At 32.0% G+C, this 106,976-nt stretch overlaps 16 protein-coding genes, 1 long non-coding RNA gene, 1 other non-coding gene and 1 pseudogene across 22 annotated transcripts; 6 read left to right on the forward strand and 13 right to left on the reverse strand.

Annotated features, from left to right (window-relative positions):
• Positions 1 to 2,983: 2,983 nt before the first annotated feature.
• Positions 2,984 to 6,467, reverse strand: LOC100808981 (pentatricopeptide repeat-containing protein At4g39620, chloroplastic). 2 transcript variants are annotated; one of them, XM_003524232.5, is made up of 3 exons: positions 6,066 to 6,465; positions 4,271 to 5,533; positions 2,984 to 3,682 (listed from the first exon to the last, which is right to left on the reverse strand). In XM_003524232.5, the coding sequence occupies exons 1-2, from the start codon at positions 6,345 to 6,347 to the stop codon at positions 4,304 to 4,306; spliced, it is 1,512 nt and encodes a 503-aa protein (XP_003524280.1). In that variant the 5' UTR covers positions 6,348 to 6,465; the 3' UTR covers positions 2,984 to 3,682; positions 4,271 to 4,303. The 2 variants fall into 2 exon arrangements, with proteins under 2 accessions (XP_003524280.1, XP_040871529.1); XM_041015595.1 differs by lacking the exon at positions 2,984 to 3,682 and adding an exon at positions 3,697 to 4,098 and having other exon boundaries at positions 6,066 to 6,467.
• Positions 6,468 to 7,308: 841 nt separating this feature from the next.
• LOC100809526 (cytochrome P450 71AU50) lies at positions 7,309 to 9,630 on the reverse strand. 3 transcript variants are annotated; one of them, XM_041015597.1, is made up of 3 exons: positions 8,668 to 9,630; positions 7,817 to 8,456; positions 7,309 to 7,489 (listed from the first exon to the last, which is right to left on the reverse strand). In XM_041015597.1, the coding sequence occupies exons 1-2, from the start codon at positions 9,535 to 9,537 to the stop codon at positions 7,833 to 7,835; spliced, it is 1,494 nt and encodes a 497-aa protein (XP_040871531.1). In that variant the 5' UTR covers positions 9,538 to 9,630; the 3' UTR covers positions 7,309 to 7,489; positions 7,817 to 7,832. The 3 variants fall into 3 exon arrangements, with proteins under 3 accessions (XP_040871531.1, XP_040871530.1, XP_003524281.4); XM_041015596.1 differs by having other exon boundaries at positions 7,803 to 8,456; XM_003524233.5 differs by lacking the exon at positions 7,309 to 7,489 and having other exon boundaries at positions 7,703 to 8,456.
• A 4,107-nt stretch (positions 9,631 to 13,737) lies between these two features.
• Positions 13,738 to 15,874, forward strand: LOC102662716 (uncharacterized). The gene is made up of 2 exons (XR_414462.4): positions 13,738 to 14,696; positions 14,891 to 15,874. It is a non-coding gene; the product is annotated as an uncharacterized lncRNA (long non-coding RNA).
• Positions 15,693 to 26,315, reverse strand: LOC100804542 (protein ACTIVITY OF BC1 COMPLEX KINASE 8, chloroplastic). Its single transcript, XM_003525024.4, has 21 exons — positions 25,779 to 26,315; positions 25,395 to 25,530; positions 24,326 to 24,492; positions 23,953 to 24,073; positions 23,712 to 23,812; positions 23,347 to 23,445; positions 22,584 to 22,694; positions 22,395 to 22,474; positions 22,196 to 22,265; positions 21,587 to 21,660; positions 21,400 to 21,469; positions 21,197 to 21,285; positions 20,532 to 20,656; positions 19,602 to 19,682; positions 19,458 to 19,518; positions 19,295 to 19,349; positions 19,112 to 19,210; positions 18,911 to 19,000; positions 18,224 to 18,283; positions 17,983 to 18,110; positions 15,693 to 16,164 (listed from the first exon to the last, which is right to left on the reverse strand). Exons 1-20 carry the CDS (start codon positions 26,241 to 26,243, stop codon positions 17,994 to 17,996), a joined length of 2,271 nt encoding a protein of 756 aa, XP_003525072.1. The 5' UTR covers positions 26,244 to 26,315; the 3' UTR covers positions 15,693 to 16,164; positions 17,983 to 17,993.
• Positions 26,316 to 31,415: 5,100 nt separating this feature from the next.
• On the forward strand, positions 31,416 to 32,461 carry LOC100810059 (nuclear transcription factor Y subunit B-2). The gene has a single exon (XM_003524234.5). It carries the CDS (start codon positions 31,688 to 31,690, stop codon positions 32,363 to 32,365), a length of 678 nt encoding a protein of 225 aa, XP_003524282.1. The 5' UTR covers positions 31,416 to 31,687; the 3' UTR covers positions 32,366 to 32,461.
• Positions 32,462 to 35,456: 2,995 nt separating this feature from the next.
• LOC100805080 (protein HEAT INTOLERANT 4) lies at positions 35,457 to 41,341 on the reverse strand. Its single transcript, XM_003525025.5, has 14 exons — positions 40,900 to 41,341; positions 40,585 to 40,623; positions 40,450 to 40,503; positions 40,268 to 40,331; positions 40,092 to 40,150; positions 39,603 to 39,727; positions 39,434 to 39,493; positions 38,702 to 38,760; positions 38,377 to 38,456; positions 38,148 to 38,186; positions 37,215 to 37,277; positions 37,080 to 37,127; positions 36,872 to 37,000; positions 35,457 to 35,899 (listed from the first exon to the last, which is right to left on the reverse strand). The coding sequence occupies exons 1-14, from the start codon at positions 41,053 to 41,055 to the stop codon at positions 35,852 to 35,854; spliced, it is 1,023 nt and encodes a 340-aa protein (XP_003525073.1). The 5' UTR covers positions 41,056 to 41,341; the 3' UTR covers positions 35,457 to 35,851.
• Positions 41,342 to 42,734: 1,393 nt separating this feature from the next.
• On the reverse strand, positions 42,735 to 45,945 carry LOC100805616 (uncharacterized). Its single transcript, XM_003525026.5, has 2 exons — positions 45,592 to 45,945; positions 42,735 to 43,009 (listed from the first exon to the last, which is right to left on the reverse strand). Exons 1-2 carry the CDS (start codon positions 45,832 to 45,834, stop codon positions 42,791 to 42,793), a joined length of 462 nt encoding a protein of 153 aa, XP_003525074.1. The 5' UTR covers positions 45,835 to 45,945; the 3' UTR covers positions 42,735 to 42,790.
• A 5,342-nt stretch (positions 45,946 to 51,287) lies between these two features.
• Positions 51,288 to 52,915, forward strand: LOC100806676 (stress enhanced protein 2, chloroplastic). The gene is made up of 2 exons (XM_003525028.5): positions 51,288 to 51,706; positions 52,436 to 52,915. The coding sequence occupies exons 1-2, from the start codon at positions 51,359 to 51,361 to the stop codon at positions 52,706 to 52,708; spliced, it is 621 nt and encodes a 206-aa protein (XP_003525076.1). The 5' UTR covers positions 51,288 to 51,358; the 3' UTR covers positions 52,709 to 52,915.
• A 167-nt stretch (positions 52,916 to 53,082) lies between these two features.
• Positions 53,083 to 56,449, reverse strand: LOC100807209 (uncharacterized). Its single transcript, XM_003525029.5, has 10 exons — positions 56,226 to 56,449; positions 55,334 to 55,429; positions 55,086 to 55,160; positions 54,833 to 54,901; positions 54,282 to 54,358; positions 54,097 to 54,185; positions 53,867 to 53,996; positions 53,605 to 53,695; positions 53,447 to 53,512; positions 53,083 to 53,347 (listed from the first exon to the last, which is right to left on the reverse strand). Exons 1-10 carry the CDS (start codon positions 56,403 to 56,405, stop codon positions 53,228 to 53,230), a joined length of 993 nt encoding a protein of 330 aa, XP_003525077.1. The 5' UTR covers positions 56,406 to 56,449; the 3' UTR covers positions 53,083 to 53,227.
• A 61-nt stretch (positions 56,450 to 56,510) lies between these two features.
• On the reverse strand, positions 56,511 to 56,591 carry TRNAL-AAG (transfer RNA leucine (anticodon AAG)). The gene has a single exon. It is a non-coding gene; the product is annotated as a tRNA-Leu (tRNA).
• Positions 56,592 to 57,874: 1,283 nt separating this feature from the next.
• LOC100807736 (shikimate kinase-like protein) lies at positions 57,875 to 62,764 on the reverse strand. 2 transcript variants are annotated; one of them, NM_001255164.2, is made up of 10 exons: positions 62,267 to 62,717; positions 61,136 to 61,194; positions 60,952 to 61,006; positions 60,792 to 60,864; positions 60,245 to 60,332; positions 59,083 to 59,165; positions 58,854 to 58,983; positions 58,615 to 58,693; positions 58,391 to 58,455; positions 57,875 to 58,249 (listed from the first exon to the last, which is right to left on the reverse strand). In NM_001255164.2, exons 1-10 carry the CDS (start codon positions 62,463 to 62,465, stop codon positions 58,190 to 58,192), a joined length of 891 nt encoding a protein of 296 aa, NP_001242093.2. In that variant the 5' UTR covers positions 62,466 to 62,717; the 3' UTR covers positions 57,875 to 58,189. The 2 variants fall into 2 exon arrangements, with proteins under 2 accessions (NP_001242093.2, XP_014630836.1); XM_014775350.3 differs by lacking the exons at positions 60,952 to 61,006; positions 61,136 to 61,194 and having other exon boundaries at positions 62,267 to 62,764.
• Positions 62,765 to 65,650: 2,886 nt separating this feature from the next.
• On the reverse strand, positions 65,651 to 70,181 carry LOC100808796 (D-aminoacyl-tRNA deacylase-like). Its single transcript, NM_001253198.2, is given in 8 exon segments — positions 65,651 to 65,965; positions 66,996 to 67,181; positions 67,934 to 68,008; positions 68,335 to 68,390; positions 68,607 to 68,659; positions 69,304 to 69,367; positions 69,514 to 69,840; positions 69,920 to 70,181. Coding segments are annotated over 8 exon segments (951 nt in total). The 5' UTR covers positions 70,022 to 70,181; the 3' UTR covers positions 65,651 to 65,877.
• Positions 70,182 to 71,111: 930 nt separating this feature from the next.
• On the forward strand, positions 71,112 to 73,761 carry LOC100810589 (pentatricopeptide repeat-containing protein At4g39530-like; annotated as a pseudogene).
• Positions 73,762 to 74,718: 957 nt separating this feature from the next.
• Positions 74,719 to 76,462, forward strand: LOC100809343 (ribosomal protein L6 family protein). Its single transcript, NM_001255451.2, has 4 exons — positions 74,719 to 75,009; positions 75,289 to 75,395; positions 75,779 to 75,960; positions 76,058 to 76,462. The coding sequence occupies exons 1-4, from the start codon at positions 74,756 to 74,758 to the stop codon at positions 76,211 to 76,213; spliced, it is 699 nt and encodes a 232-aa protein (NP_001242380.2). The 5' UTR covers positions 74,719 to 74,755; the 3' UTR covers positions 76,214 to 76,462.
• A 1,159-nt stretch (positions 76,463 to 77,621) lies between these two features.
• LOC100499766 (uncharacterized) lies at positions 77,622 to 78,954 on the forward strand. Its single transcript, NM_001248794.2, is given in 4 exon segments — positions 77,622 to 77,924; positions 78,173 to 78,279; positions 78,514 to 78,695; positions 78,791 to 78,954. Coding segments are annotated over 4 exon segments (699 nt in total). The 5' UTR covers positions 77,622 to 77,670; the 3' UTR covers positions 78,947 to 78,954.
• A 2,256-nt stretch (positions 78,955 to 81,210) lies between these two features.
• Positions 81,211 to 85,535, reverse strand: LOC100306075 (uncharacterized). Its single transcript, NM_001250216.2, has 3 exons — positions 85,388 to 85,535; positions 83,738 to 83,980; positions 81,211 to 81,564 (listed from the first exon to the last, which is right to left on the reverse strand). Exons 1-3 carry the CDS (start codon positions 85,403 to 85,405, stop codon positions 81,517 to 81,519), a joined length of 309 nt encoding a protein of 102 aa, NP_001237145.1. The 5' UTR covers positions 85,406 to 85,535; the 3' UTR covers positions 81,211 to 81,516.
• Positions 85,536 to 87,570: 2,035 nt separating this feature from the next.
• Positions 87,571 to 89,906, reverse strand: LOC102663813 (uncharacterized). The gene is made up of 2 exons (XM_006580243.4): positions 89,625 to 89,906; positions 87,571 to 87,868 (listed from the first exon to the last, which is right to left on the reverse strand). The coding sequence occupies exons 1-2, from the start codon at positions 89,876 to 89,878 to the stop codon at positions 87,664 to 87,666; spliced, it is 459 nt and encodes a 152-aa protein (XP_006580306.1). The 5' UTR covers positions 89,879 to 89,906; the 3' UTR covers positions 87,571 to 87,663.
• A 1,631-nt stretch (positions 89,907 to 91,537) lies between these two features.
• LOC100808270 (small GTPase LIP1) lies at positions 91,538 to 96,689 on the reverse strand. Its single transcript, XM_003525031.4, has 7 exons — positions 96,272 to 96,689; positions 94,466 to 94,557; positions 94,227 to 94,368; positions 93,428 to 93,732; positions 92,511 to 92,564; positions 92,297 to 92,427; positions 91,538 to 91,937 (listed from the first exon to the last, which is right to left on the reverse strand). Exons 1-7 carry the CDS (start codon positions 96,360 to 96,362, stop codon positions 91,742 to 91,744), a joined length of 1,011 nt encoding a protein of 336 aa, XP_003525079.1. The 5' UTR covers positions 96,363 to 96,689; the 3' UTR covers positions 91,538 to 91,741.
• A 2,378-nt stretch (positions 96,690 to 99,067) lies between these two features.
• Positions 99,068 to 102,182, reverse strand: LOC100500248 (WRKY DNA -binding domain-containing protein). The gene is made up of 3 exons (NM_001248384.2): positions 101,865 to 102,182; positions 101,437 to 101,583; positions 99,068 to 99,562 (listed from the first exon to the last, which is right to left on the reverse strand). Exons 1-3 carry the CDS (start codon positions 102,107 to 102,109, stop codon positions 99,388 to 99,390), a joined length of 567 nt encoding a protein of 188 aa, NP_001235313.2. The 5' UTR covers positions 102,110 to 102,182; the 3' UTR covers positions 99,068 to 99,387.
• Between the last annotated feature and the right edge of the window lie 4,794 nt (positions 102,183 to 106,976).

Genomic DNA, 106,976 nt, shown 5'->3' on the forward strand with positions numbered 1-106,976 from the left:
GAAGGGAAAGTACATGAACAGTTTCAGAAAAGATAGAAGAGAAGTTAAATTGGTGTTAAATAATGGTTAAGTAAATTGAAAGCTAATAAATGGTTAAAGTTTGATATTAAAATAATAATAGATTATTTAATTAGATAACAAATAAAAAAGTTAATTTTTGATGCATGAGACTCATAGATGACATGTGATAAATGATAATGTCACATTATTATTGAAAATTATTAAGTAAGTATAGTCATTTAAATTTAAAAAATTATAAATAAAATTAATTTGTTATATTTTAATAAATTTAAAGTTAAAATATAAATTTTTTTATCTTTCACAGACTTATGTCTAATAATTTTAAGTACGAAAATAAATATTTTTTTATAATATAAAAAAGCGTCAGAGTTAAGATTCATTATGGGAATTATCTCGTATCATAAAAACACTTTCAGTTTATAGAAAAGATGATTCTCACAGCACTATATAGAATTGACAAGCAAACGATTATGTCCGTTCAGCTTAAAGTCATAGTCACAATCTTGGTTTAAATATTGAAAAATGATAGTAACACATTTTTTTTCATATTTTTAAAATATTTTTTTATCAACTAAAATTTATTAAAAATTTCAATTTTTTTATTTCATTTATCATTTAATATTGTCTCTTTTAAATTTGTAATTTCTAGAGAAATTCAACTAATAACAGAATAAGTATTAAAAATAGTGCATCAGAAGTACTACCTTATTAGCACTCTTCTTAAACATTTTGTCAACCTAAGAAAATGTTTAGTAAAAAATAAGTTTTTTTCATGTAAAAAATCATGACTCACAATCATGAATATTGAACATTGTATTTCCTTGTTAAACTAATTATTTGTTAATTCAACTCAGTTTTTAAGGAGGTTATTAAATGATACAATAATTATTTAAATTATATGAATATAATTTAATTTTTTGTCATAAATAATTTATATTTTATATAATTAAAAATAGATAATATGTATGCATATAAAACGATAATGAAATATTTAGTTTACAAATAATTTATCATATAAAGACGTAAAGTCCTCAAATATTTCTTCATTATAAAAAAAGAATACATGCAATCCAAACAAAAGTACGTGTGGGTGTGTTTTTCAGAACACAGACGTGTCTGTTTAGAACTTAAGATTAAGACGATGATTATGATCTGAATAATGAGATCATGTTTGATGGGAATCTAGCTGTCTTACATACAAATGGGGCTATGCTCTGCTGGCAGGATCAGTGCATAGCCATTGCACGATAAACAATCCAAGATTCAGAATCTGTGGGTCTTATCCGCGACGCACAAAACAAGGAAACACCGGATTATTTATAGTATCAACTTGTCATAATCCCAGCCTTCTCCATGTTCGGTGCTACACTGGTCGCATTCTATCACCCTTCACCAATCACTTTCATTTTACATACATACGGAAACAAGAATGCTATTTGAATCATTTTTCAGTTTTTTTTTTATATCTTAATTGTTTATTAAGACTGTTTCAAACGGATTTGTTAGTAATCTTCTCACTAAATATATAATACTAGCATTCTGCACCTTTTTAATCGAAAAAAAAACTATTTTATTTATTTGAATTCATGGTATTCAAGTATTTTCTCCTCACTTACTTTCCTCTTGGCATTTGTACCTTTTTCCCTCCCTAGTTTGTTAACTGAGTAATTCTTATAAGGTTGAATGAAAATAAAATTCCTAGCAACCCATTCAAGCTGAAAAAAGTAGTAATATTAAAATTTAACAATGCGGAGCGGAGGGACCACCACAACTCATAGTGTGGGATAGTCCAAAAATAGATTTTCTTCACTCTACTATCTTTGCAGTTTTGCTAAGATTTTAATTTGTGGACCCATGGTCATCACCAGTTATTTTATTTTTGTAGTATTTTTTTTTCCCTTAAGACATGTTTCTTCGGAGATAATTAGGCATCAAACGTAAATACCTCTTATAGCATAGATTCAGACCTTTTTTGTCGCCTTGTGAGAGATAAACCCCATTAGATCTAATTCTTCTTGATTTTTTTTTTAACTTTGTAATAAAAGGTAGGTATTCTTCTATTATAAACACTTTGACTATATTTTGTTTCTTCTTCCATCACATCATATAATTTATTATATTTATATTTTTTAATCATGTATCTCAATATTTAATTAGATGTTAGGTGTTAAATAGGTGGTATGATGTCCACAAATTAATTATAATGCATAGTTGGTAATTTGTGATAACAACATCAGCGTAAAGGTAATTTGTGATTGAACCATGAAATTCTAGCACCCAAATTTTGAAAAACAGCAAATAGTATCTGCATAGTTGGAAGATGAATTCACTAATCACCTGCACCGACTTTTCTTTTCTTTTCTTTTACTAGTGAATAATCTGCCTATGCCATAACTTTTTATTATTACTCTGTTGTTTTCAGTACTGTGCAGAAAACATGACAAATCAATCTTTTAGTAATGATTTCAAATTACTTAAGAATTATCAATGTACATGGATTATCAATAACATCATTGCTAAAAACTCAACTTGTTAGTTACAGATTTACTCATTGCTCTTTTAGGATTGGTTGTCACCAACTTATTAGCTTTGGCAGCTGTCAGTCTGATGCATTCTTCATAGGCCACAATACCACGAAGACAAAGGGCAATATGCTGGAAATAAATTCATATCTGTGAACTAAAATGAACCCAGTCGTGAAAGACGAAGCCAGACAAATTTTATTCATGAGGCAAACGGAAAAATATGCTAAAGTAATATTCAACTTGACTTCAATCAAAGGGAAAATCGTCAATAGTTATAAATAAAGAAGAGACATCAATTGCTTTTCAATTAGTTATATTATTCAATGGATATGCGGTGGTGTGGTGTTTTAAACTAATCACCACCACCACGATCATCAAAAGTTTTATTATATTAGACGAGATTGGTTACACAAATCATATAACATCATTCGGATCGGTCAGAGACCAAATATTCAGATATATTTACTATGAAATCTTTCTCAACAATTTTCCTTCAATGATCTTTTTGGTCTCCCACTTTTCCTTTACAAAAAACTCAAAACCATGCAATTTCCTTTCTTTACTAGTGCTTCTACCTTATTGGTCGTGGTCAACCGTTTAAATAAAAAATATATATAGTCTAAAATCCTTTTGCAAACGGTTTGGGAGGCTATGGTTACTATGTAAGCTTAAAAAGCTCCGCTCCAGCAAGTCACACAATCAATTGAGAATTCCTTCTGGTACTTTCAGTAACATGACAGCTCAAGCTTTTAATCTTGATTTAAAATTACATCAGAATGATAATTGTACATGAATTATCAATAAGACCATTGTTAATAACTCAATTTTGTTAGTTATAGATTTACACATTGCTTTTCAGCAGCAAGTCTGCTCTTTTTGGATTGGTTGTCATCAACTAATTAGCTTTGGTAGCGGTCAGATCTGATGCATTCTTCATTTGATAGATCATAGTGCCAAGACAAGGGGCAATGAGCTGGAAATACATCTATACCTATGAACAAAAATGAACCCGGACATGAAAGGCAAAGCCAGACAACATGTGAAGCCCAGGCAATAGGATCTTGATCTTCTATGCCTATCTCTTTGTTGGTTAAACTTCATTAAAAGGGTTTAGTGCTTCATTTGAAACTGGCAAACTTGCAACAAGCAGCAAGAAAAAAAACATGTTTAAGTGAACAGATACAACTTAAAAGTGAACAGACGCAACTTAAGGAAACCAAAAACAAATACAGTGAAGAATAAAATTGCATTCTGTTGTTCTCATAAATTTCTTTACAAGATAACAAATCAAGCAAATCATACGAAATCAATTTTATACACAGACCAGTAATGAAACATTATACTCAGACCAGTAAGGAAAATAAGCAAACATCATCTCTTGTATTCTTGTTTCTTTTGTCCTAAGAATATTAATTTTCAGCATCAGATGTCAATTTAACCAAGTATTTTAAAATGCCTAAAGTTGCCCCAGGTTTCGTAGTTGTGAATTCCTAATTTGAAGGTACTTGCATAAATTATTAATAATAAAGGATAATTCTTCAAAGCTTATCATCTGAAAACCAAAAACAAGCCTGAGTTTGAAATTTGAAGGTGAGTACAGGAACAGAGAAGTAGCATCTCATAAAATGAATTATATAATTTCAAGTAAATAGCATCATTATGAAAAGTAAAAAAAGGAAAGTGATGTCATGTGATAGAGAAGTGATGGCAAAGGATAAGTATACCATCTCACAAAAACTGAGCTGTTTGTACACAAGTCATTGATGAGCCAAAATATTCTTCACATGAGTAGCCAACTTTGAAAACTCTTGGGGGTTGTTTGAGTCAGTAGCTGCATTAGCAGATTTTGAATTTGATGTGTTTGAATCAGTTGCAGCATTAGCAGATTCTGAATTTGCTGTTTTTGAATCAGTTGCAGCATTAGCAGATTCTGAATTTGCTGGTAAAGACGCAACAGCACCCAAAGCATCCAAGAAGAACCTCTTATTAGGGACAATACCATCTTTATCCATATGCTTCAGCAATTTATCAAGAAGCTCCTTCTGGTTGGCTTTAGTGTAAGCCTTATAAAGAAGTTTAAATGTTGATGAATCTGGATATATTTTTATACTATTTGCTCTTTCAAACAGTGAATCTGCTTCCTGTGGTAAACCATTTATGCAGTAAACATCAAGCATAGCATTTAGGGTTGAAACTTTTATGTGAGCTTTTGACTCAACCAGCTCATCAAACAATTGTGCAGCCCTGGAGACACAATCACAGAAGCCATACATATAGATCAGACTCTCATGCGTAACAAAGCTTGGTGTGTAACCCATGTCAGTCATCCTCTTGAAAACATCTTCTGCTTTATCCTTAAGCCTTGCCTTCCCATAGTTCAAAATCATTGAATTAAACGTGGGCAGTGATGCTCTCTCCTTTGAGCGCAACAAACTTTTAAATACCTGCTCCATCTTACCAAACTCCTGCTTCTTCCCATAGGAATCAATCAGCAAGTTAAAGGTAATCAAGTCAGGTTTACACTGGTTGCTTTTCATTCGAGCAAGCACTGCTTCCATTTCGCGGATCATCCCATTTTTACCATAAGCATCCATCACACCATTAAAAGTGTAAATATCGGGCGAAACAATGCTCTCATCAAGATCCTTAAACAAAGAATTGACCTGCTCCACGTTCCGAGCTTGAGCAAAAGCTCTCAAAAGAATGTTGTATGTAACAATGTTGGGCTTACACCGCTCCATTCCTTTCATCTTCTGAAAGTAGCCAATGGCTTTAGCCAAAGCCTTTGTTTTGTCCCGCGAATGAAGGTGAGCTGTAATTAGCGCATTGTAGACAGAAGTATCAGGACGACAACCAGTATTACGCATCTCTGAGAAAAGCCACATAGCCATTCTGGTTTGCCCTTTTTTCCCCATAACTGATATGAGTTTTGAGTAAATCCCATTATCAGCAATATACCATCGTTGTTTTTGCATCCATCTAAAAACCTGAATGCCAAACAAAATTCACAACTACAATGAGACAGAGATAACCATTGACATCATCATTCATGCTCCCCTATTTTAACTAATGCATATTACTATGTTCTTGCACTGTATATACTATATATTAAAACAATGAGAAGTATCCATTTCGATTTGCTCATTGCCGTTAATTTTCCCACACTTTATTTGTTTATTTTTCTCACATTCTAGGTCATATCACAGTTATCATCACAATATTTTTTGATATTACCATTGTTATATGCATAAAAGGCCAATCTTAATGAACGAGAGAATGTACTAATTTTATTTAAAAAGGGATAATAATAATAAATCTTTCAGCACCGGACAACAATTTTACAAATGATAAAAGAAAGGTTTTAAAAAACGAAGGCAAACGTGATTTGGGGCCGAAACATCAAGGTTTATTAATTGTCCGCGAATGCAATTAGGAACACATGAGGCGCATTTGTTCACCAAAAGCGATGAAAGATTAAAAAGCTTAAAAGATATTGCTAAGAAGGGGGAAGTGAGCGACCTCAAGGCATTGGAGCCAGTTGTCGTGCTTGGCGAGTTCTTCGAAGAGCAAAAAGCAATGTTGGGTTCGGACCTGCTTGACATACTTGTTCAGCGTCTTCAGCAGAGGCTCTTTGTCGTTGCTTATCTTGCTCGTGAGCAAACGAACCAGCTCTTGCGCTTCCGAATTGTGGTTGCTTTTCTTCCTCTTGGGTCTGGCACCGCATGAAATTCGGCTAAGTGGGGCCGCGCCAGGATGGGTACCGTAGCTTGCAAATGAAGGAGAAGAAGATAGACTAGACATGGGAACTCAAACTCAAACACAGAGATTGATTCAATTTACGCACTCCCACATTGGGCTTAATAAAAAGCCCAAATAGATGAGTAGAAAGGCCTGAGCCTGGCCTCTTACAATAAACATGCAAATTGGAAAAGATAAATCTTATTACATATAAGTGAAACTGCTTTCAAAAAATATGACATTCCTTAAATGCAACCTATGTTATGTTTGAAAAGTTATTTCAATTATTTTCCATTTTTTTATTAATTAATATTTTACTGTTTATTAAATAAGTTTATTTTTTAAGTAGTTTTTAATATTTTTTTAAATATTTATTTTTAGTTTTTAATCTTTTATATTTTCTTTTATTTTTATTCTCAATACATTTATTTAGTTTTTTTATTATGTTTTTTAAAATAAATCATAATTTTATTATTTTTCTATCGTGTTATATTTTTTATTTATTTCAACAGTTTTTTTTATTGAACATTTATACTTTAATAAATTAATTTTTCAAAACTAATTTTGTGAAAGATAACTTTAGTTTTCATTATATGTTGTAGGATTTAAGATATTTTTTTCAGTTGTGAATCTCTTTATACAACAAAAGAACTAATAGCTAGTCTTAGTAATTTTCTAAATTTTAGATTGCTCTCACTTATTCTAAACAACTGAAAAATAAAATTTAAAAACTAAAAAACAAACACATTCGATCTAAATAATTACTTGGGGGTGAATGGCTTCTTCAATGACTCCTTTTTTCATTTACTTAGATTTATCATAGTTGCTAGTCTCTTTTTCAGACGGTCTTGATGTTTTAACCTAAAAAAAAATGCTGTATTGATACTTATGCTACTACACACCAAAAAAGACATTGAGAAAATAAATAGTAGTAATAGTGTTATATATAGTCAGTCATATATATAACACTATTGTACCGATATTGTTACATGCAGTATTATATGGTTGATAGAACACTTTCAAGTATTGACGAAACATTTTTGACCAACTTTTAGTTCACAATTTGTCACATATATCATCAATCTACTTTCAGCTGCCACATATCGTGGTCAACTTCTTGTGCCTACTCCCATAGCCATATCTTCGTTTTTATGCATACCCAGCTCATTTGATCTTAACAACATCCGTGCATAGTCATAAGTCGCCTGTAGGGAAAGTTAAAAAGCAACAGATTAGAAACCAAGAACTGCTTTGTTTGCTAAGGCGTATGGTGAAAGATCGAGCATTGCCTTTTGCACTTTGAAAAACTTGACAAGGATCATACAAGTCACTATAATCGCTTGAGTTATGTTCCCATCTATACTCTAAAACAAGAGAGTCTTGAGACACATAACTATTATTTCTTGAAGGTAAGGAAGGGAAAGGGTCAATATTAATGCATTTTATTCACTTTTACTGATAAAAAAAAAGGAAGAGAAAGGGTAACTTATTTTTTCCATAAATATTATTGAAATCTACCTAATTAAACATACTATGAAATTGTTTTTCCTAATCCCTTTCATTGGAAAGCCGATAAGTGGGAATGGCATGTAGATGATTGGCCCTAGGCATTGTGAGTCCGAACTCCTCTTTCATGTCCAAGTCATCTGGCAAAATGTCTTTTGGTAGTTTCCAATCAAAACAATGCACAATCTGTGCCACTGTTAGACGAACCACAGTTAGACCCAATTGCAATCCTGGACAACCCCTTCTGCCAGACCCAAATGGTATCAGCTCGAAGTCACGCCCTCTCACATCTATGCTGCTTCCTTCAAATCTCTCTGGCCAGAACTTCTCTGCCTCATCCCAAGCACTTGGGTCTCTCATAATTGCCCATGCATTCACTATCACCCTTGACTTTTTAGGTATGAACAAATCTCCAACCATGCAATCTTCCGTGGACTGGTGTGGTATGAGCAACGGTGCCACCGGATGGAGCCTCATGCTTTCCTTTACAACCATGTCCAAATACACCAACTTGTCCAAGTCCGATTCCTCCACCTTCCTCTTCATACCCACCACAGTTTCTAATTCCATTTGGACTTTCTTCATCACCCTTGGATTCTTTAGGAGCTCTGAAAGCGTCCACTCAATTGCTGTAGCAGAAGTATCCATTGAACCAGCCAACATATCCTTTGCCAAAAAAACAAAACGTGTCAAAGAGAGTGAGAATTTGACAGCCAGTTCTAAAAGTCGCCAACTTAATGTAAAACATTTGATACTTCATATGTTCGTCATGGCACCTTTTCTCGTATATATATAGTCATATACTAGCAGCTAATATATATAGATAGATAGTTATATAGACAGTGGAAAAAAGGCTTAACGATGTTATTCATTTTACCAGCAATATGGCTTTGATATTGGGGCGTTCAATGCGGTATTCAGATTCTTCAGTACCGACAAAGTCCAACATGACATCCACAAAATCCTTTGTCCTGTCTTCACCCTTCTCTGATTGCAAGTGTTCATCAATAATTTTCTCGAAGAAGTCATCGAAGATTTTGCCAACTACTTTCATGCGCTTGGTTAGGCCTTGAAGGTCAAGTGCAGCAATGTAAGGAATGTAATCTCCCATGTTAGGAGTTGCTGCTAAGTGCATTCCCTCTTGCATCACAGCCTTGAACCCCTTCTCATCCAAGTCGCGGTCCATGTACTTCTTCCCCAAAACCATTCTGCAAGACATGTCTGCACTGAGTGTTGAAACTTTGGCACTGAGATCAACAACAGCTCCATCTTTGGCTGCCTCTCGCAGAAGCTTGACCATCAGGTCAAGCTCCTCTTCCCTCATGCTTCTGAAGGAGTTAATTTTGGTGTGGCTTAGCAATTCCAACGTGCACATCTTGCGCACGTTGCGCCAGTAAGAGCCATATTCAGCAAAGCTTAAGTTTCTCTGCTCCCAAGAGATGTATTTTGCAGCTTCAAGAGGTGGTCTACTAGCAAAGACAAGGTCATGGGTCTTGAGGAACAGTTCAGCAGCTTGTGGAGAAGAAACAACAATGGTGGGCACAAAACCTAAGCGCAAGTGCATGACAGGTCCATATTTTTGGGCTAGTTGGTGCAGGTCACGATGAGGATTTGGTCCCAACTTGTGAAGGCTTCCCAAAATTGGCAACCCTCTGGGACCAGGTGGCAATTTCTTTGCCTTGTTCTTGCTAATTCTCCGTAGCCACATATAAGCAAGAGAAACCAAAAAAATGGCTATCCAAATCATCGTTGCTATTGCCAAGTGTGTATATATTTTTGCTGCCAAAATGAAGCAATTGTGGAGTGATGTTTGTGTCTTTGTGATACAGGGTTTATATAATGTATTTTGTGTCCATTGTGACATGATTCATGACGAGTGATGAGTATCATAATTGGTATTTACGGGTCAGAGCAAGACATGCACCTCGATGTTTCCGTGGCCATCGCCTTAGTTGAACGACTCGGCGCCTGCACAAGATATATATATACTTTGGTATTTCCGCGTGTTTAGATTTTAAAGTGCAGCTGCTGCAAACTTATCTTTTTTATTGCATGCTGCAATATCCAAATTGGATTATTTCAAGCCATTCTCACACTTATATGTGCACTAAAAACAAAAGAACTAAAGTTAAAAAAAGTATGAATAAATAATAGAATGAGAAGAAGAATTGGAGAGAAATTAAAAATTTAAAGGAGGCTGAAGTGGGAACACGTACGTACGTCTGTCTCGTTGATTTAGTAGAGTTGAGAGCAACTGGGGAAGAAAATAGAGAGACGAGAGATGAAATAAATATAGATGATAAAAAGTGTTATTGCATTAGATTAATTAGATTTTATCCAATATTTAATGGTAAATATTTTTCTCTTTTCATCTATTTAATTATTGGTGATGTTTAAAATTTTGTATAGTTAAAATTAATTTTTCAAAAACTTTCACTTGATTAACTTTTAGTATTTTATATAGAGTAATATCAAAAAATGGGAGAAAAAAACATAAACAATAGAACGAAAAAGAACAAAAGGATAGATAAGGTACACATTTATGTTTCTATCTTCTTTTTGCCCATATAAACTGATACATGTGATTCATATAAAAAATAATATTTTAAAAGACTTTTTGTCCAATTAGTTTTGTAAACATATAAAATTAACATCAAACTTATATATATAATGAAAATAAAATTATTAATATTTTATATGACCAATATTTTTCTTAATGTAAGATGAATATTTCATTAATTAAGTTCTTTAATTATCTATCGATAATTTTTTATTATTTTTTATAAGAGATGATCTAAGTTAAATTAAATAAGATTATGATGGATGATAAAATTTCCTCTTAAATACATAATGACATATGTTCATTCAAAACTAAAACTCAAGAACACCAGTTAACCTAGAACAATCCACATACTTAATGTTATAGATCTTTTAATAATTTAAATATAAACTTACTATTGTTAAACAAATAATAATAATAATTATTATTATTATTAATAATAAATGGTTTTAAAGAAAAAATGTAATCCCAAATAAATTTTAGAAAAATAAGTTTCACATCTTTTGAAGCATATAATAATAATAATAATAATAATAATAATAATAATAATAATAATAATAATAATAATAATAATAATAATAATAATAATAATAATAATAATAATAATATAATAATAATAATAATAATAATAATAATAATAATAATAATAATAATAATAATAATAATAATAATAATAATAATAATAATAATAATAATAATAATAATAATAATAATAATAATAATAATAATAATAATAATAATAATAATAATAATAATAATAATATAATAATAATAATAATAATAATAATAATAATAATAATAATAATAATAATAATAATAATAATAATAATAATAATAATAATAATAATAATAATAATAATAATAATAATAATAATATAATAATAATAATAATAATAATAATAATAATAATAATAATAATAATAATAATAATAATAATAATACGATGATGATGATGAAAAGAAACATAAACTTTAAGAAAGGGACAAAAAATTTAGTCTTAAGAATGGGATGAATTGATACAAACCCATGATCACTGCTAAAAGAGAAAATTCGTGGACAAGATCTAAATAAAACTTATGTGACACATTTTATCTCTTTATCTCTCTTTATTCCATCATATCTCTCTTTTTACAATATACAACCTTATTTATATAACTTATTTTCATAAATATAACTTATAAGTGACTAAATTTTTTTCTCTTTTCCATTTTATATTTGAGAGAGATGATGATGTGCATGCAATTGGATATGAAGATTGCTAGAAGAAAGGTGTTTTACGAAGAAACTTCACACTTGAAGTGAAACTTTGTAGTTGAGTTATTTGTTTATTGTTCAATGTGCTTGTGCTTGATTGGCTTTCCTTGAATAATGACATTTTAGATCATGAGCCTAATTAAAATTATTCAATCTAATAGATCGAATCTCAAGATTGTTTTGAAATTAAAATAAATCAAGTGTGTAATGTTTCATATAAGTGTTAATTGATATTATTTGATTAGTTGAAGGGTTGAATAAAGTTTTGAAGATGTTTGGGATGAAAGAAATTAAATTGTTATTAAAAAAAAGATTGTTCTGTACAATTTAAAAAAAAAATAGAACAATGTAACCGATTATGTGAATGTTTAAAAATTATTATTTTTATCTATAAAAATAAAAAACAAATATTTACAATAATTCATATATTTTATTTAATCAATTATAATAGAATCCCTTAATTTTAAAATTTATTGATTAACATGAACCAACTACCTTTCATCGCATTAAGGCAAAAGCCACTTTTAATGACTTCTGTCTCTTCTCAATCTGACAGGAAAAAGTAACATAGATGTGAATAAAAAATGTGTCTAAACACATTGTATATAAAACTCATAATAAATTAGGAAACCAAGAAAAATTATGAGAAAATGGATTGATTTGTTTTAATCTATTAGCATAGGGTTGTAATTAAATACAATAATCTTAAAAAAGAAATACCCAATGTGGGACTCACTCGTTTTTTATTTCTCTCCACACAATTTCATCTTTTAACCAAATAATACGTCATGTTTTCCTCCACTGTGATAGCGGATTAAGTCTCTCACGGTGGAAAAAAAATATTTTAGCGCTGGAATGTATTTTTTTCTTGAGATAAGTGTGGGAATACTATAAGAATGATTACATTGAATTATTTTTTAAAAACAAAAAAAAAATTATCTCTTCTTTTTCAACCTATGAAACCATGTCATACAAATTCATTGATATATTCCTTTTATAAAACAAATCAACTTCAATTTTTGAATAATTAATATTACTTTTATTTCTATTATAACAAAAAATTTCCTTTTTACATGAAAAAGATCAATATTAATAATTATGATTTTAGATATGAATAATTATTCAATATCTTATTCATTCACAATAAAATCTTTTCTTTTGACGATGATAAAAAAACATACTTTTTTAAAAAAAGATATCATTTCACCATAATCACAAGTATCTATACATAACTATTTTCCACAAATCAACCACAAAGGATATAACTTGTACTTGCTTATGGATTCTATCCCGGCCCATTTCTCCATTATTGTATTCATTTCATCAGCTTTGAATAAGCCACAGAAACATCCATATGCACACCAATCCGAATCCCAAAGGAATGAACCGCACCCAAAAATGTCAGACTTTTCACGCACAAAACCGCATCAATGAGTAGCAAGACAGTGACTGTATCCGGACGAATTCCAGAAAGCCTCATGTGACGTAGAAGACAGGACAGCCTATCAAGGAAGCCAGACTGAGCGAATCCCAACAGCATTGCATTCCAAGAAGCAATGTCCCTCACGGGCATTTCCACAAACACGTTGTGTGCATCGTCCAAGTGACCACATTTGGCATACATGTCAACCATGGCGGTTTGCACGAAAATGTTGGACTGAAAGCAGGATTTGAGGACGCGGGCATAGATGATTTGGGAGTTCCTGCGATGGGAATGTTTGGCACATGCTTTTAAGACGAAGGGAAAGGTTGAGTTGTTGGGCGTGACGCCACTTTGCTTCATCTGGCGGAAGAGAACAAGTGCGTTTTGGGCATGGCCCTGATTGACAAGGTGTCTGATGTTGGAGTTCCACGTCCATAAATTTGAGAAACGGTTGATGCACAGAGTCACACCAGAATAATGGATTACCATTTCTCATTGCTGTTGCAATGTGTGCTGAATGCTTGTTTCCCCGAACAATGGCATGTATCGCCACCCTTGTTTGTTAACTCTCACCTTCTTTTTAATTTTTTTTTTCAAAAAATAATATATATATATATATATATATATATATATATATATATATATATATATATATATATATATATATATATATACAGTGAAATATCATTAAATAATAATTTTTAATTAAAATTGTGATGTTTTTCTTTATTTTAACTTTATCCACAAGTTTGAGTCTAACGTAACTTTTAAACACTTTTGGTTGAAGACATACACAAAAGTTTAGACTACAAGCAGAAATCTGACATGAGCATTATCAGCTATTTAAATCCTTAAGATTGTTGTTGTATCACGGCCAACAACAACAAAAGCCATATACCAATTGCAATAACATTAAGGATTAAACTCGCATATCTTCCAAGTTACAAGGGGAGCAATAATGGATTTCCATGACCCAATCTCATGTATATGAGATCAATCTTCCCACAAACTCCAAAATCCAAACACAAGACAACTTATAAAGATTTTAAAAAATTTAATTTCAAGTGAGACTTGTACTTTTGAAATAGGTCAAGTTTTACTGTAGCCTTTGGAAACGGAAGAGGGTAGGTAGGTGGTGTCAGGGTGAGTTTGGGTTCAAGAACGTGGCAAATCTTTACTTTTACATGGGATCTCTGTTGGTTTGCTTTATATATATATATATATATATATATATATATATATATATATATATATAATTTTCATGTGAGAAAACATCAAGATGATCCAGCCTAGTTCTTGAGGATCGAGCTTTCTTGCCGAGGAATCCGGGACAGGTTAAAAGGATAATGCTGAAACCCCCTTGATTGAATATACATAGATATCAATAAATATTATCAACTACCAATATCGTGTCAATGTTGCGTGAATTTTCGAAACCTCAATTCTTTGTTATATAAAAGACAATAGGCTATAGCTAGTCCTTTCAACTTTGCCATATCACACATATATTATATAGTCTATACAGCTTTCTGATAGGCTAGATAGGTCCAATAATATATTGATGCCTGCTTTGTTTCTATTTCTGATGTTTAGCTTCAATGTGATATGTGTTTTTCAAGGGGAAGCAATCAGTGAAGGAGTTGTGGCTTCTGGGACTTCTGCTACTATTGTGAGTTTGAATCTCTCATCTACATCTACCTCTTGATAGTTTTGTTATTGGTTGATTTAATCTAATTATGGGAGTAAAATAAATACAATTGTAATGAAATTGTCTAACAAATAATGGTGAAATAGAGATGTAAATAGGGTTAACGATCAAAGTTTTTATTTTTTGGAGTAACTAGATTAATTTTAATCGTGCAGACAGGTGGCTGTGAAAAGCAGGGTAAAGCAGGGTCAGTGAATGCAAGGAAGAAAGTGGTGAGTCACAAGAAAGTGTTTTTGAGAATGAAGACTACGTCTATACCAACTCCTTGCCTCAGATGATGTTGTAGTTTTGCTTCGTAGCTTGTCATGTGTTAACGTTGTTGAATTCATTACAGCTTGTCTAAATCTAAAGGTAGCCACATTGGCGAATGGCGACTGTAAAAGATCTATAACTTTTATTTATTGTTTATAGTAACTATTTAAAAACAAAGACCATAATGCAAATTTCAGTCTATTGTTATGAAGCTACCCGGAAGATGCCCATATGGATGTCATAAAAAAGATGTCCAGTAAGCTACGATCTACTACCATATGGAACTCTATATCCTTTCCATGAAAAATCTCTTCAATGATTATTATTCTTGGTGCATCATACTATAAAAGGGTGAGAATACATTTAACAAATTGGGGAATGGGGAAATGTATATACCAAAGGTAAGGCCCAAACCAGGAAACCAATATTAATAAAACAATAACAAAATCTTATCCTACTAAGTGAGATTAGTTACATGGATCACACTCATCATTTGGTTTCGTTAGGAAACCAGTACTAGATAACAGTAAAAATTTGGTGGCTGGAGAGATAATTTTGAATCTTGAAGCCATTAAACTGGCAACTTGAAGTCAAAATAAGGCCCATCATGCTCGTGCACAACATCGAACCTAAAGATAGATGCTCAGGACAAGAAACAATAACCACGAAAAACTGTATTTTCATGGGCAATTGACATCCAACATATTTATAGAAAATACTTATATTTGCATTTTCATTGGATAAATTTATGTACGTCAGTTACAAGCAAAGCTTCCCGCTGTCAAACTATATTGGAAGCTGCACCATACCATATGGTGATTACAACAATAAACGCTACAATCTACACCAATGCCTATTAAATTTACAATATGGATGAGGTAAAAAAATAAAATAAAACACTAATACATGTTATTTGATAATAAAATTTAGCAATGAAAACGCATGGGGGATCGTGTTAATGACAAAAATGTGGCTCGCCAATTGGCTACCTCAGCTCAATCATTTTAGGGAAGTAAATGAGAACAGAAGCCTCCAGCATGCCTGCCAGTATAAAGATTTAGCACATGCTGATATATTCCAAGATGTTAGCTCTTACTCTGAGCTCCTAGTCATTTTGATGCCCCGAAGGTTGACTTGTAACCATGACATTAACATGAGCAGCATGTCCATCCTAAATCTGCAATGGCCAACATCAAACGAAAGATTTAAGTACATGGAGCAAGGACCCAAAACAGTGTTTCAATAAGAACTACAAAACATATCGACCCATTTACAGCTAAGCAGAATTGTATCTCAATTTAGCACATGCTCAGATTTCTGAGTAACCCCAGATGCTCAGATTTGGTACGCAAACACCATATTGCATAAGAACATATGATGTAAAGAAATCTAAGTTTTCAGACAATTATTTTTAATTTATCATACCATGAAGTAAGATTTATGAAAATTGAATTTCCCTACATTTGAGATACCTGGGTGTATCTTACATATTAAGGTGAAGAGAACCAACCAATCAAAATCCCTACTAATAACGAGACAGACACTAGAATGCATAGACCCCCATTAATATACTTTGACTAGAAATTAAGAGTTAAGAGGTAACCATCAGAATTTGCATTTGTCAGTTACTCACTAAAATCCTGCAACCACTTAAATAACATCTTGCTGAGCCAAAAGGCAGGTAGATCTCCATTAAGGGATGAAGCAAAAGGTTGCAATAGTGGGACACTACATCTTTAACCCAAAACCTTAAGATAATGAGTACATGAATCTTTTCACTTGGAATTTGTCTTCGTCAGCCTAACCCATTCTTAACCAATATAGGGTTTCATCACTCACTTGAATTTCCAACATTCTTCCCCTCAAAGTGTAAATCCAAATATTAGTATGCTCCCCCTCAAGAGGGGGGATACCAACCATGAGTTCAGTCTTCTTAAATGCTCCATCTACAACTGGGTTGAGACTGAAGACTGAAATCATTGCAAATCCTCTGCCAAACAAAATCAACTCTAATACTACTTGTTGAGCAGCTAGGATGAGCCCCAAAGGAGAGAGATCTGAATTAATGGGGTTAAGTGAAAGAGCACAATAGCAGGCTAGACACCACATCTTGACCTAAAACCTTAAAACAAAGAGCATATGGGTCATTCCACCTATAGTGTCCTCACTTAAACCATGCTTACCCAATGTGGGATTTCATACTCACTTGAATTCTGACACATATTTCATGTCTCTCCAAAGTGGAAAACAAAGAGAATTTGTCTTCAGTTAGAAGGATTATGTCTCAAGGTTATCATGAGTCATGACACTAAAATCTCAGAAAGAAATCAAAGAATAAGAACAGTTAAAAGCACGTTACTAGTTAATTCTTTTTCATTGTTCAAAGACCAATGAATGGCCATGGTCATATGTACTAAAAAAAAACTATTAACCACATGAATAGTTAACTCTGTTTACAAAAGGTGACACGGACAAGTTGATTAGCCACTGTCATAATGCAGTATGCTTATTACCAGGGTGATGTCATCAAGTAACATTTTCTCACATCTAAAATTTCAAGTTGCATGTTTAAACTCACCATAAATCAAATTCCAAGTTAAGACCAAATTATATATAAGCATCCAATTCAAGGTTCCCAACCATTATGGGGTTTGATCTGAGGAGGCTCAAATGTATACAGCCTTAACCACTGTGAGCAGGGAAGAAGAAACAAAGACCAGAAAAAGGACAGCTCATTACATCAGCCTCTTCCATCTTTGTCTTTGGGATGAGCAAGATGTACACAACCTTACCCATAAGAATGAGAGGATATTTGCAAAACTAGAACCCATAGCCACCAGGTCACAATGCAAAAACAAAAATACCATAATGCGGAAAAATGCAATGTCAAAAACTTGCAAAGTAATCTTTTTGATTACCTAATTCACATTTTGCATATTATAACATGAACATGTCACATCCAATTCCAAAATTTAAAAAAAAAAAAGAAAATTACCAAGTAGTTGCTTATGCAGTCCCTGTAATCAACCTTTCCCGTTCATCTAGCTTTTTGATCTTCACAATGCCAAAGAGCACTTGAAAACCAAATATTGCACAGAAAACATATGCTATAGTGGCAGGCACCTGAAAAAGGTCGCATGAAACTTGGGAATGAAAAAGTACCACTACAACCAGACCATCAATTAATTGAATTGAAAATCAACACAAGAAAAATAAGTGAGATCGGAACAGCTTACCCTAATTGAGTTAAGATACAGAATTGTTGCAAGATTTATTAGGCTCCCAGAAGCTATTGCCTATTAAAAAAGCAACATAAATATGCATCATCCTACCAACTTTTTTCATCTTTGGTCATATACACACATCCTACATATATCCGAAGTATTGATTCTAAAAAATCAAGCATGTGGTTTATAATAAGTATGTGAATGAAATATACTTCTGTCAACTGTCCAGAGCCAATTTACTATGTACATCCATTATTCACTTGAAAATCTCTTGGAAAAAAATTAAGAACATTAGGTTTTTCTATGTAATTTGAAAAATGATGATTCATGCCTTCACAACACATGAAAATACTCCTGCATGCAAGGCACTCACAAATATCCCAATTTTTTTAAACTGATTAAAAGAGAACTACAAATATTTGAAGGCAGGTAAGCTTATTCAATGTAGTTTTATATTGTCCGAACAGGAAGTGGGTATCCATTTTCATTTCCATATTTAATGAGTTGATGCTAATGCAAGTGTGTTCACACAATAGCCAACAGTTACTTACAATAGATGCTAGATAATAAATAAGAAGGGCAAGCATGGCTACTAAAAATGACAACAGGCTATTAAATGGACTCAATCTCTCAAACCAAATACCAAGAAACAACTAAACTTATAATTTCACTAAGTCAGATGCCAGATTCACTCACATTTCCTATTGTCTTCTGGACAGTGGCAATACGCTGGAATGCCCTCTCAGATTCCAGAGTTCGGACTCGGAGCTTTAGATCGCCTTGCTCCTGTGCAAGAATAAGGGCGGGAAGATGTCATCTAGAATAACAGAAATGCAGAACAAAAAATACAAATCAAACAAACAACTAAAATTGTATCAGCAAAAATCTAATACATACCAATCTTTGGATGATTTCAGCAAGCTTTTCAACCCTATCAGCCTGTCTAAATAAATTGTAAAATGCTTGAGATTGTCTGTCCCATCTCTTTCTGAAGTCCTGTACATTTAGAAGAAAGATATAAGAAAGGAAATCATAGTACTTAGACTGAATTCAAACATGGAGGAACAAGTTCGTGACTGCCTTTAGGATAACTTCAACTCCTGCCTCACGGAATCTTAGCAACTCCAGAGCATAACTACAGGACCAGGAAAACTAGTCATATTAGATATGCAAAGCATATAATTTAAAACTTTTAATATCTAAAAGGTATAAAAAAATTATAAAGTATGAATACGATACTAACGGTTTGGCAATCTCAGTAATATCAAAACGAGGATCAAGGCCCTTTCCAATGCCATCCAACACTGCAAAAACAATGTTGACTTGTTACCTTGCAGTCACAAGCATAGAATGTGCAAGAGTAACGCATTAAACTCTTAATAATCACCTGAGAAGGCCCTCACAACAAATGTGAATGTAGCAGGAAACCGAAAGGGCTGGTCTGCTGCAATGGCTAATAAATCCTCACCTGTTTAAAGTATGAGAGCTATGAATAAGTGATAAGCCTATGGATTGCAAAATGTTATTTAACTAAATCATGTTTGGTTTGATGGAATGATGAAATGGGTATGGTAATGGAATGCTTATTCCTATGTGTTTCATTTTGCTATGAAAATAAATAAAATGATGACTTCATTCCCTTTTTTGTTTCATATGTCATGAATGATTTAAGTAAATACAAGAAAAGTAGAGGCAGGCCCAATGTGAGCCAACCAAATTATCGGGATGAGAAGGGCCCATGTCAGCTCAAGCTATTTCTTTTCTTTTTTTTTTTGTCTAAAACAAACATATTGGCCCAAAAGGATTTTGTACTTCAATGGGTAAGCCAGGCGAGATGGGCCAATTTTAAAACATGTTGGAAAATGGAAATGGATTCCATCACTTCTGTAATGGAATACATATTCCCATAATTGTACACAAATGTCCATTCCCATTCCAATGACTTAACCAAGCATGGGAATAGGAATGATCCATTCCATCCAACCAAACTTGCACTGCACTAATACAACACACACAAAAAATTCTTATAGTTGACCCAGGTCATGTCAAACTTCACAGATGAAAAAATCTCTTTAACCAATCAGGAAATCCAAGTTCAAAACGTAAGTATATAGAACTGTGTATTGCTTTTCACCTGACCTACTTGAGTGCTACTGGATAAAATAATAAGTTAACAACCCATAGCCAATAGCCCAAACAATATATCCTTCCTTATAGCTTGTCTAATTTTATCTTCACTAATTTCATGAACAATAATCCTTGTATGCATACATCCAAATAATCTAAACTTAAAGACACACTAGACCAGGTGCATTACCAATAGCAGCCAGACGTTCTTTCTTCTTCATTACTTTTTCCTCTTTGCTTAATGGTTGTTTGAATCCAAGTTCAGCTGTTGCCATCTCTCTCTCTCTCCTTTGTGCAGCCAAACGCTCTTCAAAACTATAAAAAATTAAAGTTGAAGAGCTCAAGGTCAGAGTTTGCAGTAGGTTGCTAACACAACTAATCAGTACAGATATGTATCTCTAAACCATAAAATAGAGGGAAGAAAATATAAACGTAAAATATCAACAATTACTCAAAAATTTTCAGTAACAATTTTCAAATAAATATCATTATTCCTTTTTCTTTTGGTAGGAAAAAAAGTTGAGACCTTTTACTCTTTGAGTTGATGCAGTTTGATCCTTACTACTTGAGATAACCCTAAGATCACTATATTCTTGACATAACTAATCAGGACAGCCATGTACTCAAAAGCACAAATCCCAGTCAATCAACAAAATTTTCCTTTTCCAAGATAAAAGGCTTAGAATTTCCTATTCACAACACTTCTTTAAATAGTTTTAAGCAGCCTCTGCAGGTATTGCAATCAATAATTAACAAGCTACTGCTAATGATATTGATTTATAGAAATACTACTGCTAAATCTATGTAGGTGTTTTGATTTATATGCATTCCCACTAAATGGATTTAATAAACTACCTGTTGAGGAAGAACTGTGCTGTTCGTTTAACAGCAGTCATATCTCCAGTTGGGACAAGAACACCCATTTGAATCATTGATTGAAGGACCTACATCAGTACACGAGCTTCATTTGGTAAGTAATTTAAAATCAAGAACGGAATATCATGCTAGATTTTCCATGGCCTAATGGAAAACCATCCATAAAAAAAGTTACACTTTACCTTATCTGGATTCTTCTCATAAATTCCATAAAAAGCTTCAAGTAAACCTTCTCGGATATTTTGACTGATACTGTAAGGTGCAACACCAATCATAACAACAATTAGCAAATGTATTAATCACACCAAGAGTAAAATGTTTGACTTGTAAATTCATATTCTAAATATACAGAAAAGATAAAGAACATACCTTCCCATCATTCCAAAATCATAAAAGATCAATCTTCCACCATTGACATCATCAACTGCAATATTTCCAGGATGCTGCACGAACAGTGTAAATATTAGTTACAAGAAGTATCAAATCAAACCTCTTGAGGGATAATCATAAAATATGAAAAATTGAAAATTCATTATTCCTCACTTAACACTGTTTCTTCCCCAGAGAAAGGAAAAAAGACATGCCATGGCAATATTTTAATGAGTTCCTAAAATAGTGTTTTGGATGCTTGGCAATCACTATTCCTTATCATGGTAAGGAAGTTACTTCTAATCTAATGCCCTTGTGAATAAGCCCTAGGGAAGCTTCCCAAGACAACAGATGATAATCTATGTGGCACAAGCAGCATTGTTTCTTGTACCTCGGGTAACAGATGCTTGAATGTTAGTATAAGAGCAAATTCAAAGATAGTGAACATAACAGGTTGGCTACACCATACGATTTACCAGTTACTAGACAATCCAAAAGAATCACTAATGCTCTGTTTGGATTAGAAGTGAAATACAGAGAAAACTCAAACAAACATAAGATGAGAGACAACTCAAAAACCACTCAGCAATTCAAAGAACAAGAACGCACAGGGTCAGCATGGAAGAATCCATGTGATAAAATCTGCTCCAAGTAAGACTCAACTGCATATCGCCCTAACCTGTAGAAGATCAAGCAGACATTATATTAATTTGAATTTTAGATGCCATAATCAGTTGTTGATATGCACATAAGTATGATGTAAAATGCCAATAGTAACTTTGCTTGAAGAAATTCAGATGACACTAACCTTTTGCGGTCAAGACCCAGTTGATCTAAAGCTTGTATTTTATTTATTTTAATCCCAGGAACATACTCCATTGTCAGAATCTGCATTGGAAAAATATTTAAATTGTAGATAAATACAAAAGATATCAGAAGTAAAAATGGGAAAGATGTATAATTTCTATATATTATCTATGATAACTGAAGGCTAAACCTGTGGCGTGGTATAATCCCAGATGATTGTAGGGACTTTCACATAATCCAAGTTTTTAAAGTTACTTGCAAATAGTTCTGCATTAGCAGCTTCCTTGGTGTAATCAATCTCCTGAAAATTGTTAATTCATGTTACATCAACAGGATTAGATAAAGCTGAGGATGTGCAGAAAACACATGAAAACATCATACTGAAACAAGAACAAGATCTACAAATCAACCCCTCCAAACCTGCAAATTAGCTGAAGACTCCCTTTATACATTGGCTAAGCTCTAATACTTGAAAAGCAATAATGTTGTTCAAGGTTTTAGAAAACAACTTATGACATGAAATTCTCAACAAACACGACTCTTGCTGTTACTGAAGCATTATTATTACACCTATAAACCAAAAATCCCTATTTGCCATTTTACTCCATCACCTAGCCAGGTAAAATTGTCTGCCACCTTATTCCTTCTGTCAAAACTAACAACTTTCTGTTTAAAATAAGAGCCTCGTAATCAACCTTAAGAAATCTTAACTAAAATGTTGTTATGAAATCTTCCATGACCAAATGGAACTTCATTGGTTTCCCCATATGGAATTTCAAAGAGCAACGCCAGCTTCTTGACAAACTCAATATGAATTGTGATCACCCTATGCAATCTTTATATTTGAATTCACTACAGCAGAATGACATCTTTATGATGGAGAAACATATATAATTTTCTTCTGTTGATCTCATCTAACCTAAGAGTGCAACATGATTCCAGAAAATCATCACCTGATATAAAACAGAGGCACACTCATCATAAATAGCAACCCAGTCCCTCTTTGCACCATCTGATTTGGGATCAATTTTTTGAAGATATTCAGCAATAATCTGGAGGGGGAAAAAAGGCCCAAGTATCAGTGTTTTATCAATTCTGCAAGTCTTCACAGGCAGGAAGTCCTATTATTAAAATCCTTCATACAAGGAAAAAAAAATTTAAACAGATCAATTTTTGAAAATGACTTGTCAATCCTGCAAGGTTACTAAAAATAAGAGTGCAAGTTAAGGAGCAAGTGATAGAATTATCAAAGAGTTATATCACATTTGCACACCACACTAGAAGGGCAAGCATTATATGAAATGCTTATAACACTGACCCTCAGGTTTTTAAGATCGATGTCAAAAAGAGCTTTGAGACCAGGCCTTTGCACTTTAACAACAACCTCCTGTCCCCTTAATCTTGCACGATGAACCTGACCTGCATTGGGGAAAAAGATGTTCGCCGTTCCTTTCTTCTAATCAAATATTAAACCTAAAGCCAAAGTACATTTAATTGGGTTCCCTTCTCTGATTGAACATTTACTGTTACAGATATGCATACAGTAAAACATTAATTACCAAGACTTGCAGCAGCTATTGGTTCATACTCAAAATGATCGAAGACACCTGCTAAAGGACTTCCAAGTTCTTCTTCGACAATAGCTATAGCAGTCTCTGAGGGAAATGGAGGAACTTGATCCTGAACCCAAAAAATAAGGTAACTTAGGCTTTGAAGAAATGAAACCTTAATATGTTTTAAACTTCTCAATTTAACCTCTTTCTTTTGTGAATGTGTGTATGTTTGTGTCTCAAAATTATTATCATCAGCTTTCTAAACTCCAAGTGAAATTATAAATACCAAAAACAAAAAAGTAGATAAAAAAAGGAAATATAACATAAGCACAACACAAGGAAATAATCTTATAAGTTCAACCCAAAACTCCAATTCAACCTGAAGTTCAGACAACTGGTCAACATATTCTTGTGGAAGAATGTCCACTCTTGTGGAGAATTGCTGACCAACTTTGATAAATGTAGGACCTAATCTCAGAATGCTCTCCTTCAGCCACTTGGCAAGGGCCTTTCGCCTTGAGGTTTTCTTTTCCTCTGTCATTCCTCCTGTAAATAATATCTTTGGGTCAATAAAAAACAAATGGTCACATTGTTGAAATTCCTAAAAATTCAATAAAAATTAAAAAGCACTTCACAATTTTTGTGTTAACAGGTTTATTTGTTGTTGTCAGGAAATGATTTCCAAACAGGCAAACTTGATAAATATGATAAATTCATAACAATGAGATTAACTCTTGAGGTCAAGCATGCACTTGAGCATAGATAGCATAGCAAGAATCAACTCTGGCTAGCATAACCAACCTGCCATACTTTATAAACTTTTATACTTCAAGTTCATATGCATGATAAGCAACAAATTAGATCCAAACTCTAAAGGCATATAGTGACCCAGCAGGATTCTAAAGCTAAAGAAAAACAACTAAATTATTAAATTGTGACTATAACATATAAGTAACAAGTGGCAAACAGGAAGAATAAATACACAAAAATACCAAAAAAAGCTAGTCTTCCATGATTGCAGAACCAAATGGTGAATAAGAAAATAGTAAAGTATACAGGGCTGAGATACTCCCTATTTAAATGATTGCTCTTAGTTTCCATTTCCCACACAGCTTACAGCTAAAAGTAAACTTCTCTACCATATGTTAAAATTACTTGTTGATGCTATATGATTGCAATTACTCAAATGCTCGCCCATTAAAATATAATATTAGAATTTTAACATGCAGGGAAAAATGCTTAATTGTGTGAGTATTAGCATTACTGATTCCAGCATTCACTACTGATAGAAAACACATTGAATACATTCTGCATTTGTTTATCAAATCCATAAAATAAACATATAATGGAGCCCAAGTGCCTCCCAAGTCCCATAATAAGTATTCTAAGGGTCACTTCAGCAGATTCATGAACACCTCATTTGCACCATGCCAAGCAAAACAACAAACCTTTATATGAGAACTTGCGATTATTCAGCCAAGACTTGAAGATAAACGTTATAACGAATCCCCAAATCTCCAACGTCCTCTGGATCATCGAGTAAGTCTTGAACCTGCTCCAGCGACCTCCAGGTGCAACTGCCACCTGAAAAAAAGAAAATCACAAGTTATTCTCACTCATTCATCTAACAACACAGTCACACTAATCAACATTTTATGTGAACCCAGAGTATCCTCAAATTGAGAGCCAAAGACTAATCCCTTTGGAGTACGTACTAAGATTCATTTAAGGAATTAACCTCTCTTAACAGATGTTATTCTATATACACACTGACCTGAAGATCTCCTCACTCCTAATTAACATTGTACAAACAAATACACTCGTATTCATACCTCAATTGGTGCTTCCCCAGTTTGCTTTTTGAACCAGGCCTCCTCTTTACCAATCTCCTCCAACCTCTTCTTTCTTCCATCTTCCATCCGCTTTGACGCTTCTGCAGAATCTTCAACCACTTCCGCCGCTACACCATTGCCATTGCCATTGTCGTTCACGTACTTCACCAAGCTTCCATTCGCATTCTCACTCTCCCTAACGCCCGAGACGCCGTTCGCGTAACCGTTAACGGAGCCGTTAGCACCGTATTCGCTCGCGGCAACTCCGTTTCCGCTCCATTTCACGTCGTTCACTCTGTCAATGACGGCACCTTCTTCCTTGAAGGCGCGGATTCGCGTACGGAGAGCAACATTGTACCTGGAGTTCTGAGAGCAAAATCTAGAGAGAGAACGGCGTCGTTTGGGGGTAATTTGCGGCGCAAGAAATTTGAGCTCAAGTAAGAGTAGAGAAGAAGAGGAAGCCATTGACAGGATCAAACTCAAAACCTAGATTTCATTGCTCGTGAGAAGAGGAAGAGCAAGAGTTGAAGTGAAGTTGAAAAAGAAAAAGGAGTGGGAAGGGGGTGGTGATAAGGAGGACACGTGGCAAGAAAAAGATGAGGCCATGAAGGTTATTGGTGGCCACAAAGGACTTCTTTGGACGCTTTATGCTTACGTGTTCTAATGAATGTGGATTCTCTTATCAAATCAAACCAATCATATTTTAAGTTAAATTTACTAATATAATTTATCAACATTGAATCCTTATTCAACTGTTCTAATTATCTAATTGTGTGAATGTGTGTTTTCTTCAATTTCAAAATCATGAATTCAAAAATAAAATTACATTGAGTTAAAAAATAAATTATTAATTCATTTATACTTATTAAAAAGTATAAATTATTTATAATGCATTTAATAAAAAAAATATTTAATTCGTTTGTTAATATTTTTATGAAGAGATATTCATTTTATTTATAATTTTGTTTAAAAAATTAAATCATTATATAATTTTGTAAAATATTCTCTGCTCCTTCCTTTCTTCTCTTTTCTCTCTTCTATAGCAGCACCTATTGGCTATTGAGTGCTTAAATTTAAAATTTCATTCTTATATGATTGAAATAATTAACGTGAGACTCCTTAATTATATAAAACTTGTTTATATAAATAATATAAGCCATTGTTTTTTACAACACAATAAAAACAATTACTTTTGAATTGCCAAATATATTCGTAAATAAAGGCAATTAAATAAATATTATTATGAAAATAAAATACACAGGACCACAATTTCAACTGTCGTCAATGATCACTAATTTATCTATTGTAAATATTTTATATAGAATTTGCATTTAAAGACGACAGAGTTGTAAAAGTACTAGTAACATGATTCATGAACTATTAATTAGACAGTTTATTAAATTTGAAAATAAGAGAGAATATCCATTTATTAATTTGATTATATCAACCATTCAATTGGATTCAAATTGTTTTTCAATAATGATCCATTCCATCAGGTTCATTTATTTTAACTGGAATTTGATTTTGTCAAAATTAAATAATATAGAATTAACCTAGTTTATTGTCATACTATTTGAGTTTTAATACCATATAATATATACATATATATATCTAAATTATAAAATTAAATCGATCTATGATTAAAATATATTTTATAATATATATTATAAAATAAATAATATAAATATTATATTATATTTTGAAAAATACCATTCATTAGAAAAATAAGCTTTATTATTAATATATAATTATTTTAAAAGGTTATATTTTTTTAAAAGAATATAAAACACTGGATTGAATTGAGATAATTTACAGCGTGTTTGGATATGTGTTGGATATGTATTTTTGACATGAATTTTCATATTTCCTGCGAAGTTATTCACTGTCGCTTTTATGTTTTAAACCATTCAGATATTTTTCTTTTATGGGTTAGTGATGTATTTTTTTTTTTTTTGTTCGAGTTATATCGCGTGAATTGACCCCATTGGAGTGATAATGATAAATTTTCAGATACGGCTACCAGTATTTGTGAAAATGGCTGAGTGAGTTGTGACTTGTGTTACTAATTTGTATCTATCCAATAACTTTTATTCTGCTTGGTGCTTGAAAATGGGATGTTTTTTATAAGTATTCATTATTCCTTGGGTTTGAAGGCTTGTTTTTAAGTGGTTTTAGACAATCCTAATGCATTACTTATGATATTGTAGGTTGATTGGCTAGGTCATGATATTTACAATACATCATATATACAGTTTTTTATTTTGCAAAATTTGCACAAAATTGAGTTACAGACATCCATATAAAAGTTATATCTGATTGATCACAAAATTGAATTTTTTCTTGAGAGAGAGAGAGAGGTGACAAAATTGATTTAATGACAATATTCCAATAATTGGTCCCTTTCTAACAAATTGATTGATGTATTTTATAATTCCAATAATTGGTCCCGTTCTAACAAATTGATCTCACGTCACAGCTCAAATATATGCTGAGTATTGACCTAAATTACAACTGATCGTTTTCATTTAAAAATCCTTCAATTCATTTCTAATAACACGATGAAATATTGGGTTCAAAATCCTATTTAAATCTTCTCAAACTGCAACGATTTGTTCATGTTAACATCTGGATGGCATTATCCACCATGCGTTTGTACAAACAGTGACTACATTAGGACCAAAGCAAGATAATTAATTTCCTTGTTGAGAGTTGAGACCCGTGTAGAAAGGCTCGTGCTACCTATACTACCAAATATAATTTAGGTCTAACGTTCACTGTGAAAATAAAAGAAACAAAAGCAAGGAGTAGTTTGATCTCATAACAGTATAATATTATCTTATATATGTGTGCCTATATAACTTATTCATATCATAATAAATAATGGAGTTATTATCTTAATTTGAATATAATATTGCTTATTTAAATTTGATTATGGTTTTTCATAAATTTATGAAGAAGTTAAAAACCAACAATAATACCATGACGATGGAAATGGTAAACCAATATATATATCAGCTACATTAAAAAAATAAGAAAAATAAAACAATAAAATAAAAGAAATTTTAAACAAAAAATAATTATATTTTTCGTAATATATTCTACCATATTGGAATCTTTTAATTTTTAAATAAAAACTATTGCATCACAGTGTGTGTATATAGATGAAGAGAATCTTATCACTATTATGAATGGCCTGCTGCAATTGTACTAGCTCTCTCACAAATAAATATTACGTTTAGAATCATCCTCCCCTAATTCTCCCTTCAACATATTTCTGAGTTCTGATTGTGATGTTATCTGACTTTCTAGCATTCTCTGAAAGCCGGCAAGTTGACAAACAGATTTGCAAATGGTATATTATAATTTATATATTATAACTAAAATATACCCATTGTGGTAATATCTTCAAATTGTTTTATTCAGTTGTCAATAATCCTCAGGCTACCAGCATAAGCACAAGCAAAGACTATTCACACACATAATATGAATATTTAATCAATCATGATGTAATCTCACTTCACGTATTTAGCTATCAACAAATGCAAACAATTATTTTCAAACTTTACAGAACAGAATAAAACTAAGCTTATAATGCATGTACACAATTGACCACTACTTGTACTACATATTAGGTTCTCAACAAGAATGCCATAAACATCTCAATCTTGTATCTAAAATTAGGCAAAGATTTTGGAATTATCATTTTAACTTACCTACATGCATGAGTATTTTCCAATTAAAATAAGTGCCTATTGGCTGGATGATGCAGAGCAATATATAGACAACTTTACTTGTTCTTAGTGGAAGAAAAGGATCGAAACAGAAGTACAGCTAGCATACAAGTTTAGCAAAAGAAAAACGAACAGCAGATATTTGAAGCCAAAGAATAAGAAACCAGAAATCGATGATTGGTGAACAGCTAGAATAGAATCTAAAAATGAAATATTGCCCCTAGCTTTAAAACACTAGCATGCAATTGTAACTATAAACAGGAACAAAAGGGTTGCATGAAACGTTTTTTGTTCATCAACTTTAATTGGACACAGACCCCAATTAGCATGGGTTCATTAGAGACCGTAATTGTTACTTTGATGTCATTTTTAAATTGTATTTGCGCATTTAATAGTTCAGATCCTGACAAATTTGCTCTTTTTATGTGTGTATTATATTTTATGCGTTAGATCACGTATCATCGTACGTTGTTAATATAATTCTAAGTTTGACTTATTAATTTCCAACTCTGTCAAACTAAAATAGACATTATTGTGACAGTATAATTCACATAATAATCATTTTTCATGTCCCATCCATCCAATAATTGATTTAATTGATAAGAATACAACTCATAACTTATAAAGACTGTAAGTTTGAATTTCCTTGTTAAAGTAAAGAATTTGCTTGTAATTAATATATAATTACTTCTATATAAACGTACACTCTTAGGTCTTGAAGCCTATCTTAAATGTCCCAGTGACCCTAAAAAATTCAATTAACCTAAACTTTTATTTAACAAAAACAAACCCATCCAATAATTGAATTTTGTATGTGCAGCTTGTAGCTACCTCTCTTAACAACAAATTAATATCCAAGACAATACGTAAGAGCCGGTCCAATATATATATATTTAGTACATGCTTGGTGGATTTAGCTTCCATGTGTCAGAAGCCTGTTTGATAGCTTTAATCTGTGAGGTTCTGATATTTTTTTTCTCAGAATCATGCAGGTGAGACTTGACAGGTTGGAACTGATCAAAGAACCAAGCCAGTTTAAGACATATTCGTTAAGGGGAAATACAAAAGCTAAAGGGTCTTTTTTTGGTCTATGCAATTTTTTTTTTCTCTTTTATTTCCACATTAATTGCATTGTTTCAAGAAATAGTCAGGTGGAAAATAAGAAAATTGGGGACTGAGGACTGAGATGCCTTGAGATGATACTGTCCTGCAATATGTATGTGATGGAAGAATCTCAGTGAGACAAAGCAACACAAAAGCGTGGCAAAGTGAAAGCATATATCCCATTGCTTCATCTTTTCGAGCCCCTTTTTTAAAAAGCCGTACAAAAATAACATATGCACTAGTACGAATAATTCACGTTATGGGGTCTGATTAAGAATTCCAAACTAATTAAAAGCCAACACCATTTTACCTTGTAATTTTCAAACAATGACAGGCTTTGATATTTAGTTAATTAGTTCTTGATCTATCTGGAAAGCATTTTCTCTTTTTCCCAAGTACCTAAATAAAGATGGGATATATACGAAATATTTTGCCAAACACCAATGCCACAACTTTCAACTTAATCCACTGCATTATACTCATGAATAAGTTCCATATTAAACTTTGAACCTTCCTGTCTCTTCTCTTCTGGCCCTCAAAAATTTTCTTTAATCTATATAATAATCTCTCACATGACCAATTAGACACAAGATTCAAGAATGATATTTCTTTAATCAGCATTGCCGACCCTATCTATTTGTTCATTTTTTTCAATACATAAAAAAAAAACTGGTCCAATTCACTTCTGACAAGGTGTTACGTTAGTATTTGATTTAAATTTGAAAGTTATTCATGGTCATTGAATAAAACTATAAAAGTACTATTTGTTTACTTTCTTGTTTTCATTTTTTTTATATGACCAAGGGGGTCCTCCTAGTCGATATAAAAACCACCCTTTGTGATCTTCTTCATCAATCACCCTTTGCTTTCTTCCAATATTCCACATCAAAGCACCTTTCCACTTTTCCATTCTATATCCCCCATCTTTTCCTCCCTTATTAAAAGCCGCATGCAGCACCTAAGCTAAGCATAACTTGTACACACTTACACTTGCACACATAGGGAGAGAGGGTGAAGGTGAGAATCTCAATTGTTTAGCTTATTCCGTGAGTGACTCTATTCTATTCCATTAACATGACAGGGAAGAGAAACCAAATTACAACAAGTCCTGTGGGAAGTCCAACATCTGGTAACATCTCAGACAGCTCCTCCTCAAAAGAACAAGACAGGTTCCTCCCTATAGCCAATGTTAGCCGAATCATGAAAAGGGCACTCCCAGCCAATGCCAAAATCTCAAAGGAAGCCAAGGAAACAGTTCAAGAGTGTGTGTCTGAGTTCATAAGCTTCATCACTGGTGAGGCCTCAGACAAGTGCCAGAGGGAAAAGAGGAAGACAATCAATGGTGATGATCTTCTTTGGGCCATGACAACACTAGGATTTGAGAACTATGTTGGACCCTTGAAGTTCTACCTGAACAACTACAGGGAAACTGAGGGAGAAAAGAGTTCTATGGCAAAACAAGAAGAACACTCTCCAACTCATCAAACCAATATTGATGGGGTGGTGGTTGAAATCAACAAGTTGCATCATTCTGTGGCAGCAACCAACAAAGCTGCAGACTTCAACACTTTCAGTGGTGGTGGCTTCTATTCTGTGGGGCCTCAAGTGGCTGCTCCAAAGAGCTTCACTGAGATTGGAGGGATCAATGGCTATAGAGAAAGTTCCATTGCTCAAAGTGCGGTCAGTGGTGATCATGATGCAAGTGGCAATAGAATGATGCCACCCAACCTACGTTATAGGGTTGAATGGTAGATGTGATATGCATACCAACAAGTTCATGTCCCTTCCCCATTATATATTATATCATATCATATAGTATAATATATATAAATAATATTTTTATTATGATATAACTTTCGTTGCTGATTAGCTAGACCAGGGAACGGATCAGTTTAATTTCTTGATATCTAATGGTACAATATTTATTTCACACACTTGGAGAGGATATATTAAATTAGTATTATTTAGTTACTCAATATATATATATATATATATATATATATATATATATATATATATATATATATATATATATAACACAGTTTATTGGAGTTTGGAGTGTTTAGTAGTATTTATCTTGTGACATGAGTCTTCCTTAGTGTTCAAGTCAAAATGTTCACGAGAATATCTCTCTAAGATCGTATCGTACGGTACGAGATTGTGATGCAAAAAAGATAATCCATGAGTTCATCTTCTTCATGTTGTTTGGGCGCTGCCAATTTTTATTGTAGAAGAGGTGAAAACTGAAAACTTGTCTACATTTCAGCTTTTAATTGTCTTGGATTTACTCTTTTACTTGGACCCTTTTCATCAATTCAGAATTAATGCAACTTTATAAAGTGCTGATGAACAAAGAGTCACATTTCTATCAACGAATCTCAAATTAATTCAAGCCTTTCACCATTGTATCACCCTATTTAACTCACATTGTGAACATGGCCATTGCATACAATTTTTGAGAACAAACTAATGGAAAAAATTAACAGGCAACTCAGGAAGGTGAAGAATTACAATCAAAATAAGACTTGTTGATTATTGATTAGTGTCCATTGTTCAAGCATCAATCCTCTATAGACTATATGGATAATACAATATAATTTCGAAGATTAGCTCTCTAATTGAAAGGAAAGAATCGAAATATTTTCATTCTCCCGGGTGATTCTTTCTGACCAACTACATCTGGCAGTAGTTAGTAGAAAATGGTATATCATCAGCGGATCAAATCTTTCTTTAGAGAACTATTGTTTGAAAAGAAAGGGTTTATATGATTTGTATTATGAAGCTATTAAAGAACAATTACTCTTTTAATAAGCAAATGAGTGTAGAAAATTAGTTAAAAAATTTATTTGGTGCATTTTATCTATCGATGATGTTTGGTACAGTAACAAGACAAAGCAAGTTAATCCATTTTTAAAAAAATAGGTTAATTAAAATGCTTAGTCTGACGTATTTAAGGAAAATCAGTAGGACAAGTGGAAAACCCACTTAATAATTGTTTTAAAAGATGAATAATAGGTTTGCAAGTTAACTCAATGATTGTTTTGAAAGATAAACTAAAAGGTTTACTTGTCCAAAAAATTTGGTAGAAATTTATTTCACTTTTTGTAGAGTTGTCCAAAACTTGACAAAACATGATTAAAAAATGTTAATCTACATAACCTTTCATTTTACATAACTTACATGTGATTTATATGCCTAACTCTGCCTGAAAATGAATAAAAGGGTAAGATAACTTTAATAAATAAATAAAAAGAAATTTAACAAAATCTACTTCAGCTTCAACATGACTCCTAGGTTGCATATAAAAGTCAGCTCAAATAATGTACCTTATTTTAGTTAGTTAAATTAGTTGAGATTTAACTTATTTTGTCTCTTTAATATATAGATATTCTTTATTGAAAGTAATTATGTTCAAGGATAAAATTATTATGAATAACAAAATTTTCTGACTAATAAAATTAAACAAATGTCAATTGATATGTGTTCGATAATAATCACGGTAGTTTTAGTTACAAATTTTAAAATTAAAAAACTTATTAATATCATAATAGTTTTATAATGATGTGCTTCTTTAAAATATTATTTGGCAAAAGAATAAATTTGTAAAAAAAACAAGTTTTAGACTAAAATAATATAGATATTTACAATACTATCCAAAAAAGTTTTTCCAAAGTCAAACTTTCAGACACTTTTATTAAAACTAATCGTTTTATGTTTTGCACAAAAGACATTGTATTAGAAAAGCTTTAACAATCTAGACTTCTCAATTGCCATTCTTATTTAGAGGAAATTCAAAAATAATTTCACTAGCATGATTTCATTTTTTATATATAATGTATTCTCTCCTCAAATTCTTCAATAGTCATTAAAGTGTTATGATTAGTGTTATGATTGTAAGAAACATTATTATCTTAAGATGGTGTTGGTCTAGATAATTGAAATCATCTCTATATTTTATTAAAAATCAAGAAAGTATGACTCAATCGATTGTAAAGTGTATGTGATTTATTATAAATATCCTGGTACCTAAGCTTGATTCTTTTAAATAAACAAACAATTTTTGTGTATACTATGAGGTAAGTTAACACAATCTAATAATGAACAGTAAGGTGTATTATTAAAACTTTTTACCTTTGATTTGTTAACTAATGTACTAAGAATACTCATTAATATTCTTAAGCAATTGTTTTTTTTTTAATTCTGATAGCTGTTTTTTTAACTCTGTTCTTAAGTAATTGTTTATTTTAAATACTCATTACCAAAGGAATTTAGTAAGAGTAAAAAATATCTCATTAGATCAAACACCCTTGGAATATTTAGAAAGACATAACTAGCCCACATTTGGAAAACGAGCATTGATTTCTGTCCCATCTCTAAGCCGAGACAGTAATTCAAAATGCATGGCTTTGTGAATTCTATTTTGAAACAGATGTATTCCTATGGTATATCATCTACAACAGAAATTCCTCAAGACTTGCTTTTCAAATTGAGCTTCGGGAGAACATGATCGTAAAAATTAACAATTAACCAATTTAAGCTATGTTTGCTTTTCCATTGAAAATTTGATAGCACAAATTACAACATACTTCAACTTAGTAAGAAAGGAAAAAGCACATTGAAATTACATCTAACAGCAACCTAAACAAGCACTTGATTTAAATGGCAAACAGGAACAAAACGCCCAAATATCGAGATAGATGTATTGAAATTCTACCCTTAAAAGTAAGAGCAACTTCATTAGCATCATAGAACTATTAACTAACCTATTTCAAGTCACATTGTACTAAGAAAATTTTCATAGCAGCTACGATATTATAAACAGCATTTTCACAACTGAGCCACATTAAACGAAACAATAATGAATTGATTTCTTCATTTAGCTATTAGTCAAAACTGTCGTACATCTAATTTTGAAGGGAAAAAGAATAATCTAAGAGAAAACCAAGACATGCAAGAGCCACCCAAATTGCAGCTCCAGAACCTCAGAAATTCTCTTCACCATGGAAGCCAGAAACATCTCTTAAATTCCTCCCAACACCTAGTTCACTTCTCTAGGATCTCTGACCTACATACAGTTTTACATGGTATATGTCACTTTAGACAACTACACTGTCAAAGACAATTTGATGGGGCACCAGGGGGTTGCCTCCTGAACTACATAGTTCATAATAAACAAAACATCTCTTGTGTTAGGCAAAACAAGCCACAGAAAAATTGTCATTATTGTCTTGGAGCCAATCACAGAACCTCGTGAGCTTTTCCATAATACCTGTTAATGAATGGAGACTGCAAACACAGATAATGATACTCTGTAAATTATAGGTACAAGGAAAATGCATCTAATCAAAACCAGAAATTCAACAAATTGTGATATATTCTATATCAAGCTGCTATCCTACCCTGAATTGTCTTCCTTTTATTAACTCATTGAATATATGCTCACAAAGGTTATGTTCTTTTACACAACATGCCAAGAAATAGACAGATTTTGTGGTAAAGCAGATTAGTAGGGATATTTATTCTGGGAAGAAAATAGTTACAACCATAAAGATGTTGTCATTTCCATTTCTTTACCTTGTAAGCAGTACCAAATTAAATGTGAACCGGATTGATGAGAAGAGGGATAAAAAAAAGCAAAAGGAACTAATAATTCCACAGAAGTATAGCAGCTAATAGTTCAATGATTTCATTCCTCTAATTTGGAATAGCTAGTTGATTTTTTTAACAAAGTACGGGCTCTTCTCTCATCAACTCCTTCACTATAACAATCCAAAGTTGCAAAGGAGAATTTGAATATCTATTCCCATCAGTGCTTTCCAGACACACATATGTATGTAGGCACACCTAAGAAGCCCGCCATTCTCCCTCAATGTATTACAAGTTTTAAATAAGGAATTACCAATTTTCAGAGAATAAGCTAATGTAATAACATCAAATAAGACATGTGCAGCATAAATAAAAAAGAATAATAATAGAGTGGCTACTTTGAAATAAGATTGGCTATTGGGCAATTGGCTTCTACTTTAGTGTAAAGCACATGATCTTTTTAAAGGGCTTTCCCTTGTAAGTTGAGGGATTGGGTACCCTTAATTCATCAATGATTTTTTAATATTCTCCATAGTTTGTATCTTCTTTTTATTAAAATAAAAGGAGGACATTCTATGCTCCTAACTATCTGAAATCATCTTAGTCCTAATGAATTCATCCTTTGATCAAAAAGAAGAAAACAAAGTAATAATAGAATTCCTAAACACCTACCTTAACATTCGATACATCAGGTGCCTCTGGAGATTGAACAGGGTAGAACTTATAAAATCTCATACTCTCAAACGCAGCTTTAGTTTCCTCACTCATTTCTTCAATGGCTTTTTTTCGAGCTTCCCTTGCCTACAAGAGGTAAAAAAGGTATTTAAAAAACAAGCAGAAAGCAAAGCATAATGTGCAGAACCAACAGCACCAAAAGTACCTCTCTATTAGCTTTCTTTGCTTCACGAACCTTTTCCTTGACAAATTCCTAAAAAAAACAATACTATCAGCCTAACTTATTACTTAAAAAATACAGAAATTATGGAATAACTAGATGCCTTCTATTATTTGGTACCTTAAATGCATCCTTTTGATCTTCTGATAACTCCTCCTCCTCTATGAGCTTATCAGTAAACTCCTGCAAAATATAGAACAAAGCAGTCTCAGAGGCCTCTGCCCATTGTCATTTGATTTTCCAATTGCCCGTTACTATTACCCTCTCTCTATTAGGAGTTATTTGGTTTTGGAAAGAAAGAAATGTTTTCTATTTTCATATTTTAATTTGACTTTTAAAGTTTTAATTACAAAAGTGTCACCTTACTTTCACATTATTTTCTGTTTTCAAAGATTAGTATAGCAAACGGTGACTATTACCTATTTTCAAAGATTTGTATAGGAAACAATGATTTGTATACAGATATTTGAAAACAAGAAAACGAAAACAAGATAGCATTTTGTAATTAAAAGGCTAAAACATGTTCATGATCCCTAATAAATACTAGAATTTTGTGTTTGTTTCCTAATAAATTTTTTCTTTGTTTTTGCTTCCTAATAAAACCAAAATTTTTATTTTTATTCCTTGATAATTTAGCAAATTTTGTGTTTGCTACTTGATAAAAAAAATCAGTTGTTATTAGTCTTTTTGAAAGGGACTAATAACAAATGAAAAAAAAAATTAATAGGAAGCAAACACAAAATTCGCTAATTTATCAACAAAAAAAAAGAGTCATGAAACAAAAACAAAATTATTGTTTTATTAGGGACTCAATGCAAAGAAAAAATTTATTAGGGAACAAACACAAAATTTGGGTATTTATTAGGGATCAAAAACATATTTTATTCTAAAAGAAAAAACAAAATATCTTCTCACACCAATTGGTCCCTTAAATTTCCAGCATAATAACATCAAGCTTTATCAAAGATTTCAAAAGCATGACAATGATTTTAAAGTTGCAACTGCTAGCTGACTTAATCTGAAACTACAATCACCACAAAGTAAATTCATTACCTCAAGTTCATCTAATTCCCAATCAAATTCACAGAAGACCTGCAAACAAGATACATAAGTAATATGTAAACACTTACAAATTAGAAAATCAAACAGGGCACTAACCTGCCCATCTTGTTAAGAAAAATTTATTCAGAAAGGTCATTACATAACCATATTATACACAAAAGGATCCCAAAAATCCAAACACCGTCAATTCACTAGGAAAAAGCTTCATTAATGTAATTACCGGCTTTGGCTCAGCTGGATATATTATTTGAACTTCAGTACTCTGTTCAAGTTCATCTTCCTTAAATGGCTGATAGAAATCTGCAGAAAGAATAGCAGTCAATAAAAAACTCTCATATTAGGAACATTAATACTAACTGATGAAGAATCAGTATGCCTTGAACAAAATGAAGCATCAATAATTGATAAAAAAAAATTGCTTTGGCCAGAATCCACAATTCTCACTTTTTTATTTAATAAAATGTCGTTATCTTCTTCCTTGTATTAGATAGAACTGATATACACGTATGAGAACAATTGTAATATTCTAAAGCCAGTAGACTTACAAGGCAAGCAGTACTCATATTTCTTTAATCTATCCAACTTCAGATGTTTTAAAGCAGACCTGTACCGCAGGTTATAACATAGGTAAGATGAGTCAGTCATATTCATAAATAAGGTACATAGGGGTCAAACTGTAAAATTGTGCATGAGTAAAAAGCTTTACGTTAAAATGTCAACAACTACAGTAAAAGGTCAATTCATCAAGTTGCATATAGGAAATAAACTGTGAAATAAATACTCAGTTTTTCCCAAACATCCATTTTAAGATTTTATGGATCCACAAACTCATTTATTTTATAAGGCTTAGACTCCTGACGTTACTCACTTATTTCTGCATTTCGGGTTAAAAACCAACACGAATAGAACATGCCAAGGATAAATACTTAAGCAAGTAATCTATTGGAGAATGGAAACAGAAAAGCACACAGAAAGTTGAAGATTCTTCACACTACTTGAAAAACTACAGTTTTTTTGCTACATGCAGGAGAAGAATATGATGCAATCACCAAACAAAATTTAACGATAGACTTGTAGCTTACAAATTTTGCCTTGAGAAGTGAAAATGGAGACTAAAAATAACCAGAGAACAGCCAAAAGCACAATGAAAAGATTATTTAAGCTAGATAACCAATAACATAAAGGTATGTATATTTCTCCAAGAACAATCCATTCAGAAGATCTGAAACAAACTGTAGAATACAAAATTGCAAAGGGGAGAAAATAAAAGGTTATACCTTCTTTGGGTACAACTCAAGATAAATATCTGGGATTTCAGTCTATCAACTTGGCTATCTCTGTTGAAGACATAAAACCATAATGAAGAAGTTTAGAGATGATCAAGAAGCAATGATTCATAAACATACTTAAAAGAAACCACCAAAACAAACAAATTGAGATGAATACCTGTCCTCCAAGGGAATGTATGGAACCCAGTCCATTTTCATTTGCTTCATCGGAATTATCTCTTCAGCCTCTCTTTGAACTGAGTTTATCCCAATTTTATCAGATGGTGGGAAAGGTGATACAACCTGCAGAAGGATGTTGGAATATTTTCAAAATTAAAATCAAAATACAAATATCCAAATCATCTAAAGTGATACAAGGTTGCTCCATCATGTAAAACTTGCAACAAAACACATTCAATGAACTGGCATTTCCAAATTACACCTTGGCATTAAGGATATGATTTTAAATATCTAATCTAAGTCTATATACCATAGAACCATGCCCCAGAAGGAGAGACACAAATCACAGCAAGAGGAAACATATTATCGCATACTTGCAAAAATCAAACAGTATATTTTTCCTGAAAAAACTCAAAAGCAAGAATCAATTTGGTCATCAAGTGTTCAGGTCACTGACTTATGTAGACAGCCCAGTTTGACAACTTACAGCTACTACAACAGGTATGCAGACAACTTTGCTTTCCCCTTTAAACATGACTAATTGAGCTGCAGTCAGAAAGATCAACATAAGATAATGAAAGGCCAAATAATAAAGGGAAAACGGCTACCAAGCAAATCAGCCGCCTTCAAAATGACAAGAAACAAAGTCTGCAAGCCACTTACGCTCAGTGCAACCAAAGAGGTAAACCTTTTTCCCATACAACACGCCATTCTCTTCAAACGCATTCTGAAAAAACACACCCCCAAATCGCAACATCATCAGCAATTAGTCAAAATAAAGCATTTTATCTCCACTCAAAAACAGAACACCAACCAAAACCTAAGCAGTCTAATCCAATACTCACTTCTAGATTTGAGAAATCCCACTTGTATTGATAGACAGAATCCAATTGATCCCACTGCCATTACAACACGAAACAGTTAAAAAAAACACGGCACAGTCATAAACGAAGAAAAATCTACAAATTAATTGAACAAACCTCAGTTCCAACGGGGAATGTTTCCTTCCACAAATCTTCCTACACAATCCAAATTGACAAATACCATCTTCCATTAGTAAAACACAATGCAGATACGAATAAGAAGAAAAAACCTAAACACATATAATACAACCACTTCGAAGTATAGCTAACTAAAGCTAGACACGAAAAAAAAGGGAAAATGAAGCGCCGAATCAATATTTTCTTCTTAATAAACAAAACGGCTGCGTTCCATTCCGTTCTTCACAGCGTTTCTTGTTCGGCGCATATAGTTAAAGAAAACGGTTCGAATTGAAATCAAAAAACTAAACTAACCAAGTTGCGCTTGTCTTCGAAGTACTCAGGTTCGGATTGAGGCTTGGAGGTCTTGGCTCGTTTAGCTCGAGGCTGAGCTTTGGGCATGTTATCTTCGGGTGCGTGGTGTTTGGCTTCTTGGTCCTGCTTGGTCTTTCTCTTAGCTCCTCTCCTCATTGTGCTGGCTATAACCAAACAGGGAAGAAAGAGAAATAGGGTTTGGCTTTGGGTGGTGAATGCTGAATAGAAGGCGCTGGATCCAGATTCAAAATGGAGAGACAAGTTTTTTTTTTGAAACGCAACTACACAGACAAATAAATAAATGAATGAAAAAATAAAAGAGGTTTTATAGGGAGGGTGGGGGGCGTGAAAATAACGCACGCGGCTATAGTCAAATCTTCAAATAGTGGATTTTAATTACTATGATTCGATTTCGAATTAATTAATTGTCATAAATATGTTTTATATCTTAAAATTTAGGATAAATTTATTTTTAATTCAAATTAATCACTTTTTGCCTTATCATTTAGAAATAAAAGTATTTTAGTTCCTTTGTCCAAAAGTTCTTCGTCCAAACGTCGTCAAAATAAATATTTCTTTTCTCCCTAATAATAAGAAATTATTAATTAATTTACGTTTATTAAAAAGTTAATCATTTAGTTATTATTATTAAATTTATCAGTAATTATATTATTTATTCAAAATTATCCTTAAATAACTAATGTATGAAAAGAGAATAATAACAGTGGAGTTTTAATTTTTAAAACTAAATTATTTCATTCTCCTATTCTCATAGGAGTCAGAAATAGATAATTTGTAATATTTATTATTTATAAATTAAATTAATTAATGGTATTTTGGTCTAAAATTAATTAATACAATAGACATGTACAAAAGAGTTTTATAAAAAAAATATACTAAAGTTTAAAAACAATGTCTTGTAAAAAGGAATGGATAGAGTACTTTAATTCTTGCAATTTTAAAAATAACCTTAATTTTTTTAGTTATTAATACTCAATTAACAAAGGGTATTATAATTAACACTTATACTTATAATTAATACTTGATAAATATAATAAATGTTAACAAATGCTCAAAAACCATTATTAGTTAAGTAACTAAAAATATAAAGTTTCTTTAATGAAAGATACAAAATTATGTTCTTCTTGATTATTTTTTTTACGTTCTTCTATAATTTACACATTAAAAAAGTTCTTATTTTAATTCCTTAATCCGCGTCCTAAATGGTTTGCAAGAGCCTAATAATATTCCAATTAACTTATTTTTTATATACTTTCAAGAGTTGAAAGCAACAATTAAATTAAATATTGCACAAAATTTTAAGAGGAATATAATAATAATGATGCAGTAAAAGGCTTGCTATTGATAATATAAAATGTTTTATGCTTTTTCATTTTTTTTTATTGTCCCTAGACAAATCTTTTCTTCAAATTGTATAGATAAATTTATGGAATTGACATTTTAACCCGGAATCAGGTCAAATGTCAGAGAGTTTATAATAATATATACATACTTTTTAATCTGGACGTCTTTAGTTACGGAATCATGACATGATTTTATATGATCATTTTTTAATATTTTAATGATTAAGATATATTTTTTATTTTTATAAATATAAAAATATTCAAAATTCATAGGTAAAATTTAGAGTATAAATTTGCAAGTGGGAATAGCAATTTTAAGTCATGGGCAAGGCCTATCTTATTAAATAAATTATATCATGAATTATTTTAATTTGTAAGAAATTTAAATGGATTTTGTTTGCCTAACTATCACTTAAAAAATTTGTTTCTCTTTCCAATTCTCACGATGGAAGAATCATTACCCGAAAAAAGTAGTTCAAAATGATGAGAAAACATTTCATAAATAAATGAGAACATAATTTTGATGATCAGCTAGCTTTGTTTTGTTTCCTATGTTTTTGGGTTGAAGGAGCATCAGATTTAGATGATGTAGAATCAAGGCCAAGACATTTGAGGAATGCTTCTTTGGCTAAGTTGAAATAATAGCAAGGGTGGAGGAAATACACAGACGAACTTGAAGCCTCCCCTTCTGCAAACTCTTCTCTCACTATTCCTATCTCACCTTTAATACTTGTGTTCTCTACTCCCTGCCATGTCAATTTACTTTTAGTCAAAAGGAAAATAAATTATAATGCATATTTTCATGTAAAATTTTGTTATGATTAGATTATAGTTAGAGCCTATGATCTAATAATATTTAAACTCGAGATTCAATGTACACAAAAAGATTCCCATCTTTCTTTTATGCTTTAATAATATACTTATGAGAGAAATATACACAAAATTAAAACATGACACGTCATGAGAGAGGGGATCTATTCCTACTGATTAATATAAATGTATGATTTATAGTTTGAAGAGAATGTATTATTTCCTTTTGAAGATAGAAAGAAAAAAATCAACACCGAGTAGTTGACAAATGGTCATAAATTCTTGGGGATCTAGGAATTCAACAACAATAATTCTCTTTTTTTACCATATATATATAGAGAGAGACTCAGATAGGCATATTTGATTACTACGACAAATGAGAATAATGAATATAGATTATTTTTCCTTTTGATTATGGTGAAAAAAAATTATTAACTTTTATTTTAATAATTAAGATGAATAAATAAACAAGCATAACTTTTTATGATTCTTACATTTTTAAAATAAGAAATCGTTCTTTTATATATATATATATATATATATATATATATATATATAATATTACAATATATTCATATTTTCCCACACTACTCCAACCCCCCAAAAAATATCCCTACCCTTGTGACTTGTGAGTCGATATTAATTATAGATCCAAAATCTCATATAAACCATATCAACACCATTTTTAAATTCCATACCCAAATTATTTTTTTATTTACAAAGGTGGCATACCAACATGCACGAGGTCCCAGCTGCATACCAAAATTATCACTTAAAATACGTTTTTCAATCAGGATATTCAACACTTTTTAAAACAACAAATACTTGCTAGCAAAAAAGAAAGAAAAACCAGCAACGTATTGAATACAGACAAGATAAATTATTAGTTGTCCTTCTGAAAAGGAGTACTAGTAGTTAAACAACTACCCACATCAATTTCATTATTCAGTAAATTAGGACGAAATCCTTCAGGTCCTTTGGTAAAGCAGATAGAGTAATGATAAATGCTAATTCAACCGACAGATAAATACTATATCAAAAAAAGTAATCACTCACTGAAAGTTATATATACTATATGAATAAATCAATTAGAAAAATCAAATTTAGGATTTGGAATGCAGTAATAATTCTGACTAGATACTTAATATTCTTCCTTGACAGAAAACCAGGTTTGACCTACCCTGTACTAGTATAATTTTTTAAGGCGTTAAAGATCATTAAAGACAATAATAAAGCTTTTCACATCAATATTAAGGCAAATGTATATTTGATTTAAACCAATAACTAAATGTACACACTGGATGCCGTCAAACGTAACAGCACTAGGTAAGGTAACTACTGTGGCATAAAATGAATGAACAGAAACGTCAAATTTGAATACTTTGGTTGATGGCCTCAAGCAAATGGCAACAGAACCTTGCTTTCAAGCCATCACAATTTTATGTGGCAGTCAAGACTGAAGAGATTGACTGTTGAGACTTATTTAGTCTTATATGGTATAACCCAGTTTTTCATTTTTATTCAAAGATGAAAATGTTGAATCACTAAAAAAAACTTAGATACACTTTCATAGGTATTTTTGTTGTTCTCCAATTATAATTAGAATTTCACCTTAGTAATTCGCATTAATATTTAATAGAAATCTTTAGTACGAGAATTATTGAGCTAAGATCCAATTCTGATTAGAGAACAATATCAAAAATACTTACAAAGTCACATCTAAATTTTGTCTTAAATCATTACGCATGTCTCGAAATTTTGAAGGTGAAAATGAAAAGGGAAGACAATCAAATGCGGCATACATTAAATTCATAACAAAATAAGGGGACCAGGGGAGATTGTTGAAAGTTCACTCTCGTTTTTTTGGTTAATGTCTACTGTACCTAAACAAAGAAAGAGTCGGCGATCATAATTCATAACTTCAAAACAGGCGTAAAAAAAAAAAAACTTAAGAACAGGTAAATGACAACTCCTTTCAACAAAAAGAAAAGGTAAATGACAACTAAAACATTTTAGTCAATTTAATTTCTTTTCCTAACCAGAAACATTAATTACCAACCTAGAACTTTCTTAACCATGAAACCTCAAATCAGTTATCCACAAAAGTCAGTGGACCATTTAAAGGTAATTAAAATCCAATTTAAGGTTTCAGTTAGTGGCCTTAATGGGAGGGGTGCTGTAACAATCAACCCACTAATACTCCAATAAGATCTACAACCTAGATTTCTCAGATGAAAAGAACAATAATAGAAGCTTAATTTGAACTTCAACAAATCAACAAGAAATTGTCAGAGAGGACATTAAATAACCTAAGAAAATAAAACCAATATATGCAAACAAAGCCAAAATCTTAGATTTCTATGAGCCAAAGAAGATCTCTCACCCTTGGCTTATTTCAAAAGGCCAAAATATAAAAAGAGAAGAGGTTAGAGGAAGCAAGTTGCAATCTTTATATGCTGGGAAGCGTAACAATCCAAAAGGGTAAAAGAAAAAGCAAAGAAAGGGAAACGGGGTGTACCCGGGTGCTCTGAAGACGGTTGGTCACAGCAGTGGAACCGTGGTTGGAGGGTTGTTGAGTGTGAAGATCAGAATCAGTGGCAGAGGCAGAAGGAGAAGTTGTGTGGTGAGAGGGATCTAAAGTAATGATGGAGTGACAAAAGAGAATGGTAAGGAGAAGAAGGAACAATAACAGTTGAATCCATATGAGCCATGGAATCCAGAAACTATCTAACGTCAGCTCATCTCCAAAATCCAACAACATACTAGTTTAGATATAAGATAGATAATGAGAGAGAGAGAGATTAGAATCAGCAAAATGTTTTTGGTTTGGACTTTGGGGTTAAAGGCATTTTGGGGACATATGACCACACATGGTACAAATTAGCATAGGCAGTTGAAAAAGAAACCACGACTAGACGCTGACATGGAGGGAGCAATGCCCACACGTGAATCTGAATAATAATGATTCCAACGACAAAAATCAAAAATACACTCTTAACAAATTCCTAATTTCTTGTAATTTTTTTTTGAATTTACAATGTATTTTTAGTCTCTCTTTTAAAATTTAAATAAATACATTACAATTTTATGGATTTCGAAATTTAAAAATATGTTTTATTTGTTTGTGGATACGTGTAATTTAACACAATGTTATGTTTGGTACAACAACAAAACAACAAAAATAGAGAAAAGAGAGGATGCAAAATAGAAGAGAGAAAGGAAATTTCAATCGTTTGACATGGTAAAAAAAAGGAGAGATAAAGAAAATGTGAGTCTCACGTTGATTTACTTCATCGATAAATAATGAAGTTTTTAAGTTTTAACAATAACACATTTGTCATATAAAATAATCAATTAATTCTGTTCCACAATCAATTACCAATTGTTTTCACACCAAATTTAATCAATTATCAAGTTTGCGATAAATTATTTTAACAAAAATGATTTTAAGGGAAGAAAATCTATTATCAAAAGTTGATTAAAAAATTATTTTTTATTTTATTTTCTTTGTTACTATTTATTTTAAACTAAATATTTTTATTTTATTACTTACCTAATTTTATTTATTTAATTATCAAGTTTGTTTGGATTTATTTCTATATTATGTAGTTAAAAAATCCCTACTTATCAGAAAATATTAGTAGGATTGACTTACTCTAGTACTCCACTTTTAAGTTAGTGGAGTGTAATCTCTTTTTATCCTTTTTGTTGAAACTTGAAAGGTTTTATAAATTTAAAGACATCACAGTTTGCAGGTTAGTAAAACGCAGAACATTCCTCCAAGAAAGGTGAGAGCTTGTTAATCAAAATTTTAACAGGTCATTGAAATGAAAATAACAAATTAATAACAACATAATTAATAAATAGAGGTTAAATGTAATGTGGATGCTGCTATTTTTTAATTATGAACGGCAAACAGTAGGATTTGGCTTGTGCTTAAGAGATGAGTTTGGTTATTTTGTCAAGGCAAAGTCTTTTTCTATTGCTGGTATATTTCTCCTGTTGGCTTTAGCTTACTTGGAGGCTATGAATTGGGTCAATGAACTTGAATATATAAGATTATCATAGAGCTAGACTGCAAAGCTGTTGTTAATGGGCTAGAAGTAAAGGTATAGTTATATCTGATATAGGAAGTATTATAGTACATCCAAACATAGCCTCAAACTTTGAGATACATTTTGGTGGGAGACACAAATTTTATAGCTCATTGTTTAGCTTGGGCGACAAAAATTTGATGTTGATCATCAGATCTTTTGCCGAAATGAATTGAGTTTTCTGTTTTTTTTAAATAAATAAAAAAAGTAAACCACACAGGCACTGTATGATACGTGCTGCTCTACGTAGAGTAGGCATTGGTCTTTTGGTATTTTTTAAGAAATACTGTGCTAAGTTTTGACTTTTGAATACCTATTTCTTGGGAGAATTACGAGGCAGAGAAGAGACAACAATATAAACATTTGATTTGTATGAACGTCTGATGTTATAAAATAATATATATATATATATATATATATATATATATATATTAATAGTATAAATTTTTTTATAAAATTATTCAATCACAATTTATTAAATAATATATAGATATTCAACTCATATACCTTATCTTTAAGTACACATTTGTATCATGAGTTTTTCATGGTATCCTTCTAGAATAAATTAAATGGAATTATTGTGTTATAAAGCATACTTTATAGTATTGATTTTATTCATCGCTTTAAATGTTCTAAAGCTTTTGACCTTTAAAGTTTAAATGTCTTGATATTCTTTTCATTATTGAATTTCACTTCTTGAAATTGGTAAGAGTTGATGTTACGGTGGTTCAAGTTTGAGAGGTTTAAAATAAATTTAAGAATAATATCTTTTATTTATTTATAAAATAATTTATTAAAATTATCATTGTTTTATTTAAAATTTATTTTTAAATATAATTTTATAATAATTTTTTTAAGATATATTAGTACTAAAATAATTTGGAACCTTTTTTTTTGGGGTCTAAAGCCCTTATTTGGACTATTTGGGCCTTAAGCCAGCCTGCTACTATACTATAATATGCTTAATAAACCATTATATTGCAACAGCTTAACATATGATTTGTTAAGTAGGCAAGTAAATGGAAATTTGGGTTCTTTTCATATGGTTGGTTCAATTGGTAATTGCTCATTCCAATAAATACTCTTAATGGTTTTTGTTATTTGTAATATAATCCTTATCTTTAACTTTGTTTTAAGAATAACAGGGTTTTGCTGGAGAATTAGACAACATTATAGGAGACACTTTCTCTCTTTTGTGATTTTACATTTTCACCATATCATTGTCCCTGCCTCACCCAACAGTCATTGATTTCAGGCAAACTTCTTAAACGACATTTGTTATATTTTCTTTGAATATACTTTGAAGTTCCTTTATTTTCATGTAACAACTGAAGTTGTGTGGTTTTTTTTTTTAAGATTTATGCTTTTCAATTATATTTCACCGTACATGTGGAAGTTCACAGTTGTAATTATTTTTGGCCTGCCAAATTTACTTACCCCCACTATCAGACGAGTTATATATTCCTGTTGATTGGAATCATTGACTGATCATGAGGGAAGTACATGCTGAGATCAGTATCTATAATCCTAAACAGTGAAGTCAAGGTCAGGATCATGGGTGGTTTTTATGTCTATCTACTTTTTATTTTACTATATAGGATTATGAACTGAAAACAAATCAACAAAAAATTGTGTAAGTTGGAGTGACTCAAATAATAATACGCTTGCTAACAAAAAGAATCAAATAAAATTACCCTGCAATTGCAAGTGTTAAAATTGTAATGTAGCTATTGATAAATGATCGTATAAATTAATTCAATGTTAATTTTGCTTCAAGTTGCAAGTGTTGATGCTTCACCATAAATCACCACCAGTAATTATTCTAAATATTCATTCTATATATCAGTTACTCTCTTGGTCTTTTAACACTTATATGTTTTTGAAATTTATGACAAGGCTTTTGTTACAAAATTGAAAGTTGGCATTATTGTTTTCCTACTATAACGATGACTTTGTCCTTTAATTATGTTCTCTTTTTTCAAGATCAGATTGTTAAAGCTGAGAATAAACATAGTGAGCAACTCAACACTTTTAAAGAGGGACATGCAAAGTCAATAAGTGAAAGCAAAAAGAACTTCTTCATGTGAAGAGAGCACTTGATGATGTGAATCTTGAGCATGAAAACTCTAGAAAGGGAATGCATGAATTGCAGCTTAAGCTGCAACTTTCAACATTTGAGACACGGAAATTTGAGGAGCTGCATAAACAAATGGTTCAAATTTTAGGTTGTTGGTAATCACCAACCTCCATCTAAAAAGCATAATAATATGTGAAATCTATTATAGAATGATGGCTCTATAGAGTAAAGGCATCATAAATAGGCAACATAGAGTTTGGTGAGAGAAGAGTTTGATTACTGTTTTTTAGACAAGAAAGTCGATAAAATTTGTTACAAGGTATGAAATTGTTCTTAATTATCACACCCATCATCACTTTGGTATGAATTACTTGATTCTCTTTTCTTTTTTAATTAACTATGCAAGGAAACTTTATGGTTTTAGTTTTTAAGTAATTTTCATTATCATACTTTGTGTTTTGTATTTCTTTACTTGAGGGTCTTTTTAGCTAAAAGCAATTAAATATCTTTTGCTATCTACATGTTTAAGTAGATCTGAGACATTTTCTGTGGTGCTCAATAGGTATAAATAGGAACTGACAAGAGTTGAGCATACCCTTGATGCCCTAGTAAATAATTTATGGGAAATGCAACAATTGTGTTGGGTTGACACCAACTTTTCTCTCACTCTTTCTATTATCTTCCTCTTTTTCTTATAATTTGTTCATTGTCTGTCTTCTTCGTGAGAGTATGGTAGATGATATATTGAACCTTAAGTCTAAAATATCAAATAGATAGGTGATTGCAAATTAATGAATATTAATATGGTCAACTCCTTCAATCTTCTATGGTTTGATTTGAATAGGAACTTCTCACATATTTGCAGTTTGCAAACAAGCTAATATATATTTCACACTTAAGTAAGTTTTGATATTTGCTAATATATATTTCACATTTAAGTAAGTTTTGATATTTCTTCTTGGTAGAAGCTAATTATTATGATTTGATACTGAAACTAAATAAATCTATGTTTCATATACTTCTTCAAAGTCTTGACATTTTAACCCTCTCTATATTTTGTTTTCCATGTGGTGAAGGAGCTGATGCTTTGGAATTTTCAGCGGCCATGATGATTTTTATAATTTAAGGCTTTCAATTAAAGTTATAAATTTTCAATCATAATGCTAACTACTGTTCACCAATGAAGGAGCAAACTATTGATAAAAAGTGAGACAAGAGAGGGCAAAATAACTGAAGCAGAAACGGAATAGAGGCAAATCCTCAATGGTGCAAGGAAAATAGCAAACAAAAGGAAGGGATGAAGTTTTGGAGGTTTAGGCGTTTTTGGCCCTTTTGGAAAGTAGGCAATAAAACAATAGCAAATTAGCAATTGTCATTTTTTTATTTCTCCCACTTTCGAGTACCTTTTGCCCCAGTGAAATTATAAAATGCTTTATTTTGTTCACTTGGTTTATAACATATTGTACTGTGCAATACATAAATTATTATTGTACAATAAATATTTAATTGTCAAATGTCAGTTCCTTCATTTTAAATATCACAAACGAGTAAGACCCAAATCTTGATGAAATAACGTTTTATTTATAAATTTCTTTATTTTATTAAGATTTATTTTAGTTTATCGTGATGTAAATTTATCGATAATAAATTATTTCTAATAAATATTGTTATGATAATCACACTAATATATTTGTAACCCCATTGTTTCATTTTATTAAACCGTGCAAAGTTCATAACTAGACAGGTTTTTTTAAAAATACCAATAATTTATTCGTTTAATGATAATGAAATCATAGATATAAGACATCCATTTTTTTTTTTTAATCCTACACATGGAACAGAAAATGCAAGCACTTTTTGTTGGATTTGTCACTTGTTTCCGTCACAAATCTACTTGCTGTATATAGTGGATCAAATATTATCTCAATTCAATTTTTAACAAAAAATAATTATTAATTAAATTTTATTTATTTATTTTGATTTGAATTACTCATATTTTGTTTTACGAATAAGATGATTAAAAAAAAAATTTGAAAGCTACGTTACCGAAGCAATTGACTGACACGTAACCTCCTCTAGCACTTGGTAATCAGGTCCTTTCCTATCATACTCTTATGCTTGCTCTCCCAAAATCCTTTCTCTCTATGGCATCTGCAACACGTTTAGTGCACTGCGAGCTGCGGTCGGCGAGGCCCGCGGTTCGGGCGAGGGAACCGGCCGGTCCGGTTCAGGTTACGATCCCGAAACCCAAAGCGGCGGAGGCGGAAGGCGCGAACATCGTTTTGCAGCCGCGGTTGTGCACTCTGAGATCCTACGGTTCGGATCGAGCGGGGGTTCTGATCAAGGCCCGCAAGGAGGGTGACGATGATGACGTGTCCCCCTTCTTCGCCGCTCTTTCCGACTATATTGAGAGCTCTAAGAAAAGTCATGATTTTGAGATCATCTCTGGTCGTCTAGCTATGGTTCGTAACTATTCATAAATAAAAACTTGCACTTTCCATTCATTTTTTATGGCTACAACCTTTTACTGCTACTTCTAAGTTCTAACCCCATCAAAATTATTTTCAATTTTATTCAGCAAATCATTAATCTGTTTTTCTTTGCAAATTTAACCCCTTCTATTTGGGTTCATTTTTCCATGCATGTAGAGATTTTTATACTATTAACTATTAAGTCTAGTAACCATTAATCATTTACTTCTAAAAATCTTTATAATATTGTCTGTATTCATGACTATATATTATTAAGGTTTTTAGCTTATATAATAATTTTTAAAAAATAATTTTTTTGAATTAATTAACCTTTAATTAACTTGGTATGATATGATTAATAGATGATTTGTTTAAACGTGTGCTTAGGATTTGATCCTCAGTTTTTATATATTGAAATATAGAAAAATATCTGTTGTGCAGAATTAGTCATTGACCGGAAGATTCCCTGTTCAAAAATATATATCAAAATTATATTTACTAATTTTTTCCATTGAATATAGAATTATCTTACAAATTAAATACCAGGAAGTGTAGTGTACCCTTCCCGTTTCCTTCTTGCCATAATTTTTGTCAATGTTCCCTTTTAAATTAATACTCGTGCATGCAATTTAAACTCTTAGTTATAAGAGAAATAAAGAATTAGGCACTAGATCATTTTTTTTTTCATTTTAATTTTGATGATATATATGTTTGTTGCAGATGGTGTTTGCAGCGACGGTGACAATGGAAATGGTGACAGGAAACTCTATGTTCAGAAAGATGGACATTGAAGGAATCACAGAGGCTGGTGGGGTGTGTTTGGGTGCAGTAACTTGTGCAGCACTCTTTGCATGGTTCTCCAGTGCTCGAAACAGAGTTGGTCGAATCTTCACCGTCAGCTGCAACGCATTCATCGATTCCGTAATTGACCAAATCGTAGATGGTTTGTTCTATGAAGGCGACGACCCTACTGATTGGCCCGATGAACCGTGATCAAATATACCATTCTTACCATTTTACACACTTTGCAGATTTAATGTGTCTAAAAACCATAGACACAGTTAGACTAAGATGTAATATTAAATAATATTTAGAAATATATAAGCAGAGGAAGAATACTAAAAGTGATGTCATCCCGATGCAGAAGAAAAAATAGTAAAATAAATAAATGATGCGCACCATAGATTTGTTGAACCTAAATGGATTATGTAAAGTGTAAACGATTGTGTCTCACTTTCTTATTTACATGTGTTTTTTTTTTTTTATCAAATCCCTCTAATTATGTGAGCTACCGTTTTCAATTCTGTTATGTTAATATATCATTCTTGCATATAGTAACTTATATCAAATACCAAGAGTAACAAAAATAATGGAAAGTTGAATGCTCTTGAAAAAAAAACTTGAATCATGAGTGATTATGTACAAGAAATAACTTAAAATTGTAATTTGTAGTTCTTAGACTTTGGTTATACTATATTTTGATGTCTTGGCTGAAAACAGATAAATGTGGAACTATGCTGCATTTTCGATTGCCCGAATGCATTCCAGTACGCTTGCCTTCTTTGTCATCGCTGCCATTAAGGCTTCATGAGTCACCTTGTTATTTTTCAAGAGAGAAGCAGCAAACAGAACCTGCAAACATGAGCTTTTTAAGCACAAAAATGCATAAATTTGAGAGCTGCATTTATTTTAGGTATTTATCATAAACATATATGGTATTTAAAAACATACGGCCCATCTTGTGAGATTTTGTTGCTGATCTTTGCTGAGTGGTGGCTTGGTTCTGTTAATAAATCTCTGCAGGGAAAAAAAACTTTCTAGTATTATTATTTGAGATAATTGCGAGTAGTATAATATCCACATCTTACAAAAAAATAGAGATACTTAACCTGGAGACTGAAAAGATCAGCAGATTGACCAACCACCTTGTCATATGTTAAACCTTCTGCTGCCAGTCCAGCCATTGACACAACAGCCAATCTGATATGAAAAAAATGAAATTACTAATTAAAACTCTTCCTATTAAGCCAAGTTTTGTGATTATTAAGGCTTGGCTTGGTTAGTACTTGGTTCTTGAAAAGTTATAAGTTGGCATGGCTTTTTTCTTCCACAGTGAATAAGAGAAATTAGAGGTGTATGGTAAATAAACACCTATCTAGCTCTTTGGCATCAAGCTGTCCACTATAGATAAGTTTTTCAAGCCTCTCATCAATGAGATTGACATGTTCTTTCCCAATATCCAGGGAATAATCAAAAATGGGTAGGCCCAGCAGATAAGCAACTAGAATGAAACACAAGACCAAACAGAAAATGGGTTAGAGCAAAGTCACATATCTGATGCATTGTGCATGAAAACCAGCCAAAAAAGAAAAGGGCAGTACTCAAAAAGTGAGCTGCTTCATGCCTGGCAATCCTTTCTTGATAATCAGGAAAAAGTGTTGAAAAGCTGCCAATAGCAGCTTGGAGAAGCCTGCACTAGCAACTTGGAGCATTAATGTAAAGAAAATTAACATTTAACACTGAAGCGGGGTATCCATTGCTACATGGCAAACACTATTCTTCTTACCCTGGGGATATGCTACCCACAGCCAAAACCACTAATGAGATACTCCCAATCAAGTACGGTACAAAGAAGCCCCAATCCTACAAGAGTCAGCACACATCAATCAGAGATGGAAAAAAAATGTCAAAATTATTTTAAGGTCTGCCTGGTTGAGTGTGTGGGAAGTAGTTAGAAGAAAAATATAAGGAAAAGTATTTTCAACCATTTTTTTTCCAATTCTAATTTTGTAAACCACAAAAAGCGCAATACAGTATTAAGTATCACCAATGTTGGCGTTAGAATATAATATGTAGAGTGAGACCATGATGCATGCATGAAAGGAAAGAGTTTCTAAATCTTCCACTTTGGTTGTTCTTTTATCTGGTTGCCAAGCAAGCATTTAAAATCCATAAGTATATTATTCTACTAGAAGTTCCAACTACATACTGCTTCCATAATAATTTAGATTATTTCTGCAAGCAAAATGAATGCCATATCTGTATTTACAAATGCGTGCTTCAACACTATATCATTAAACAGACATACAGAGCAAAACACAAGTGTGCTAGTGATACCCCGGGAAGTTGCCCAGCAAGAACAGCCAAAAATCCTGTTGTTCCAACCACGGTAAAAAGAAAAGCTGCCTGCACCATCAAAGATTTTTGTTACTTGTTTGTTAAGAATGTGTACAACTTACAAGAAACATATGTTTTCAAGATTGAAAGTCTTATTAGAAATTACTAGTTTCCCCATTTACAATTGAGATATTTACATATGATATTACATACTCCATTTCATACTAAAAATTAAAAGATTTCTGAAACTCACATCGTTTCTGACACTAGGAATTGCAAGGTTCTCTGAGTTTTTTATGCCTAGACTTGTCAGCTCCCGGAGTGATGTCTGATACACAAATTTTGAACGGTGAAAACTTGTATGAGCGATGAATTAGTTTACATATGAATGAGTAGTGGAAGCACTGGACAGGTATACATGATGGATGTTATGTCCAAGAATGGTTGATGAGAGCTTAATGTTTAGTTGTCACTTTGCCACATTTTTAATTGGAGACTGACCGTACGACATGAAACATATGGCTGAGAACTCCATTTCTTGGCCCAACCAACTTCACTAAGCTGATTAAGTGCCTCTTTAACAGCATCACTGTCTTTCTGCACAAACAAGCCTATCTATTATTTACCTAACCAGTAGCAGCTCCAAAGCTAGACAGTAAGTGCAAGTTTGTTTCCACGTTGAATTGTCTAGAAACATGTTAGAATATCAGCTAATGTGATTTTTGGTAAATTTCACATGCTTGATTCTATTTCTACCTTGAGGAATTTATTATGGGTCTAGAACTTATTTTGATTGAATCAACTTTAGGTAACTTTTACATTGAATATAAAAAATTATATTGGATTTTGCTACAAACCTGCTTTTAGAATAAAAACTTTCAAACATAAATCATATTGCTTCAAAGAGTAGTGCTATTTAGTGCAAAAAATCCTTACGAAATTGAGTACCAAAAGTGGGAATTTATAACCATAAATGGTGGATCCCTATAAAAAAGGATTTTATGTATCTACATATACAATTGAACATTTTTAACCAATCACATCATCTCGTAAATTTTCCCGAATTTGGATTCGTACTAAAAAGCATTCTCCTACTTCAAAATCAATTTGCAAAATAAATTTGGTTCAAAATTAATTTTGCCAATGCTAATCTAAACACACAGACAGTAAACTACCTTGTAACTGAACTGGGAGCAATATTTTCATAGGGGCATAAATATAAAGCCAAAGAATCTAATTGGAACTCAATTCTTATCTCAATTGTTCTTAACTTAAGCCTATTGTAATGCTCTATTACATTGTTCAACTGGTATCTAACAATTAACAAACAAAGCAAGTGTTTATTACCCCTTGGTGTGAAAATCATAATAGACATTTGGTGCTAAACTAACACCTTGGAAATGGCAAATTCGAGAGTGTTGAGGTCGACCCCAGGGGCAGCAGAGGAAGCTCTAGTACTAGTAGTCCATTTTGGGAGGTTGATCTTGAAGCATCTTAGGTGTTGATAATGGAAATTATGGTAATAATAGGGTTTGGGAAGCAGAGATGAGTTAGCCATGGTTGTCATCCACATTATCCCTTTGCTATCTACGCTGTTTGATTATTGGAGGGTGCAGATAAGGACTTCAAACTTGGTAGTTGGTAGGACCAACCAAGGAGAAAAAAAGATAAATAAATATGTTGAGAGTGGGATTTGAACCCACGCCCTTTCGGACCAGAACCTTAATCTGGCGCCTTAGACCAACTCGGCCATCTCAACATTAATGTTAGTAGGGGTCATACAAAGCAAGAAAAAATATAACTAATAGCTTATATATAAACACTTAAGAAAATTTTAAGATATTAATATCTTGAGACTTGAGTGATATAAAGTTACATATGCAAAGATGTTCCAGAATTTCGTATGAAGGGCTTCTCACGCATTCCATCAAGGGCCTATTTGACAGCATTACGGTGTCTGTACAAAATATATGCGTACCACCAAATGCGGGCACCTAAGCTAAATAACTATAGTTTTATTATTATTAATGAAATTCACTTAAGTTAATATCAAGGGATAAAAAGAAACTAATTAGAAAAAAACCTAATTCAAGGGATTGGTTGAGGGTTATATGTAACAGATTTTAAGTTTTAACTTATATTCATCTCTTTGAATTAAACGTTTGTTTGGTTTTGCGGTATATTGAAAGAAATTCGATTATTTTTTCATGTTTATAGTAAATTAACCCAATGTCACTTCCGGATTTCCATACGGTTTTTATTTGCCTAGCAATTAAACATGTGCTAAATGCAAGTTTATTTATAAGTGTTATTTAAACCCAAATACCTTGTATTGGGACATAAAGGTTATTTCTTCACCCTAAATTTTCATCTAAAAAATAAAAACCTTTGGGCTTTGGGTCTCTATTTAACTTTCTTGCTTACTTACCAAAAATAAATTAATAAAAGAAAAATAAGTCACCCACGTAAAAGATTGTACCCAAATGAATCTAACCAAATTAAGAGCAAACTACATAGCAGAGGTTGGTAAACCAAGCTAAAGCCATCCACAATATTCATCAATATTGGGGCTTGGTGCTTCGGTTTCATGTTTTGCTTGAAGCAAATAAGGTTACACTGAACATATGCCAGATCTCCAAATTTCTTTACGTTTTTTTTTATGCTTCTTTTATTTCCAATTCTTTAAGGGCAGACCTTGTATTAATTTTCCTACATAGCCGAGGCTGCTAAACGTTATGTTAGGTTTGGTCTTGGATATTATGGAGGGTTTTTTTTTTTTTGCAGAAGATATTGTGAAGAGTTGGATCTCACAAAACTCTTATTTATATGATATCAACCTAATGATATGAAATAAGATAATGTGATGACACTGCAATTCAATAAACAAGTTCAATACAGCGGCTTACATATTCATCCCTACAATGACCGTTAAAATAAGAAACGTTTAAAAAAAATATTTTAAAAAAATAATGTGTTTCATATAGATCTTTCGCATAGAACATTAGAACTAGCATGGGAGAATTTAAAATATGCGTGCGTCACTTTACAACATACAAACCTCTTTAGAGGAAGGCATACATAAATTGATCAACCGAACTCGGATTACAACACCTCGTTCACCAGTGTCTATGTCTATATACATCAACATTAAACAATAAACAGAACATAAATTAAATGTTGTTGCTATTGGCTGTCGGATTGTGCTAATTTGCCAACACAAATTATGCATAAACAAGTGCCATGTTGCATTACTACCCCCTTTTTTTTTTACCAAAGAGAGGTCAACAGCATGACCTTAATTGCAATTGCATAAAAAAATATGAACAATCAAAAAGAAGCTTGTGACCAAAGCTTGTACTAGCATTCTGCATAACCGCCTCCTTCACCCTTCAAAAAGTTGTCAATTTGTTCTAGCGCCTGCAAGATACAACGGGATAACATTAGATAAGCATCAATACAAAAGTTAGATTCAACTTCAGCTCCAGGAACTTTTCAGTTTGCCTGGAGCCGACGAAATGGAGTTAGAAGGAAGGGCATGAGGCAGAAATTGCTCAAGACCTCAATTGCAATATCAGTTGGAGACAATTCGGACACATCTCTTTTGCTCAGTTTTATTGCTATCTCTGTCACAGACAAAAACAGCATCAGATCATTTTAATGTTATCATCTAAGAAACATTCAACAATAAATACAAAGCATGTTTGTTCTTTCTCAGATATTCTGGACAATTCCACACTTTTTTTTTATATTTCAAAACATCAACGAAAGATTAATAGACATACTTTTTAATGAGACCCTGGCATTGGCATTGGCATATGCTTCACCTCTCTCTTCAAAAATAGCAGACAAACGCATAAAAGCCTGAATGTGAATTCCAAGGGGTAAAATTATTTAGTGGAAAATAATTTTGATGCAAATTCCTATGATGATAAGTTGGTCCAACTTGGTAGCTTAAATTATTAAACTAATGTGTTATGTTTAGAAAAGAAAAACACCCCTACTATGGAACATAAATAATTACCCGTGTGTAAGGATCCCCTGCTTCATAGTTTAGAAGGGGACGAGAATTAGTTCCTACAGCTGCAATTCTCTGTGCCAAGGCTTCCACTGGTACATCCAACCAAACACTAACCCCCTTGTGCATATATTTCCTGGAAATCCATTCGCATGTAAAGATGAGGAAAAATTTAATTGAAAGAGAGCAAAGTTTAAACTTTTATCAGTAGCAAACAGCGAGCTAATTCTTATACCAATTGATGGGCCTCATAACAGCACCTCCACCAGTAGAAATAACAAGTCGATGCAGCAGGGATAGCTTATGCAACACCTCAGTCTGAAATGGTAAGCAGGGAAACAGAATAGTAATGCAATAACAGAACCACAAAAATAATCCAGAACAATTCGTGATACCAAAGTTTCAGTTGAATTTAGAGGGGGAGGAACAGAGAAATATAGATAGGATATTCTAGAGAGTAAGATCTGAATGAAAAGCTTTCTTATTCAGTACCTCCATCATGCAATAGTCAAAATATCCATATATAGATACTATAGGCAAAGATTAAATAAGTGCAATTTCCTAAATATTAAATCCTATGAATACTAAAGGCATTTTAACATGTGATACATGAACTGCACATAATTCTAACACTTCCCCCTCAAGCCAAAGCTTACTAAGCTTTAAGCTTGTTGTTACCAAGAAAAAGGCACCAGAGAGTGGCTGGAGAAGTCACCAGCAGTTGCAAATTACTGGACAATGTTGCCAGAATGGATTGACAGCAGGGGAAATACTAGTGGGAAGAATACCGAAATGAGAGGAGAAAGCTACACAAAATCAGAATTCAGAACAGTTCCATATTTTAGGAATAAGGCAGAAGAATTGTGCCACAGGACAGGTTGAAGAGGAATAGGGTATAGCTCAATGAACATGTGGGAGCTCATGGCATAGCCAGTGGCCCAAGGAAGTGCCATGCAACAATTACAGACATGTCTGGCCATCAAAGACACTGATAATAATTACTTGATTTGCTACTTTGTGGATGACTAGCCCCTTCCACCAAATCTGACCTCAATTGGTTTAAAATTATGTGCTTTTAGTCTCCAATAAAGGACTAAAAACACATTGCTAAATGTAAGAATTAAAAACAAATGAAGGGACTAAAATGAAAAGTCATATTTTCAAGGACTAAAAAATAATGTTAAGTATTTTTTCTATCTGGCCACTCCAATTAAAACAATCCAGCACCACTGCTGCTTACAATATAAGATAATATCAAGATAGATGACGATGAGGATGTGGATGCTAGATGAGATTAAACAAACAGGAAAATCTAAAATTTCAACACAACTAAACACACTCTCTGAACACTGAAGAATATAACAACTAAAATCATAGAGCTTTCCAATCCAACTGACCTCCTTATTACGAAAGAAAGTCTCACCATGTTGCTCAAATATATCGGCTACAGAGTTTCCACCAACCTCCTCCTCCACCAATGCATCACTACAACACCCATAAGTTCAAAAAATAGAGAAAATATTCAGCAAGACCTCTAATATGGTCATGAAACAGATTTATTGTATTGTGATAGAACATGTACACTGTAGTATAAATCTGAACAGAAACATTACACGGCAGAGTAGATCAAATTCCCCAGCTTAACTGAGACCCACCCTGCTTTCATCAATTGAATACAATCACACACACATACATCTTTGACATGTCTTCAGTTCCCTCTAATATCAAATGAATATGAATATTGGTTGGTTGAAGCTCATATCAGATACTAAAATATAACGAAATAATTGCACAAATAAAAATAATAGAGCTGCTTTACAACCATTGATCATTCTTTCTTTATTCTACTGGTCTATTGTGCATTCCAATTACACATAATTTACTTGCTATTAATTAAATGCATTTTCTCCCCATGAAGAGAAGATGAGCAATTAGCATACTAACCTATCACAAAATGAATAACCAAGCACTTGCGACATTATCTTCCCCACTGTTGTTTTCCCAGAGCCCATCATTCCTGCACGTCAAATTCAAAGCATTTTTAATGCCAAAGTAATTTCCAAAGCATACCATGTAAGCACAAGAAGTCAACCAAGAAACTGACCAACAAGATAAATACAGCGTCCATTTAAATATGGCTGGGTCTCTTGTGATCTATTCTGCAATTTTATTGATTCAAGTAAGACAATGGCATGCAGATACTTAAAGAAGCAACAATTGACCTAATATTAATTTATTGGTGAATTTACTAAGTTGACTAAAAATGACAAACAACATCATTGCTATACCTTTAGAATCAGCTCTTCATCAAGAGGAGCATGAACGCTCCCAGATTCCAAAATTGAAGCTACAAGAATAACATTAGGAATAATATGTAAAAATTCAAGATGGGCAGCACTAGTTTTATCCAGTAAGAAACTAGATCAGATCCAGGCATAATACATACTACATCTTCTCAAACACCGTGCTTTCCCTCAGAAGATGTGGTAAGATGATTTTCTTAACTAATCAGTAATCAATAGAAAAGGAAATATAATTCAATCTGCAGATAATAAAAGCTAGTTCAAAATAAACTGGACAATGTAGTTATTGCTGGATTGAAACCTGGGACTACTAGCATTATCTTTTCATATTAATCATATAATGTTTTTCAATATAGATATTGCTGGAAAAACAAAACAAAACCTTGGGAAAACCTATGTTTATGTACATAATTCAGACAGGAAAAGAATGAAATGTACAAAATATCTAGTATTTAATTAGAATATACTACCAGTATAAAGTTTTTTTTTCACACTCTCATCCAATCATAGATTGTCATAAAATTTAAAATTATTGACTTCTGGAAAATTACTTTAAAAATCATATCTATGATGATTTCTATCTATTTGTTGATAGTGGAAAATCTTTTCACTAACAACAACAACAAAAGCTCTTAGAATGTGAGTTTAAGCCTAATTCAATCCCAAAAACTAACTCAAGGGATAAGGGTAGCCCTTCACTTATATATTCTAACTTGACTTTATTTTTAGCCGACGTGGGACTTGGGTTTTTCCCAACAAAAGCCCCTACATAGATCACACCATACGATGCTATTTGGCACGGTTAAAGACCAAATATTCCGAGATATTATTATTTATCAGGTACCTTTGGAGGCAGATATACAATATGGCACACGAAAAGGACAGATCGTTGTTTCCGATTCATTGACAATTTACACTTCTTAACCCAATTACCAATCCTTCATTTTGTTTGAAAGACAGATAGCTCAGAACTAACAATCCTTTCAGCAAAATTAAATAATAAAAAAGGCAAAATGACCCTTCAACAACAAAAGCGTGTGGAAAGCAGCAAGAACGAAATTCAACAACACCAAAAGAGGAAAAAAAAGTAATGGGGTGATTGGTTTGAATGGAAACCTGAAATGTTGTCGTAAGAAGAGGAAACCTCCAAAGCGGTTGTTCTGCGCCGCATCATCATTGGCGAAACAAAAACCCGAAGGCTCTGCGGTTCCCGAGACACACCCAAACGACATGTACTGAATGGTGGTCTTCTCCCAAACCTTTCGGGTTGAACCACCGCTGAAAGTTGTAACCTCTGTGCAGCTTTAACATCCATTGCTCAAACCACGCAGTTTTTTTCCCTCAACTGAATCCAGAACGAACGAATAGTAAAGAGGAAGTGAAGAAGAGAGAAAAAATAACGGAAGCAGAATCTAATAGTAATTGGAATGGAAGATGAGAGAGCCTAATTTATATGAATGAATAATTAAATGGCGTCAGAGTGGAAAAAGGGATAATTGTGAAGAGAAATGGTTTTCACGTTCTTTTTCTTTCTGCATAATTCCCTCTCATTCTGTTTCTTATGCCTAAAGATCCAATCCAATTTTCACGATTCCGCACTCCTCTTATTATTTTTCTTTCTTTTGATCATCACTGACAAATGGAATAAAATAAAATAAAATTGTACCCGCTCAACTTATTAAAAATCATGTTTAATATGAGTTTAAAATAATTATTATTAAAGTTAATAAACTATAAATAATAATATAAAAATATCAATACATATCTTATTTTCTCATACATATTCAATTAGAATCTTCTTACTACTAAACTGATCTTAGTACTAAACTGATCTTAGTGTATTAGATTTAGTTACACGAAATTTCTTAGATATCAAATCTTTAAAAAATTGTGTTATACAGATATTAAATTCAAGTTGTCTCTTACAATCTTGATATGTATTATTAACTTGACTCAACGTGTTATTGAATGAGTCATATTTAGTATAAAAAATATTTAAATACCAACTGCATAGAAGTCATATTTTTTGTACATATTTAATATGAATAAAAATAAGTCACATTCATTTTTTTGTTACCAAAAAATTACACAGAGGTCATATTTAATATGTATTTGTTATTGTAAAGCTTAATAAATTATACGTTTGGGCGGTTTTCGATTGAATGAGTACGAAAGTGAATAAATAATTTGTTCATTAGGATTTGGTGTGAGTATGACCAGGAATGGTAGCTAATACAATTATTCTTTTCTTTGTTTATTGAGATAATTTTTTCTCCTTATTACTTGCAATTGCTTTTATATATATATATATAGAGAGAGAGAGAGAGAAATCAAAAACAGATATTGTTAGGAGATATATCAAATGAGTTAGACACATTCTTTCAGTTCTGAATTTGTGATTGATTTGATTATTATTTTATTTTTAGTTATAAACAGTTTTATTTGCGATTGATTTGATTATTATAAGCAGTTTTATTTGACCCTTATGTATTTTAATGATATAATAAATTAAATTTTATTTTAAAACAGAATAGTTTTTAAACAATTTATTTTCATTCAGTCATAACATCATTTTTATTTATTTATGATTAAATTAATGTTTTCATAAAATATAGTCATGAATATTTTAATTATGATCTAATTTATTTAATTATATTAAGTGTAGAAAATATTTACTATGTAATATTTATTAAATTATTAAAATTAAATTTAAAATAAGTTTTTTATTATTAAAAACATAGTTTTTAATACTTTAAATTTCAATTTTTTTTAATATACGCTCACTTATTTTTCAAAAAGAGTATTTTATAAGCTACACCTAAAAAATGATTTAAGAAAATTATATAATTTGTTAACATACTTCTTTTAAAAATTAAATAGGTTTAGGTTAATGATTGAGCGCTACTATACGCACATTTACTTATTTAAGAAAAATCATATGTTAGCAATTTATAAATATTATTTTAAAATAACCAAAAAAATATCTTATTAATACACTCCTTGCTGTATATTAATAAATTCCTCTGATTTATATTTTTATTTCAAATGTAAATATATGAAGTATTCAAAACCAACTATCGGCGACATTAAATATCATTAAAATATATGTTTATAATTATTTTTCACTTTTAATTAAGAGGCTTATTTATATTTTAAATAATTAAAGTACAATTCACAGATATTTTATAAAAGGTGTATATTTAAGAAAAAGTAAAATATAAGTTTTTTTTTTACACGAGCCATTTGTTTATTTTGACTTTTCATAACGTGATGGGGTGGATTACTGGATTGGTGGAACAGTGGTAGGTTTGGTTTCACTAATACACACACGTGGCATGTGGGTGTTTCAGAATCGCATACTACAGAATACATTTCATTTTCTTTTTCTTTTTTCAGTTACAATGATTAGAATTTAGAAATAAGTCAAACTATATTATTCTTTTATAATGTATTTTAAAAATATTAAAATTGTAGGTTTTGATTTTAATTTTAATTATTAACATTTTGATCTTTTATAATCTTAATGACTATATTTAAAATTACCAAACATGAAATGAATAAGAATATAGAAATTAATTAGGAGAGTAAAAGGTTTGTTTTGTTTTCCAGATTACTAATTAGGCAGCCAAATCCAAACGGTGATTATGATGCTAAAACGGAACGGAATGGAGATGTCACGTGGCAGTAGCACGTGCTCTGGTCAGCACCTACTACGGGGTAGGAGAGTGTGTGCATTCTCCTTTCAAACAAAGAAAGAATGACAAATTCGACGCAACATCACCACCACAACGATTCTGGTGAGATAGCGATCGCTCCTTCATCTTCAATAATTTCTAACCCGTTGTAAAAATAAGTTTTACCATCGATACCAAAAATATTTAAAAGTATAATAGTCTTTTTTTGCTTACAGTAAGAATATGAAGATGATGAATTTTGGCGAACATCCATTTGTAGAGCTTTCTAACGGATCTCCAAAATAAAGCATATAAGTAAAATAAAACAGAGAAATTAATAAAGATATAAACTTAATTTTTTTATTTTTTATTGGTTTAAATTAGTACTTTTCATTTCTTTTAATATTTATCCTTAAACATTTTTAAGGTCAATAAAAACACATTTAATAACAATTACATAGGTATAAATTATTTTACCAACTTGCTTATAATTTTACATTTTTACATCTTGATTTCTTATAATTTTATTATATCAACTTGCTATTTTCTTTTTCTTTTTAGATATAAACTTATTATAGTTAAATATGTTTTTTAAAACTTTTTTTATTCAACCTATACTTTAAGATATATTTGATTTGAACTTTTATATGTACCTCACATATCAAGAACATATAAAATGATGATTTATTTTAGCTCTTAGTATTATAAAATTACAATATCATCATTATTATTATTAATACCAATTCGATACGGTTGAATCAATGATCAGTTTAATGACAGGTCTAACATTAAAAACATTGGAAACATTACATAAAAACAAACATTCTATAAAGTATTATTGCTATATATGGTTTTAATTGATGTAATTGCAAATATTGTTTTTCATCAGAATTGGATTTATGTATATATCAGTTTATCTCAAACTTCAGTTATTCATTAACTATCACTGTGATCTCAAGAAAACTGAATTAAATTGCTAGTATGATCTACCAAAATCTTCAGCCTGACTCATTCCGCACTCTGCAGAAGCTATGTTGTTCACATAGCATCCACTCAATAGAAGTTATTGGGTTTTCCAATTTTAATGTTTTGCTCCGCAAGGAATCCTGTTATGGCATTCTTCTGCCAGCCCTTGAAACTCCTGCAATAAAGAACTAGTTTAGGGTAAAGATTAACTTGAGTAAAAGGAAAAGGCATTAGGTTCTATCTTTGATGTCAAAGCTGGGATCACCTTGGCACAGCTAAAATCATACTTAGTTTTCTTAACTTTCAACATATGCCCATAACATGCCTTCTTCCTTCATGTAAAACCATAAATAAGCTACACAAATGACAGACACAGGAAACGATGAAAGTACTCCTAAGAATATTGCTTTCTAGCATTACCAGAGCACCATTTCAGTACTCAAGGACAAACATGTGTAATTGGCTACAAAAACAAGTTCAATATGACAGCAGCATGCCCTGCTAAAATAGTGTTTTCTTCTTTCTTCCTTTTTCTCCTAGTGCACAAAATCGTCATTCTAGACTCATTTTGAATTTCAAAATTTTGCAGTTGACATGAACATAGTACCGAAGTGTTAACTTAGTTTTAAGCAAACTACTGTACTAACAAGCAAACCCAGTAATAAAAATCTGTCAGCAATGGAGGGGATGGGGAGTGTATATGACAATTAATTTGGAAAGTGGGTAACTTTAGGCTAGTCCCCTCACCACAAAGAATGCAGATGACTCTTAAATCTTAATAAGTGAACATGATAACAAATGGCAGGAACTAGGTAGGGTCCAGGTTGGTTCTTGTTCTCTGACATTTTCCATTAGTGGGGAAGGACTGTGAACTAGTGGGAGTCAGTGAGTGTGGAAGGGATGGTGGAAAAGGATTTATCACTCTTTTCCCAATTTTCCCTAACCCAAAGAAAGCAGTTCTACCATTTTTTTTTTACAATCTATTACTGCAAGAGAATAATGGTAGGTGGAAAGCCTTAAACAGATTGTGGTCTAAATAACAACATTGATTAAGTTTTTCAAACCAAGGTGCCTTGTGGTTGTGGATGATTTTTTTTTTATAAACTGTTCAGCTCTCAACCATGAAATAGCATTCACTTCTTGCTTTGGCATTAGCAATACAAACAGATTGCTGATTGCATAAGGACAATGCTCATTAAGCTCACTTGTGGTCTAGATGTGCAAGAATTTCACCACCAGGAAATGCAGAATAAGTGGCTTCATATGCAGCTTTTATAGACTGTCTCCATGTTCCACCAATCTCCACATTTTTTTCTCCTTTTGACTGGTTTGGATCTTCCATTGGCAGCGAATATCCAGAAAGTAGGTGACCCACCCATACATTATCTTTCCTAGATTGGATGAGCAGAGTAAGTATTCATATTTCATTTGAGCAAAACACATCCAAGAGAAAATATGATGCACACAAAATGTTTAGAATTTCAATTCCAAAATCACCCTCAGGTAACTGATATAGTATGAGATCAAGTTTGAGAAAACTTGTAAAATTTACAGAGCTTTCAAACTAAAGGCCATGTAATTACAAAGTGAACTAATTTAAGCATACAAAAATAAGCATTTTATTAATCATAAAATTTTATGTAAATATCTTCTCAAATGGATTTAGTAGAAATTTATTCACCCAAAGTCGAGATGTATTATAAAACAAAACTTTGTAGTCAATATATTTTCATAATCTATGTGAATGTACTATTTACAGCCTTCCATCATAGGGCCATTGAATTTGATAATAGAATTTTATGAATAATGTAACGATCAAAAATTTTATGAGGGTCAAATTGCTACATTTAACATATCAGTTTTAATAATACTATGATAAAAGTCTTCATCTGCATATTAAGTAAATGGAAGATGCGAGTAATAAGTAAATGGATGATGCGAGTAAATTTGAATAATTGAAACCCTAAAAGGCAAAGACATAGTCCAAATCTTGGGATCAAATAGCAGAGTATACTAGAAGGGGGCTACAAAATTACCCAAAAGTTAATGACGCTGACAACAGCTGATAAGTTCCAGTCTTTCTTTGACATTAGAAAATTAAATTATAAAGACATGACTGACAATGAATGATTTGAATACTTACAATACTACATCCACATGCCGAGGTGCATAATGTCCACCACCTATCCCAAGAAGGATTTTCTTGTTATCATTCTCCCTGTAAGAGCGTGAGATTTAGATTCAGGTTACAAAAATTTCACCATTTGTAGGAAGCTTTAATGATCAAAAGGAAACAAACCTAATATTTCTAGTCCATAATTATGCAATAACACGAACAATTTAAAAGTTTCAGGAAGATATATAGTCCACCAAGTCAGGAATTGTAAGATCAGAGGACCATAGATTAAACATATATTGCATCTCATGAAACAGAGTGAGAACAAGATGTGAAGACTGAAGACCTCACGAGGTATATACCAAATACAAAATTGAGCACGCAAACCAACATCACTGCATGTGATTAACTTAGCTTAATCAACTTACCTGCTCCAGTTTCCTACATCTGACACACCTCCAAGTCCAAGTCCTTCCCATACTAACTACAAGAACCCAAACAAAATATCATTTCAATCAACAAAATCAAATATTACTAACCAGCTGGCAGCTGCCATCTAAAGCATCTATTTTGGTATGGATAGTTAGAGGGAAGTTTATTGTTCAGGAGTAATTGGGTATGAGTGTACTCTCCATACAGGAAAATTCCAGATATTGATGGAAAAGTAATGAAAATAAATAAATATAAAAGTCCACCCAACCTGTGCCATAACTTGAGCAGCATCCTGTCTCTTCCAATAGTCTTCAGTACTACCTATACCAGAATAGAAAAGCAGTTGTTGTATTAAATTTAAAATTTTATCTAACTGCTTGCAGCTTCTAGTGTAACTTGAGAATGGAGTTTAGCAGCCACAAACTATGATAGGAATCAAGAGGAAAACTTGGGTCAGCAGATACAAAATATGGAAAATAGGCCCAAGGTTCAGCAAGTTTACTATAAGAAACGTAAGCAACAAAATAGGGGTGTTGAGCTGGCAAGAGGGGACACATTTTGGCTTGGGCTAATAGATTGATTTTTCAGTTACAGACTCTCTCTTCCCCATTTATTCTAGCTATATTTATTACATGTATTTGGCCACTAAAAATCATTGCTATTAATAAATCCTTATGACTGATATTCTGTTACCACTCTTCCTGCTACAAACCTTCTTAATGGGTGGCTTACTAAAAGAAGGCTGGTGAAGGAATGCTTATGCCTTGAAAGGACAAGACAAAAATCTTTAGGTTGGATGATAAACAATGACAACCCAAATTGGTTAAGACCTAGGACAGTACTTAAATAACACCATTTTCACAGTACTTACCTAATAAATAGACCATGCAACGTGCTTACAAAATAAGATATGTATCAAATCCACGAATCAAAAATCGGTGTAGGAGGAAGGAAAAAACACTGACCAATCTCCAAAAACATGGTTGGCTTATTGGTCAACGGTCCATGGTGAGTGGCCTCTAAAGTAATCTAAATTGAGGAAACAGTGTCAGAATTGCATATCAAAATTGAACTTTCCATCCACAGGAAACAAGCTATGCATTTGCAGGCAAGAATGTCGAATCGAATTGAATCAAAAGCTAATTTAGTTTAATAGCAAAAAAACACATGACCACCTCAAATTCAGGGACAAGATTATGAGCTTGGGCAAGGTTTTTCAAAAGGCGAAGCCAAGGCCCCATCCTAGGATTTGGAAGAGCTGCCCATCCAGGTCTGCCGCCTTGGGGGGGAACATCGCCTTGGCGCAAATGAGGAACTCCAATAGGGTGAACAGTCAGGGCAGGCTTGTTGGAGGCAGCAGTGTGCTTGCTGAAGAAGATCACTTCATCAATAACCTCCCCAGTAACTTCTTCCCACCTCTTGTCCAACTCATCTTCCGCAACTATGCTCTTCCCATGTACCAACACCCTCACCCCTTCATTCACATAGCTCTTCATATCATCCTAGTAAGTGCCAACAAATAACATTCAATTCAAACAAACAAATAGCCAGCAAAAAGGGTATAATTTTAATGGTTTCAACCTGGAAATGGGGACCGGGTTTCCACCCGGGCATGCCCAAAAGCGCGTTGGCCGGGTTGATGGAAGCAGGGTCGGATGTAGTTGCCACTAGGAGCGCCACCATTGCTTTGTGTTCTGAAACTGAAAGTGGTTTTGGGGATGAAGATGAGGTATTTATATGATAACGAATGGAAATTCGTTTTGATTTTGAAGATCCGAGCCCACGGTTTTGAAGATGGAACAGCCGAAAGAAAAGGGGAAGGTGCCGCCGGACCAACTTGCCCGCTGCTAACGTGACTAACATGCTCTATGCTTGGGGAGATCCACAAGGTTTTTTTTCTCTTTTTTTTTTAAAAAAAAAAATTGAGATTTATTATCCAACGAGGGTAAATTAATTCGTTGAGTTTATTGATAGAATATAAGTTTAATTTACATATGATATTTTTTAAAGAGGAACGATTATTTATAGTACTTTTTTTAAGTTGTAATATATTTTTTTCTTTTTAATTAGGATCTTTGATTTCTCATTGAGATATGAGTTAAGCCAAGATTAATAAATTAACAATAGTGTTTAACTACTAAAATTTGATTTTTATTTTTTTAGTTGCCAAAATTTGTACACTCAAGAGAACAACTTTTAAAAAAATTCAATGACTAAAAAAATAAATTTAAATTTGGAAAATTAAAAAAACAAAATCCTCAATTTTGATGAAACATTTCCATTTTTATGTAATAATGGTTCAATTTTTTTTATCATATACATGAAAGATAAAACTTGGTAGAGCATGCTGAATGTATCATTATTGGACACAAACTATGACCAATAATAAATAACACATCGATAAATGATAAAAAAAAAAATAACACATTGATACAATTTCGAAAAGAAAAAAAAAAGATTTCTTCAGGATTTTTATGAATTTGAGTAGGTATTGATTCCTCGACAAATGCATTTTAAACACACGTACAAATAAAATACACTTAATCGCGGAGTTGAAAAATACTATTTTTTATGATAAGGAACTACTCTGTTTTTTAATTATTGAAAATTTATTCAACATTACATTCATAAAATTAAAATGTTAAAAAATATATAAATAACCAAAAACAAATTTTTTGAAAGATAAAAAACTAAAACAAATTTTAGTAAAAAATAATGGATTAAAAAACATATTTGGCTTACCTGATTTTTGAAGATTAACGTTTGCGGACTGGCTTGATAATAATTCTCATGAATCCGAAGTAGATGAAATGCTGATATTGATTTTGACATCATTAAACTAAAACTAGAGCATGCATCCACTTCGCTTCTATCTATGATGCGAAGCCAGCGTCGACTACTACGAGGAATATCCCACTTCAAATTCCTTAACAAAATCAATGTGAGCGAGACTTTGCACTTCTCCACTCTGTTACCTCAGTTTCTTCAACCACATGATTCTCCAATCCTTAAACAAAGGAAAATTGGTCGTGAATTGGCCAACTTATTGCAAAAGCCACGCCCGAACATTCCCACCACTCATTACTATAAGAAAATCCATGCCCACGTTGTGGTGTTGGGTTTTCACCAACATGAACCTTCTGAGTGATGCACAGAAGCTGTTCGATGTTATGTCTCATAGGAACCTAGTTACTTGGTCTTCCATGGTTTCTATGTACACTCAACATGGTTACAATGTGGAAGCATTGGTGTTGTTCTGCCGGTTCATGAGAAGTTGCAGTGAGGAATCAAATGAATACATTTTAGCCAGTGTCGTTAGAGCTTGTACACAATTGGGTAGTCTCAGTCATGCTCTCCAGGTGCATGCTTTTGTTGTTAAGGGTGGGTTTGTTCAAGATGCGTATGTGGGTACATCTTTGATTAATTTTTACACCAAGCATGGTTATGTTGATGAAGCAAGGTTCATTTTTGATGGCCTAGAAGTTAAAACCAGTCACATGGACCACAATTATAGCAGGGTATGCAAAACTTGGAAGAAGTGAAGTATCCTTGAAGTTGTTAGACCAAATGAGAGGGGGCGATGTCTATCCAGACAGGTATGTGATTTCTAGTGTTTTGAGTGCTTGTTCGATGCTTGAGTTTCTTGAAGGGGGGAGGCAAATTCATGGATATATCTTAAGGAGGGGCTTTGACATGGATGTTTCGGTGGTCAATGGAATTATTGATTTTTATTTGAAATGTCAAAAAGTGAAGAAAGGACGGACGTTATTTAATCAGCTAGAAGATAAAGATGTTGTTTCATGGACCACAATGATTGCTGGTTGCATGCAAAATTCATTCCACGGGGATGCCATGGACCTGTTTGTTGAAATGGTTAGAATGGGTTGGAAGCCTGATGCATTTGGTTTCACTAGTGTTCTCAATTCATGTGGTTCACTGCAGGCCCTAGAAAAGGGAAGACAAGTGCACGCTTATGCTGTCAAGGTCAATATTGATGATGATGATTTTGTGAAAAATGGTTTGATTGACATGTATGCCAAATGTGATTCCTTGACTAATGCAAGAAAAGTCTTCGACCTTGTGGCTGCTATAAATGTAGTATCCTACAATGCAATGATAGAAGGATACTCAAGACAAGACAAGCTGGTTGAAGCATTGGATCTTTTTCGTGAAATGAGGCTAAGTTTATCGCCACCAACTCTATTAACATTTGTAAGCCTTCTTGGGCTATCTGCATCATTATTTCTCCTGGAACTAAGCATCCAAATCCACTGCCTGATTATTAAATATGGGGCTTCTTTAGACAATTTTGCTGGAAGTGCTCTAATAGATGTTTATTCAAAATGCTCATGTGTTGGGGATGCAAGACTAGTTTTTGAGGAGATATATGACAAAGACATTGTAGTATGGAATGCAATGTTTTCTGGTTGCGGCCAACAACTGGAAAATGAGGAGTCTCTCAAACTTTACAAACATCTACAAAGGTCAAGGCTAAAACCCAATGAATTCACTTTTGCCGCTGTAATCGCAGCAGCAAGTAACATAGCAAGTCTGCGATATGGTCAGCAGTTTCACAACCAGGTGATTAAGATAGGTCTTGATGATGACCCCTTTGTAACAAATTCCCCACTGGATATGTATGCCAAGTGTGGAAGCATCAAAGAGGCTCACAAGGCATTCAGTTCCACAAACCAAAGAGACATTGCTTGTTGGAATTCCATGATTTCAACATATGCCCAGCATGGAGACGCAGCAAAAGCTCTTGAGGTGTTCAAACACATGATTATGGAGGGAGCGAAGCCAAATTATGTCACCTTTGTAGGTGTACTATCAGCATGTAGCCATGCTGGACTTCTAGACCTTGGACTTCATCACTTTGAATCAATGTCCAAGTTTGGAATTGAACCAGGGATTGATCATTATGCATGCATGGTTTCTCTCTTGGGCCGTGCTGGTAAAATATATGAAGCTAAGGAATTTATTGAGAAGATGCCCATAAAACCAGCAGCAGTAGTGTGGAGGAGCTTGCTCAGTGCATGTAGAGTTTCAGGTCATATAGAACTGGGTACACATGCTGCTGAGATGGCAATTTCGTGTGATCCAGCAGATAGCGGATCATATATATTACTTTCAAATATTTTTGCATCAAAAGGGACGTGGGCAAATGTCAGAAGGGTGAGGGAGAAAATGGACATGAGCAGGGTAGTGAAGGAACCAGGTTGGAGCTGGATTGAAGTGAATAATGAAGTTCACAGATTTATTGCCAGAGGCACAGCCCATCGTGACTCTATACTTATATCTCTAGTTTTAGACAATTTGATTCTACAGATCAAAGGGTTTGGTTATGTGCCTAACACTGCCACATTTTTTCTTGATGATTGATATTAATCAAACTGTACATAGTTTGCTATTTCGTTGGGCAACAATATTGGGCTTCATTCTTTTTTCATCCTGAAGACATTTTTTATCAAGGTTAATTTTGTGATCCAATTAAATTCAAGCTCACCTCTCTGTAGACAAAGGATGAGACTGTGCAGTGATTTTTCCTTGAGATTGAAACATGACAACGAACTTCTACAGCACATACCAAAGAGATGGAGGTGTTCTCTTGTGGGTGACAGGTCAAGGAAGGCAACGCTAAGCTTGAGTTTAGGTGGACAAAGACTCAACTAATAGGCAGAATTGTTGATTATGTGTTAACTGGTACATGAATGCAAATTTGAACTTGCAACTTTAGATTCATCTAATAGAACCGATGAATTTGTGCATGTAAACTTTTTATTTCTAGCATTACTCCGAAGTCCCAAGGATAGGACAATTTTTTGTTTAAGAAAGCAATGTAAATGGTGACACCATCCATCCTCTCCAAAAGAAACAATCGATTATTTTGCTGCTCAACTGAGTCATAGTTACATTTGAACTTATCTTCCTTTTGCTCTTCGGACAAGGAGCAGTGAAGAATCTCTTTTCAATTTGGACTGGGGTGCTTTAACATTATTTAAAATATTAATCTGTGTCTTAAATAAAAGTCAATTCAAAGCATTTTTCTAAAATAAATTACTTTCAAATTAACCGCTTAATGGAAATACCAAGCAATGATTCTATGTATAATTTTTTTATAATTAATTCTGTATAATTAATAATATACAATTGGGATATTTTAAAATTACTTAGTAACAAAACAGAGTCACAGAAATTGAGAATAAGACATAAAAGTAATTTCTTAAAAAAAAGAGACATAATTTTCTCATGTTATTACGTTTATAATGACAAAATAGTTCATGGGCCTGAGACATGGATCCTTTGAGTCGGGTCAGGGCCCGTAAGATAGGGTTTATACAAAAGGAGGCACTTCTCTGATTTCATTTGCGCATTGAACGAAAATTAGGGTTTGTAGTGTAGCAGGAACAAGCAGCAATGGCGCCGAAGGTAACACGCAAGGTTAGCAGAAACCCCGAATTGATAAGGGGAATTGGAAAGTACTCGAGGTCGCAGATGTACCACAAGAGGGGCATTTGGGCTATCAAGGCCAAAAATGGTGGCGTTTTACCTCGCCACGACCCTAAACCCAAACCTGAAACACCCGCTGAAAAACCACCCAAATTTTACCCTGCTGATGATATCAAGAAGCCCCTTGTCAACAAGCACAAACCCAAACCCGCTAAGCTCAGGTGCATTATCAATCTCATTCTCACTTGTTATGTGTAATGGATTTTAAAATTTGTGTTTTTTTATTTGATTTTAGTTTAGTTTGTGTAATTGATTTGATTTGGAGTTTGAGATGGTAGAAAGGTGACATATGATTGAGATTAAAGTAGAAAGAGGATCTATAGGAAACTCTGAAATTTAATGATTGAATAATATAATGTGCCGATACAAAGCTCAGGGTAAATTTACAACCTAACCAATTCACTAACACGTAACTAAGTAGAATTTTGGATGTGTTCCAGGGCTAGCATTACTCCGGGAACAGTGTTGATTCTTCTTGCTGGTAGATTTAAGGGAAAGAGGGTAGTCTTTTTGAAGCAGCTTCCTTCTGGATTGCTTCTTGTAACTGGTGAGTTTTGTTGTTAAACATGATACTTCTTATTGCTAAGATTTTGCATGCTAAGCATTTTGTTCATGTGCCATTGTAATAATCAATTGAATTTTTTATTTTAGTCTTGATGAGTAATAATCAATTATTACTCTTGCATGTGAATGTTGCTTCTTCATTATTGCTTGGGGTGTATACTCCTGTTTCGTCTCACAATGTTAGTCTCATTATATTAGGGATTTCATTTTCTGATTTAAGATTGTATAGGAAACAGTGAAAATAGAAAACAAAGATTAGATGCTCACCAAAATACCTAAATACCTATTGCTCACCAATTGTAATTTGTGATGCACTCTGTTCTCCACCCATCTCTGGTCTGTCTTATATCTCACTTGCCATTTCAGGTCCTTTCAAGGTTAATGGAGTTCCTTTGAGACGTGTGAATCAGGCCTATGTTATTGGCACATCAACCAAAGTAGATATCTCTGCTGTTAATGTTGACAGCTTTGGCGACAAATACTTTGCGAAGGAAGCCCAGAAGAAGAAGAAGAAGGGAGAAGGCGAGTTCTTTGAGGCAGAGAAAGAGGTGGGATTATCAATTTTTGGATTTTGTTGATGTTCTCCCTGTTATTCTTACTTGCTTCTGCATGCTGATCTCTGCATTCTTTTTTCTGATGATGCAGGAAAAGAGTGTGTTGCCCCAGCAGAAGAAAGATGACCAGAAAACTGTGGACGCTGCAGTGTTAAAAGCCATTGAGAGTGTGCCAGACTTGAAGTCCTATTTGGGTGCCAGGTTTTCTCTGAAGGCCGGGGTGAAACCACATGAGCTAGTCTTCTAGAGGAAAGAGGGGTGTTACTCTTGTTTTTGATATCGTGTTTGTTTATTGATGCTGGTTCTTATAGTTGCCCTCTTATAACATTCTTGTTAGCAGACAAATGAAGAACCTAAAATTTTGTTAGTCAAATTGTGACGCGTGCTCTTTACATTTTGTTGATTGTGTGAATTTTAGATATTGTGTGGACCTTTAGCATGCCAAATGAAAAAAAAATTGGAAACAGATATACATGTGGCAAGGCTGGTGAATGGTACTTGTAAAGAACCGTGGTAGTAGTAAAATGGGTATGAACAATTATCATGCAAAATTTTCTGAACTTATCAAATTTGCCTCACGGATTTTTTTCAGTTCACGTCTTTCATAATCTGAAGGGTCAATTTTGTTAGTGTTTTTAGAAAATGAATACTACGTATTATTGTATTAGTGTAAACATTTGACTTGTGTATGCTATTTTTAACAGAATATCTTAGTTTGCACCTTGAGTGCTTTCGTAATATTTATGTGAAATGACATTTATAATCTAATTAATAGCAAAAGGTTTTGCATATTACATAATGATGTTCCACTCAATAGAACGAATGACGATTTACAAATTTAGAGAATATTTTTTGTTTCATTAATTTTACGTACTAAAGTGACTCCTTTGCCAAATTCAAGACCCTAGTTTGAGGTTTACATGGAAATTTTTTCATAATACATTCATAAAATTTTAAGATAATAAAAAAATCGACAATGACTAGGATGAGCCTTCCCGAGTATTTTTTTTTTTTTTTTTGCCCTTGGCTCCTTTTTAGAATTTTCTATTGACTTGCAGTTAAGTAGTTATGCTTTTGGAAAACTTTAATATTCATGTTTAGACTAAATTTGAAAAAATAATCCTTTATTTTTTAAAGGCTGATAAACGTGAAGTATTATTTCTTCATTGATAAATTGAATATGCATTTAATATATACTAAAAAAGTAGAAATAAAAATGAAAACTTTTTCTTTTTGAATTTGAATGAAATGAAATTTACACTTAAAAGATAAAAGTATGATATGTGTGTGAGACAGAAAAAAAATCATGTTTTTTCATTTAAACCATAGGTAAAAGATTCGATCTTGTTTGAATCGGAAATCATGCACAATAGGACTAACTCTCTCATCTATAAAAAAATCAAAACTATGACCCTACTTATAGAAAATCAAATCATTTAAATAGTTTGATGGCACGTGTCAATTTAAACAAATTAAATTTTAATTAGTAAAATGAAGATTGGCATATTAAAAAATTAATGGACACGTATTAGACTGGGCTTGGAACCACAGACGTAAGCCAACATTTCGTGGGTCTGGAGCATGGATCCTTCGAGTCGGGTCAAGGCCCGTTAGATAGGGTTTATACAGAGCATGTGTATGTCTGATTTTCCTTTGCGCATTGAACGAAAATTAGGGTTTGTAGTGTAGCAGGAAGAAGCAGCAATGGCGCCGAAGATAACACGTAAGGTTAGCAGAAACCCTGAATTGATAAGGGGAATCGGAAAGTACTCGAGGTCGCAGATGTACCACAAGAGGGGCATTTGGGCTATCAAGGCCAAAAACGGTGGCGTTTTACCTCGCCACGACCCTAAACCCAAGCCTGAAGCTCCTGCTGAAAAACCACCCAAATTTTACCCTGCTGATGATATCAAGAAGCCCCTTGTCAACAAGCACAAACCGAAACCAGCTAAGCTCAGGTGCATTTTCACTTCAATCCCATCCTCACTTTAATTTGTTTTTATTTTTGTGTTTTAATTTATTTTGACTTATTTTATGATGATGCTAGTGAATTGATTTGGGATCTGGTGAGTGAAATGTATGTTATTGCTAATTGATAAAATGAATTTGAATTTTTTTTAATAAAATTTCTTTGGATTAATGGCATTTTTTTATTATTTATATGTGGAGCCTATGTCGTTTGATTTTGTGTCTGGTGTGTGTTCAGGGCTAGCATTACTCCCGGGACAGTGTTGATTCTTCTTGCCGGTAGATTTAAGGGAAAGAGGGTAGTCTTTTTGAAGCAGCTTCCTTCTGGGTTGCTTCTTGTGACTGGTGAGTTTTGTCATTAATTATGTTACTTTAGCATGTTGTTAATTTGTTATGCTTTGACTGTTGTTATCATCAATTGAATTTATATGTTAGTCATTGTTGAAGTCGTTGTTTGACATTGATTTTTTGATACATATTGATCTCAAATTTTAATAGCACTAGACTCTGCTTTTCTGAAATGTACTCTCTGCTCCACCCATTTCTGGTCTGGCTTATGTTTCTCACTTGCAACGTCAGGTCCTTTCAAGATTAATGGAGTTCCTTTGAGACGTGTCAATCAGTCGTATGTTATTGGCACATCAACCAAAGTAGATGTGTCTGCTGTTAATGTTGACCAGTTTGATGACAAATACTTTGCAAAGGAAGCCCAGAAGAAGAAGAAGAAGGGAGAGGGCGAGTTCTTTGAGGCAGAAAAGGAGGTGGGATTGTCTATTTTCTTATTTTGTTGAAGTTCTTGTTATTCTTAGTTGCTTCTGCGTGCTGATCTGTCTTTTTCTTCTTCTTTATAATGCAGGAAAAGAGTGTGTTGCCCCAGCAGAAGAAAGATGACCAGAAAACTGTTGACTCTGCATTGATAAAAGCCATCGGGAGTGTTCCAGATTTGAAGACATATCTGGGTGCTAGGTTTTCTTTAAAGGCTGGCGTGAAACCTCATGAGCTAGTTTTCTAGAGGAAAGAATGGTGTTTTTCTTGTTTGCATATCCTGTTATTTTTATTGATTTTGGTCCTAATAGTTGCACTTTTATAACTTCCTTGTCAACAGACAAATTAAGTACTTAAAAATTTTGTTAGGCACCAATTGTGTCTCGGATATTCCTTATGCAATTTTGCTCCTTTTCACGTTTTGTTGATTGTATTTTGGGGCTTTCATGTTGTCATTGCAAATGAAGTGGTGCATGGTCATTAGTGGATGCTACCCGATTGCTCCTGCCAGTATGCAGAAATGATACACATGAATGAGGTATCAAATCATTCATCTAAAATTTTATGAATGAAACTTTAATCTAACAGAATAAGTTGACATAAAATTACCTAATTACAAGTTATTGAATGATTTCTTTTTGGATTTAAATTTAAAATGAGCAATTCAAAAAGTAAAGTATGAAATAACAGTTGTTAATGAAAAAATTAGGGGGTATCCATAAGTTCGGGTCAATCCAATTTGATGTTTTATCTTTTTTAAATCTAATTCAATCCTTATCATATAAGTAAATATAATATTTATTATATGTAAATTAATTATTAAACCACTCATGATTTATTTTTGTTGAGTTATTTTTATTTTGCCTTGATTTTGTTTATATTTTTTCATGTTAATATAATATTTTATCTAAAATAAAAATATTGTATTAGCATTGAAATCATTATTTGTCAAATATTGTCACAATTTGGTTTCAAAAGAGTATTTTAGTCATTACTCTTTCTATCTCTAATTATAAGACTCTTCAAAAATTTATTTGTTTCTTTTTATAAGGTTTTTAAAAAAAATTTAGATGTATTATTTATTATTTTTTATATATATTCTTACTTAATTATTATATTTTCAAATATTAATAAAAAATAGTTAAGTGGATAGAGAAATAATTTTGGAATGATAATATAAATAATTAATAAATTAAATTAGTTATTTTTGTTTAGGGATACCAATTAGTCTTATAATTAGAAATATAGGGAGCATATACTTTCAAAGTTTTTGACAAAAGAGACTTACTAAAAAATTGTATTTTTTTATAATTTTTGTTAAACATTTAGACCCGATTATAATCATACCCGATTATGATTATGTTGGTTTGGTTGGATACATAAAAAATTATATAGACTCGATCAAACTTGCAAAATTTTAATTGGATTGGTAATAAATTTAAATAATTTGACTTAATCTGACCTGAATACTCCTAAAAAAATAATAGTTAAAACTAAATTGATAAAATAAAAGTAACAAAATAAAATGAATTCATACTTGAAGAGACTAAAGCCTCTTTTTTTTTTTACAACTAAAGTCATATTTTAAACAAATAGGTTTTTTTTGTATTTTTTTATCTTTAATATTAAAGAAGTGTGGTTTGTCAGTTTTGGAAACTCTGCAACGTGGGACTAAACCCAAAGAAATTACTACTATTATAGATGGAATGACTGGTAAAACCAACAGGGTCAGTTGGAGTCTCCAGAGTCCGGATATCAACTGTATGATGGGGTGTTTGTTAGAGAACTTGCAAAACATTCATTGATGCTAAATCCTGTAGGAATTTCCTGAAGAGGAAAATTTGGTTGGATGGATGTTGCCGTGTGTTGGTGGTCCTAGTCCCAGTTTAGATAATGGACAATGGCCTAAAGCAATCTTATTCCTTAGAGCGTATTTCTAATGAGATTTTTTGAAAAATTTATTAAGTGAAAAAACTCTTAAGTAAAATGTCTTGAAAAGAAAATGTTTCTAATTGATCACTATACATTACTGACATCAGGAAATAGAATAAGCCTCCACGCAATATTTATTTGGTTGTCATCATAAAAATGGAACATTACTGGCTGGCAGGAATTGCAATTAACGCATGACCACTGATAATTATTTATTAAATGTACAACGACAAAATCTCAGTAAAAGGTTAACAACGGCCACGATGACCGTAGAGCTGATATATAGTGGAAACCCTTCTATAGTTCTATGCCTAGCAAATTGTAGATTTGTTATGCTACAAAGGTCAGAAAAATAAAAACCAATGAGTCACAATGTCTAACTCTAAATACACTTCCTCTTTTGGTTACGGCTGGTTACTCTTCTATTAAACTGGAAGCGAATTACTGATGAAATTGTAGAAGAAAAAATGAAAATATTACCAACACAATTTTTGAATACTTATGTACTCTTTAATATTGAGCTACAGGTTCCAAACTTGCTTAATATTAAAAAAATAAGGATTTTCAAAGCAAGTGTCAGACGAAATTTAATTTAAGAATAAGATTGGAAGAGTGATAAAATGGAAAATATTTATCGTGTTTTTACAAGTTTTTTGGTCAAAACTCATGAGCGCCGTTTAATGGTTACCATCTTTACCTGTAGTTTGATTAACCAAATTTTTAGCTACCATAAGAAGTAACAGAGGAGCATAGCTATTCCTATCCATAATCAAGATCAATAGGTAATAAGTATTTAATATTTATCACCAAATGAACAGAGAAGCATAGCTATTCCTATCCATAATCTTCAGAAAACTAGCGAAAGATTGCACTTGCCCTTAAATGTTAGGCTTTCACACAACAATTGAAGTAGCTGAGGAAGCTCTTCCTTGCCTGTCAGGGAAAATAAATAAATAATGATGTAAAAGATGTGCACCATACGTATATACGACATAATTGAGCATTTTTTTTTTTAAAAGCATAATTGAGCAATATTGATCAGAAACCACAAAGACATTGGGTTGTTTTCTTTTCTTTTCTTTTTTTGATACATTTTATTTGGGCTGTTTTCTATTAGGCTTCTCATAACCACATAAAGGGACATTATCTCTAACAAAATACGAGCAAGCTATATAATGTGTGGCCCTCTTACTATTGAATTGAATAGAATTCAATTGCTCCAAACATCCATCGCATGTGCAACAACTAGAATTGCGTGTTGCCATGGTATCTAGATGATACACAACAATAATTTGGGTCCCACCATAATATTCTCTGTATTGTATGATTTAGTGTATCCTCTTCTTTCTATGGTGGAAAATGTTTGTATATTTTTTTCACTACATTATTCTTCACTACTTTCTCTCCATATTGTGTTCATTAATATATGGTACAGCTGCTGGAAAAGTAGAAAACCACGGATCTATGTCCCTTGTTCAACATAATCCTATATTATTTTGATCTACTTCATTTTCTTTTCCAGAGTCTCAAAGCATTTCAGTGACGGGGTAGATGGAAGATTGTGTATGTCATTAGTTTATTCAGTAATAGTGTTTAATTTATCATGATGAAGATTTGTATGGCTAGGTTCATCCCGAGTCCCAATACTAGAAATGAAAGGAGAATATATATGAAATTAAACTTGAAGAGGAAAAAAAATGATATAAACGATATTTCTTGAAGAGTAACGGAATTTTTTTGGCGAGAAACCCTCTATGTCAACTCGAGTTTTTAAATCCAAATATGAACTAATCGGTGCCTTTTTCTATGTGGAGACAGACAGGTTACTAGTTTGAAAATGTTTGCTAAATGCTCAACAGCTCAAGGTCAAGGAGAGGAGAGAGAAAGAGAAAAAGTCAGAAAGGGAGAGCAAATACCTCTCATCCCGTAGTTTCATACATTAGCTGTACCTACTTACTAGAAAAATGGAATTCATAGGACAACTTTATAATGCACATTTTACAAGTGTGTGTGAGAGAAGTGTAGAATAAGATAACCAAATGTGATAAAAGTGAAGAAAAAAACAACTAAAATAGTGATATGGGAAAAGTGAGTAAGAATAATATTGCTCAAAGGTATATATGTTCATCAACACACTCTTCAATTATATTGAGTTATATTATTTGTAAAACATTTTTTATATATAACATTCATTTATAAATTGGTTAATGTAATTTATACATGTTAATCATATGAAAAGGAGTAGAGGGAAATTAAGAAAGATATTGGAAAAAAAAATATTAAAAGAGATTTCATAATAAATAAAATCTCTCAGAATTTGATTTTTGACCAAGCTTTATTATTATAACATCATTGATTCATAGAACCAATTTCACTTAACAGGATAAGGCTATTATTGTTATATTTTTATAAGAATATTTTTTCATTAATTTATCTGTCATATTAATTGTCTTATGTGAGACTTCTCTCTCTTCTTTCTTGACTTTTTTCTTTTTTATAGAGATCACATATTTTCTTGACTTTCTTTGAGGTATTAAAAATTATACAATTTGTTTATACAAATATAATTTAATTGCAAAAAACATATTTTCATATTAGTATCATTCTTTAAAAGCTAAGACACATCATTTTGGTATTGTGACGTGTGACGACTATACGCGATTTTTTCTTCTCTAACATAGCTAGGACATAACATGAACATAAATGTGGTTAAGAGGAAAACTTCAGTAAATAGCTAGGTCTTCAGGCGAAGATCAATTACTCCAATATAAAATAAAAATGGACACAAACACATTCACGGTCACACAAAGATTGAGTTTATTTTAAACTTCTTAGTAATTTTTAACGAAAATACGATAAGAATGTTTTTGTCTCATACCATCTTTTGATCTTATACCACATGCATCCCCCATCCACCCCATCTTCCACTTCAATTATATATATTCTGGGATCTTTTTAGTTTATTCTTTTTATAATATCATACTGATGAAGATTTGCTGGCTACATATAAACTGTAACTACAATATTTGTGTGGATCAACAGTAATAGTGTTGAAGAGCTTCCCAAAAATAAAGAACAGCGAAGCTTGTGAAGACAAGAATCTTACAGTTGGAGAGTTGGTTTGATGGTAGTGCGGTTGAGGGTGCTCACTGCTGTGGCCAGTGTTGACGCTGCTGGAGGTTGTCGAATCCATGAACTCTTCTTCATTGCCAAGGCTAGCCCTGGATATATTTGTCTTGTTCTGCTTCCTAGTTTCCCGGATCTTTGAGAAATCAAGTGAGTAGTCCGGCACTTGGCCCTTCTGATCCCAGTCCCCAAATTGTGGCACCGATAACCATGGACCATTTTTCTATATATGATTACAACTTAGTCAGCTAATCACAATAAGAAAGGGTTCATAATTTGTAATGAACTTTTTTTTAATATGTAAGAATCTAAAATAATATCAAAAATTTATATTAACTCATGTATTCGACTCAAGTAACTAAACTTGATTCTCTTTCATTTGTAATGAACTTAATGTTAGTTAAAATGTAGCATACAAAACAAAATGTAATTGAAAGATTTAGAATAAGATGGAATATTATTGGTATTATTACTTATTATGAGTTGCTACTAAGTATATGTTTGGATACTTTTCAAAATTATGATGAGTTGAATCAATCTTGATTTTAATCAAATTTAATATTTTTGAATTATTTTTAAAATTATGATAGAATTAATTATAATGTATAAAATTATGATAAAATTGAAATAAGTAGAAGTAATTTCTATTTCTACCAAAATCAATTCTACACTAATCAATTTTGTAAAATCAATTTTATTTAAAATCAATTTTTTTTCCCGCAAACACACACTTAGACAGCATAGGAAAATTTACCCAACTATAAAGCAAAACATGGGAAAAGAACGAATCGTAGGGATGAATTTGACTATTTCTTTGCTTTAGAAATTAAGGAGTTTATGATTACTTGTACGACTGTAACACTGTCATCAACGTTTCAAAGCAAATCAAGGTTCCTTCGAGGTTAAAAACAATTGTAGAGAATCTTCATCCTTTTAAAAAGTTTACATAAAACAATAGAAAGAGAAAATGTAATAGTAAAACAAAATGATTAATTTAGCCAAGCTGGAAGGGGAAGCGCATGAATCATGGTACCCGTGTCTCCGTTTAAACCGATTAAAGAAAATACGAAAGAATCAAATCGAAGAAGAAAAATACAACAATTTCTGCAGATGCATGTTGAATAACAGCTATTATTACTTGAATGACCAAAAGTAAATGTTAAATCAGACGAGAAACAAACTACGGATTTAATTTGAAGGCGGATAAAACATGCAATTCTTTAGATAATTTTTGTAGTCTTCTCAGATTAATTAACTTTAGAATTTCACCTTTAACAAAGAGAATAGAACCAAAAGCAGGTAAATAATTGCATGTAAGTAAGATTTTCGACCTTTAAACTACGTTAACCAGTAATTAATCTGGTTAAAGCCTATCTCCAAGCTACTACCAAGTTTTCACAGAACCTATTAACAATACAAATATATATAATATATCGTTTTCAAAATTAAAGGAGAAGAAGACACTGCTCTCTCTGTTTCTGCTTCAACAAGTAGCATGCAATTTAATCTCCAGATTCGCGATTTAGCGAATTTCACATTGACGCAAACAATACAGCGATTACTTATTTTATGAACCGAATACAGTGTGTGAAGAAGAAGACTAATTAGAGAGAGAGAGGGAGAAACTGACCTCTTTACGACGGTCCATGAGAGTGAAACAAACAACAGATAGGAGAATGCGAAAGAAGAGAAAGAAACGAGAGGTCCCCGTTCGTTGGCTATGATGTCAAATACAAAACTTATTCAACAATGCCAATCAATCTCATTGGATTGCAGTAACGTTATATCATGTGTCTTAACCCTTCCATTTTATAAGGAATCTTCATTAAAAATCTAATAAAAAATTATTTTTATTAAAAATCAAACTCAAGTAAGATTTAACTTTAACTTTAAAACATTAAATATTTGTACTTAATCATTGATTGTATCTCCAGTCTTATATACTTACAACAAAAACAAAGCTGCATTTGCTGTCATTTTTATCAAAGATGTGATACATGTATATTAATTCTCACAATAATTTATATAATATTATTTTATGTATTTATTTATTATATTTCAAAAAAAATTTCTCTTTCTCACTTTTTTCCTAATCTCTCCTCTCCTCTTTGTTGTAAGATTCATTTTACAACTTACAAGTATCATTTCTCTTCTTTTTTTTTTAATTGAAAACTTTTGTATTGTTTTGTCAGTTCATTTACGAAAATGCCACTCTTGGACACGCTATGCATACCCAACACAGCAGTGTGCACACGACTTTTACACTTATCTTTCGCTTTAGGCTTCGGTGTCTTTTTCTTCTTCTTAGATGTTATCATACCCGTGACGTACGGTTTGGCCTCTCAAAAAATGGAAAATGTCTCCTTAGTTGATAAACAACCAAATCCTGAAAAATATCTTTAAAACAGTAATCTCTTCCAAATAAGGTATTTTTTTGAAGATGATAGTTATCAGCATACTTTCTAAGTTATAGTTAATTAAATATTTGTGAAGATTCTAAAATTATAAAAAAGCTTATTAAAAAAAAGTAATACCCAAAAAAATGATTAGTTTTTAATAAATTTCAGTTAATAATAAAAAAATACTAGTATATTAGTAGTATTTTTTTTCTTGAAAATATTTATCACTGGCATGCTTTCGGTTATAAATATTCTTCCTCTATTGTGCTTCAACTTCATGGATTGTAAGTTTGTAAGTATTAAATGTTTCCTACTGTTTGTGCATTGCCAACCACACCCTAATTAGTATAAAGGCATTTCTAGTTCATTAGTTATTATCTTTGCCGGAGAATGAACGACAATAGGTGAATATGATAGGTGTTAATAAATAATGATCAGCGAATACTAATGATTGTTATATATTGTTTTCGATTGCATATTTTTTAATCATATAAAAATTACGTTAATTTTTTAAAAGTCCGTGTCATTACTCAATTGGCAGATTCATTTTTATATATAGTTTTAGTTCCGCGGGTTTTGAGATTTTCCTTCTCCTGTCAACAATAGTTATCAAGAGACGTTAATCATTAAAAAAAAACTATAAGTTTTAATGAAATATGAATGGCCAGTTAGCCTGAAAAATATATTATTCTCTTTAGTGGGAGAGAGACATGAGATTGGACTCCTCGAGTAAACGAAGAGGATTCGGACTCCACATAGTCATTTTTGTGCTCATTGACCAAAATAACTGGGGATTTCTCTCTTTTTTTGCTTTGATTTTTATTTTCTGTTTTTTCTTTTTTTTACTCTTCTTTTTGGGTATGCAACTGAAGGTTTGGTGGGGGTTTGGTTCTGGCAGCGGCTTGACATTGAGCAGTGAAGTGTAGCCATGGGTGGTGTGAGCTACCTCAAGCCATCTCCCCAATAGAAAATAAAACTCGTTAGAGGTTGCGATTAAAAATCCACACTATGTTAAAAATAATTCTTTTATATATGTGTGTTAGTGGCATTTAATAACATAGACTTGGCAAAATTTGAGTGATTGTCTAACTCTAGAGACAAAAAGTACAAATAAGCCAAAACTATAATGGAATGCAAAATAGATCATGGAACTTTTGCTTCATGAAATCCATAATTTCATATCATTATTTTAAAAGACTAATTGAAGAAAGAACTTTGTTCATTAAATTACCATCCACAACTTGTATAATTTTCTTAAATCAATTAAACATATGTTGCAATTATTAGGTTCTTGTTATCTATTCTTTAGTATTAGAAATTAATGCTTTCCAGCTTCTTTTTTTCTTTTCTTTTCTCATTCTTCCAACCAAGCATTTGGCCGAAAGTGGGAACAGTGTAAGAAACACAGAAAATATGTTAATATAAATAAATTGTTTCATATAGAGATAGCTATCTCCAAATTAAGCAACAGCCATACAATTTCGATTAAATATAACCCCCCGAAAAATTAAAGTTCTGCTTTAGACTCATGCTCAGAGTGAGAACTCTCCTTCACCTTTTCTGTTGTCTTATGAATTGCTTCTTCAACTACTTTTGCTGCTCCTTCAGCACTCTCCTCAACCGTCTCTTTGCTTTTGCCAAAAATCTTCTCAACTGCTTCTTTGAACGTTCCTTTGGAACCATCATATTCTACCCATCCCGTACCCCTGAAACTGAGAAGAAGAAAAATACATAATTGCTACTTATATGGAAATATGAGGTCGTGGCTGTACCAGTTTTTGGGAGGGTGGGTTGTGGAGACAAGTTCAGATTTTGGGAAGATTCATGGGCAGGCAATGACAGAACACTAATGGCAAAATACCCTAGACTGTACCAGGTTTCAAATCAACAACAGCAAACCATCAACTGTATGGGAGGGCATAATGCTGCAGGGTGGGACTGGAACTTTAGCGGGAGGAGACCCCTTTTCGAAATTGAGATTGCTATGGCGGCTGATTTTCTAGAGGAGACAGCACAGCTAACAATTCACCAAAATACTACAGATTCATGGATATGAAAGGCTGACCCGAGTGGGAATTTTCTAGCAAAAACAGTGTATCAGCTACTGCTGACAGAAAAAAGGGGAGAAAATGAAGATTGGACCTTCGTGAATCTTTGGAAGCTTAAGATTCCATCCAATGCAGCCGTGTTCGCTTGGAGGCTCATTAGAGACCGATTACCAACTAAAATCAACCTGAGAAGTAGACAAGTGAAGTTAAATGACCCAAGGTGCCTTCTATGCAACACCTCGGATGAGAATACAGCACATCTATTTTTCAACTGCAACAAAACCCTCCCTTTATGGTGGGAGTCTTTGCAATGGGTAAACATAAGGGGTGTATTCCCAAAAAATCCTAAGGACCATTTTCTATAACATGTAAGTGGGTCTCCTATTGGAACTAAAGCAATAAGATGGAAGTGTTGATGGGTAGCACTAACATGGACCATTTGGAAGCATCGAAATGGAGTGATCTTTGCTAACCAAACCTTTGAAGGAAGTAAAGTGATGAAAGATGCAATTTTTCTACTATGGACATGGCTTAAACTTATGGAGAAGGGTTTCACCCTACATTTCAATCACTGGTCCTCTCATCTCACAGCAGCTTTTTGTAATTAGGAAAGGATGGTAACTGCAGTAACATAAGTAATTAGTGTAGGGAAAATGTATTTTATTTCCTCGGGTTCAGCTTGGTTCTTAGCATTCAGAACCAGCTGTTAATCCACTCCCATTATGTATCTACAGTACCTTTGGTACTCATTTATATATATATATATATATATATATATATATATATATATATATATATATATTACTTATTTTTGCTGAGAAAAAATATATATAGAAATATGAATGATAACTAAAAAATTTAAATGTTTTTTATTCCCAAAAATATCATAACTTTTTGTTTGTCACTAAAATTTTTATTCATTTTTAATTCTTATATTGAACAAATGTCATTCAGGCCCCGGAGACAATAGGGATTATTTTTTATTTAAAAATAAAAATATTTACTATCATACATATGAAAATAAATATAAAACAAAATGAAATATCTAATAAAAAAAGTATAAAAGGAACAAAATATAAAAATAATAATAACTAAAAAATTAAAAGCAGAGGGGTCGAAGTAAAAAACCAGAAGGTGCAAAAAATAACAACACTATCTATATTCTTAGGTTTCTCTCAAACTCATTGCACCCCCCTCAAGATAACATGGGTCCCGATTGCAAAATGTTGTAGTTTTAATATCTTTTTATACATGTTTTTAATTCACAACGAGAGACTAAAACTACATCATTTAATTAATTATAAAAATTAAAAATGAATAATTTTTTTACAAGAACAAGAAACATGCATATTCAACCTTGTGAATAAGAAAAGAAATGCGTTATGGGTTTGTAACAGGAAGAACCTCTTAATTAACTTACTCCAAATTTGGTGGAGAAAACTGCATTTGCAGATCATGTATGACAGTTTTGATTTTCTCCCAGGAGCTTTGATGTGACTTTCTGAGTAGAGAAACGGTATCCATCAACATCTTAGAAAGAAGTGGTTTTTCTGGGTGGCCTTGAGCAACATTTTGGCCACCTTTTTCATGATCAGGAGTTGCACGTTGGAATTGGAGAATAATTAGGACGCAGAAAAGAAGAAAGAATAGAATCGTTCTGCTGAATTTATCCATGTTAATCAGTAACAGATTTATTATTCGAGCTAGGTTAGAGAAGAGGGATGCCTATTAGGTATTTTGGCTGATTTGGTTGTTCGTAGTTCGCCGATCTCTCGACGTTGAACACGTTCTACTACGTGGGGCTCGCTTCTTGCATGTAGTGGTCCATGTCCATATATACTTGAATATTTCAAAATTCAAACATTTTTATTATTTCTTCAAAAATAAAGAGAAATAAAAACTAACAAGTAACAATGGAAGAAATAAAAGTTGTGGACAATTTTATTTCTGGTGGTTCCATACATAGGGTAAGAAATCTTTTGGCACGAAATTAATGCGGAACAACATCCATGATTTTATCTTAGAATTTAATTAGAATATACTAATAGGTAAAAATAAAATAAAAATGCTGTAATCTAATTAAACCGTGTCATATATTTATTTTGAAAACCATATATAGAGTAATTTCTAATTAATTAATAAAAAAATATTTACGAGGACAATATTTCAAGATTAATTAAACCATAGAAGAACAATATTAGATCTAACAAATGAAATATATTAAAATATATCATTTAATAAATTTTTATATTATAGCAAGTTTAATTTTAATGCACTATTGGTATAAATATTTTCATTGTCGAGTAATTAAAAATTATTCTAGTAGATATAATTTTTAAATAACTATTACAAAAACCAATCATTTTAATCAAATAAAAATTTATATTTAAATAAAAATATAAATTTATACTTTCAGTATTTCAACTACTAGAAGGATTAAATTATATTGATGTAACATTGATACTTATTATATTATTTTATAACTTTCAATCGGATAATATTTTCTTAAAACTTATCACTGGATTGAAAATTCCTTTCACATAAATCATATATACTAAATTTTATATTAAATAGATTAAAATCAGCGTAATATATAAATTTCAAAATATATTAAAATATGAATAATTTGATTCTTCTTTTTGTTGTTTAATTTTAATAAAATTTGATACAAATGATCTTAATTATATGTAATTATAATTTGAATTAAGAAAAATCACACTCTTTTTTACACTTAATTCTTTTGTTGTTGAGATCTCATGAAAAAAGTCACTGGCATAAGACATGATTTAAATCTTTTTTAAAGTATGCCTGACAAGATAGATTATTAGATAGGCTAAGACTTCTAATGTATTTAACAATTCTATTTCTTAAAATCATGGTGGTACCCAAAAAAAAAAGTAAAATTTGTTGTTTTGCATTCACCGTAAAAAAATAATAAATTATTACCATGAATCTAATCTAATCACACTATTTTACTTACCCATAATTCCATTCCAACCAATCTTTATGTGAAAGGTACTTAGTTTTCAATTTATGGAAAACAATTAAATAACACTCAATTAAGCATTATATAAAAATTAGTCAAGACTATTATAATCTTTGAACATCCAATAATCTCCACGAAAAATATTCAGCTTGACACTACTCTTACACTCTTGAGACCTAAAGGCCAATTTGTATAAATATTCAAACTCAACTTTAAAAGAAAAACCCAATTTACGGGATAACATCAACGGTTTTATCAAAGTGGAATCCTTCTTATTTGGAGAGTGTTGTTAGCCATAATACTGTTGAGTGTTGATAGTTTCAATGGCAGGAAAAAAAAGTATGATATAAAAGAATCGAGTACGTATCATTTAAATTCTCCCCAAACTTTGAACAAGTAGCTCCTCCGTCTACTGAGAAAGCCTCTTAAAAACGAATGAATCAATGGACAAGTTACAATAGGAACAAAGAATTTAAACAAGCATATAACTTTGTTCCATGCAAGTATACATTCATGTATTAGCAATGACTAATTACCAAATACACAGATCTTCAGACATTAATATCTGATCGCTTTGTTCTCGCCACAGTACTGATTTCTGAGGAGCCTGACAAGGAAAATCTAGGGAAACTATAGTTTTCCGACACCGAAACTGGCTGTTGAGGATAGAGTGTGGGTGGTGGTGTTAGATTGCGTTGTGCTGGAAGTGGCGGAAGCATGTTATACTTGTAAGGATCACTGCTTAGACTGCAATCAACAATGAACTTTGTAAGGAGTGGCACAAAACAAGCTGAAAAAGAGCAAACACTTGCACGCACTATGATGAATTGATAATGAAATAAGCAAGTATTATAATATAATTCCATCACCCAGATACCTAGGATTGGCCCATAATCTTACAACTACCATCCAATACAATGATCTGGAATTTTTTTCAACCCAAGGAGCCAAACCCAAAATTGCATCTATGCATAAGCCTTTCCATAGAGGCAAAATATGATCAAGAAGGCATCTTCCAGCCAAAGAAATTGTTGGTATGGTGGTGATGATAAAAGCACAGCAGCATGCCAGGTCCAAAATGATTTTAGAAGACAAGTAGAAAATACCTTGTATCATAAGATTGATCATCTTCTGTGAAATTTTCATCTATACGCTGAGCTTGTCTCTGAACAGAAGGAATGGACCATGCTGGTGAAGGTATTTGTATTTCATCTGAGAAATATCTTCTCCTGATCAACTGAAAGGAGATGTACCACAAAAACTTAGATGAAAACCCATACATAAAAAATAAAAAAGACAGAGCTCAAAGACCATACTGACCATGCGGAAAAATTTCACCACAGCCTCCTTGTCATGCCTTGCTTCTTTGGCAGCCTGTAGATGCCCGACATAAAAATCACAACCGTTATCAGAAGAATGAATTGGATGGCAACTATTCAACAGAATGCAAAAACAGGGCAGATCTCTGCATCCAATTTTATAAGACATGATTTGTCACTTCATTGGCACAACCGGTATTTCGGTTTAGAATGACATGAGAAATAAAGATTCTCAGACAGTATAGCATCTCCAGTCTAACATTTTCTAAAGCACAGCACAGTGGGCAATGGCTAAGCTAAATTCATTATTCATACTGAGTGGCTCAAAGAAATATGCATTGATAAGCTTCAAGATCAGTTAAGATAAAATGTTTAATGGTTAGCCTCTCAATTTTGAAAATGAATGAAAGCTGAAAATTCTGCTTTTAATCAATATAGATGGCACCAAAGTGAAATGTGAAGTTTCAATGCAGGTCATCCATAATATTCAGTGTGCCTGACAGGGAAAAAGAAGGATATAGATGCAATATTAACTTGTTCTGAATTTTGAAAAGGGGGCAGTAAGGAGAAGCTTTTTTTATGGTTCTCATTAAATCCCATCCCCTTCCATCAGCTAAAATACTCTTTCATATACAGTGATATGGTCAGACACAAAAAAAAAAAGTGGAAAATATTCAAGTGTAACACACATTGTATTTGAAAAGCAACAGCTAGCTTTAAAGTACAAAACAAGCAAAACTAAAAATTGCTACTTGCTAGTAGTTGAAACTCCCTAGTAATTAGCATTAACATCGGATTTATTCAAATTGACCTGAATACGACATACTAATTCACATGAGGGTAGCATATTATCTCAAGCATTGAAAGTGGTGCAAAACAAATTTTCAAGACTGACAATTTTTTAGTAGAGACACTTACAGCAATAAGGCCACCATTACCAGGAAAACTCTCAGTCAAAGGAAGCTCCTCACTGGAAGGAAGCAAACCCTGCTTCTCAACCCATTGGCGTGCAACATCAACAAGATTCCCACTGCTTCCTCTTGTACCCTCTTTCGCAGCAATATCAGCTTTATTACCAATAAAAATATATGGAACAGGAAGGCCACCAGGACCACCAGATCCCAAAGGAGCTGAAAATGTCCCAGTTGCAGCAATCTCAGCTGCCCACTTCTGCAAGCTAGTCTTTGTTCTTCTTTGTGAAAGATCATGAACAAAAATTACACCTGCAAACGAAGTCAAAACAAGGTTTCAAAGTTTAAAATATCAGACAGCCAACTCTCTAATATGCACTGACTGTTACTAATTTTAATTGTCAAAAGTTCCAGAATACCCAAATTCCATTAATTAAGAGACTAATGCAATTATCCAGAATAGTGGTAATTAAGATAATTTGCAGATAAATGAAGTTTAGAGTTTGGACAGCCAAATCTGCATGATTTCTTATTGCAGATTTAAAATATTTTTGCTAAATGTTCCGTTACAAAATTATTTTATTTTCAGTATGCAAGGCTTGAAAAAGAGAAACCAAGGATATATGTAGTGACTGTTTAAATATTGGAAATCCTCTTCCTCATTTTCTTTCCCCCTTGGTTACAAATCTTGACCCTTCGTTTTGTAGACTGCCACATGATTAAATTGATTATACACAACTACTTCATGGAATATAAGTAATAATACATTTTAGAAAACTAAAATAATGGAGTTTTTTTTAACTCACCATTAATCTGCGAATAAAACAGAGACCGACAATCTTTGTACCGTTCATGTCCTGAGACATCCCACAGTTCAACGAAGAAATCTCTCTCAGAATCACCCTTAAGACTACTGGAAGAGCTGCCTGAATTTCCATAAGTAATATGCTGGAAAAAGAAACAGGAAATTTGATGAAGACTACGGTACAGAAACAATGTATACTCATGTAACCATAGAAGGGGGGGGGGGGGGGGGGGTATTTACCTTCACATCAACTGAACAACCAATTGTTTGAGGAGGGCGAGCAATTGGAGAACCTTTTACAATCAGGTTAACTAAAGAAGTCTTCCCAACACCTGCAAGGATGAGAAAATATCACAAATATGCAACTACAATATCTCTGAAAAATGTTCACAAAGGTGCAAGCAATCACAAGCTCAGAATTTGTTTTTTCTTTCATCATTTAACTATAGTTGACCAATGCACATCCAGGCTTATGAAGTTTAGAGATGGGAAGTACCACCAATTATGTCCAAAGACCGACAACTTATGGGCCTGTTTGGTTTAAGGAAATGTTTTCTACCTCTATTCTATCTTTTCTTTTAACTAATTACAAACCACAACCTTGGTTTCAGTTTGTTTCTGGTGTTTGAAAATTTGTACTAGAAATGGTGAAAACAACATTTTAGTACTAGGTGAAAACAAGAAACAAAAGTGAAAAGAGGCAACATTTATAATTATTATTAAAAATATAATGTAGAAACAGAAAACCAGCAACTTAACAGTAGCAATGGAATATGTCAGCAATCTAACCAATAAGAAAGTCTATGTTAAGCTTGCTAGGGATGGCAGTTAGTTAGACAGGGAGGTTACAGGGGGATGGAATTGAATAATAGAACAAAGAGGAGAAGGGCAGAAGAGAGAGGACACATTTTGGGCCAGTTAGTTAGTGAAAGGGGAGGGTCTGGACTCTCGAACTCTCAGTGATTTCCACCTTTCAATAAAGATTTCCATTTGTATCTCTATATTCTGAGTCAGATCTTACAGAATACTAAGCAAGAGATATTTCCATCCTCAACCTATTAAACAACATTAGATTTTTATTTCCTTTCACGCAGAGTTGATTTATATAAACAGGTTTTACTTAAGATTTACTGCATGTACTACAGTCTATCAAAAATGAGGAAGCTCATCATTCACTCAGTTCCTGATCTTTACTGTTTCAGTTAAATAATATAACATAAAAAAATATAGCCTTCTGTTGCTCTCAATCATTAGGACTGAGTATGTCCTTAAGATGATATTTAAAAATATATTAATTGTAATCCAATTATGCTCGCACCAATTAATAGTAGAACTACAATCCAAATAATAATCCAAACTTTGTGGAGTCAAAGACCGCCAATATTTGAAGTTGTCCCACTATCCTTGAATACTTGATTCCGAATAACTTTGAAAGCTCACGCATACACACCTCAAAAGTATGTCCAAATATATTGTCAAACTAATTCGGGACAAACTCGCATCAGCCGTAAGGTTTCTCAGCAATCTCCACCATATTCCTAGTTGTTTCTCTTACATTAAGATCACAATCCTCTTAAAGCAGCCTACGTAAATCAATTCTCTAAACCACAGACCAAAAGGCAATAACTATCAACAAAATCATTTCAAATTGAAAATCCATAACCTTACGCACAACACCCCACATGGCAGCTAATATCATTAACATAACTCTTAGAGCTCCCATTGAGTGTTATAATAACGGTATAACAACAATGATTACTTTTCTCAGCCCCCCAATCTTTACAGTACAACCTCCCGCATTCAATCAACTTCACTTTTCTCCACACCTCACAATCACAAAATCTCCCAGTATTCCCACTGGAAACTCAATAAAAATTCAAGCCACAATTAAATGTGTATCTATGTAAACATTTTAATGCAATAAGATTATCATATATGACTTTAAAATTAAATGAACAGCAGTGGACACCCTAGTAGTGCAAACAAGTTTTACTCTAAAAAATTAAAAGACATAAAATAAAATTGGTAACAGAAAGACGCACGCACCAGAATCACCAACAACGAGGACTCTGACCAGGCCACATAGGACCCCACCGTTCAACTCTTTGTTCTCTCTCTCACGGTCCCTCCAGAACATGATTCCTTCAAAACCGACGATAACTCAAAACACGCCTTCACTACGATACACCCACATATACGCACTCATCAGGTTCCAAAACTCTCACGTGAGATCAGAGCGAGAACTTCACGTTCCGGGAGAAAATGGGAAACGAAAAATAGAAAGCGGGAAAACCGAATCGACGACGGATCTGGTGAGTTTGGGATGCGGTGAACGATAAAGAGAAAAGGATTCGAACGAAGATTTGATTTGATTGGGTTGGGAGGGGTATGTAGTGTCTTGAAATGGTTTTGGGATGATGGTATGGTGGCAGAAATTTGAAGGGATGAACGAACATGCCATCTCTCGCTACTCATTCGTGTAAGCCACGCGATCCAATAGCACGTGATGTCCATGTGTCGGTAATAATTAAAATATTAGCAGTGGTATTTACTTTCGCAACCCTTAAATTTGATTAAATTGATATTTTGAATTTGTAAACTTGGGAAAAATTGATTATATATTGATTTCATTAAGATGGAGTTTAAATTAAAGGGAAATGGCACCCAATACTCTAATGTTTCTGATTAAAGAGATAATACAAAATTGTTATAATGCAGAAAAATGTGTTTCCTTATGACTTTTTAATATGCTCTTGTTTTTTTTTAAAGTTTTTTTAAAAAACTTTTGATGTGTTTTTAGGTAATTGGTTAACAAAATCCATAACTTTATTAACAAAAATACTGTAGTTTGAGTCAACTTAACTCTTATTTAATTTAGGGTCTTGTCAACTAACTGTTTAAGATATTAAAATATCAAAGATTTTATTGAAAACACATGAGAACATATTTAAAAATTATAGGGTATGGATTAACATTTGTTATGAAATTTTAATCCTAATGATATAAATGATTTCTCTTGTGTTTATGTTTAAACTTTGTTTATGAAAAATGATTCCTTAACTCCTGTTATTTTAGATGCTTATACCTGGAGGGAGATAAAAATGAAAGACAAATGATTGATTTATAAAATAATATGATTAATGATGTAATAAGATAATAAATGAATGGTGTTGATAAGGTGTTACTATTTAGTGAGTGTACAAAAATTAACTTTTTTTTTTTTACTTTCTTGCATTGTTGTTTCATTATCTATAAAATTATAAACTTTTGGACCATTTTTTTATATTGTACTGTAACATTTTTATTATTTTATAGTAAATGCTAATTATCACCTTAAGGATATTGGTTAAGAAAATAAAAGAATTTTTTTATTGAAATACTAAAAAATGTGTTCTCTTATGATTTTTTAAATGTGCTCTCATTTGATTATTAATAAAATATTTTCTTTTAATTTCTTACTCATATTTTTAGGACATTAGTTAATAAGACTCTTTAAAAAAACATGTAATAGCTTTAATGAGAAAAAAAATTAATGTTACAAATAGTTTCTCTCAAAAAAAAAGTTTTATATGATTATTCTAAATAATTTAAAACATTGTAACCCTATAAAACCAAAATGAACATGAAACATCATTATTACTTTTCTCAAATTTATAACCAAAATGTGAAGATAAGAAATTGTTTTTAGTTTTAAGTCCTGTTATTTGCAATACTCCTATTGTTAATTAAGAAAATAATAAATATTTTTTTATTAAAAATTACAATAACAATGCATTAATATTGATTACATTAACTATTATACTTTTTAATAAATCATTTTATTATTACTCCTTACCTTAAATAGTACTTAATTTTATATTAAATTTTAATAAATCATTTTATTGCAAAGGATTGAATCCGTGTTGCTAAATGTTGAGTCCTTTAAATGGTGTTTAATTTATGTTGCTCGCTTTCAGAGGGTCAATCTAGCATGTATGTTATGGAGTATTTGGAAGAGAGAAAATGGAAAGACTTTGGAATTCTTGTGATGAGCAGAATATTGGATTGTTGAGTAGAGCTCGTGTAGCTTTCAGTGAATGGAAAATTAGCTCAACATATAAATTCTTATGAAATCCAAGGTGAATTGCTATCAGATTCTGTGGTGTGGATTAAACCTCCTGCTAGTTTTTTAAGATGTAATACTGATGCAGCCTCCTGCTAGTTTTTTAAGATGTAATACTGATGCAGCTTTTTTCGTGCAGGATGATATTAGAGGTTTTGGAGCTATTGAGAATTACATTTAAAAATGTTATAATGTTCAATCACACTTTGGCTAGGAATTCTAAAAATTATGTTGACTCACAAATCTTTCATTTCAGCCCTCATTGTATTCACAATCTTATTGCAATAGAAATGAACTGATTTTGCTAGCTGCTGTAAAAAAAATAATACTAGTAATTAAATGAATAAAGATATATGAATCATGTTTATTTTAAACATCTCACCTAGACACTTATTATTTTTTGTCTGCGTGTCTTTCTATCATATCATAAATCCTATTAAACATATATTTTTTTTCTTTTTTTTCTCTCTTTCCCTAAAATGTCTAATAAAATATTTTCCTAATTAAATTTGCAAAACACAAACATGCATATGAATGGTGGATTGATGATCCAATTTCAACTCCCGTCCCGGTTTCCCAACAAGAAGTTTCCTCTGTTTCCGTTCTGCCAATTCTTAAGGATATCATTCAGCACTGCCCAACTTGCTGCAAGTTACTAATAACTTAAGTGGTTGTGCATTTGTGAAGCATCGCAATCACTTTCGACATGGCACTTGTCAACCAGCTTAAACAACTTTGAATTTATTAACTGTAACAAGACGAAGCATTCCATTCTATTTTAAGATTTGAACAACTTTACACATGGAAAATCATGTTCTTTGTCACATGAACTAACAAAGGTTGATTTTTCATTAAGTGAGATATTAAACTCATCTAAAAACAAAATGGAAAAAGAAGGGTAAAGAAACTCTCTTCAACCTATTACAGCATGAAAATAATTAAGATTAATTAGACAATGCATTGACACAGCTTCCCTTGCTCGATCGAATCTTCCAAGCTTTTTCTCGGCACATAATTAAGCTAGGGAGGTGTAAGAGCAGAAAAGGGGTTGGAGATGGTGTCATTTGAAAGTAGTATCAGAATGTACGAAGGAGATGGGGCTGTAGTATGTGGTAAATGGGCTCTCATGATTGTGCACACCTTCATAAGTTGTTATCACATAGCTGGAGTCATCTCTATCCCTTTCCACCCTTTTCTTCACACTGCATCCTCCACTTGAACATTTGTAGTAGTTCCTGTCATCATTAATGGAATTTCCTAATTAGTCACCTACTTGAAAAACTTCATGTATTGATTGCACTGTAAGCATTAATTAACTAATCCTCCAAAGGGATGGAACAATAATATTATTCCTTCCGTACTTATTTATAAAATATTATTGACTAATTTACGTTTATAAAAAAATATTAAATTTAGGTATTATCATTAGTTCAAAATTCTGTTTTTGTGCATGTTTTTTTATTGATACACATCAATAAATAATAATTTTATTTTATACGTTCTCTAATTTCACAAAACAATGGTACAAAAATAACCATGATCTGTATTGTGTAATGTTTATTTTTCACTAAAGAAATGAAACAAGGGGAGACCAGTCATGAAAGGAATGAAAAAAATTCCAGTGAGTCACAAAATTGAAGAAGGATGAAAGAAAGAAAAAAAGTTGAAGGAGAGACGGGAACCAAAAAAAGAGTTATCAGAGCAAAAGTTTTTTTATTTTTTTACTTTAAGGCCATAGTGTGCATATAACAAAAAAATTATCCCTAATTTATATAGTAACATTTTAAAAACTTTTATGTTTCATTGTAATTATTTTTAAAAGAGCTTAATTTCTATTTACTCACATTGTAAAAAGCTTTATACTTTTTATTTTATTTTTTGGGTGATCAAAGATTAGGAGTGTTTCGACCCATTAAGTCCGAGACTTGTTTCATTCTTTTTGTGTGATTGTCATTGGCCCTAAGAAAATTTTATATACAGTTAAAATTGAATACATGTTCACCCATTAATTAGATTGTTATATTAAATTAAAAAAATTGATCTCTCTCAATGAACTTTTTTTTTCTTAACTAGCAACCTGGATTACAAAATGTTAATTTCTTTCAAATAAAACAAAATATTTGATCCCCACAAACAACTATTATCAATTTCAAGCAGACGAACACCCAAAAAGAAAAAAAGGATAAAAGAAAAAAAAAATAGAGACTAAAGAGCACAAATGTCATATTCACCAAGCTATTTCATCTAATTTCTAAATTTTTTTAGAAATTGAAAAACTTGTTTAACGGTTTGAAAAATATTTTTTTTAAAGTAATTTTTAGTATTTTTTTAAAACATTATTTGAATTATCATTTCAGGTTAATTTTTAATTTTTTATATTTTATTCCCTTTTTAACATTAAAATATTTATTCAATTTTTTATTTATATTTTTTAAATTTATTATTTCAATTATTTTATATTTTTCAACCACTCCAACAATTAATTTTACTGAACATTTATAATTTAATAAGTTAATTTAAAATTTTTAACTTTTGATTAATTTTTTAATTAATTTTGTCAACCGTAATATCAGTAACAAACCACGTTAAGAGCACATACAGTGACCAGATAGGTACTTATTATAGAGAGACCACCTTGCTTACTATATAAGCAGAAACAGCACACATTTAAACTGGGGTCCATTGATAACACCCAACTTGCATATACGCTAGAAGGACAACATAACAGTCCCCATCCCAAACCTTTAATATAATACCAGTGGCCACAAACATTATTAATCTATAGCCATATTGGTGAACCTAAGCTATTACATGTTGGTGCCCTAATATATATATCCCACTAGAAGGAGCTTATAATGTAAATGATGTCCCGTGAGTTATTAAGTACTAGAGCCAGGTATTAATTAATTTGTTTCATAGCCTACTAGGTCTAATTGGTTTGGAGTGTAAACTTTTTTTTATAATGTATTGAAATTAAACTTAGTCTTATTTATCTAAATTTGTTATATAATAACAGTTATTTTAAAATAAGAAGGTTCAAAGTGCAAAAAAGTACGTCAATAAATAATATCTTACTTCATTAATACTATTAGTAATATTTTTTTTTTACCTTAGATTGGGATTGCTCTTCACAGACTTCTTGCCGTACTTCCTCCACTTGTATCCATCATCCATGATCTCAAGCTCTGATTTGGTTCTGAACGCGATCCTTGGACCCACTCCTCTTTTGTTTTCATTAATCCCATTTTTGCACTTCCTGCATAACATTATTCAATATTATAGGTGTTATTTTCTGTTATATGCATTACAAAATTAATTTTTGGACACCCATGACACTTATTTAACACGAGAAAGAGAGAAGAGATAAAACTATAAGTAATATAAGATGATCAGAAGAGATAAATAAAGAGAAATAATGCATTTTAATAAAGTGTATAAAATTGTAGGATATCTAAACATCATTAGTTCATTTCATTAACGTATCATTTTCCTGTTTTTAATGAAGGAAGAGAAATGAAAGAGGGAAGAAGCACTTGCATGTTATTGTTCTTAGAGGTTGCACCAGTGCTGAATCCGTGAGTGGGATCACAGAAGGTTGCTTTTTCTGATGACTCAGTGCTTTGTGATGATCGAGAATCTTGATGATCAACATAGTCATCGAGCATGAGATAATCAGATAGTGCGATCTCAGGGGAAGATGGAGTCATGCTGACTACAGAATTATGAGCGTGATATTGATGAATATTGGGATAAGGATGAGGGTTTCCAAAGTAGAAGTCCATTGCTGATAACTAAATATGGTAGCTGGTGAAAATAAAGACTATGGTGTGTAAAGCATTTGGCCCTTTTATATATGAGTGTGAGTTAAATTAGCCAATGGTTTTTATATATTAAAAACAATGATATCTAGAAGGATATAAATATAGTTTAATTTCCGTATTATGCTTTTCTATGAACGATCCTTCCAAACTCTTTCCTAGATGATGCAATGAGGGTTCCTCTCGGATCCTCTTGTCAACGTCAACCACACGAAGGTGAAGTCATGGGATGATGTCATTGTAAAAAAGGCCACAAAGGCACTACCATATTATAAATTATTTAATGTAATTTAGTTATATCTTTAAATAGATGGTTGCATATGTATATTTTAATTGCATCGCTGACCTATTGTTGGATTTTACCCTAAATAATTAGCACTTGGGTTTCATTATCTCATCATTTAAATCAAAAGTTAGCTAGTTATGCACGACAGCATCAACAATTGAGGGCTTGTGGCGGGCGGAGAGATATTCTTTGACAAGTTTTAGTTCACTAAAAATAACAAAAACTGCCGCTGGATGGCTTCTCTAGCTTAATTAGACTTTTCTTTAAGACTAGCTTAATTAGAATAAGAATTGCAGTTTTGTTATAAAAAAAATTTGTAGCTCATAATTGTCTTATTAGATTCGAGGATTAGATCTAGATGGTTGTACAATATAATATTAGAGTATGGATGATCTAAGATTAAAAGAAAAATACTGCATTTTGTATTAGCTTATGGCCCCTTAATTATGCAGAGTCAGTCGTCTGAGTTAATTATTTCTATTCATACCTCTAGAGATAGAGATGAAAATTAAAAAAAAAATCCGTTGATAGTTTGTCCATCTTTTCTTTTAAATTTCATTTACTTATATTTAATTTTAAATAAATTATATATTAAGCTATTAATTATATTTTAATTAAAATAATATAAAAAATATCAAATAACATTAATCATAAAAATTAAGAACTAAATTATATTTTTAAAACATGATATGAGACTTGACCATTTCATAAAGTAATGATGTAATAAAAGACAATATATATCTGTCGGGTGTGTGGGTGTGTTATCAGTTTTGTGAAAATTTCAATACCCAGTTCACACTATCTTTTGAGTTTGGTGGTCATATGAATATATCATACCTGTTTTTTACATAACATTAACAGGTAACACATTTAAACCATTTTTTTAAATTCGATTGGAAAACTTCTAGGAAGTTGTTATCAGAAATGCAATACCAGATTACTGTGTTTATTTGGCAAGTGTAAGCAATAAATTAGTCAAGTATCATATATAAAAAATAATAATAATAATAATTTATTATATACGATAAGTTATTAGCTTTTATAATATTTATGATAAAAATCATATTGAAAATAATTTATTGTTAAATAACAATATAAAATTAATTTATATTATCTTATTAAATTTATATACAAAATTTATACATAAAAAAAGACTTTTAAATCTATATTAGGAGTACTATAAATAAATATTTAATAACATTTTTAACCATTATTTTTTCAAAACACTCATACAATTATGTATGTAGTCAAAGGAGGAAATAATGTGACGGTAGCACTGTTGAGGAGTACTCCTTGACGATAGTCACACTAGTCAGATAAGGGGAAGGAGACCCTGGGTATGTGGAGTGCACTGCTCAGAGCTTTTGATAAGTGAGACTAAGACACATCAAATCAAAACTAATATGATGTATATTTGGGAAAGTACAAGGAAATAGCTCATATGATAAGATAAACATTGACTTCAAATAACAATATATTCGTCAATGTCATTCCCACCCTACACCAAGCACTCACGCCGTCATCATGTTTTGATTCAATGTTATTTAGTGCGAGTCAATGGTCACGTACAAGCATTATATATATTCATGTGCAGAATTAGTGTATGTTTGGAGCAGCCTTTATATCCTTTCAAACTCAGTCTGTCCACAGCAAGCTCTTTGTAACTTCTTCGTTAGGTGCTTTGAAATTTGTGCTGCCAAATTATTGGTATAATTATTCTAGCACAAAAGTGTACTTCTGTGGAGGGAGAAAAAGAATAAAGAACGTGCAAGTGATATACTTTAAAATCTAATGCGAGGATTTGGAAGAAAGAAGCGAGGCTCACGAAGAAGAGATGAAATTACCCGGAATTGACAAGAAGCAAAAAAGCAATAAAAGGAAAGGAAGCTAGTCTACAATAAAAAATAAATAAATAACTATTTTGAGAAATGATTACTTGATATTTGCTGGTGGGCGACTAGGGAATGAGATAGATGTTGGGGCATGAGAGTGATAGCCAAGTTTCTCATAGCTAGAAAAAAAAATCTTTTTAATTCTACAATATAAAGTGCATTAAATTTATAAATAGTTAATAGTTAATGCTGTATCTCACTGTAATTTCATTAGTGTTATTGTGCGCTGTAATGTGAATAGATCCTTAAATATCTTCATTGAATAGGTTTATTCATAATTAAGCAATAAGATGATGTACCTGAAAGTTAGAAAAATTAATTGGTTGAAAAGTTGATTTATTAAATTATAATTATTCAGTGAGATTGAGCATAAAGTGATAAAAAAAATCATGAAATTATAATTTATTTAAAAGTAATAACTTGAAATTAGATAAATATATTAAGAATAAAAAAAGAAAATATAAAAATTAAAAGTTAAAATTTTATATTTTGAAAAATATTATTTCAATTAACTTTCTAAAAAACGTTAAAAGTTAAAAGAAAATTATTTATTAAATAATTAAACAAACTTTTCAGCTAATTAGAAAAGTTAAAAACTAATTGAAATGTAATCTTATTTTTATTCTTTGACAAATATTAACCAGTGTCATAATATTAATTAAGAAATTTAAAATATAAATATTTTTTATTAAAAGATAAAAAATTATAATATCCATAGTTTTTTTATGTTCTCATATAATTTACATAATTAATATTTTATCATTTTAGTTTCTGAAATAATAACTTAGTACATTGATAACAATAACCTTATCCTTTTATGTACCTTATTATAAAAATATAAGGATATACTGGATAGTTAACAATGATAAGATAACTATACGGATAAAAAAAACATGATAAGATAGTTATAAGAAAAACACATGATAAGATATAAAAATAGTTTTAAAATATAATGAAATAAAGGATAAGTTTTAATTTTACGGCACTAAATAATGAATCAGATAATATTAGTGTGTCATCGTTCATGGCAAAGTCAGATATAAAGTATGCTCAATGCCAAAATTATTATTTCTATAAAATTACATATAATTTTTTAAAAGTAACTTTTAATTTAATTTTATAAATTTTAAATTTATAAAAATACAAAATAAAAATATAATTTTAATTAAATTATACTAGCACAAAACTATGTTTTTTTTTTACTTTCTAACTTAACTTCCCTCACCTATAATAACTAAACCAATTAAATAAGATAAAGCGTATGATAAGATTGTTATATCCTAATTTGGTAGCAAACAATTTATTACAACGTGATATGATGAATATATAAAATTTGGATAAATTTAATACTATTAACTAAACTAATTAATTTCTTTAATATTGATAAATTAATTAATTTAGTTTGATGAATAAATACAGGAGAAAGTATTTTTTCTCCTTTATTTATATTTATTTAGTTTTGTCGTTGGAGTAATAGACACATATCAACATGCATGAGTCGTATGATACTATTTCTTGATGGTACAGGTTGTATGGTATTTTGAATGTTTCTTTTTTTTTTTTTTAGGTCAGTAAAAAGAATGTATTAACAGTGGGTACAAGGGATACCCATCCCATATACGAGTGAGATCACATGAAACCAAGTTTCCAATTACATAGAAAACCCCCCAAGCAGTGGTTACGATATATTTAGTGAGACTCTCAACAAATATTAGGTAACCACTAAAGCAATAAAGAGCTACCCCTGTATCCATATAATTTTTGTAACCAAGTATTTTTTTCAACAAATATTTTGAATGTTTCTTGAAATGGATTCATAACAAAATTATAATCAAGTATTCTTTCATCACGCATCTAAGATATAAAGCATATCAGACTGTTTTATCCTACATTAAAGTGACATCACATGTGGCACGTGTGTTTTGTATTGATCATGCGAAAAATATAATGGAGCAAACCACATTAGACAATAACTTATGAATAGCACACCACCAAAGTGATTTGGGGTCAAAATTACATTGGGTAAGCTACCCTTAATTCTCACATTATTTCAGTAATTTCTTTTATATATTTATTTCCGTAAATTTCAGTGAACAGCAAAGAATGTATTAAAAAAGTGCCGTAAATATTTCTTCAGTTTGGTCACTTAAAAGTAGGGAGGGAGACTTAAAACAAATACGAGACATACAAGTTTGCAATTCTTCCCAAAATTAGAACAAAAAGAGAGAGAATCATTGTTTTGTACGTTAAATGGTCTTCTGTTAAAAATATATATTAAAGAGAGTCTTGTTAATTAGTTTCAATTAGTTAATTATATATATATATATATATATATATATATTGGAATTCATATTTAGAATGTATTTGAAATCATAGTAAAAATACTTTAAGGACACTTTTTATGAAAAAATTTCTATTTTGAATTCTTTAACCTAACCTTTGCTTATTTAAATGACTAAATAGCCCTCTTCTTTGTGCATATTTCGTCTTATAACAGGAATGCTTATGTCATTTTTATATATATATATGTTTAATTCTAGCAAACAACTTACAATTCACTCTTCATTATTTTTTTTCTTTTCATTTTTTTTCACTTTCTTCTCTAAACCATTTTTTATTGTAGTGTTTAATAGATTGAAATGAAAGGGAAAGA

Source organism: Glycine max, chromosome 5 (genome assembly GCF_000004515.6).
Source record: "Glycine max cultivar Williams 82 chromosome 5, Glycine_max_v4.0, whole genome shotgun sequence".
NCBI lineage: Eukaryota > Viridiplantae > Streptophyta > Magnoliopsida > Fabales > Fabaceae > Glycine > Glycine max.

Coding starts and splice junctions, on each gene's coding strand:
- LOC100808981 (XM_003524232.5), bottom strand. CDS start 6,347: ATGTCTAGTCTATCTTCTTCTCCTTCATTTGCAAGCTACGGTACCCAT. Junction 5,534..6,065: donor ACTGGCTCCAATGCCTTGAG/GTCGCTCACTTC, acceptor TTTGGCATTCAG/GTTTTTAGATGGATGCAAAA.
- LOC100809526 (XM_041015597.1), bottom strand. CDS start 9,537: ATGATTTGGATAGCCATTTTTTTGGTTTCTCTTGCTTATATGTGGCTA. Junction 8,457..8,667: donor ATATCAAAGCCATATTGCTG/GTAAAATGAATA, acceptor TTTTTGGCAAAG/GATATGTTGGCTGGTTCAAT.
- LOC100804542 (XM_003525024.4), bottom strand. CDS start 26,243: ATGGCTTCCTCTTCTTCTCTACTCTTACTTGAGCTCAAATTTCTTGCG. Junction 24,493..25,394: donor TCGCAAGTTCTCATATAAAG/GTTTGTTGTTTT, acceptor TATTATTTACAG/GAGGAATGACAGAGGAAAAG. Junction 18,111..18,223: donor TGTATCTTAACTCAATTAGG/GTAAGCTGTTCC, acceptor GACCTTTTTCAG/GTGCCTGCCACTATAGCATA.
- LOC100810059 (XM_003524234.5), top strand. CDS start 31,688: ATGACAGGGAAGAGAAACCAAATTACAACAAGTCCTGTGGGAAGTCCA.
- LOC100805080 (XM_003525025.5), bottom strand. CDS start 41,055: ATGAGGAGAGGAGCTAAGAGAAAGACCAAGCAGGACCAAGAAGCCAAA. Junction 40,332..40,449: donor GGGATTTCTCAAATCTAGAA/GTGAGTATTGGA, acceptor GTGTTTTTTCAG/AATGCGTTTGAAGAGAATGG. Junction 37,128..37,214: donor ATCAAAAGGATGCATTTAAG/GTACCAAATAAT, acceptor TGTTTTTTTTAG/GAATTTGTCAAGGAAAAGGT.
- LOC100805616 (XM_003525026.5), bottom strand. CDS start 45,834: ATGTTGTTGGATTTTGGAGATGAGCTGACGTTAGATAGTTTCTGGATT. Junction 43,010..45,591: donor ACCGTCTTCAGAGCACCCGG/GTACACCCCGTT, acceptor TTGACATGGCAG/GGAGTAGAGAACACAAGTAT.
- LOC100806676 (XM_003525028.5), top strand. CDS start 51,359: ATGCTTGCTCTCCCAAAATCCTTTCTCTCTATGGCATCTGCAACACGT. Junction 51,707..52,435: donor TCTCTGGTCGTCTAGCTATG/GTTCGTAACTAT, acceptor TGTTTGTTGCAG/ATGGTGTTTGCAGCGACGGT.
- LOC100807209 (XM_003525029.5), bottom strand. CDS start 56,405: ATGTGGATGACAACCATGGCTAACTCATCTCTGCTTCCCAAACCCTAT. Junction 55,161..55,333: donor CATATGTTTCATGTCGTACG/GTCAGTCTCCAA, acceptor TTTGTGTATCAG/ACATCACTCCGGGAGCTGAC. Junction 53,348..53,446: donor AAAATCTCACAAGATGGGCC/GTATGTTTTTAA, acceptor TCATGTTTGCAG/GTTCTGTTTGCTGCTTCTCT.
- LOC100807736 (NM_001255164.2), bottom strand. CDS start 62,465: ATGGATGTTAAAGCTGCACAGAGGTTACAACTTTCAGCGGTGGTTCAA. Junction 61,007..61,135: donor ATGAAGAGCTGATTCTAAAG/GTATAGCAATGA, acceptor ATAAAATTGCAG/AATAGATCACAAGAGACCCA. Junction 58,250..58,390: donor CAACTGATATTGCAATTGAG/GTCTTGAGCAAT, acceptor TGTATCTTGCAG/GCGCTAGAACAAATTGACAA.
- LOC100809343 (NM_001255451.2), top strand. CDS start 74,756: ATGGCGCCGAAGGTAACACGCAAGGTTAGCAGAAACCCCGAATTGATA. Junction 75,010..75,288: donor CCCAAACCCGCTAAGCTCAG/GTGCATTATCAA, acceptor GATGTGTTCCAG/GGCTAGCATTACTCCGGGAA. Junction 75,396..75,778: donor TGGATTGCTTCTTGTAACTG/GTGAGTTTTGTT, acceptor TTGCCATTTCAG/GTCCTTTCAAGGTTAATGGA.
- LOC100306075 (NM_001250216.2), bottom strand. Junction 81,565..83,737: donor ATCAAACCAACTCTCCAACT/GTAAGATTCTTG, acceptor TTTCCCTGACAG/GCAAGGAAGAGCTTCCTCAG.
- LOC102663813 (XM_006580243.4), bottom strand. CDS start 89,878: ATGGATAAATTCAGCAGAACGATTCTATTCTTTCTTCTTTTCTGCGTC. Junction 87,869..89,624: donor TTTTCTCCACCAAATTTGGA/GTAAGTTAATTA, acceptor TCTTCTTCTCAG/TTTCAGGGGTACGGGATGGG.
- LOC100808270 (XM_003525031.4), bottom strand. CDS start 96,362: ATGTTCTGGAGGGACCGTGAGAGAGAGAACAAAGAGTTGAACGGTGGG. Junction 93,733..94,226: donor GTTTTATTCGCAGATTAATG/GTGAGTTAAAAA, acceptor CTTCGTTTGCAG/GTGTAATTTTTGTTCATGAT. Junction 92,565..93,427: donor GTAATGGTGGCCTTATTGCT/GTAAGTGTCTCT, acceptor GGGCATCTACAG/GCTGCCAAAGAAGCAAGGCA.
- LOC100500248 (NM_001248384.2), bottom strand. CDS start 102,109: ATGGACTTCTACTTTGGAAACCCTCATCCTTATCCCAATATTCATCAA. Junction 101,584..101,864: donor ACCTCTAAGAACAATAACAT/GCAAGTGCTTCT, acceptor AATGTTATGCAG/GAAGTGCAAAAATGGGATTA. Junction 99,563..101,436: donor AAGAGCAATCCCAATCTAAG/GTAAAAAAAAAA, acceptor TAATGATGACAG/GAACTACTACAAATGTTCAA.